This window comes from Mesoplodon bidens, assembly GCF_964165515.1.
Source record: "Mesoplodon bidens genome assembly, chromosome: 4".
In the NCBI taxonomy this organism is placed as follows: domain Eukaryota; kingdom Metazoa; phylum Chordata; class Mammalia; order Artiodactyla; family Ziphiidae; genus Mesoplodon; species Mesoplodon bidens.
Genome location: NC_138160.1, coordinates 174012882 through 174135137, shown reverse-complemented (window position 1 = coordinate 174135137; position 122256 = coordinate 174012882). Strand labels below are relative to the sequence as shown.

The 122256-nt window shown below is 44.5% G+C and overlaps 4 protein-coding genes and 1 pseudogene across 6 annotated transcripts; 1 reads left to right on the top strand and 4 right to left on the bottom strand.

Moving 5' to 3' along the window:
* Positions 1-754: 754 nt before the first annotated feature.
* Positions 755-4118, bottom strand: LTC4S (leukotriene C4 synthase). Its single transcript, XM_081230868.1, has 5 exons — positions 3448-4118; positions 1570-1669; positions 1394-1464; positions 1223-1304; positions 755-991 (listed from the first exon to the last, which is right to left on the bottom strand). Exons 1-5 carry the CDS (start codon positions 3503-3505, stop codon positions 850-852), a joined length of 453 nt encoding a protein of 150 aa, XP_081086994.1. The 5' UTR covers positions 3506-4118; the 3' UTR covers positions 755-849.
* A 9966-nt stretch (positions 4119-14084) lies between these two features.
* On the bottom strand, positions 14085-60489 carry MAML1 (mastermind like transcriptional coactivator 1). Its single transcript, XM_081233519.1, has 5 exons — positions 59894-60489; positions 23806-25218; positions 21308-21547; positions 19478-19574; positions 14085-17601 (listed from the first exon to the last, which is right to left on the bottom strand). Exons 1-5 carry the CDS (start codon positions 60218-60220, stop codon positions 16622-16624), a joined length of 3057 nt encoding a protein of 1018 aa, XP_081089645.1. The 5' UTR covers positions 60221-60489; the 3' UTR covers positions 14085-16621.
* Positions 60490-62840: 2351 nt separating this feature from the next.
* Positions 62841-92362, bottom strand: CANX (calnexin). Of its 2 annotated transcripts, XM_081233130.1 has the most exons (15): positions 92209-92360; positions 77600-77776; positions 77250-77323; positions 76738-76796; positions 76127-76268; positions 75604-75685; positions 74906-75098; positions 73285-73474; positions 70892-71005; positions 70429-70585; positions 69089-69304; positions 68065-68184; positions 67055-67181; positions 66793-66872; positions 62841-65004 (listed from the first exon to the last, which is right to left on the bottom strand). In XM_081233130.1, exons 2-15 carry the CDS (start codon positions 77771-77773, stop codon positions 64951-64953), a joined length of 1782 nt encoding a protein of 593 aa, XP_081089256.1. In that variant the 5' UTR covers positions 77774-77776; positions 92209-92360; the 3' UTR covers positions 62841-64950. The 2 variants fall into 2 exon arrangements, with proteins under 2 accessions (XP_081089256.1, XP_081089255.1); XM_081233129.1 differs by lacking the exon at positions 62841-65004 and having other exon boundaries at positions 66613-66872; positions 92209-92362.
* Positions 92363-92883: 521 nt separating this feature from the next.
* Positions 92884-95304, bottom strand: LOC308616452 (large ribosomal subunit protein uL30-like; annotated as a pseudogene). Its single transcript has 2 exons — positions 94748-95304; positions 92884-92989 (listed from the first exon to the last, which is right to left on the bottom strand). The product of its transcript is annotated as a large ribosomal subunit protein uL30-like (transcript).
* An 11960-nt stretch (positions 95305-107264) lies between these two features.
* CBY3 (chibby family member 3) lies at positions 107265-110017 on the top strand (the record flags this gene model as incomplete). The annotated part of the gene is given in 4 exon segments (XM_081232686.1): positions 107265-108066; positions 109338-109361; positions 109363-109939; positions 109943-110017. Coding segments are annotated over 4 exon segments (726 nt in total). The 5' UTR covers positions 107265-108016.
* Between the last annotated feature and the right edge of the window lie 12239 nt (positions 110018-122256).

The window sequence follows — 122256 nt, the reverse complement described above, 5'->3', positions numbered from 1 at the left end:
ATCCCTCCCCAAGTACCTGCAGCCGCCTCTCACCAAAGGCATCCCCCCACCTCCTCGTCCCATTCCCTCGTTGGTCTCAGCCCCGCCTTTTCCACCGTCTCCAAGGCCCTGCTCCTGTCCGCAGTCTGTGGCTCATTTTAGGGTCTCCCATCCATCTCAGGGCCTTTGTTTGTGCCCCACTTTGAAAGCTTCTCTCCTCTGCCTGCTCAGCTAAAAGTCACCTTTTTAGGGACTCTTCCTGGCCAGCAGGCCTTCCCCGGATCTGGTCCCCCGAGACACTAGGCCGTTTACTGGAGAGCGCCTCTTAAAACTACATTGATTACGTTCATCGTCGTCGTCCTCCGCGGGCCGCAACAGGTTTCCCTGAACACGACTGTTCTAGATGCCGGTAACCGAGTACCGACCCCAAAAAAGTCCCTCGTGTCGGCTGTGAAGTCCAGGGTATGAGGAAGAGGGCGGCCGAGGGTCAGTGGGGAGGCAGGCCTCATAGGAGGGGGACAGGCGAGGAAAGCGCTGACCGCAGGGAGGAGGAGCCGTGGGGTGAGCCCCGGCGGGAAAGGATGTGTGACTAGCAGCGTCTGGGAGCAGGGCGGGAGAGGACCGGACCCAGGGCCCGATCGAGCCCCTGCCCGGGAGAGGCCTCTTTCCTTCCGCAGCCCGACAAGACTGCTGCGGCCTGAAGCTAGGCCCCTCCAAGCTCTACAACCCGCAGTGCGCGACCCACTCCAACCCAGCGAGTGCACTCGAGATCACGCTTTATTGAGAGACTGGGATGGGGGCGAGCACCCTCCCCCGTCCTCCAGGAGGGTCCGTCTGAACTCCAGCTCCGCCCACCCGGCGTCCTCCGTCTCAGGCCTTCTGCAGCAGTTTCTGGAACTGTCCGAGGAGCGCGGCGCGCAGCACGGCCGGGAGGAAGTGGGCGAGTAGGCCAAGCGCCGCCAGCACAACGAGAAGCCAGAGCGCGCGCGCGCTCACGTACAGCGGGGCCAGCCTGCGGGCAGTGCTCAGCGGGGGCGGGGCGGGGGCAATGGCCCCACCCCAACCCTACGGCCCGCCTCCACCAGGGCCCGCCCACCTGCCCCCAAAAGGGAACCGCCTCCAACCAGTCTCCTGGTCCCGCCCGCCATCCGCTTGCCGCCTCTGCCGTCAAGACCCTGCCCACAAGCCAAGCCACCTTTCCCCGCCCCGGTGGACCTCCCGGAAACCCCGCCCCGGTTCCCACCTTTGCTGCGCAGATCTCGCGTAGCCCTGAAAGTAGCGGAGGCGCGCGAACAGGTATACCAGGCCACACAGTGCTGCCGCACCTGGGAAAGGGGAGGACGGGGTGGGGTGAGCCCGCTGACGCGGGGGCCCCCGGGGCTCTAGTGCGTGCGCCCCTGCCCCGCTCTCAGACCTTCGTGAAAGAAGATGCCGGCGACCCAGAGCGTGGCGAGGAACAGCGGGAAATACTCGCTGCAGTTCACTCTGCGGTGGGGGAGGAGCGGCATGAGGGCGCCGGCCTGGGGCCTCCGAGCCTGACCGCCCGGGGCTGCCTAGCTCCCTGCCCCGCGCCCTCCCACCGCGCCTCACTGGGCTCGGTAGATGCGCTCGAACTCCGGCGGGCCGGTGGTGAGCGGCGGAGACACGCGGAAGGCCCTGCGCGCCGAGATCACCTGCAGCGAGAAGTAGGCTGGGGGAGGAGGTGTTGCCGGAGTCAGATCTGGTACCCACACTCCTGGCCCCGCCTCCAGGCTGGCCGCGCATCTTTTCTTTTCGCAGCTCCACCCCCTGCTCGGCACGACTCGCCTTTAAAAGCCCGACCAAGGGGACCGCCGGCCCCTGCTCTTCGAGCTTGCCCTGTGTCCACGACACTCAGTGGGGAGGGCAGGGTGCCGGCCTGGGGCTCTAAGAGGCCCTGTCCAGCCCAGTGAGTGTAGGGGAAGGGGATGACACGTCACAGGACACCTGCCCGCAGAAGGACTTTGCTCCTGAATCATTTCACTTGCAAAACACAGACAAATGTCCAACTCCCACCCTCTAGGCCTGGACTTTGGCCCAGGTCCCTGGAATGGGAGTGCCACCTGAGGGCAGAGTTGGCAGCATTCTTCCAGGTTCAGAGGAGCACACACCCTGTGGCCAACCGTCCCTGCTCCGCCACCCACAGAGCTCACCAGGAGGGGCCTCCCGACCAAGCCTGGGTCGCTGTGCCTCCACACTGTGGTGTGGGTTCCTGCCTCAGTTTCTCTGTTCAGGCTCCGCCTCAATCTGACAGACACCCTCTCCTCTGCCCCCCGGCGGTAACGTCTGGGACTCCTCTCGTCCAACCCCAAGCCACCAGGGCTCTGCCCTTCTCCCTTCCAACATGGGTGGGTACAGAGGGTGGGCTGGCCCTTGAGGGTCTGAGTGCCCAGGAGCCCTTCTCTTCGCCTGAGGCCAGGTGCCCACCACACAAACAGTCCCAGTACTGGGTGTCTCCAGCTATCTTCCTGCAAGTCCCATGGCCCTGGTGCCCTTGGTGCCAGGCCCTCTGCAGACATATCCCAACCTGAGTGCACTGTGGATACCAAGGGTGGCCTTGCCAGCACAGGGTACATGAGGAAGGGCTGAGGGCCAAGCTTGCTGGTATGGCGGGAGATCAAGTCAGCCTGTCTGCTCGGCCACTGCAGGGCCCCTGCGCCAGGCTGTGTCTTGTCCTAGCCCACACAGTGTGAGGCAATGGTGTCCCCCAAAGCCAGAATATCTATCCCAGGAATGTGTCTCTAGGGCTGGTCTGAGAAGGGCACCAAGCGGGCACCTTTGGGGGCCAAAAAGCAGGTTTCAACCCTGTCTAGCTCCACATGGTTCCAGCATAGAGAGGGTGACTTTGAAGGCAGGGCCAGGGGATGGGGCCCTCCCACTGGGACACCCAGAGAGGGGACCGCTGGGGAGGGCAGGGACCAACTGGAGTAGGGCTGCGTCAAGCCCATGGCTGTCCCGCTTCTGTACTCACCGTCAGAACACCCATTCATCCTGGCACCCTGCCCCCTCGCTCAGGTCCTAGAGCCCAACATAGCTGGATGCCCCACCTGCTCCCTGAAAGCCCCTGCCCTCCTCCAGGGTTCTTTATGCTGGCTGAGGGGCCACCCTCCAACCCCAAGCCAGGCAGCCCACATGCCTACCTCAGTTGTTCCTTGGGGGCCTTTTTCCGTTTCGCTGCCCATCCCCTTGGTTGGGTACCTCTCAGCCTTGGTCCCTGCCCAGGGTTTCACAGTTTGCCCTGCAGACACCCCTCCAAGGCTTCCCCCTCCCGGCTTGGGGAAAGTGCAAGCCCCTCAGCCCTCTGGTGGGGGCCAGAAGAGCTTTCATACCAGGAGTCTGGGCTGTCCCTCACCTGGGCCTGGACCCCAGCACCTCCCCAGTGCCTGGAGGGCAGAAGGCAGACCGCAGGTGTCTGAGGCCCACCCACTGCCAGAGCAGAAGCCAGCCCACCTTGCAGCAGGACTCCCAGGAGGGTGACGGTGGCCAGAAGAGCCACTTCGTCCTTCATGGTGCCTGTGGCTCTGTCGGGCCAGGCTGGCCTGTGAGAGGGCTAGCTGTGAGGCTCTTATCACCCTTGTCTGCTGCTCAGAGGTTGGCCCAGGAGAGGAAGAGTGGCCCGCTCTCCCCGCCCCTTCTCAGGGGAGGGGGTTGGGGAAGGGGGCGTGACCATGGCCTGAGAGAGCTGGGGAGCCTGGTCAGGCTGAGCAAGAGGAAACCAGGGCCAGAGCTTCCCCAGTGTTAAGAATCCGCCTGCCAATGCGGAGGACACGGGTTCAATCACTGGTCCGGGAAGATCCCACGTGCCGCGAAGCAACTAAGCCCGTGCGCCACAACTACTGAGCCTGCGCTCTAGAGCCCGTGCTCTGCAACAAGACAAGCCACCACAATAAGAAGCCCGCACATCCCCACTCGCCGCAACTAGAGAAAGCCCACACACAACAACGAAGATCCAATGCAGCCAAAAATAAATAAATAAAACAAGTAAATTTTTTTTTTTAAAGGGGAACCGGGGCCAGATGGAGCCTGGGCAGGAGAGAGCAGCCGCCTGGGGACAGCCCAGCCACATCCTCCCAGTCCTTTTGTCCCTTCTATGCCTAGCCTTGTTCTGGCAGAACCCATTGTCCACCTAGGCTTGCTCCAGCTGTCATGCGATCCTAGTGTCCCCCAAGGCCCCACATCCTCAGCAGGTCCCAGCTGGCCCTCCAGACCTCCTCTTGTCCTGGGTCTGGTGTCAGGCTCCTACTTGAACCACCCACTGCCACCACTTCCCAAATATCACCAAGTCCCACTCATTCTCAAATCCACCCCCAGTGCTACCTTCCAAGCCCCACCCTGCCCCAGTCATCTCTCACCTGGCCACAGGTCATGGGCTCCTCCCAGGTTCCTGGCCCTGACTCCCTGCTGATCCATACATAGCCACTCACCTGTTTCCCACTCCCCAACTGGGGCTGTTTTGTAACATGCGACTCTGACTGCAGGGTAGTCCAGGCACCCAGCCCACACTGGGCACAGCCGCGTCCTTGCTCCCTTCCAGGAAACCTGATGCCCACCAGTCTTGCAGCTGCCTGGGCTCCATGTGCTCAGGCCATCCCAAGGGCCACTTGGCTGGCCTGGCAGGGTGGGTGAGCCCACTGGGATGGGTGAAACTACTGCCCCCGGGGCCTCTGACCCTGGAACAGTCACCTGCCATTTCTGCCTGCCCAGCATTCCTCCTTCCTGAGGCCCCAACCCTAACTACACTCAGGTTCTGTGACCTCGATAGAGCTGCCTCCCACCCCTCCCAGGCCTGCGGGATGGACATGTGAGCCAAAACTGACTGTGTGAGCCAAGGCTGACTCAGGATGGTGAGACACAGTTCTGGAAACTTCCTTAGAACGTTGGGAAGGGGAATTCAGAATGGGGAGGGAGATTACTGAGGGCCACTTATGGCCACTCGCCATCCTGAGGAAGATGGAGCCAACATAGGGCTAGGTTGTGAGGTTAGAGGTGGCTTATATCCTGAAGCCCTGGGGCCACCTTGCCTGGAACAACACCCTGGCCATTCAGCCTTTCCATTTTGTAAGATGGTCATTTCTCCTTTTTGCTCAAGCTGGTTTGAAGTGGGTTTTGGTTAGCAGTGGCAGAGTCCAGATTGGTACACAAGCACAGGCAGAAGCAAGCAAGCACAGACCGTGCTGTGGGAGGCACAGAGCAACTAGGTCCTTGGGGCAACCGCTGCTGCACTGGGTGGTGGGCCACCATAATGCCCCGGCTCCCTTCTGCCTGGTCACTCTGGGGAGTCTCCACACGTCAGGTTCATATGACCTTGGGAGCTCTGTCCTTGCCGCGCACCTGGCCTCCTTCTTTGCTGCCCCCAAGCCTGGGTTCCAGCCTGAAGGCTTTGTTGGCTGTTAGGCTCCCCAAGAATCCCTTTTAGCCTCTCATCACCTGGCCAAAACCCAGTGAATTCCCTTTGTCCATCATTGCCCCCAGGGAACCAGCTGGGTGTGCTGGGGGCTCCTCAAGAGCAGGGCTGGGTCTCCAAGTCTGTACCCTGCTTTGGATAGGTCTTGCCTTAGCAGTAGTAGGTGTTCAGTGATGTGGAAATGACTGACAGATGCTCGTAAACAGAGAAAGAAGTGCCAGGGATTGGATGTCAGACACGTCCTCCAGCCCTCTCTCTGCCCACTCAGCCTTTTAAGACCACTGCTCTGGTCTCCCCTCCAGCCCCAGCCAGGCCCGCCTGAAGGGTGGGACACATGGCCCGCGGGTGGGCTGTGTGCCAGTGTGTTTGCATGAAACTTTTTTGTAATAGATTTATTTTATTTATTTATTTATTTATTTTTTGGCTGCGTTGGGTCTTCCGTTGCTGTGTGCGGGCTTTCTCTAGTTCCAGTGAGCAGGGGCAACTCTTCGTTGCGGTGTCGGGGCTTCTCATTGCAGTGGCTTCTTTTGTTGTGGAGCACGGGCTCTAGGCGCACAGGCTTCAGTAGCTGTGGCACACGGGCTTTAGTAGTTGTGGCTCTCAGGCTCTAGAGCATGGGCTCAGTAGTTGTGGCACACAGGCTTAGTTGCTCTGTGGCATGTGGGATCTTCCCGGACCAGGGCTCGAACCTGTGTCCCCTGCATTGGTAGGCGGATTCTTAACCACTGCGCCACCAGAGGAGTCCCCCATACTGTTTTTATGGACTCCAGGATTACATGTTGTGTTCAGCTGTCAAGAGTCTTCAGTCTCCTTCAGTCTGGAAGAGTTCATGAGTTCATGGATCTTTCTTGGTCTTTCATGATCATAGGTCAGTTATTTTGTAGAAATCTACCTATTTGGGTTTATCCAAAGTTTCCACAGATTATAATTGATGATACTCTTTGGGCAGGAATGCCAGAGAAGTGGTGTCCTTCGAGCACCATCCGTGATGTCAGTCTGTCCCATACCTGCTGATATACCTGTGCTTTTAACATGGTGTCTGCTGGTTTCTATACCGTAAAGTGAGAACTGCAAGAACTCTCGGCCCACCCTCCCTGGACAAACCCCTCACACTAAGAGGCTTTGCCCAAACTCAGCCTAAGGCTGCACACATCCCTGGGATGACCCAGCCCCCTTGAGTGTCAGGAAAACTCAAGGCTGACACAAGAATTTACCATTTGTTCCAGCCAACACCTGAAGCTAGGCTCTTGACCTCCCTGTTCTTAGAGCGTTTATTTAAAAACCCTACAATTGTTAAGAACTTCTTTCTCTTTAAGATGTATTTGTTATCTCCTACAACCCAGGAGTGTCCTTCTCAAGGAGCTGAAAATCATCCCCTTGAAAAGTCATCATGAGTTAGGCTGGGGCCTCTGTCTTCCAATCTCTGAGGGAGGAGAGAAATCTAACGTCAGTAGTGCCAGTTAGCAGACAAGGATGGCCTAATCACTTTGACACTGGCCAACCCTCTTACCGGCTTTTTGTAATCTTTCACTTCCTGTACTCTCCTGGAGTCCCCACTCTGTTACCTCCCTTACCTAATGTCTGACTGTTTATCTTTGACAAAAGTAACTTTTTTCCCACATTGAATTAAGTATCTTTGTAGGGCCACAATTTGAGATTGTGTAAAAAATTCTGTTTCTTCTCAGACTTTCACCCCCAATGTTTTTTTTTTTTTTTTTTTTAAAGAAGATGTTGCGGGTAGGAGTTTATTAATTTAATTTATTTATTTTTGCTGTGTTGCGTCTTCGTTTTTGTGCGAGGGCTTTCTCTAGTTGTGGCAAGCGGGGGCCACTCTTCATCGCGGTGCACGGGTCTCTCACTATGGCGGCCTCTTGTTGCGGAGCACAGGCTCCAGACGTTCAGGCTCAGTAGCTGTGGCTCACGGGCCTAGTTGCTCCGCGGCATGTGGGATCCTCCCAGACCAGGGCTCGAACCCGTGTCCCCTGCATTAGCAGGCAGATTCCCAACCACTGCGCCACCAGGGAAGCCCTCACCCCCCAATTTTAACAAGTATTGGTGCTTCTTGCCTGAATCACTTATTATTTATTATTAGATGATTGCCAAATGGTGATTTTCTAATTCCGTCATTGTTTTCACCTTTATTACTAAGCAAGAGCTTTCCCTTCTTCTCCACTTAATTACTTATCTGAATCATTGTGGATTCATATTCTTAAATTAAAAATAAATTCTTAGTTTACTTAATGGGTTATAATTCTTTATTGCCATTATTTATTTTGATGTACCTATTGTCCCAGATTTGGCTAGTGGGTACACCTTTGAACTGGCTTCTGTATCCTTTTTACATGTCCCCAGCTTCCTTTGAGCATTTCCTTCTTTTCTATCACAACAAGATTCTCAGAGTGCATCTAAGTACTTTCCTTATTCCAGCTCTGGAATCAGTCATTCCTCCAAGGATAAGAAGACCTGTTCTTTTTAGTGGACAATGGTATTTAGAAACCAAGATCTGGGCCCAGGTGTGCTCACTGCTACTCTGGTCTCATTGCTTCTATGCCTCCTCAGGAGAAAAAACTGGGAAAGAGATGTATGTATACACATACACACATACATACAGGTTGTGTGTATGTATGTATATATATAAATATATATAGTGTGTATATGTATATACACACTATATATAGAGAGAGATACATATATTTTCATATATCTCTATGTACATTAAAAACCATGAGTTTGCACTAAGTTTTAGTTTTAAATCTAAAACCACAGGATTCATTCTATCCCTCCTCCTTTCCATATTTATAACCCTGTCTTTCTCTAACAGTGAAAAATCTGGCTCCCATTATCCACAATGTTATTTACTTACTTGCACAGGCAAGAGTTCCAGAATTGCTAACTTATGCCTCCAGAAACCTACAAGCTGGAGTTGCGTATTTGTTTAGCTTTCCCTTTGTCTTCAGCCTGAGGGTATGTAGTCCAAATGTTATACATTTGAAAAACTGGTTCATGTGTTTGTCATCCTTGTTGACTTTATTTATTCTCTTTTATTTATGAATGTAAAACATTCACAAGTTTCCAAAAATCGGCTCAGAGAAGCATCTCTGCTTCCATCCCCTTTCTTCAGTCTTTCCATTCCATCCCCACCCGCACTCCTAGTAACTATCCCTTCAGTTTCTGGCTTATCTTCCCTTTTTTTCTTTTTGCACAAATGAGCAGACACATGCAAATTTTCTTATTTCCTCTTTTTTCTTAAACAAAAGGTAACATACTAGATACGCTCTGCTGCACTTCGCTTTCTTTCCTAACGAAAGAGATCTTCCTAATTCTTTCTTACCGCTGCAGGCAACCCCATTGTGGGGAGGTCCTGGAGTTTATCCAAAGATCCTGCTGCATGGGCAGTTAGGGTGATTCCAATATTTCACAATTATAGATGAAGCTTCAGTGAATACTTAGTTGTATTTTTTTAATATAATGATTTTAGAAAATTTAATTTTTATGAATAGCTAATACATTCACTTGAATAAAATATAAAAATACAAAACCCAGCTATCTTTCTAAAATGAAATTATATCAATACTGATTTAAACATCATAGGCAGTAAGACTTTGAGGACGTTCACCAAAATTCTCTACCTGGCAGTTTTCTTTTCTTTTTTATTTTTTTTGGCCACGCCGCATGCGGGATCCTAGTTCCCCGACCAAGGATTGAACCCACGTCCCCTGTATCGGAAGCTCAGAGTCTTTTTTTTTTCTTTTTAATTTATTTTTTGGCTGTGTTGGGTCTTCGTTGGTGAGTGCAGGCTTTCTCCAGTTGTGGCGAGCCGGGGCTATTCTTCGCTGCGGTGCGTGGACTTCTCATTGCGGTGGCTTCTCTTGTTGCAGAGCACAGGCTCTAGATGCATGGACTTCAGTAGTTGTGACGTATGGGCTCAGTATTTGTGGCTCGCAGACTCTAGGGTGCAGGCTCAATAGTTGTGGCACACGGGCTTAGTTGCTCCGCGGCATGTGGGATCTTCCCGGACCAGGGCTCGAACCTATGTCCCCTGCATTGGCAGGTGGATTCTTAACCACTGCGCCGTCAGGGACGTCCGAAGCGCAGAGTCTTAACCACTGGACTGCCAAGGAAGTCCCTACCTGGCAGTTTAAAGAGAGCTTAAAATCAGTTAGAAGGAAAAATCCCACAACACTGAAAATGCTCATTTTGCAGAAGCCCCATGCGCATGCTGAGAGGCCACGGTGCTGGGAAACAGCTGTTCTCATTCCTGTAGGCTCTTCTAGAGGCTGAAGGAGGGTGGGCTTTCAATTGACCTGTTTTGGGCTGCAAAAGCCTTTGAAACGCTGTTAAATCTACCCTCAACAAAAACATACTTAAACGTAAAACCTTCCATTTTTATGGATTGAGTTCCTCAGAAACAGGATTTGTGTGCGAGGAGTTTCTTGGGAATTGGGCCTGGAAACATCAGCTGTAAAAGACAGGAGGAGAGTAGGGCAGGTCACAGGGAGTGTTGAGCTGTGACGTGGTTGCAGCCAAGCTTCAGCTCGCCCCAGAGAGGGCCCTGGAGCTGGGAAGTCCTTCAGAGTGGCTCCAAATTGGGGGAAGCAGGTTGGGCCTGTGCACGCCCCCACAGGGACCAGGCATTGTATGCGGGCGGCCCTGGGTCGGAGTTGTAAACTGGGGCCAGACAGCTCCCTTGCCAAGGTGATTCCCAGGGAAGGGATCCTGCTGCCATGTACCCATGGTAGCACTGCTGTGGAGAGGGTCCCTTGGTCCAAAGCAACATAAGATGTATTCTGTACTGGCAGGTCAAACACTCTGATCCCTTGGATAGCAGTGCTGGTCCCCACTCACCTGCAGGACAGGCAAAGCCACACCCGGACTTTGTGTCCATTCCAGGAGATGTGAATAGCTGGTGCCAAGAACATAAACAGCAAAGACATAGGAACTGTCACAGACCGGGGATACTAAGGAGACTTGACAACTCACTGCAGTGTGATTCTGGATAGGATCCTGGACCAGAAAACGGGCATATGAGACATCTGGTGAAATTTGGATAAGATCTCTCCATTTGGGTCTTCCCTGAGCCTACGAGCCACAACTACTGAAGCCCGTGCGCCTAGAGCCCGTGCTCTGTAATGACAGAAGCCACTGCAATGAGAAGCCCGCGCACCATAACGAAGAGTAGCCCCCGCTCACCTCAACTAGAGAAAGCCCGCGTGCAGCAACGAAGACCCAACGCAAAAATAAATAAATTAAAAAAAAATTTGTCCATTAGTTAACAGTCTTTGTTTCAATATTAATTTCCTTTTTTAAATAATTGTACTGTTGCTATAAAAGATGTTAACATATGGGGAAGCTGAGTGAAGGTATATAAGCATTCTTTGTACTATTTTATTTTATTTTTTAACTTAAAAAATATTTATTTGGTTGCATTGGGTCTTAGCCTGCGGCAGGCAGGCTCCTTAGTTGTGGCAAGTGAACTCTTAGTTGTGGCATGTGGGATCTAGTTCCCGGACCAGGGATCAAACCTGGGCCCCCCGCATTGGGAGTGTGGAGTCTTAACCACTGTGCCACCAGGAAAGTCCCTCTTTGTACTATTAAAAAAAAAACTTTACTGAGGTATATAATTTATATACCATAACATTCACCCAATTAAAATGTACAGTTCAATGACTTTTAGTAAATTTACCCAGTTGTGCAAGCATCAGGATAATCTGATTTTAGAACATTTTCATCTCCCCCATAAGATCCCAGCCCCAGGCCACCACTGATCTGTTTTCTGGATGTTTCATATAAAGGGAATATACAATATGTGGTCTTTCGTGTCTGCCACAACTTCACATAATGTGAAGCACTCCCCTCAGCTGCGTCAAGTGGAGCTAGGCCCTTCACAACTTACTAAGAATATGTAACTCCAGCTTTTTTCCCCCGTAACCTTGAAAAATTCTGCTTTCCAGATACAAAGACAAATGGAGCCTTCTGCTTGGACTCCCGGCGCCGACCACCTAACAGCCCCGGAATGCACGGTGTGCCTGTCCGGCTAGGACCCGCCGTGTCCCTTGCAGCAGGACTCTTCCCACCCAGCCCCACTAGACAGGAGAGGGAATCCTGAACCCCCTCACCCCACCCTCGGGCAGCGGTTGTATTTGTTGCCATACCTGTTTTTGCAGCAGATATCTTTTTCTCAGACTCCTTCCTACCTTTTTCTTGCACAGGTTACCTCTCTGAGTTCGCATTCCAGGACGCTGATATCGAGGTGGAGCCGTGTGGATCTCACTTTGAGTGAGGGTCTGAAGCTATGTTTTCCGACTTCCATGAACTGGTCTGCAGGTATTGACTAGGGTCTGCAGCCCAGCTTACTGCAACCATTCAGAAGGCAAAGTTATCTTTGACACAGAAGCAAAGCCTATCTGAAAAGTGGCAAGTGCATCACCAGCTTTCCAGTAAGGCAAATTGATCCCATGTGTAGAAGAGACCTGTTTCCAAGACATCACCTACCATTCTTTGTGTTGGTCCCAGAGTACCTGGAACTTTTAGTTGACTAGCCTTGGACCAAGTTCACAGGCAACCACCATTTTGCATCTTTCAACACCTTTACCACTTCCACGTTGCCACTTCCACACCCTCATCAGCTGACTGGCCTTAAGGTTGACTAATGGATAAAGCTGCTAATGATGGCAGGAGCAGTCCAACCCCAGGGATGAACGTGGGACCCCATCTTACCTTCAGCATCTCCTCGGGCTGGGCTGGCAGAGGCCCCAGAGTAGCGCAGGCCTGCACTGCGGATGCTGCAGTGCTGGGCTCACCTGGCAGAGGGGCAAGGGCCCACTCTCCTACTATACGCAACATATGTCCTTCGTGCTTTTAACTGAACATGTGTTGAGCATCTGTTGATTTGACTTTCTCAGCGTTCCTCCCCTCCTGTTAACAGCACCCTCTTCCTTTGGGGAATTTCCTCTCCCATTCCATGTGGCTGTGAACTGCGCTTCCCCAGAGCTCTGGCCGGCTCCCTTCCAGTACTCGGCCTCAGCTAGGTGTCTCCTTAGAGGGGCCTATCCTGCCCACCACATCTAAAGTCTCTCAGGCCTCCCCTCCCCCACGGCAGCCTCTACGTTGTGCACTGCTTTAGTTTCTTCCTGACACCATTTTGAAATCATCTGTCACCTGTTTATGACATCCCCTTCACATGAGACTGAAGGTGCACAGAGCAGGGCCCTGCTCTCCTATACTGCGGCTACTTTCCCTGCTCCTAATACAATGCCTGGACATAGTGGGTGCTCTATGAACATGAGCTGAGGGAGCTGTGACTCAAGGAGCCTGCCTCGGTCACCACGAGTCTGGCTTGTAACTCTCGACAGACTCGGGAAGGTGGCCGGGCAGCAGAGACTGGGACTGCCTGACCCTTGGCACTCCTGAGGCCTGGCTTGTTAAACACCTCCTCTGATTCTGGGAATTAGCTGGTAACCTAAAATACAGACTGGGAGCAGGGAATGTTCAGGGTTTTAGTAGCCAGTTTTTCTGTTGGCTCCCAACAGAAGCCCAACAAAACCAGCACTCCAAGTTGCAATGTTCAAAACCTTCCTAAATATTTAAAGTAACTATATTGTATCTCATCAAGAGGAAGTACTGCAATTTACTTAACCAATCCCCTCTGACAGCTCTTTAGATTCTCCTGGTTTTCTGCAGTTATAAATAGTGCTACTAGGAACACCACTGTGCTATATATAACCTTTTTCTGCACTCAGAATTATTTTCAAGGATGGCTTCTCAGAATTGGAATTTCTGGGGTGGACAGACGGCACGAATATTTTAAGGCGCTTGCTACCTTTTTCAAAATTTCTTCCCACAGAAAAGCTGTACAGCAGCCTGCCTCATCCCACTGCAGTCAGCACTGAGGATGACTGAGGTGACCGACAAGCAGAAGCATCTCCCTTTGGTTCTGTTTTGTACTTCCTTCACCACTCATGAAAGTGAGCCCACCCCACACCAAACAACACACATATTCTGTGCATTCTCAGCCAAGACTTAATGAGTCTTGTGTTCTTCCCTTTACTGTGCCTTATATACATGCTGTTAGGCTGCATTAGAGTAATTAAACCTTCTAATTCCATCACACGACAGGCTTCCTCCCTGAAGGCTGCTCTTTCCTGCCCTTCTAAGAGCTCCAGCTTCTCTAGGTCTGACCCGCTTCCAGCCTATGGCTGAGGTGAGAGGTCACTGAGAAGACTTGCCTTCCAGGCTCCCGGTGTGGCTTCTGTCATCATTTGATGCCCCGTCACAGTGTGACGCTGACAGGAGTTGGGGGGGTGAACATGCCAGAGCACATACTTTCTTACAATAAAAAAGAAAATGAAACAAGACCTAGAGAACTGCACTGACGGCAAACCTAAGGGTTTAAGTAAAACATCTGAACTGCTAAGGGTCTAAAGTATCCCTTAAGTCCAACTTCCCTCACATTAGACGTTAAGGGCATGGATGAGGTCTAGAGAGGGGAGAGACCGGTGGCCCTGGGCAATGTCAGTGCTAATTTCCTATGTATCACCAAAAAACAAACCAAACACCCCCACCACCAATGTGCATTAAGAAAGCAGCTAAATCACAAAAGCAAATCAACTACCAAACAAAGCAGCTGTGTACCGGTCCATCTCCTGCCTGTGGCACAGCCATGTGAAGTGAAATACATGGGCAGTTTCCATACTAGCAAAATATTTTTATTATTTTATAATGATAAAACAGGAAAGTAAAGATTTCTTTTTGGTGTATACCAGAGTTAAGGGAAGTAGAAGAATAAGGGAATTAATAGGACTTTTATGTACTTTGAGGACAGTAAAAAGTTAACAATACCAACTGTTTGACATAAAACTTATAGCCCCCGAAACACATATATAAAGGATCATAGTTTTAAAATCTATAAAAGTAAAAAATATACAGTCAGAAGCTCTAACGCTTATTCCATCTTTAATATAAAATTGTAAACATTTATTTACACAAAGCAAGTGTGTATAACAAAAGTCCAAGCACCCTTTTCTTTTTGAGTCATGGCTCCTGGAAGATGGGGATTTGCACTGAAGTGGAGTTGTCTCCTTCCCTGACTACCCAAAAACCAGATTCATAAATAAAGCCACAGGCAGCTCCCTGGGGGGACTCCAAGCATCACATTTTATTGCTCTGACACTGCAGCAAGTGAGAAGCCTGCTGTCTGTCTAGGTGGCCCCAGGACTAAGGCAGGGGCAGCCCTCCCCACAAGGGGGAGGCAGGGGCGCGAGCGCCCGGGGATAGAGGTGAGCAGCAGCCAGAGGGAGACCAGGAGAGGAACAAGGACCCACCACCAGCCTTCCGCCCGCTATTTTTGGTAGAAAACCCGCTGAAGTCACCCTCTTCCCCTGCAGATGGGGGAACTCACTCAGAGGGTGGAGTCTTCACTGGCTTTATGATTAATTCCCTTCTTTCAGAGTTATATTCAGTAACTGGGGAAGGCAGGGAGGGTGTTTAAAGGGGAAGTGGCCCAAACACCACCCATGGTGGCAAATGGCTATTAAAGAAGAAGATCTGAGGGTCCAAGTACCCCCATGAAAGGCACTGCTGGTGCAAAATAATTACCAATGCGTGTACAACCCTTTGTCCCCTCAAAGCCACTCAAGCTGGTTGTGTGAATGTTTTCCTTGGCTCAATTCTTTACATATGATACTCCTTGAGTTATCCATTTTGAGGCTCCAGGGAAATAAAAATGGGGCTGTGGTTTCGCCAGAGACCACTCTGCATATACGCCACCCTTTTCAGTGTCCTCTTTTTCTCTCCGACACCCCGTTTAAAAGGTCTCACCTTGTGCTCACCATGTTGCTTTTGTTACATCGAAGTGCTCCGTCTTCATTTCCCACAAACAGCCCACAAGTTGTTGTGGACTCTTAGCTTAGTCAAGACCTAAAAAGTCACAGACCTTAAGAGAGAAATCCACTCGAGTCTTTAGAAAGGATGTGTTAGTGTTACAAAGCAATTCTCTTTAAAAAGTGCAAGTCACCTGACGAGGGAGTGGCGGAAGTCGTACAAACAAAGTGGATCCTTCCTCTGGCCCGGCCCGCGTCCTCCCTGCCAAGCAGGGCACACCTAGTTTTCTCCTTCCCACAAACCTTTGCTTTCTGGGGAGGGGACACCCAGCTCCTTACTATGCTAGGCTTCCCTAGGGAATTCTAATGACTCTTTCTTTTCCTCTCCAATCCAGTAAATCAGTGGCTTAAGGAGTTTTTCCATTTGGGCTGGAGAGAGAAAGAAGGGGAGGCAGAAAGAAAGGTTATGGGGAATGAAGACAGGGTGCAGGAAAGACATCTGTTCATAACTCAACCACGATCACCTTCCTAACACATTAAATGTGAGTTTTCGGAGAAACTGCAAAAGGAGAAACAACAAAAGAGGACACAGGAATCCCAATTCTTTCATTTCAGCATTTGGCCCGGGGGCCGCTTGGGGTCTTGCTACCAACACATGGGAGGAAGGGATTCCTCAGCCCACGTCCTCCTAAATGCCAGCCTGGAAGAACAGCATTCTGGGAGAAGGAGGAGCTGCTGGAAAGACCAGATCTCTGTCCCTAACTCTGCTTTCTCATGGCACCCTGTTGTTCCCTTTTGGCACATGCAGTCACAGCCTGCACTTACGGAAATGATTTTCCAGTGAGCCTCCCTTTGCCCTGAAAGCTGACGAAGAGCAGGCATAAAAAAGGCTCTTAATCAAAAGGAAACCCTCAGTTTCCAATGCCACTTATCAATTTAAACCACCACCTACCCTAATCTGTTTTAAAACCTTAAAAAAAGTTTAAAATCTTTTCTATGCTACAAATTGCAAACAGTTCTGCCATAAAGCTTCAACAACAATTTGCCCCCAAACTGGGGCGAGTGGAGAAATCTTGGATTAAGTCAACACGATAGCACGTGGGGTTTCACCGGTGGTTGTGTGGTCATTTGGATAGAAAACCACCTGCAGAACCCTGTCCTGCTGTCCCAACACCAGATAACGGCGCCAGCAGATGGGGTGGGGCCAGCCCAGCACACCACAGCTGCTGGCTGGGAGCCCTGGGCCCCACAGAGCCTGGGAGGACCAGGCCTCAGCCCCATGGCTCTAGCTCTACCTGCCCAGCTCCCCGGGCTGTGGGCTTTTGGTCCAAAGTAGTTGTTCTTGAATTTGAGAAGAAAAATATAGGCTGTGTGAACACTGAAAACACCACAAATCCTCCTGTTACTGAGGCCCTAGAAGGTCGTCCAAATCATTCATCCACTCCTCCGAAGTCCTGTTCTTCAGCAGGGAGTCGATAAGGTCGGCATCTCCAGCCATGCTGGCCAGCCCGCTGCTACCTGGCTGCCCACTGTAGGCAAAGGGCAGTTCTTGGCCTGCGGTCCGCACAGGGTAGGCTTGGGCGCAGTGTAGCCCTGCCCGGCCGCCCACTGTTGGGGCGGGGCTCTGGCTGAAAGCCCCCAGCTCAGGCCCAGCTGGGCTCAGGCCCGGCAAGGCCTGCTGTGGGGCTCCCTGGGGAGGTGCTGGGGCAGGGGCACTGGTCCTCTGCTGTGTGCTCACAGGGGGCAGCATGGACCCCGCTGCAGCTGCTGAGCTCATGGGGGCCATAGGCCTGCTGGGCATCGCCTGGGAGAACTGCGGGCTGGACATTTTCAGGTGGGCCTGCTGCATGTGGAAACTGGAAGCTGCAGTGAAGGGGCTTACGGAGTTGTTCCCTGGGGTTTGGCCACTCAGGTTCGGCATTCCCTGATGTTGCCATGTGGAATTCTGGCCTCCCATGGTTGCCGATACCCTTGGGACCTGTGGCTTAGTTAAACCAGAGTTCAGGGTCCCCTTATTGTGCTGTTGGGAGATACCCGAGTTCCCCAGAGAGTTCTGCCCATAGGCAGCTGAAACCGAGGTGTTCGGGCCCACACCGGTCTGCCGTGGAATGTGGGCATGTCCATTGGTGACCTGTGGCGGGGGCTGGGCAACTCTCTGGGTCATACCAGAAGCGATGCCATAGAGGCTGCCCTGTGGCATGCTTTGCGAGCCAGTGAACTGAGCCACACCCCGGTCCTGCTGGCCTGAGCTTGAAGGGAGAGAGGAAACCGAAGTGTGTCCAGGGCCCATTGGCATCAGATTCCCGGCCTGAGGGAACACTCGAGGACAGCTGGAGTTAGACGGACCCAAGTTGTTCATGCCAGGCATGGCAGAAGAGGACCCTAGAAGACAGAGAAAATTCTGTCAACTAAGCTAGCATTTCTTCACCACCACTATGGAGATACCTCCAAGACCCAAGCTGCAGCTGCTATCCTACAGGCCTGAAAGGCAAAATCAGAACACCAGATAGATACCTCATGATCAGTGGAACCTCAAAGAGAGCCCTGGGGGCAAAGGTTTCCCACAGGGTGGAATGGAGGCCGGTCTGGAGCAAAAACGAGATTAAGACAGGCACAGAGGAAGGGGCAAACGCTATGGCTAGGATGTGGGGAGAGTGTCTAGAGATAAAGGGAAGAGATGGTCCCGGCCGGATTCAGAAGAGCCGCAGCCACCATAGGAGGGGACAGGGCTGCAAAGCCAAAGGGTAACTGGACTGTGACTCTGGTTTAGACCTAACTCGGCAGGGACTGTCAGGATCACTTAGATGAGGCCCACACAGTGTGGCACTGCAGGGTGGTGAAGGGAGGAAGGAGTCTGGACTGAAATCAGAAGATATTTACTGAGCACCTGCTCTGTGGTGGGTTCTGGGCTGGGGAGACAGCACGGAATGGGACAGAGAGGTCCTGTCCTCAGGGAACTTGCTATTTGGGACTCTGTCTTAAGCAGTGGATGCATGGTGACAGCCCTGACTGAGATGTATTTTTGTGGGTAGGTGAGCGATTGTTCAGGGGTTGGCCATAACTGAGTACACTTTGTTTCTCCTCTTCCTCTCTCCATCAGCACCTAACTAAAAACTGAGTTGAAAAAAGGGAAATGCTGAAACAGTCCACTTCTCTCCCACTGACAGCCCACAACAACATCAGATGGGATGAAGGCAGGAAAGCTGGCCAAGACCCAGGCTTCTGAGATGCCCACAGACTTCAACCCCTGGTCCCTGTTAGCACAAGCATAAAACCCCACTTAAGGGCTTCCCTGGTGGCGCAGTGGTTGAGAGTCCGCCTGCCGACGCAGGGGACACGGGTTCGTGCCCCGGTCCAGGAAGATCCCACATGCCGTGAAGCGGCTGGGCCCGTGAGCCATGGCCGCTGAGCCTGCGCGTCCGGAGCCTGTGCTCCGCAGTGGGAGAGGCCACAACAGTGAGAGGCCCGCGTACCGCAAAAAAAACTCCAAAAAACCAAGAAACAACCCCACTTAAGTCTCCTCTGGAATGCACAGCTGTGGTCAACTTCTCTGGGACACTTTATAACGAGAATCACTGACCAAGAGAAGCACAGGTTTCGAAGATATTCCAAGAGCTAGAAAGGCAGGTATGGCCTAGATTTTACTGCATCTGTCAACTGAAATCTCTCTAAATTTCTGGAGCAACAGCCTGAGCAATGGCGGTCAGGTTCCCTCACGTATCTGAGACATGACAGCTGAGACCTCAGAATGCTTCCTGCCCCTTTCTGGTCAAGTGTCTGCTGCTGATACTGCCATCCGTGACACCAATATGAGCAGACAGGAAGAAAGAAAAGAAGCAAAAGGCCATAGAAGTGCATTAAGTCTCTCCTTATCTGGAAAATAGGAGAAGGTCATTTTTTGAACAGACACATAATGCTAGAAGCAAAGAACTTTCTTAAGAATTACAGAAACCACTTCCTATTGATAAGATATCTTCCAACTACAGATGATTTTGCCTCAAAAGATTATACAGCCAGGGACCCAGCCAAAGCACTTAGCCAAAGTAGTCTGCCTCTACGACTTTCTTCTGACCTGTAGGGTAACCGGAACGCTAGGTTCCTTATGCAGAATGGAGTTACAGCAGCATATACATCCATTTAGCATCTATAGCATAAAGCTGGGCAGAGAGCAGGAACTCAGCATGAGTGGAACAGACTACCTGCTCTGTCCAGTGCCTGCCTTCCCCTGCCCCACTCCACTGCCTCAGACACTCCTCACCTGTGAACTGTCCAACCTGTTGTGGGAAGGTGCTCTGTGTTGGGTCTTGGTACTGGGGTGGCGGGCGGGTCAGATGGCGCTGAAACTGTTGCTTCTCCTAGAAAATGCCAAGAACAACAGAAAATTACAAGACCCACATAAAACAAAAACAAAGCGATTAGAGAAAAGTAAACTGTCCAAGTTTGTTACTCAGAGGGACTCCTATGGAGATAATGCTCGTAATCTCATTTGGGGGGCTCTTAAGAATTGTAGTAGGAGACAGAAGGATGGGGCAATGATTTAAAAAAAAAAAAAAGGTGATGCATCAATTAAAAGAAAAAAGAATGGCAGACCAGGGAAATGCAGATCAAAGCCACAATGAGATAGATACCACTTCACACCTACCAGGATGGCTAGAATCAAAAAGACAGATAAGTGTGTCAAGGATGTGGAGAAACTGGCCCCCTCATACACTGCTGTGGGGATGCAAAATGGTGCAGCTGCTTTGGAAAACAGTCTGGCAGTTTCTCAAAAGGTTAAACTAAAGAGTTACCATATGACCCAACAATTCCATCCCTGGGTGTACACTCAAGAGGACTGAAAACCTATGTCCACAAAAAGGGGAAACAACCAAAACGTCTATAAACTGATGAACAGATAAATAAAATGCAGCATATTCATATAATGGAATATTATTCAGCCACAGAAAGGAATGAAGTATGCATATATGCTACAATATGGTTGAATCTTGAATGCATTTATATGAAATGTCCAGAATAGGTAAATCTATAGAGATAAAAAGTAGACTAGTGGTTCCCTAGGCTTGGGAAGAGGGGGGAACAGCTTTTAATGGGTACAGGGTTTCCTTTAGGTAATGTTCTAAAAGTGGCTGTGGTGATGGTTTGTATAACTCTGTGAATAAACCAAAAGCTATTTGAATTATACACTTTAAATGGGTGGATTGTATGTCATGTGAATTCCATCCCAATAAAGCTGTTATTTAAACACTGGCAGAACTGAGGCAGTACCGTGGATTTTAAAGTCATCCTCAATCAACGTTATCCTCTGGGGAGCTAGTTCTCTTATGCCTTAAGGATGTAATTTAAAATCCTGAGAACTCCTGTAACCTTGGTACCTGAACACTACATTTGGTGACCAAGTGGGTGAACTGCAGGACTGGGAGGGGGCTTGTCAGTCCTGATTCTTTTTTTTTTTTTTTTTTTTTTTTTTTTTTTTACGGTACGTGGGCCTCTCACTGTTGTGGTCTCTCCCGTTGCGGAGCACAGGCTCCGGACGCGCAGGCTCAGCGACCATGGCTCACGGACCCAGCCGCTCCACGGCATGTGGGATCCTCCCGGACCGGGGCACGAACCCGTGTCCCCTGCATCGGCAGGCGGACTCTCAACCACTGCGCCACCAGGGAAGCCCAGTCCTGATTCTTGAACCCCAGGACCTCAGGGATGTCTTCATTTCCCTGCTTTATGTTCTCCCTTATAGCAATCTCTACCTTTACAAAAAAGCTGGATCCCATAGCAAACTGGTGGACCAAGTGAGCTCAGTGCTTTGGTAGCTGCTGACAAGGGACATGGAAAAACGTTCCTAACACATACAGTTTTAGCCACAGATTCGGCCTTCATTAATCCCCACTAAGTGACATAAAGCTGCTCTGACACAGGCTACCACTGCCTGAGAAACGCCACACTCCTGTTTCCAGGAGTACTCTAATACCGGGCATACAAACAATCACAAATCCACATACATACACACTGGAGCTTGTAGCCACTGCAGTGACTTGGGAGGCAGGCAAACGTGGGAAGGGATGGTGGGGTTTTCTTCCACCTTTCTCTTTACCTGTTCTGCCAGAAGGTGCTGTTGCCTTTGCAAAAACTGCTGTTGTTGCAAATGCTTTTGTTGCTGCTCCCTCTGTTTCTGTTGGTCCAAAAGCAACTGATGCTGCTTCATTACAGCTGCCTGCTGCTGGTTACTGAGAAAGGAGGTGCTACTGTGAGTGCTGGCCACGGACACGGCGGGTGGCTGAGTCCCCACACTGGCAGCCTGGGTTGGTACAGGGACGCTGGGAGGGTTCTGGTCCTGTCAGCACAGAAAAGGGGGTCTCAAGTCAGGTGGGACACACTGAAGACCATAAGCCCTGATCAGAGAAGATGAGCTGCATCCAGTGAAAGCCTGCCTCAAGGCTCTCTCTTGAAGGCTCTTCTTCCCTGCAGGTGACTCCAGTGAAACCACCCACCAGGGCGGGGCTGGAGACCAACAGCACTAACACCTGAGTATCCAGGCATGGCAATGAACAGTCACTAGCTGCATGTTAGGTTTGTTTCCTATGATTCACCAGTGGCAAAGGTGTGATTTTATATTTAAGCTCGTATATTTGTATACATAGTTCCAGTGGCAACTGTAGCTTATAAATGCTCCCTTACTGGAATGCATGGGTGTGGATAGGCCCCCAGAGGAGGAACTTCTGAGGGGCTCTGGTCGATGGAGATGCTACATTCTGAGTGTGCAAACCTTGGGCCCCTGGTGGCAGGGCTGTCCCTGAACCTCCTGAAATTATATGGTTTGTCCACCTGTGTACAGCATTTTCCTGGGAAGAGACTGCTTGACTTTTGTCAGATACTCATGCTCAAAAAATGCTGAGTACCAATGAGAACTTTAATGGATATTCTCTATTAATACCTGGACCTAAAGTGAGAGTCATGTCAAAGATTACCACAGTATTACCCCAACATCATTACTTACCTTTAAAAGAAAAGGAGAAATTTTAACTCATACAGGAAAAAGGCAAAAAGCAATTATCATTTGAACAAATTCAACTTTCTGAGCTTTTCCCCAGTCCTTATTTATTTGTATGTATGTATTTGGCTGCACTGGGTCTTAGTTGCGGCACGCGGGATCTAGTTCTCTGACCAGGGATCGAACCTGGGCCCCCTGCATTGGGAGTGTGGAGTCTTAACCACTGGACCACAAGGGAAGTCCCTCATTTGTATATTTAATCTTTTTACAAGATTCTAATTTTAGAGCAGACAGATTCTGAAGTAATCTCCTCACTCCAATCACCAGAAGCTTATGGACTACAAGAGTGCCTCGTGAGGTGCAAAGTACTACTGAAATAGCAGACATCACTGTGCCACTCTTTCTTTAGGATGCTCTCAGTGGCTGTGTAGCAGTTTAGTGGCTGAAATAATTAGAAGCAAGAACGTTTACACATGCATTCTTCTGCTGACAGATGCTTAGACTGCTTCCAGTTTTTGGCTATTAGAAATAATCATGCAATGAATATCTTGTATGTAACTTTCCTCTTGTTTTTGGATTATTTCTTGCAGGGGTATATAATGTGTCAATGCTTACAAACATTTTTATGGCTTATGAAAAATACGCAATGTCAAATTACTTTCCAAAAGCACTGTGCCCATTTACACACCCTCACTAGTATCTGAACATGTCAATTTCCTCATGGTATTACTAGCACCGAGTATTCTAATTTTTAATTTTTAAAATTTTAGAGTGTGCTACAAAGAGACTGCAGGCTTCCAGTAGTGAAGGAGGCAATGCAATACACCCACCTGCATGTGACACAGCTACTGCCGCACAAGTGTTAAAAAGTATCAATGGACCTATATATATATGTCTTCTATAGATATAGAAGACAATCCGGGACACACTGTGGAGTAAGAAAAGCAAGTGCTAACTTTGAGGAACACTCTGTGTTTGTTTACTATACAAGCCCTAGCCATGAGAAGGCTTCCAGTGGGGAGACATTTTAGAACATACTTGAATGTGAGTAGAAATGCAAATAATGATCCTCATAGAATGGTACTTGACCATTCTCCACCCTACAAAGCCATGTGATTCTGCCAGGCTTGAGTGTTTTCACTAAATAACCTGTTAGGAAGCAGCACTCACCTGAATGTTATAATCTTACTAAAACTTATGGTATTTTGAACACACATGTCTGAAAAGTGGTATATATTAAAAAAAAAAAAAAGGAGAGCCTCTAAGGACATTAAATGTGATCTTGCCACAAATGACTTAAGTTGTATGGCATGAAAGAGACACTAGACCAAGTGCAGGGGATTCCTCAAATGGGTATACAGATAAAACCAAGTTACACTAGGGAATTTTACCCTATTTTTGTTTATTAAGAATCAATCCTCGTAAAAAAAAAAAAAAAAAAGAATCAATCCTCGTTTGCTTGGTTAATTTTCACTCCCAAGGGAGTCAAAGGACGAAAGTACCAGCTCCCTCCCTCCCTTTGTGCCGCAACTACCTGGGATCTGGTAACCACACTAGGATGGATGTGGATGCAGAGTAACAGAGTAAAGCCCCGTGCTCACCTGGCTAGGTGGAACCAGTGATCGGAAGGGCAAATTTCCTGGCTTTGGTTTCATTAGAAATAAGGAGTTCTGCTCGTTGTTCAGATGAGACAGCTGCTGGGGAAGATAAGCCATCAGGGCCGGCTTGCTCTGGCCAGCCCCAGGGCCGCCTTGCCCACAGTCTGCTTTGTAGTGAGAAAGGGGTTTGGTGTTGCCATAGTCCAGCACTGATCCTTGGTTAGCCACGGGATTCTGATTCAAGTTACTTGGTGGCTGGTGACTCAGCAGGTTCACATGGCTGGGCTGGAGGTAGGGGCCTCCTGGCCGAGGGGAGCTCTTGTTCATACTGGGCATCATGAGCAGTTTGGAGCCAGTGAAGTCTTGCTTGTAACCGGGAGGGCTGGCAGGTTTTTCCATGGAATAAGGGACATTTAAGGGACTGTGGGAGGGGCCTGTCTGCTGCCACGTGGACATCTGGCCTGGAGCTGGTGCTGGGGCAGCCTGCTGTGGGTTCTGGAGCATCTGCTCACGCTTCTGCTTGGCAGCGATCTGCTGGAGTTGGTGGGCAGAGGACAGCTCTGAGCTCCCGCCTGGGCCCTGGCTAGGCAACACCACACTGGAGAGGGCTCTTTGTGCATTCTGGGCCTGGGCTGATGCCGACATCAGGTTGGGACTGGGATTGTCCACCCCAGGCTGACCAGAGGTGTGGAACAGGGGCTGAGAGCCCCCTAGGCTGGGTGAATCTGTGCTCACAGGGCCAGAGGAAGGCCCCATAAAGGTCTGTCCTGCAGACCCAGCCCTCACTTGTGGAGAGCCTAACTGTTCTTGTTCAAAGGCTGCTGGAGAGAATTCTGTTTTAATATTAATGTCCTGTGCCAAGGGGGTCTGTGTGGCAGAACCAGAAGACTCTGGATCCTTCTTCTCTTCAAAGTCCTCATTAAATAGATCCTTCATGTCTTCATCAGGCACTGACCTGTTCAGCTCCTCGATGAGCTCCTTCCACTCCTGCTCATTAAGGTTGAGGTCAGGCATGAGGTTGCTTTGAGATATGGAGCCTCCGGCCCCTGCGATCATGCAAGGCAGGTCATCCACGGGCTCCTGCTTCAGTTCTTTATTCAGGCTCAGGGGAAATGACTCACTGGGGTTGCTGCCTCCATTCAAGTGGAGGCTCGAGTCTGCCAGACACTTCTTATTGATGGAGTCCAGCCCCAGTGAGTGCTTCCCGCTGGCCTGTAGGGCCTCTGTGCCAGGCTTGTCAGGCTGACCAAGGGGGGAGGCTGGAGGCAGGCCATTAGAAGAGACGGCAACTCCCAGAGGGGCCTCCCGGCGGGTCTTCTTATGCCCAGGAAAGAAGTCTCCATAGCCATTCTGTTGATCACCATTCTGAGGGGATGTGGCACTATCGAGATTCCTCTTCACTGTATCATGGAGATGCTGAAAAACAAGAAAAAGAGTGACTTATATATACACCACGTATGAGGCCCGTCTGCTTCTAATGGTGACTTAAACCAGGGGCCTGTACCCCTGCAGTGCTCTCCTGCCGATGTTGCTTGCCCAGTTTACAACCCTCACCTCTGGGAACACACCCCCATTCCCCCTCCACGGTTATCTCTGCCTCTTCCTCTCCTGTGGCCTTGCCTGAGTGAAGACTAGCTCAGCTGTGGGAAAGTAATCCGGCTGCAGTCAATGCGTCAGTCCCTGGACTCTTGCAGCTCTTTTTGCAGGACACAAGCCTGATGCAGCCCAGTCATCTAATCTGAGGGTGTGACTGAGAATGGAGCTAATGAGAAAGAGCCAAAGGATACACATATATTCTTGAGGACATCATTTGCATCCCGGATCTAGGTTATACACGAGACCAGCCATCCCCCTGGGCTTGTCACTTATGGGAACCAATAAACTCCTCCTTGTGTTTAAGCTGGTTTAACTTGGATTTCTGTTGCCTTCAGCTAAAGGAGACTTGGCTACTATAGGCTCTTTCTCAGGCCCTGTTGGGCGCTGATCACGAGCTCCAGGCCTCCACCTTGGTGCACAGGCATTTTCATGCCCTTCCTCATCTTTCTAGGTGCCCTCGCCCAGCTCCACCCCTTCTCTCCAGCCTAGGCTGCTTCCTCATATGCCTTACAGGCCTCTGCCTTTTGGCTTTTGTCCCACTCTGCTCCCCACCAACCGTGAGCATCTTCTAATCCTCTGCACCCAGTCACCAGCCCTCCCAAACCCTACCACTTCTTAACAAGACCATTAATTTGAACACAGTCATGTCTGTCTGGCAGTTACTTACTTCCCCATGTTCTCCTCAATTGGATTTGTTCAACTAACCTTATTAAGAGTCTACCGTGTGTCAGGGACAAGTGCTGTGGGGATATCAAGACAAATGAGGTGGTCCCTGCTCTTCATGGGCTTCCAATCTTCTAGGACATGGGACATACATGGACATGGCTACAGAATAAGACAAACACCATATGCAAGCCGTAGAGCAATAAGCACCCTGAGAGTTCAAGGGCAGGAGTTTTATGGAGAGAACATGACAGGGAAGAGAAGAGGTGGTGTCTTTCTGTTATTTCCCAGCCTCGTTTTCAGCTGCTAGGACACAACTTCTCCACTAACAGAGGCACCTGCACTCAGCCTCTATACATGTCTGCTCCTTTCCTATGTTTACTTCTGTTACATTTTTGTCCTTTATTCCCCACTCTCAATTCCAACCTCCCCCCTCCACTGGCCCTAAGCATTTATACTGTGCTATTTACAACATTCCAATTAACAGCTTTCATTATTATCTTTAAGCAGATTTCAGAGGAGTCAGAGAGTAGCACAGGACACTCTGTGCTGCTTTCTTCTGCTGCAGAGAAGGGCCACAATGACCCATCACATCCACCCCAGGAGGCTGAGCACAGAAGTACCTGACTCCCTGGGCGGGGGGTGGAGGGAAGGAGGGGGCCAAGGGCACCAGCTCTCAGCAGCAAACTACCTGTAGACACAAATGTGCAATGAGCAAGAAAACAAGGAGGGCAATTTTATCAGTCTCTGAGTTCCAATTTTAATGTTCCATTCCCTCTCCTTCAAGATTTTCTTATTTCTTAACTGTTAAAGCTGACTGCACAGTGTTCTATAAATCCTGGCTAAGTATTTCTTTAAATGCATATCTGGGTACTTAAGTTAGCTCAGAAAAGGTTAGGAATGCTCAATAAATGGAACTGTAGGGCAGAAGTATAAGCAAAACATGATCCTAGGACTCAACTCAAGAACACAGCCCCGGGCTTCCCTGGTGGCACAGTGGTTGAGACTCTGCCTGCCGATGCAGGGGACATGGGTTCGTGCCCCGGCCCGGGAAGATCCCACATGCCACGGAGTGGCTGGGCCCGTGAGCCATGGCCGCTGAGCCTGCGCATCCGGAGCCTGTGCTCCGCAACGGTAGAGGCCACAGCAGTGAGAGGCCCGCATACAGCAAAAAAAAAAAAAAAAGAACACAGCCCCTACGTATAGAGGGAACACATCTCAAGATAATAAATTTATGACAAACCCACAGCCAATAATATTCTGTAGTGAAAAGCTGAAAGCATTCTGGCTAAATTCTGGAACAGGACAAGGATGCTCACTCTCACCTCTTCTATTCAACACAGTACTGGAAGTCCTAGCCACAGAAATCAGACAAGAAAAAGAAATAAAAGGTATTCAAATTGCAAGAGAAAAGGTAAAATTGTCATTATATGCAGATAATATGATACCATACTTAGAAAACCCTAAATACTCCACACAAAAACTACTAGAACTGATAAACGAATTCAGCAAGGTAGCAGGATACAAGATAAACATACAGAAATCAGTTGCATTTCTTTACACCAACAATGAAATATCAGAAAAGGAATGTAAAAAAAAAAAACAATACCTTTTAAAATCGCACCCCCAACAATAAAATACTTAGGAATAAACCTGACCAAGGAGGTGAAAGACTTATACACTGAGAACTATAAAACATTAATGAAGGAAACTGAAGATGACTCAAAGAAATGGAAAGATATCCCATGCTCTTGGATTGGAAGACTTAGTATGTTAAAATGGCCATACTACCCAAAGCAATCGACAGATTTAATGCAATCCCTATCAAATTACCCATGACATTTTTCACAGAACTAGAATCATCTTTTTTAAAACATTTTTTTAAAGATTTATTTATTTAATTTATTTTTGGCTCGAGTTGGGTCTTGGTTGTGGCACGTGGGATCTTCACTGCAGCACATGGACTCTTCGTTGCAGCACGTGGGCTTCTATCTGTTGTGGCATGTGGGTTTTCTCTTCTCTAGTTGTGGCACATGGGTTCCAGGGTGTGTGGGCTCTGTAGTTTGCAGCACACAGGCTCTCTAGTTGAGGCATGTGAGCTCAGTAGTTGTGGCACATGGGCTTAGTTGCCCTGCAGCATGTGGCATCTCAGTTCCCTGACCAGGGATCAAACCTGTGTCCCCCGCATTGTAAGGCAGATGCTTTATCACTGGACCACCAGGGAAGTCCCTAGAACAAATAATCTTAAAATTCATATGGAACCATAAAAGACCCAGAATTGTCAAAACAACCCTGAGGAAAAAGAACAAAGCTGGAGGCATAACCCTTCCAGACTTCAGATAATACTACAAAGCTATAGTAATCAAAACAGTGTGGTATTGGCACAAAAACAGACATATGGATCAATGGAACAGAGTGTCCAGAAACAAACCTACACACCTACAATCAATTAATCTTCAACAAAGGAGGTTAAGAATATACAATGGGAAAAAGACAGCCTCTTCAGCAACTGGTGTTGGGAAAGTTGGACAGCTGCATGTATATCAATGAAGTTAGAACACACCCTCTCACCATACACAAAAATAAACTCAAAATGGCTTAAAGACTTAAATGTAAGACATGACACCATAAAAATCCTAGAAGAGATCATAGGCAAAACATTCTCTGACATGAATCATACCAATGTTTTCTTAGGTCAGTCTCCCAAGGTAACAGAAATATAAACCAAACCAGACAAAAAAACCAAATAGGACCTAATGAAACTTACAAGCTTTTGCACAGCAAAGGAAACCATCGACAAAATGAAAAGACAACCTATGGAATGGGAGAAAATATCTGCAAATGATGAGACTGACAAGGGCTTAATTTCCAAAATATATAGACAGCTCATACAACTCGACAACAAAAAATCAAACAACCCAATCAAAAAATGGGCAGAAGACCTAAATAGATATTTCTCCAAAGAAGATATACAGATGGCCAATAGGCATATGAAAAGATGCTCAACGTGGTTAATTATCAGACAAATGCAAATCAAAACTACAATGAGGTATCTATCACCTTACACCGGTCAGAATGGCCATCATCAAAAAATCTACAAACAATAAATGCTGGAGGGCTTCCCTGGTGGTGCAGTGGCTGGGAATCCACCTGCCAATGCAGGGGACACGGGTTCGAGCCCTGGTCCGGGAAGATCCCACATGCTGTGGAGCAACTAAGCCTGTGCACAACTACTGAGCCTGCACTCTAGAGCCCGCGAGCCACAACTACTGAACCCACAAGCCACAACTACTGAAGCCCCTGTGCCTAGAGCCCATGCTCCGAAACAAAGAGAGGCCACTGCAATGAGAGGCTCACGCACCGCAACGAAGAGCAGCCCCCACTCTCTGCAACTAGAGAAAGCCCGCGTGCAGCAACTTAGACCCAACGCAGCCAAAAATAAAATAAATAAATTTATCAAAAAAAACAACAACACCCTTTAAAAAATAAAATAAAATAAATGTTGGAGAGGGTGTGGAGAAAAGGGAACCCTCCTAATACTGCTGGTGGGGATGTCAGTTAGTGCAGCCACTGTGGAAAACAGTATGGAGGTTCCTCAAGAAACTAAAAATAGAATTACCATATGATCCAGCAATCCCACTCCTGGGTATATACCCAGACAAAACTATAATTCAAAAAGATACATGCACCACTGTGTTCACAGCAGCACTATCCACAACAGCCAAGACCTGGAAACAACCTAAATGTCCACTGACAGATGAATGGATAAAGTAAATGAGGTACATATATACAATGGAATACTACTCAGCCATAGAAAAGAAGGAAATAATGCTATTAGCAGCAACATGGATGCAACTAGAGATTATCATACTAAGTAACATAAGCCAGAAAGAGAAAGACAAATACCATGATATATCACTTATATGTGGAATCTAAAATATGACACAAATGAACTTATCTATGAAATAAATAGAATCATGGACATAGAGAACAGACTGGTGGTTGCCAGCAGAGAGGGGTTGGAGTGGGAGGTTGGGGTTAGCAGATGTAAGTTTTTATATACAAAACAGATAAGCAAGGTCCTACTGTACAGCGCAGAGAACTATATTTACTATCTTATGATAAACCATATGGAAAATATAAAAAAAAGAATGTATATATATGTATAACTGAATCACTTTGCTGTACAGCAGTAATTAACACAACACTGTAAATCAACTATACCTCCTGGGACTTCCCCGGTGGTCCAATGGCTAAGAAACCATGCTCCCAATGCAGGGGGCCCAGGATGGATCCCTGGTCAGGGAACTAGATCCCACATGCCACAACTAAGAGTTCACGTGCCACAACTAAAGATCCCGCTCGCCGCAACAAAGATCCCGCGTGCTGCAACTAAGACCTGGCACAGCCAAATAAATAAATAAATAAATATTAAAACAAAACAAACCAAAACTAAGAACACAGCCCCTACAACACAAGGACGTGTGCTTTACTTTCATGTAGGGTTTTCTGCTTCCTGCTGCCACCTAGGGGTGAGAGGGGGAAAGGAACCATAATCCTAAAATGGACCCTTTATAAGATCCTTTGTTTTAAAAGTTTCCCTCTGGGAAGGTAAATTCATACCCATTTAGTCGGTCAGAAGGAAATAAAAATGAGTTGCTAATTTTCAGGGGGGTTATTCTTTCTATTATTTCTTTTTTTTGGAAAATCATTTGCTCCTCAGTGTCAGGTTTGGGCTCTCTGTAAACCTGGGAGCTCAGTTTTCTATTTTCCTAAGGGGGAAGATGGACACCTAAGAGTTCAACGCACCTGATGAGTCAGCTGATTGTCCCAGATTAGAAACAGAATCCTTCTTTGCCATAACAGTTATAAAAGCTACCACGTCCTCTTTCAATATCCACATGCAAACAGCTGCAGAGTTCTAAAGTAACAACTTAATTTTGCAATACCAATTGCTTTTAGCCAAAGGAAACGCCAGGTCATTTTCTCAACTGCACACAAAATTTAACTGGAATGATGTAGGTGGGTTTGGGAAGTGTGGAATACGGTGGCTCTGGCAGATTTTTGAGTCTTGAGCATTTGCCGGAGTGCCTGATATGTGCAGGGCACTGCAGAGGAAGACAAAGATGAGTAAACCATGGAGCCTGATTTCCAGGAATTTATAACAGATGGAAAAATGGTCTGAACTGATTATAAATTATTTTAAGAACAAACACAGTGAGAGCTATAAAGCATACAAGACTGGCTGTCCTTGTACTTGCCCTCAGTGTATCTGGTACTTCTGGGTACTCAGCTCAGAGGTTTCTGTTGTAACTACCTAATGGTCTCCCGATGCGCAGGGTTTCAGGAGGATTCAGTTCTGGGATAATGTGATCTGGTGCTCATTTCCTCCACAAGGGGGTTTTGTTGAAGAATACTTCATGCCTGATGGTAAACTGGAGGCCTTGCATGCTCACCCAGTCAGTCCTAACTCCTACCCTAGCCTGTGCCACCCATCATCTTCTACTCTGGGAGAGGGGCCCCAGGATATCAATGGTGAGTCAAGCTGGAGTTGCCACACCTTATGGACACCAAATCAGTATACTGTCCCCACCTACCCACCAGACCTCACTTAGTGAGGACAGTCCCTCACCTAGTCTCTACTTCCACCCTCTTCCACCACCCACCAATGAAATTCCAGTGTGCTTTGTGGTAAAACTCCCCCAAATGAGAGTTCTCCCACTCTGAATTAACAAACAGATGTGTCTGTTCAAGACAGGGGTGGCTCTCTTATCAATGTTCCTTATGCACTGACATGTAGATGAAAGAAGTATAGGTTGACAGGGACTTCCCTGGCGGTCCAGTGGTTGGGACTCTGCGCTTCCACTGCAGGGGGCGCAGGTTCAATCCCTGGTCAGGGAACTAAGATCCCGCATGCTGTGTGGCGCGGCCAAAAGAAGAAGGAAAAAAAAAAAAAGTATAGGTTGACAATACAGAGGTTCCTCAAAAAACTAGAAATAGAGTTGTCATATGTTCCAGCAATCCCACTCCTGGGCATATATCCAGACAATACTATAAGTCAAAAAGACAGGGACTTCCCTGGTGGTGCAGTGGTTAAGAATCCGCCTGCCAATGCAGGGGACATGGGTTCGAGCCCTGGTCCAGGAAGATCCCACATGCCGCAGAGCAACTAAGCCCGTGAGCCACAACTACTGAGTCGGCGCTCTAGAGCCCGTGAGCCACAACTACTGAAACCCGTGTGCCCTAGAGCCCATGCTCTGCAACAAGAGAAGCCACCACAATGAGAAGCCCATGCACCGCAACAAAGAGTAGCCCCCACTTACTGCAACTAAAGAAAGCCTGTGCACAGCAACGAAGATCCAACACAGCCAAAAATAAATCAAAAATAAATTTCTAAAAAAAAAAAAGAAGGAAATAATGCCATTTGCAGCAACATGGATGCCAATAGAGATTATCATACTAAGTAAAGTAATTCAGAAAGAGAAAGACAAATACCATGTGATATCACTTATATGTGGAATCTAAAATATGACACAAATGAACCTATCTACAAAACAGAAACAGATTCACAGATTCACAGACATAGAGAACACACATGTGGTTGCCAAGGTGGGTGGGGGGTTGGGGAGGGGTGGATTGGAAGTTTGAGGTTAGCAGATACAAACTATTATATATAGAATGGATAAACAACAAGGCCCTACTGTATAGCACAGGGAACTACATTCAATATCCTATGATAAACCATAATGGAAAAGAATTTTTTTTTTTTTTTTTGCCGCAGCGCACGGCATGCAGAACTTCTCCAACCAGGGATCGAACCTGTGCCCCCTGCATTGGAAGTGTGGAGTCTTAACCACTGGACCACCAGGGAAGTCCAAGAAGGATTTTATTTAAAAAATGTAATATATATGTATAACTGAATCACTGTTGTTCAGCAGAAATTAACACAACATTGTAAATCAACTATACTTCAAAAAAAAAGAGTATAGGTTGAAACATATAAAATCATTTAACTTTTTAAGGTAATAGTAGTTAAATATTGGTAATTTCAACCTAATACCATGCTCACCTTTCTTTTCCCCATGAGCTCTTCTAGTACCCTGTATATACAGTGAGGACCCTCAGGAACCCCGACTGTTGTTGGAAAAGATCCTCTATTTTCATGCAACATTAAAGGTTTCAATGATTTGAGGAAAAATCAGTGAGGTCCAAAGTAGCAACATTGATAAGGCACTAATTTGAGCCAAATGCTACAAGGACAAGTCGTTACTTCCTTAGTGTGCCTCGAGGACCACTCAGCACCTGCACTTACTATTCCCCACTGATTCAGAATCTCACTCAATCTTCAAAGGTACCCTTAAGATGAGTATCACTGTTTCTGTTTTACAGCAGATTAAAGTCAGATTACATGAGGTTTCCTAAAGTTTGAGCATTCAGAGGCCTTGGGAAGGATCTGCAGCAGATCCCCACAGCCCTGCCCCTCCCCTGGTCAGTCTGAGATCGGGCCCAAATTAATCCCACCTCCACCTGTGAAGCTCAAGGAGTTTGGTAAAAAACAAGCAGCAGGGAGTGAGTCAGAGTTTCAAACTGTAAGGAGTACCTCCCTGAGACCAAGCACAAAGAGCCCTATTAAGACGTTACCAGAAAAATGGGCTGTGCTGAAAAAAGTCTCACACACCAAGGCTACACAGATTCTTTGTAAAACAGTTAAAGAAAAAAAAATGTTACAGAACCTTCTGTAATTTGCTATTAAAGATTCCCACTCTTAAGACATTATGTCTTAATAGTTTGGTATCATCACTGATTAGAAGCACACTGAGTGCTAAGGAGATCTGTAAGCACGCTCTGTGCCACTAAATCTGCCTACAGGATATACTGAAAATGCCAAGCTTTGAGAAATGTATTTTCCAGAAAACTTTATAGTGTCGTGCCTAGACATTTTTATCATCACCTTAAAATTTTTTTTTTATTTTGAAAGAATTATAGATTCATAGGAAGTTGCAAAGAGTACAGAGGGTCCTGTGTACCCTTCACCCAGTTTCCCCCAACAGTTGTATTTTACCTAATTACAGCAAAATATCAACAAGGAAGAAGATATGGGTAGAATGTGGGTGTACAGTTCTATGTCATTTTAACAAATGACTATAACCTTTTTAAAAATTTTTTATTTTATATGGAAGCATAGTTGATTAACAACGTTGTGTTAGTTTCAGGTGTACAGCAAAGTGATTCCGTTATACATATACATGTATCTATTCTTTTTAAAATTCTTTTCCTGTTTAGACTATCACCTTTTTTGATAAGAAAACTTTTAAAAAGCTTTTTTATAAAAAGCTATTTAAGAAAGCAGGACTATGCATTTAACACAATGTAATCTCTTCCTGCAATGGTTATAAAGCAGAAAGTTAAAATTCACACTGTATACTGAGAATCAAAATTGATAAACAGATTGGTTCTCATGCTTGGCAAGCAGTCCGCACATTCTCTTTGCTATAGAAAAACCTATTTGGGAAGCCACGTGAGGCTCAGAAGGTTGCATGGTGTACGTGAAAACAAAGCAGGCTACTGCTAACTGGCTGTGTGATCTTAGTTAAGGTGCAATTCTTCTAGGATCTGCTTTCATGACCTATAATATTAAGATCCTGGGTAAGATGACCTGAAGTTCCACTCAGCTTTAAAGGTCCGCACTGCTGTCCTGTTACTATCAAATCAATGCCCTGTAGAGGGAGATACCCTCACGGGTTCATGCAGCGCTCATTCACCGAGATCCTACTAGGTGACAGATAATGCCCTATACAGGCTGTGCACAAAATAATGGTGAATTCAGATATTCACTAGGTTTTCACTACATGCTAGGCAGGGCACTAGGCACTGGGGATAAAAAGATAAACAAGACGTGGGACTTCCCTGGCGGTCCGGTGGTTAAGACTCCGTGCTTCCACGGCAGGGGGCACAGGTTCCATCCCTGGTTGGGGAACTAAGATCCCACATGCAGCAAGGGGCAGCCAAAAAATTAAAAAATAAAAATACTTTCACTTAAGAAAAAAAAGGACAAGACATAGTTCCGGCTCCACCCCCAGAATCTGATGGAGAATCAATGAAGGCAGGCCCGAGTGTTACAGGAGGAAAGAGAACAGAACAGTGTGGGGACGGCATTGCTAGACCTTCTGGAGAAGGGGATGCAGAGAAGTCATCCAGAGGAGGCGGAAGGCACTTCGGCTGAGAGGCAAAGGCAAGGATATACAAATGAGCACTGAATGGCAGTAGATGGAGGGAGGCAAGCAGAAAAAAATGAGTTGTTTAATAGTGATGAAGCTTAAAGGGTACAACAGGGAGTACTGAAAGGGAAAGGCTGGAATGGACTATGACTGCCCCAAATGTGATTTAATGGAAAATGTTTAAAAATACACAAAACTAGAGAGAACAGTATAATGAATCCTAATATGCCCATCACTCAACTTAAACAACCATTAGTATTTGGGCATTTTGTTTCATTTCTATCTCCTTATCTTCCCCCCCCCCCTGCAAAACTGGATAATTAAAAAAACAAATCCTAGGCATAACATCATTTAATCCACAAATACTTCACTATGTATCTCTAAAAAGTAAGAACTCTTAAATATACATGCATGTATATAACAACACGATGTCATTATCACACCTACAACAGTAATAATTCTTTATCATCACCACCTCAAACCCATTAGGATGGCTACCATCAAAAAGCCAGAAAGTAACAAGCGTAGGCAAGGATACAGAGAAACTGGAACCCTTGTGCACTATTGGTGGGAATGTAAAATGGTGCAGCCACTATGAAAACAGTATGGTGGTTCCTCAAAAAAAAAAAAAAAAAAGTCTTACTGTATTAGCCAGCAATTTAATTTCTAAAAGAATTCCATTTCCAAAAGAACTGAAACCAAGGATTTGTACATCCACGTTCATAGTAGCGTAACCCACAATAGCCAAAAGGTAGAAGCAGCCCAAGGGTCCATCAATGGATGAATGGATAAACAAAATGTGGTATACCCACAGAAGCCTTAAAAAGGAAGGAAACTTGGACACATGCTATAACATGGATGAAACCTGAGGACATTGTTAAGTGAAATAAGCCAGCCACAAAAGGACAAATACTATGATTCTACTCATATGACATACCTGAAGCAAATTCATTAAAGACAGAAAGTAGAATGGTGGTTACCAGAGGTTGGAGAGAGGAGAAAATGGGGACTTATTGTTTAATGGGTATAGTGTTTTCAGTTTTGCAAGATAAAAGAGTTCTGAAGAGGGTGGATGGCAGTGTGGTTGCATACAATGTGAACATACCTCATGCCACTGAACTGTACACTTAAAAATGGTTAAGATGGTAAATTTTTATGTTATATGTATTTTACCACAATTTAAAATTTTAAATTCTTTATTACTATCCTATATCCTATCAGTGCTTACATTTCCCTGTCTCATCAATATCTTTTGCCAACAAAACAAATAAAACAAAATTAAGCATAATAAATTATGGAAAATTTCAAACACACACTACAGTAGAAAGAAAGTACAATGACCCCCATGTACCCATTGTCCAGCTGAAACAACACAGCCCATCTTGTCTTACTCACACCCTACCCATGCTCCCTGGGCTAACCTAGGAATCACACCATTTCTCCTTAAATACTTCAGCATGTATTGCTAAAATATAAAAGCTTTTTAAAAGACGATAACCAAAGAACTCTCCAAGCACTTTAAAAATATGATCTAAAAAATGTTGGGACTTCCCTGGTGGTCCAGTGGTAAAGAATCCGCCTTCCAATGCAGGGGACATGGGTTCGATCTCTGGTCAGAGAACTAAGATCCCACATGTCTTGGGGAAACTAAGCCCGCGCGCCGCAACTACTGAGCTCCCGCGCCTCAGCTAGAGCCCCTGTGCGAGCCCCTGTGCTGCCAACTACAGAGCCCACACACTCTGGAACCCGCGTGCCACAACTACAGAGCCCACGCGCCCTGGAGCCTGTGTGCCACAACTAGAGAAGAGGAAAAATAACCCACACACCACAGCTAGAGAGAGGCCCACACACCACAACGAACGATCCCGTGTGCCGCAACTAAGACGCAACACAGCCAAAAATAAGTAAGTAAAATAAATAAAAATCTGAAAAAATAATGAAAATAAAAACGTTATTAGGGATAATCAAGCCACTTTACAGATGGGGATATTAAGACTTGGAGAGAGAATGTATGTTGCTGAAGGTTGCACAGCAAAATTAATGGAAGATCTGGACTGCCTGATGTTTCAAAAAAATATGGTCCACACAAGGATGATTCTAGTTAACTGAACCTTAATCACTTGTAAGCAGCATGGTGTTAGATTTTTTTAAAATACACGCTTTCAAATAATATAGACCTCATTTAAAATCCACCTCGGTCACTAACAAGCTATATGATCTTGGGCAATATGCTTTACCTTTTGAAACTCATTTCTTTCATTTATATGCAGGGACTAATAATATCCACTCCACAGACTTGTGAAAAATAAAGTATGTTAGAAAAAAGTTATGGTTAAGTACTTACCTTAAAATTTATGGCTAACTACCAAGAAAACAGAAATACGGTTTTTAGCTTTAGAACCAGCAATAGAACAAAAGGCATCACAGAAAACACTATCAATCTATCCAAAAGTAGGAAAGAAAAAAGGAAGAATCAAAGAAAGGAGACAATAAATCAACAAGCACTAAAAGAACAGAAATAATTTCAAATATGTCAGTGATTATATAAATGTAAATGCATTAAATTCTCCAATGAAAAGTCAGAGACAAAAAAAAGATAACCATAACACCATTACTGAATGTTTAAAAAAAGAATTGTTGCTACAGTTGGTTTATTCAAATCAGTATCCAACACATTGCATTTGGTTGACATGCTCTTAAGACTTTCAATATGTAACAGTTCTCTCTCCCTTTCTTTCCTTTGTCATTTATTTGTCCAAGACGCTTAGTCACTTGTCCTGTAAAATTTTCCACTTCCATAGTTGGCTGACTGTGGCCCCATGGTGTCCTTTACAAGTTCTATCCTCTGTATTTTCTATAAACTGGCAGTTAGAAGCTCGATCAGATTCAGACTGGGGGGTGGGTGGGGCATAAATACTTATAGGTGATGTATTGCATGTCATTTTAATAGGACCTTAGCAGATGAGGTCAGATTTGTCTTTTTATAAGCTCTCTATAATGACTGTGTAGTGAACGGATTTCAGGGAGGGAGGCTACAAGCCAGAGTAAACAAGTAGGTAATTGCAGAAATAGTTCATGAAAGAGATGAGCATCTGACCATGGGTATGGGGAAAAAGAGATGATTTCAGATTTAGGGTGGAAGGAAAGTCAGCAGATACTGGAAACCGATTTCACATTGAGGGTGAGGGAGAAAGGAGTTTCTATCTAGTTTGCATACATGGGTAAGATAGAGAACAAAGGAAAAGCAGGGTTTTTGGGGGGTGGGGGGGAGGGTTCGTTCAGTTTTAGCCACGAAGAAATGACTGGACCATCCAGGTAATGTCCATGAGGCAGTGAATAATATTGACTATGAGTTCCATGGAAAGACGGTCATCAGCAACACATGCAGCTAAAACCAAGAGCAGATCCATTCACTCACAAAGAGTGAGAAGCCAGCCAGGGGGCAGACGAAGAGTCCATACTGAAGACAGAGCACAAGGGAGAGTGATGGGTTAAATACATCCGAAAAGTACACTGGGTCTGGTCACTAAACGATCACCGATGTTGTTGCCCAGAACAGTTCCAGAAGAATGACTGGAGTAAAAACCCTTGACTTGAGACGTGAGTAAGTAGAGAGAATATGGATTGTTCTCTTCCAAGTTTAGTTTAAAAAGGGAGATATAGAGGACTTCCGTGGTGGCGCAGTGGTTGAGAATCTGCCTGCCAATGCAGGGGACACAGGTTCGAACCCTGGTCCGGGAAGATCCCACATGCCGCGGAGCAACTAAGCCCGCGAGCCACGACTACTGAGCCCGCGAGCTGTAACTACTGAACCCAGCGCGCTTAGAGCCCGTGCTCCGCAACAAGAGAAGCCACCACAGTGAGAAGCCCACGCACCACAACAAAGAGTAGCCCCCACTCGCCGCAATTAGAGAAAGGGTTAAAGGAGGGTTATTTTGGAATGATACGTGAGCTCACTTAAAGAACAGCAGATAATTCTTGTCGATTAGACTAGATCTCTCTGAAATCCTCTGGAATTCTGTTATTCTATGAATGCAATCAGGCACAGGAATATGAATATGAAAAATGTATCATAACAACTACCTAAAGCATAAACACCATGATCTTCCTGTTTATGGGGAAATTCTGACTTAATTAGGGACTGTGTATATAAAGACAGTGCTATGCCCTTCCGAAGCCAAGCCCTCCTCCACTTGGGTTCTCTACCCCATTGGGCCTCCTCAAGGTTCTTGCTCATTCATATACCGCCTTTTTCTCTATTTCCCATTCATCTCCCTCTTTACCAGTTCCTCCCTCCCCTGAGCACTGACACATGCTCAGTACCTCCCATCTTTTAACTTCCATCCTACTCTCCATACCATTTAGCACAGTGTTAAGAGCACAGCTAGGCTGGGTTTGAATCCTGGTTCCATTGCTTAACTGCTGTGTGCTGACAGAGAAATTGCTAAACATCTACAAAAGCTCTGGCTCCTCAACTAAAAAAAATAAGGGGTGGCGGTGGTAAGAAGAACCACTTCCCGGGGGTGAGGAGGAGCGGCTGTGAGGCGTGTCACTACCACTTACAGAGCAGCTAACATTCTTACCATTCAGCTAATCCTCTCCCTTCGTTTCAGAGCTTCTTCGAAGAGCAGGCTCTACTTTGTCATACTCACCGAGGTGATCTCCTGGTTCTTAAATCCAAGGAACTCGTCTCAAACTGTACCTACTTGGCCGTTTTCAGGCACTGAGCTCTGACCCTCTCCAAACGCCCTCCTCCCTTAAGGCCCACGCAACCCCACTGGACCTGCCCCTGCAGGCTGCTCCTCCTCGTGGCTGCCCCTTCCGTTAGGGCACCTGCAGGGCATTCGTCCCTCTTCACCGCGGTCAGCTCACCAGGCAACCCCGTCCACGGCCTGACAACCTGGCACAGGCACGCACTCAAATGTTTACTAAGTGAACATTTCCCAAATCATCACCTTTAGGCCCAGCCCTCTGTCCTGTGCTCCAGACAACTGTAAACTGCTCATCTCCACATGGATGTCAGAGGGGACGCCCTCCAAACTCAGCTCTTTGCCTTCCTCCCCAAATCCGTTCCTTCCCCTTTCTCCCTGACTCGGTGCACGGCTCAATCCTTGACCTCTTGGATGATCAGGCACTGATTTCTGCCGATTCGACCTTTTTAATCGCTCTCCAGTAAGATCCCTCCACACCACCTCCATCTTAGTTCAACTCCTCATTATTATTATTATTTTTTTAACCTAGATTACTGAAGTAACTTCATGCTGATCTATTCTCACTGTGTTCTAACCCACTCTTTATGATGCTTTCAACATGATCTCTAAAAAACACACATATTTGAACCATTTAAAATTCCTTACTTCCTCACCACTTACACATGAAGTTCCAATTCCTTAACCTGGCATGTACAGGCCTGTTTGATCTGATCTCAATAAACTCTGTTCAATCCTCTGCTGTTCCCGTGAAGCCTAGACTTAAATGAACTCCTTTCAGGACTGAGAATATACCTCTGGCCTGGCAACCTCCTACTAATCTTTTAAGATTTAGCTGAAACCTCAACTCCTCTAGAGCATTTTTTCCCTGGCCACTTACCCCAAACCTTGTCAAGTTCCTTATTCCATCCCTTAGTGCTCTAACAAACCTTTGTACTTGTATTCCATGACGAGTCATACTGTAAATACTAACTGATCTATTTCTCTGCATCTCCCTCCATCCATGGAGGGCAAGAGCCCTGCCCTTTTCACCCCCAGTACCAAGTCCAATGCTCAGCGAGTTACAAGCACCCAATGAACATTTCTAGAATTAACCCTCCCACCTTCCCCATCCCTCCCTTTCACAGTCACTCTACGGTTCTTTAGCCCCGTGGATATTTGTCCTTCAGTTTTGTGGGATCTCTGCCCAATAATGGAGGCAGTACCGGTTCACCTAATCTCCGTAACTACCTGTGGGGTGGGCTTACAGGGAATGGAAAGTGAGTGCTGAACCAGGATTTGAACACAGATCTATTGGATTCAAAGTCAGTTCCCAAAGTTCAACTTCTGTGATTCCTTCAAATGTACCTCTTTTTCACCCCAAAACTTAATGTCTTTACTTGTCAACTCTCTTCTTTCCCTCTTCTCTGAGAGGGAAACAGCTCTCCTTGCAAAGATGAACTCCCTTCAGCTGCACTTCTTGTTCCCTCTGGACCTGCCTCATCTGAGACTTTTCCCCTTCAAATTCTTCCCCTCCCCACCTCAAAAAATAACTTCAACCTGTTCTGTTCGAGAGCAGTGGTTCTCAAAGTGTAGTCCCAGACCAGTAGCATCAGCATCACCTAGGAACCTATTAGAAATGCAAATTCTCAGGCATCAACTTGGGTTAATGAGACCCACTGAGTGAGAAACTTGGGGTTGGGCCAAGGAAACCGTTTTAAAAAGCCCTCCAGGCGTAGTGACATCAAAAATAAACAGGTGAAGCTAATTTTAACAATTTATTTAACCCAATATATTCCACTTCAAATGTAATATTAAAAAAAGATTTTGCATTCTTTTTTGGTACTCAGTTTCAAAATCCAGTACGTATTTTACACTTTTGGCACAATTCAATTTGGACTAGACACACTTCAGGCACTTAACAGCCCTCCGTGGCTGGTGACTACAGTACTGGACAACGCAGCTCTAGAAATTAGCTTTGAACCTAAGTTTTCAGGACAGCACTAAGACGGAAGGGAGCACCCCTAAACCTGCTGCCTGCTTCTGGCAGCAGGCTCCTCACTGCACACAAGGCTCCTGGTCACAGCCTGCCCTCCTGTGTCAGGAAAGCTGAACTTCAACATACCAGGACCCTTTGTGCCTCTGCATGGGCAGCTTCCTGGCTGGGAAGCCTCAACCTTGCCCCTTCTCACTTTCTCCCGAACTGCTTCTCATGATCTCATTCAGGGTATTCAACCAAAATCTACTTAGAGCTCATCAAGCCAGCAACTGTCTGGGCCTTGGGGATATAGCAGGGAAGGAAACAGACAAATCCCTTGCTCTCCTGGAGCCTACATTCCTATCAACTTGTGCTCCCAAGGAAATAAAGCACAGAAAGGGAGTTTGTGGGGGCTTATGATTTTTAAAATGTGCTCAGTAAAGGCCTGAGTGTGAGAAGTTTGAGCCAAAATCTGTGAGAGATGAGTAAGAGGTGCCATCTCTGGAAGAGGGTCCAGGCCTAGGGAACAGTGATACGGAGGCCGAGTGGGAGCGTGCCTAGTGGTGGTGGTGATGGGGAGCCTGAAGTGATGGTGCCAGAGGGGATCCAGGGGGAGGAGAGCGAGCGAGAGAAGGCAGGAAGGATAGGAGCACCAGACTGCACAGGGTCTGTGGGCCCTGGTTAAGGGTTGGTTTTATCCTCAGGTGAGATGGAAAACCTGTGGCAGGGTCCAGCAGGGGAACAAGATCATTCTGGCTGCTGGGCAGAGACCAGATCATAGGAAGATTAGGGAAAACAGGAAGACTGATTAGGAGGCGATAATCCAGGTAAAAGAAACAATGGCTTAGACTGGGGTGGTAGTAGCAGAGGTGGTGGGATGTGGCCAATTCTTTTTTTTTTTTGCATTTTTTTCCGGTGCGCGGGCCTCTCACCGCCATGGCCTCTCCCGCCGCACGCACAGGCCCAGCGGCCATGGCCCACGGGCCCAGCTGCTCCGCGGCACGCGGGATCCTCCCGGACCGGGGCACGAACCCGCGTCCCCTGCATCGGCAGGCGGACCCTCAACCACTGAGCCACCAGGGAAGCCCGCCAATTCTGAATGTATGCTGAAGGTGGAACTGTTGAGGTTTGCTGATAGGGTTTTGCCCGAGGGTCTCTGGGAAAAGAGTGTCCCTGGCAGGCTTGTGTGTGGCTAGGGCACAGTGAGTGATGATAGGTGGCAGCAGAGGTCAGGTTCACTGGTGCTATTCTGATGGACTCTCAGGCTGGCAGTGGGGAGAGGCCATGGGTGTGTGGCGATAAGGATGGAGGTGAGCAGGCAGAGAAGTGGACGTGCCAGGAGCACAGGGAGTTGTGTGGGCACCCCCCTGCACTCAACAGTAAAGAGCACCTAGCGCCCACCTTCCAGTCTTCCTCAGTTCCCAGAGGCGACTGCAGAGTTTGCCACTGGCTTTTCGTGCCACCCTCTAATGTGACACATGTAACACAGCACAGTGATGTCCAGTCCAATCCCGCATCTGTCTCTGTCAGCTCCAAAGGCAGGGTCACTCCCTCATTCACCTCTGCCTTTTCAGCACCAGAACGGGACCTGACTCATTAACACCACTCAGTAAACAGAGCCCTAAATTCTGTTCGTTGGGATTGGCTAGTTTGCCAAACCAGCTCATACCTGATTTGATGAAAAGAGGTAGGTAGGAGATCAAAAACAACAAAATAAAAACAAACATTTAAAAAGAAACCTCCTAAACCAGTAAGAGCTACCATTTATTAGGCATATATTCTGTGCTAGGCAGAGCAACTCTGCAAAGCAGGTATTATCACCATTTCACAGGGAAGGGAACTAAGGCTTGGAGAGGGTAAGGAGAGGAAAGAGGAAGAAGATCAGCAGCAACTGTAGCTCAGAAGCAGTATCAGAGTGTGTGTGTGGAGTGAACATGGGAGTGATAGCTGCTCACATCGTTTTTTAAAATTAATTAATTAATTAGTTTGATTTTGGCTGCATCGGGTCTTCATTGCTGTGCGCGGGCTTTCTCTAGTTGCGGCAAGCGGGGGCTACTCTTCATTGTGGTGCGCAGGCTTCTCATTGTGGTGGCTTCTCCTTGTAGAGCATGGGCTCTAGGTGTGCGGTCTTCAGTAGTTGTGGCAGGTGGGCTCAGTAGTTGTGGCTCGCTGGCTGTAGAGCGCAGGCTCAGTAGCTGTAGTGCACGGGCTTAGTTGTTCCGCGGCATGTGGGATCTTCCCGGAGCAGGGCTCAAACCCGTGTCCCCTGCATTGGCAGGCGGATTCTTTTTTTAAATTAAATTAAATTAAATTATTTGTTTGTTTGCTTGTTTGTTTATTTTTGGCTGTGTTGGGTCTTCGTTTCTGTGCGTGGGCTTTCTCTAGTTGCGGCGAGCGGGGGCCACTCTTCATTGCGGTGTGCGGGCCTCTCACTGTCGCGGCCTCTCTTGTTGCTGAGCACAAGCTCCAGACGCTCAGGCTCAGAAGTTGTGGCTCATGGGCCTAGCTGCTCCGCGGCATGTGGGATCTTCCCAGACCAGGGCTCGAACCCGTGTCCCCTGCATTGGCAGGCAGACTCTCAACCACTGCGCCACCAGGGAAGCCTGCCTGCTCACATCTTAATAATCCTTGAAGGCACAATACAGAACACTGGGGAACATGAGCTGCAAACATCCACCTGCAGCTTCATAACTCCCAGACATGGCTCACTGACTACCATACTAGAGGCTGGTACCATACAGTACACAGAACGCACAAATTCTTAACTCTCCACATAATGACTTAAACAGACGGCACACGTGTGCTCAAGCTGTACAACAGAATCCAACTAATGACACAGATTGTAGACTTTCTAATAAAAATGTTTAGGACAAAAGTGTAAAAAGGTTATATTCTTTTCGCTTATTTCTTTGGTTTTCCATGCATTTGTCAACCCCTGAGTCTATGCCAGTGTTCTACATGTCTCTCGAGATGTGCATTCACATAAGACATTGTCTCTTCATCTTCTGGCGGAGTCTGTCCAGGAGTCCTCTGACAAGCTCTTGTGTGGACTGGCTACTGTCATCCTAAGGTCCCTCTTATCTCATATCTTCTTCCTTCTTGGTTCATTCCTTTGTTTTACGAAACACACTCTCCCATAGCTTCCTAAGAAAAAGCATGTAGATTAATTTTTCACATGTCTGAAAATGTCTTCCTTCTACACATGCCCTTGACTCGTATCTTGTCTGGATAGGTAAGTCCAGCATGGAGATCATTCTTCAGAATTTGGAAGGAACTGCACCACTGTCTTTTAGCTCCCTGTGTTGCTGTTGAGAAATTCTAAGTCATTCAATTTCTTAACATTTGTTCATCAACCTGACTGGGCCATGGGGTGCCCAGATATTTGGTCAAACATTATTGTGGGTGTGGCTATGAAGGTGCTTCTGGATGAAATTAATACTTGCATCAGTAAACCGAGTAAAGCAGATTGCCCTCCTGATTTGGATGGATCCAATCAAGTGGGATCCTGAACAGAATAAAAAGGCTAAGCAAGAAGGAACTCCTCCTGCCTGATTGCCTTGAGTTGAGACATCGTTTTTTTTTCCTGCCTGTGAACTCAAACTGGAACACTGGCTCTTGATGGGGTCTGGAGCATGCCAACATTCCGACTATGGAACTATATAGCATTGGTTCTCCTGGGTCTCCAGCTTGCCAACTGCAGATCTTGGGACTTGTCAGCCTCTGTCACTGTGTGAGCCAGTTCATTACAATAAAACCAATCAATACTCCCCACCCCTCCATATATATATGTCTCCTAATGGTTCTGTTTCTCTGGAGAACACGACTAATATAATAAAGTATGCAAGGCTTTTATGATTTGACATGTTTACATCTCCAGGATTTTTGCTCAATACATCCTTCTCATATTTTTCCTTTGCAATTAAAACCTTTTTGTTGTGAAAGGTATCACACATACACGCATACATCAAGAGTAACAATAAAATGAACACTGTGCATCAACTGCTCAAATTCAGAAACAACAGTACCAGCACTTTAGAACGTTGGCACTCAAAGTATGGTCCCAGGACAGAACTAGCATCACCTGGAAGGTTTAAAAACTGCTGAATCTCAGCCTCCCCCTGCTCTGGCTTAGAATCTGCATTTTAACAGGGTCTCCAACTGATTCCCATGCACATCAGTCTGAGAAGCTCTCCTTAGAAGCCCCTGTATCCCTTCTCTTCAACCCCTGACACAGATATCGAATATCTTGATTTTGTGTTAAGTGCTTTTAATTATAGTTCTACCACCCTCATTTAATCTATCCCCAAACAGCATACCGTCTAGTCTTGAAAAGGGAGGGCAAGCACACACCAGCCATGCAAGGAGCAGGCAGCGCTGATCTCACTGGACAGAGGCTCCAGAAGGAGGTGAGCAGAGCAGTCTTGGGTTAGGGTCTGACTTCTGCTTCTATGGAAGTTGACACGGTCCCCTCTGAGGAAGTTGCAAGCGAGGTCATGAGTGAGTCTTGGGAAACACAGGTTGCTCCACAGTTGGGCGCATGGCAACACATGCAGCATGTAGACCAGGCGCTGGACATGCAGCAGAAGTCTGGTCAGTGAGAGTGGTCTGCTCTGTACTTCTGCTTCTGAGCCCAACGTGGCCTACCTCCCACTCTCAGGGAAAAGCGGAAAACTTCCATGAGTGTCCTTGGCAAAGCATGAAAGGAGAGACATGATCAATACAAGCCATCCTGGTATCACTTATCATCCTCCCCCAAGTGAACCCTTGTCATTTTTTTTTTTGTTGGGTCTCCTGTTTTCTGTATCTAATGTCTTACTCTTTCTTGATTTATTCTTTCAATATTGACGGAGTATTTCTTGCAGTAGCTTCTTAAAAAGGGTGACAGTTAAAAAATTTTTAATCCTCAATTTCTGAAAATGACTTTATTCTATACTCATTCTTGTTGTATACTTTGCCTAGGTATAGAATTCTAGGTTGGTAATCATTTTACTTCAGAATTTCAGCATTGTAACTGTTGTCTTCTTGATTCCTATGGTGCTGCCAAGAAGTCCAAAGATACTCTGATTCTTGATATATGACCTAGTACCCTACCCTCCCCATGATGGAAGTTTGTATCTCTTCTTTAAACTGAATGTTCAGAATTTATAACTGGCGTGGGTCTATTTTCTTCCCCAGTGCTGGGCACAGTGTGCCCTTTTAATCTGGCAACTCATACCCTTAAATTCTCAAATTATTATTATTTTTTAAATATTTTATTTATTTATTTTCCTTATTTTTTTGGCTGCGTCATGTCTTAGTTGCGGCACACGAGATCTTCGTTGAGGCACGTGGGATCTTTTGTTACGGTGCGCAGGTTCTTCATTGCAGCGCTCGGCTTTCTCTCTAGTTGCGACGCTCAGGTTACTTTCTAGCTGTGGTGTGCAGGTTTTCTCACTCTAGTTGTGACATGCAGGCTCGTGGGCGCATGGACTCTGTAGTTGTGGTGTGCAGGCTCCAGAGCACGTGGGCTCTGTAGTTTGCAGCATTCAGGCTCTCTCGTCAGGCTCTCTCGTTGAGGCACGCAAGCTCAATACTGTGGCGTGCGGGCTTAGTTGCCCCACAGCATATGGGACCTTAGTTCCCCGACCAGGGATGGAACCCACGTCCCCTGCATTGGAAGGTGGATTCTTTACCACTGGACAACCAGGGAAGTCCCTCAAATTATTTTTTAAATCATTTCTTTCTTCTAGTAACTTCTATTTTTCAGATGTTCAACCTCCTACACTGGTCCTCTAATTTTCTTCTCTATTTTCGGCTTTGTCTTTTTTTTCTTGACTTTTTGGGAAAATTACTCATATTTCATATGTATAGTTCACACATATATTTCATATTTTTATAATATTTCCAAGATTTTGTTTTCTGAATTAAAAAATTATTGTTTCATAAATACAATATATACCCTTATCCCTCTCATTAATGTCTCATTGGCCAAAGCAAGTCATATATCCAAGCTCCAAATCAAGGAATGGGGATGTATACTCTGCCTGCTCTGAAACTATGGCAAGGGTGTAGGTGTATAATATGACCCAAAGAGTGAAGAACTGAGACCAAACATTTAACCTACCTCCACACAACTAAGGGATATGACTATTCCCATGAATAACAGTGACTCATTTTAGTAGTGATAAGGGATGAAAGTCAGGGGAGAGGTGGAAAAGGGAGGGCATCAGTAGGCAAGAAGATATATAGTTTAAAAGTGCCCCAAGTACAGTAGTTCCCCCTTCTCCATGGGGTTGCACCCCTAGTGGACGCCTGAAACCGGGGACAGTACTGAAATCTATACATTTCACTTAAAGGAAGCACTTTACACTTTCTCTTTGGCCTCTCTGAAGTTCCGGCATCACCACTCTTGTGTTTTGGGGCCATGATTAAGTAAAATGAGGGTTAGATGCACTTAAATACCGTGACTATCAATCTGATAACCCAGATGGCTACTAAGTGACTGAAGGGTGTATAGGGTATACAGCGTCAATATGCTAGCCAAAGGGATGACTCATGTCCCCAGGGGGACAGAGCGCAAGATTTCATCACACTACTCAGAATGGCACCTCAGTTAAAACTTATGAATTATTTCTAAAATCTTCCACTTAATATTTTCGGACAATGGTTGACCTCAGGTAACTGGAACAGTGGAAAGCAAAACTGCAGGTAAGTGGGGACCGCTCTAACTCTGATATACATGACACTCTGCCACAGAGTATCTTTTTTAAAATAAATTTATTTATTTGTTTGTTTTTTTGGCTGTGTTGGGTCTTCATTGCTGTGCACGGGCTTTCTCTAGTTGTGGCCAGTGGGGGCTACTCTTTGTTGTGGTGCACAGGCTTCTCATTGTGGTGGCTTCTCTTGTTGTGGAGCACGGGCTCCAGGCACACAGGCTTCAGTAGTTGTGGCACATATGCTCAGTATTTGTGGCTCACGGGCTCTTGAGCTCAGGTTTAGTAGTTGTGGCGCATGGGCTTAGTTGCTCCATGGCATGTGGGATCTTCCCAGACCAGGGCTCAAACCCGTGTCCCCTGCACTGGCAGGCGGATTCTTAACCAATGCGCCTCTAGGGATGTCCCGATATGCCTTTATTAAGAAGCCCTTATTAGGGACTTCCCTGGTGGTCAAGTGGTTAAGACTCTGTGCTTCCAATGCAGGGGGCACTGGTTCGATCCCTGGTCGTGGAACTAAGATCCCACATGCCAGCAAGGTGTGGCCAATAAATAAATAACTAAAGCCCTTATAATTGCTAAAAATTTTCCGAGCATATGGTTTGGAAAATCAGTTTTTGGCTTGTAATTAATTTTTTAAAAATTGTGGTCACAAATGAACCTATCTATGAAACAGAAGTAGAATCAGGAACATAGGGAATAGATTGGTGGTTGCCAGGGGGTTGGGGGGAGAGGGTTGGATGGGGAGTTTGCGATTAGCAGATGCAAACTGGTATATATACTGGGAACGATATTCTGTATCCTGTGATAAACCATAATGAAAAGGAATATGAAAAAGAATGTATATATCTCTGTACAACTGAGTCACTGTGCTGTACAGCAATAAGTAACACAACACTAATTCAACTACACTTCAAAAATAATTTGTGGTCAAAAACCGTATCATAAAAGTTACCATCTTTTTTATATGTACAGTACAGTAGTGTTAACTATATGCACACTGCTGTGCAACCAATCTCTAGAACTTTTCATCTGGCAAAACTGAAACTCTACGTCCACTGAACAACTCCCACTCTCCCCTTCCCTCCAGCCCCTGGCAACGACCATTCTACTTTGTGTTTCTAAGAGTTTCACTATTTTAGATATCTCAGATAAGTGGAATCATGCAGTATTCCTCTTTCTGCAGTTGGCTTATTTCATTTAGCATAATGTCCTCAAGGTTCATCTATGTTTCAACATACGACAAGATTTCCTTCCTTTTGAAGGCTTAATAATAGTCCACTGTATGTATACACCACATTTTCTTCATCCATTCTTATCTGTCGATGGAAACTCAGATTGCTTCCACCTCTTGGCTATTACGAACAAGGCTGCAATGAACATGGCAGTACAAATCAGGGCCTACTGTCTTACCTCTGTCAACTCCACCTCGGAAATGATCCCAGCCTAAAAACATACAGCTTCTGACTCCCAATTCAGAGCTCCTTCCACAATATCATTCACATTCGTTCAACAGATGCTTGCTGACTGCCAAATATGTGGGAGGTCTGGTGCTAAACTACTGGTCTTGCTCTCAGATTGCTCATAATCTAATGGAGAGTGGCAAACATGCTAATTAAAGCTCAGTGTGGTTGTTCTGGCATAGGTTTAAGTACCTAGCCTGGCTAGAGGAGGGACTTAGGAAAGAGGTCCTAGAGGAGATGGCACATGAGCAGAGTTCTGAATGGTGAGCAGGTGTCAGGCATTATGAGACTAGGGAAGGGCATATGTGTAAAGACATCTAGAGAAATCAGGCCATTTTCAAAGAAGTGCATTCAAAGTATTTTAGGGACCTTGGAGTGTTGCATATGGGTTTCATTCCCATGGTGCCAGATGCCACCCCAATGACATGCTGCTCCAAATGTTCACCGTATACCACAGTCTCTTCTGTTGCTCTGCTAGGCACAATAGTTCTTCACTGACTTAAGGGCCTTGAGCACTTAAATTGCCAAAGTCTGGCCTGCGAGTTGGGATGCTTTGAATTAAGGCAGCAGGAGTGGTGATATTTTTCATTTAAAGACATCATTCTTCCATCCTCAACTAACCAAATAACGTATAGCTCTTCAAATGAATGCTTAATATGAATAAAATACATGCAGGCAACGCACAGTATTTGATGCAGGCAACAAACTCATGACAAGGCTCCATGCTCTTGAACTCTCCCTTAGAATTCAGAAGTGAGATGGTACTCACGGGGTTGTATAGTATTATTTGTATTTGAAAAATGAAGTCAAACTTTTTCTGACAAAAAGCTGATTAACTTGAAAACGGAGACTGAGTTTGCCAATTAGGTAGACATTTTTCATACATTAAACAAGCTACAGTCACAGCTCTAAGGTTTTGATGAAAATATATCTAAAGCAAATAAAAATATTTTATCAAAAAATACTGTATTGGCAAAGGTGTATTGAAATGAAGAGTATTTTGATTTTCCCAACCAATTTTGAGTATATTAGGTTAAACAAGGTCCTTCTAAGTGAAAGAATAACAGGTATAATCAACAATCAGTTGATAAGATTTGGTAAAAGCCTTTGTGTTTCATTTCTCCGTAACTGAGAAAGTGAATGACTGATGACTAGATTATCCTTTTGCAAGTCAGATGGTTTCTAATTCTCTGCTTTCATTAATGTTGAAAGTGTACCAAACCAAGCTGTCGTTTAATTGGTAAATTAATTTTGATGATACATACCACTGTATGATTTTTGGCATACCAACTCAAATTTGAAAAACCTGATTAACATTGGATAATTAAATTTCTTCCTTTCTTTTATACTTATGTGAACAAGGATTACTGGAACTTAAATGTATAAAAACAAACAAAAAATAGGAAAAGAATTAAGAACTGTCATTTTGTCAACAAGTAATATTCATCCACAATTATGTGAACAAATTGAGGTGGGAAAAGCCTCATCCATCTCATTAAGGGAGGCATGTATAGTAAACCTGCACTTTTTTTGCTTACTTATTTATAAAAATTTATAATGTGCTTGTTATTTGTTGTATACTAATTTACTGTAATTCCACTTACTGAAATAAGAAATATATATAACACACAGAACCTATGAATGCTACATACATTCTTTTGTATAAATCGACTTTTTTTTTGGCCATGCTGTGCCGGGCCCTCAGCAGTGAACGTGTGGAGTCCCAACCACTGGACTGCCAGGGAATTCCCTATAAATCAACTTTGAAAAGAGCAAAAAGGGAATTTACTGTGTAGTCATAACCTATAGGAGAAAAGACTCTGCACAAGGATATATATGTGTGTAGGGCTGAATCACTTTGCTGTGTGCCTGAAACTAGCACAGTATTGTAAATCAACTATATACTCTAACAAAAAGAAAGAAAGAAAGAAAGGAAAGGAAAAAGAAATGCAAGTTCCAAGAAAAAGGGATGATTTAACATTTCTATTGGGACTTCCCTGGTGGCACAATGGTTAAGAATCCGCCTGCCAATGCAGGGGACATGAGTTCGAGCCCTGGTCCGGGAAGATCCCACATGCCACGGAGCAACTAAGCCCGTGCGCCACAACTACTGAGCCCACGTGCCACAACTAGTGAAGCCTGCACGCCTAGAGCCCGTGCTCCGCAACAAGAGAAGCCACTGAAATGAGAAGCCCGCGCACCACAACGAAGAGTAGCCCCCGCTCACTGCAGCTAGAGAAAGCCTGCGCACGCAGCAACGAAGACCCAACGCAGCCAAAAATAATAAATTTAAAAAATAGGGACTTCCCTGGTGGCGCAGTCGTTAAGAAACCTCCTGCCAATGCAGGGAACATGGGTTCGAGCCCTGGTCTGGGAAGATCCCACATGCCGCGGAGCAACGAAGCCCATGCGCCACAACTACTGAGCCTGTGCTCTAGAACCCGCGAGCCACAACTACTGAGCCCGCGTGCCACAACTACTGAGCCCACGCGCCTAGAGCCACTGCTCTGCAACAAGAGAAGCCACCGCAATGAGAAGCCCACGCACCGCAACAAAGAGTAGCCCCCGCTCGCCACAACTAGAAAAAGGCCCGCGCGCAGTAAAATAAATTAATTAATTAATAAAAAATAATAAATAAACCTTCTTAAAATAAATAAAATTTCTGTTAAAGAAAAGCATTCTTTAAATGGTTGATGAGAGCATATCACTAAGGTACTCAGATTCTACTGGCGACATTTTAAAAAATGATATAACCATTTTATTTTAAATGCTAAAATTTATAATTCTCTGGAAGTTATATCCTCTGCAACTATAAACAGCATTTTTGCCCTTTTTCTTTTCTCTTTTTAAAATAGTCGATTCACATTAAACATATGTAGCACTTATGTGTTACATAAATTTCTTATTTCATATATTTCACTTAATAAATTGTTACAGTAATTTAATATACAATTGATTAACATAACCAATGCATTATAATTTTTCATAAGCTTAAAAACTTAGGATGAAAAGTTCAAAATGTCAACATAAAAATGTGTGAGGCGGGATTCACAATGTCCCAAAATTATTTAGTCCAAACACCCAGTATCAAACATAAAGCTTTTCGTGTGATATGACTCCTACCTTTCCAGTTTTATCTTCCAGTCTCTCTGGCACTTTAAGCCTTAAATTCAAAGATTTACTCACTGTCATAACTTTGTGCTTTTGCTTAGTTTTCCAAAGGAATCAAAATCCTATTAGATGCCCCCTGATAAGAGCTCAAGTCCGCATGCATATTAGCCTATTAAATGTTTGGAAATGTCCTAAATAAAGGAAACTTATATTTGTTTATCCCAGTGTCACCCAACTTTGCTCAACTCTAGAACTCTTTTAACAGCCCATGAAATTAGCGTTTCATGTAACACCCTTTGGGAAAACATTTGGCAAAATATTAAGACCCATTTTAAAAGTCAAGTCTTTAAAGCTTTCTAAACTTCACCCAAGGGGCATCCCTTTCCTAGTATTCCCACAGGCTTTTCAGCCCTCAACAGGGCTTTGCAATGAACTGTTTACCATCTACTCCCCAACAGACTGCATGACACACAGGTCTGGCACCACCACAATTCCTGGCTCCCAGCAGGAGCTCAATGTTGGTTGAACAAATAACCAACTTAAAGACGGAAATAGAGACTTCCCTGGCGGTCCAAGTGGTTAAGACCCTGCTCTCCCAATGCAGGGGGCACTGGTTCAATCCCTGGTCGGGGAACTAAGATTCCGCATGCTGCAGAGCGTGGCCAAAACAACAACAACAACAACAAAATGCCACAAAACCCAAAAAAACAGGAAATGAAGCAAAGGAGTGGATAATTCCCAAGTTTCTACTTTGGATGACTGGACTAGGGAAAATACTCTGAAGAAACATAAGACTGGCAAGAAAAGGGGAGAGTCCCTTTTGGACATGTGGGAAATCAAAGTGGAAATGTTCAGTAGACAGCTGGATCTGAACCTTGGTAGAGATATCTGGAGAATCTCATTATTATAGGTGATAGACGAAGCCATGAAAGAATCAATGACAGGGACTTCCCTGGCTGTCCAGTGGTTAAGAATCCGCCTTCCAATGCAGGGGATGTGGGTTCGATCACTGGTCGGGGAACTAAGATCCCATATGTCGCGGGGCAACTAAGCCCGCAAGCCACAACTAGAGAGCCCACTGCCACAACTACTGAGCCTGGGCGCCCTGGAGTCCACACACCACAACTAGAGAGAAGCCTGTGCACTTCAACGAAGAACCTGAGCGCCACAGTCTTAAGATCCCGCATGCCGCAACGAATATCCCACGTGCCACAACTAAGACCCGACGCAGCCAAATAAATAAATATTAAAAAAAACAATCAATGACATTAACCCAGGAAAAGAAAACTGAGTGAAAAAAGTAGAGAATATAGTTGGTTGGGGACCATGAATGTTTAAAAAGTGTGCAAAGAAAGTTTCTCAAGCCAAAAAGATTGGAATTCCCTTCAACTCCTCCCGTTTGCCCCCATCCAATCCATTTAGTCCATCGGCAGCCTCTGTCACCTCTGCCTTCAGAAGCTGTCCAGAATCCATCTCCTCCTCTCCATCTGCACTACCACCACCAGCCCCAGCCTAGACACTGCAAAAGCTTTAACTGCAGCCACTCTTGCCCAGACCAATCCCAGACATCCTCCATCTAGCACCAGAATGGCCTTTAAAAAATGTTACATCATGTGATGTTTTTGCTTAAAATCCTGCTATTGCTTCTCACTGCACCTGATCTGATCCTTGCTTACTCATACCAGCTGCATACCTGCTGCTCTGGCCACACTGACCTCCTTTCTGTCTTCATGCAAGCTCAGAAGGTTCCTGCCTCCGAGACTTTGTGCTGGTGGTTCTAACTGGAATGTTCTTTTCTGAAACTTTCAGCTGATTCATAATCTCCTGTCATTCAGGCCAAATTAAGACAAAGCTGCTACTACCATATCTAAAGCTGCTGCTACCAATCACTCAGTATCACATAACGCTTTAAATTTTTTCTTAGCATTTATTATAACTTAAAATTAATTTTAAAAATTATTGATCTCTCTCCATAAGAGCAGAGTTTCAATCTGTCTTGTTCACCGCTGTATCCCCAGCAAGTAAAATGTGCTCTGGCCCACAGTAGGCACTCAAATATTTGTTCCATGAATTAATAAGGGAAAGCAGGAAGGAGACAGAAAAAAAGTCAGAAAGCTGGAAAGAAAATCAGAAGAGAGTAGAAGCTAAGAGAAGAGTCTTAGGAAGGAGGAAGTCAAAAAGAATGATGACTAAGAAGCCACTGAATTTGGTAATTCCATCTTTGGTGTCCTTTAAGGGGGCAGCTTCGGAAAAGTAGAAGAGGTGGAAGGCAGATTACAACGGGGCAATGAGTAAATGGGAAGTGCAGTGGAAAGCGCAAAGGGAAGGAAGGAGATGGAATACTATTTTGAGGGTGAGAAAAGACAAAAGAAAGGAGAATATGTGCTCCTGTTTCAAGCTAAAGGGAAGGACCCAGTGGGAAAGGGGATACTGAAGATAAAAAAGGAAAGATGGTACTATGACAAGGTCGCAAATGTTACAGGAAGAAATGGGATCCTAAAGCCACATTAGTCATCTTTTCTCTAAAATTATCCCACATGATTATAGAACAATGTCTGTTTTATGTTTAGAAATATCTACTCCCTGAAAATAATGTTATTTACATAATTCCTACACAAGTTCGGTCTACAAAATCATTACTAAAATTTCGCACATCTTTTTTTAACTCTTAGAAGGTACACACTGGGTGTTTGGGGTAGAGAGCCATGTCTGCAGTGTTCTCACAGGTGGTTCAGAGAACAAAAGTTTTAGGGAGAAAGAGAAGAGAGAAAGAGGTATGTACGCAAATGATAAAGCAAATGGGGCATGATGATGACAATGGGTAGAATCTAAGAGGAGGGTATGCAGATGTTCTTTGTACTATTTGTGTAGTTATGTACAGATAAAAGTTAAAAAGAGGGAGAAGAAAGAAAAAGAGGAAAGAAGAGAGAAAGGAAGGAAATTACAGATTAACATTTTTCATGAACTTAAATGCAAAAAACCCTCGACAAAATATGAATATTTTGAATCTAGAGATGTATAAAAAGAGTTCTTAAACATAACACCAAAACACAATTCAGAAAAGAAATGAATATAAACTGGATTTTATCAAAATTAAATTTTTCTGTCCTGTTAAAGATCTTCTTAAAAGGATAAAAAGAAAAAGAAAAAAAAAAAGAGAGAGACAGAGAGAGAGAAATACTGCATGCCTAAACTAAGCAGGAAAGGCAACTTCCATGAATGGTTGGCATGCAACCGTCAAATTTCTTGGTAGACTATCACAACGACTTAGGGAGTAAGCAGCAAAAGTGTGACAACAGTGGATAAGGGGTTGTGGCATAAATCTTTATAACATTTTACTAAAAGAGGGATTTCCCTGGTGGTCCAGTGGCTGAGGCTCTGCACTCCCAATTCAGGGGTCCTGGGTTCGAGCCCTGGTCACGGAACTAGATCCCACATGCATGTCTCAACTAAGAAGTCCATGTGCCATGGCAAGGATCCCGTGTGCTGCAACTAAGACCCAGTGCAGCCAAAATAAATAAATATTTTTAAAAAATTTTTTACTAAAAGAAAATGTTCAAGCTATTGTAGAAGACTATTTTCATGACAGAATGAATGTATAAAGTGAATGGATAATTCTCTATTATCTGGCATCCCTAATACAAAGAAGTCAATCTGGACTTCCCTAGTGGCGCAGTGGTTAAGAATCCGCCTGCCAATGCGGGGGACACGGGTTCGATCCCTGGTCCAGGAAGATCCCATATGACGCGGCGCAACTAAGCCTGTGGGCCACAACTACTGAGCCTGCGCGCCACAACTACTGAGCCCACGTGCCACAACTACTGAAGCCCACATGCCTAGAACCCGTGCTCCGCAACGAGAAGCCACCGCAGTGAGAAGCCTGCACACCGCAATGAAGAGTAGTCCCCACTCGCCGCAACTAGAGAAAGCCCAACAATCAGCAATGATGACCCAACACAGCCAAAAATAAATTAATTAAATAAATAAATTTTTTTTTAAAGTCAATCCTGTCATTAGAAAACTACTATTTGGTTTTTAATGAGCACACACAGTATGAAGAAAACCTAATAAGGTAATTCCTTGACAATCAGAGTAGAAAAAAGTCTGAAGCACTGTTTCTTATCCATCTCTAACAGTATCTACAGTAGGAAGATAGTGGTCAAGGTTTTGTTGTGGTGGAATATCCTAAGAAGGAGAATAACACAAGCAGAAGGTGTACTCTACTAGTAATTTGACTTGATCCCTTTTCACTTGTACAAATGTTTTACCGATGGTAAATTTGCTATGAAACGACTGCCTAAGAGTACTACAGGACATTTGGAAAAAAATAAGAATATTCCTTATGTAAGGAATATTAATTAGATCAAATACATACACAGAATTGTCAAAAATAACAATGACTAAGAGGCACTATCTCCCCTCCATTTCTCTGGCAAAGCTGTGCTCTCTCTCCAAGCCAAAATCCTACCAAGGCAAGGACTCTCCCCCTCTCTGAACTGAAGGAGCCACTAAAACGGAACAAGCCACTGTGTTCTTAGTGACACTGATCTTCCATTCCTAAAACCCCAGTCCAAGGCCAAAGAGCTCACCTAGAATCACTTGGAGACTGAAGTGAAAAGGGTCCCTCTTCCTAGTAAGGAGGCTGAAGAGCAATTCCATTCTAAAGTTTAACTCATGAAATCCATGGGTCAAGGTTTAATGTGATAAGTCATCAACATAACATGGCACACCTAATCACCCAAAAGAATGACTGACAGGCCAGACTCAAGTTCTAACACACTCAGAATTAATTTCTCTTCAAACAGCATGTACAATTTCTCTCTAGTAGTTTAGGACTAAAAATATCATAGGGGATCTAAATTCTTTGTCTCTTTAAATAAACAAATGGAATCACTACTAATATACATTCTAGGGGGTGTTCAAGGTAACTATGTGTGTGTAAAATTGAGATTTTTATGAGCTTTCACTATTTACTTACACGGAATTACCACCCACAACTCTTTTTAAAAATTAATTAATTAATTAATTAATTTTTGGCTGTGTTGGGTCTTGTTGCTGCACGTGGGCTTTCTCTAGTTGCGGTGTGCGGGCTTCTCATTGTGGTGGCTTCTCTTGTTGTGGAGCACTGGCTCTAGACACACAGGCTTCAGTAGCTGTGGCACGTGGGCTCAGTAGTTGTGACTCGCAGGCTCTAGAGCGCAGGCTCAATAGTTGTGGCACACGGGCTTAGTTGCGCCGCGGCATGTGGGATCTTCCCGGACCAGGGGTCCAACCCGTGTCCCCTGCATTGGCAGGCAGATTCTTAACCACTGCGCCACCAGGGAAGCCCAACCCCACAACTCTTAAAAGTCTTTCCTTTGACTGTGAGCTCCCCCCTCCCTGTCTCCCAGGGCTTACAGTCTGTTTGCAAGAGATGTCCTAAAGTAGTATGTGACACTGTGCTTAAAATAAATAGCACAGACAATACATTTCCTAAATGCTTTGACAAAGGAGATTCTAACTGCTGAGGGGTAGGGTGGAAACTGGTTTTAAAGAGGAAGATGAGATGGACCTGAAGGATGTCAGGATTCTGAAAGGTGATGGGGGAGGGTCCTGCAGGCAGCCTTTCCATTTATGAAATATTTTTCACATCGACACTCATTTCTTTTGAGTCTTATAAAAATCCTAGAGGAAACCAAACACATCCTCAGTTTACAGACAAGAAAAGTGAGGATGAGAAGACTTGACTATGTAAGACTTGATAACAATAAGCAATGAGATGTCCAGCAGCCCAAGCTAGCGTGGGAGAGAATAAGGAAAATAATTCAACCAGAGCACAGAACTGTGACAGACCTAGCATTTAAAGGGTGAAAGAGACCGAACACCTTAAGACTAATTAGGGAAGAGTACTGCAACAGCCCAGGTGAGACCTTAACAAAGGCATGAATTTAAAAACACACAAATTAAATTGGTAACATTTGTTCTAAACTTTAAATTACCAAGAAAACAACAGCAAGGAACCTTATAATCCGTCTCAGGAAGGAAAACCTCTAACCAACAAATTTCCCAAATATCTACTGAGAATCCAAAGGGCATAATAATTTACCAACAAACTCTAATATCATCAGAGGTTTTAAACAGGCTTATAATGAACACTGGCTTTGTCAACAGTATTGCTGGAATCGCAAATTCACAAATTTCAGGGTTGCCTAAATAAAGAATACCTTTGTACACCTCAATGAGCAGTACGTCTTTACTAAGATTTCCAAAGATTCTTGATTTTCCATGCAGAACAGTTTGGTCAACTAAAGGCCGTTTTATTTCCATATTTAAGCCCTGACCCTGCAAAGAGCAAGGACCCAATGAACATTTGCAGAATAAATGAAGCCACTATCACAGGCAACTTTAATGCCAGTCTGTTCCTTCTCAAAATTTCGGAATCCGGTCTGGAAGAAAAACCTTTCACCGACAGTTCGCCAGCCTTCCCACCCGGGACCTTAATGTAAGCTCCTTAGGGTCATGTTTTCCCAAAGTAACGCCACAGTGCCATTTCCCGCAGATGACAACCGCTCAGTCCCTGCCATGTTAGCCTCCCCCGAGCCAGACCAGAGAAGTTGCGGGCACTGGGGAAGTCTCAAAGGGCCCTGGGTGGCGTCAGGGGCAGCATCTCCCGGGAAAGGGCTGCTCCCCGAGCCCTACTCACCGCGACCGGGAGGCCGTGCTCTGGGCCATCGGCGGCGTCGAGGCGGGGGGCCGGGGCGGGCGCCGGGGCCGGGGCCTGAGCTGGGGCCGGGGCGGGCGGCTGCCGGTGCTTGCCGGCGCGCTTGGCCTTGGCCTGGATGCAGCGCTGGTGGAGGGCGAAGGTGTGCTGGCGCTCGAGCTCCAGGCGCTCGGGCGATACGGCCTCATAGCGGGCCTCGCAGGTGCTGTGGTGGCGCCGGCACAGCTCGATGCGCCGGCGGAGGCGCTCCATGACCGCGCTGTGTCGCGGCAGCGCGAACTCCGCCATGGGGCAGGTGGGCAGCACCATGGGCCGCGGGCTGCACGGGCCGGGCCCGAGGAGGGCCTCTCGGGGCCGGCTGGCACGGCAGGCTCCGCTCCCCGCCGGCTGCCCGGCTGCCTCACGGCCACGCCATGGCCCCGCGAGCTGCGGAGCGGGCTCACGCGCGGCAGGGGTCTTCCTCTGGCCCCGCTCGGCCCAACCCAGGCAGTCGCTCGCTGCCCACCTCAGGCCTCGGCCTGTCCCCGCCGCCCCGGCCCCATTGTTTTCCGCGCCGCCACCGCCGCCGCCATCTTGAAATTGTTTTCAGGGCTCTCGGAAAAGGGCGGGGCTCCGGCAGGCGAAAGCGGCGTCACAGCTGATGAACAGGGACTGCGGCCAATCAGAGAAGGAAGAGCGGGCCGCCCGAGGGGCGGGGCCTAGCACGCAAGAGGCGCGCTGGGGCTGCTCCCGTGCGCAGTTTAAAAGGAACTCTCAAGTGAGGCGGAGGGAAGCAGGTGGGCGGGCTTCAGTCTTCCTCACCCATGTAAGTGACCGACAAGAGCCGGCTCTAAACGCCGCCTCACGCGGACAGGCCCTTCCGGGTCCGCCGCAGAAAGACGGGCAGTCGGCGCGACGTAACCCGCCAGATCCAGACGCTCCTGGCACCATAGCGCTTCATCATTTTATTCCTCCTGTAGCTTCTTAAATGCGGCTTTGATAAGCTAAAAAGTATCCACGGTTTTTCAGTGTCAGCTGTTTTCGTTCGACCTCACGGGTCACATTCAGCCTCACAATTGGTAAGAATTGTACACGGGTGAGGTGAAGGAAGGAAGAGGTTTCTTGCGCTGTTCTGAATCATCGAGACTATATAATCTTCCCTTATATAAAAGTTTGAACAAATTTCAGAAGTTCAATTACTACAACAAAAGCCCTAGCAGACAGGAAGAAGAGGATGTGAAGGAGTCTAGCTCCTTTTCTGGGGGCGGGGTGGGGGGTAGAACTGCAAAGGATGATGCTTCAGTAAAAAAACAGGGAGCCTGGCCTGCAAGCTTTACATTTAAAAGATGGTCTGTTAGGTAAAACTGAGTCTCAACAAAATACAACTAAAGACAATTACAGTCTAGTATTATACCTAGTAGGCAAAGGGAGTGGGAGACTGTAGGGGAAAAAAACAGGAGCAATGAAACTACAGACTGTCTCTGTTGGGCCAAGACAAACTAGAGACAGGTATTGGCACCCTAACTGCTAAAAAGTTAAACAGGAGGTGCCAAAAGGCTGCACAATGAGAGACACCATAAACAGCTCAAACTTTGGTACAGTAACTTATTACTAGGCCAATGAAAATGTTTTACTTTAAAATCAGAAGAAAAAATTGAGTCCTTATTCAAATAGTACTTGTTTTTATACAAATGCAGTAAAAAATACAAGTGGCCCACCAAGGCAAAAGTGCTTAGGGCTCATGAACACCATAACATAGTCTTGCTTTTATCATTCTTCAAACATAAATTTTACACCAGAATTAAATTTCTTTTCTAGTGGGAAAGATAATCGTAACTAGGAGCAGTACATTTTGTGTACTCTTCAGTAAGCAATTCAAAAGCCTAATAATACTGCATAAAAAAGTTATGGCCTAATGTTCAAAAATATCCCTGAAATATGTAGGAATATATAAAAGATGGAGTCTGATTCTGAACAAAGATTTATTTTCTAATAAATGTTTAAAAGTCGAATGGTTCCCATAAATCTCAAAGAATAATCTACAAATTACCATTCCCTTTCTGAGCTGCTATACCTATTATAGAACTGAAACTACTGAACCCCAATCCAGCAGGAAAAGGATGCAAAGCCTACTCTGAATTATATTCAAATCCACGTGGTGAGATGTAGTAATTATTTCACCGTCCATGACAGTTTCTGCATATTAGAAAATTTCATGTAGTAGTCAATTAAACGAAGATCAACCCTCTATTGAACCAGTAAAACACACAAATTGAAGGTTATTATGAAAGAAGGTCAGTCAAAAGCAGATGCTTAACACAGGGCTTTAATGTAATACCATTTAGTAACGCAACAATTTGAGAAAAGTGAAGAGTATTTTATGGATGAGAGAAACTGAGCAACACATCTGATGGAGTGGGCATTTTACAACAATGGGACAAATAACCAGCATGTAAAATCATAATGTAAGTGCCTTTTAAAGAGCTGAAGGGGCTTCCCTGGTGGCGCAGTGGTTGAGAATCCGCCTGCCGATGCAGGGGACACGGGTTCGTGCCCGGGTCTGGGAGGATCCCACATGCTGCCGAGTGGCTGTGCCCGTGAGCCATGGCCGCTGAGCCTGCGCCTCCGGAGCCTATGCTCCGCAGTGGGAGAGGCCACAACAGTGAGAGGCCCGCGTATGCAAAAAAACAAAAAAACAAAAAAAAAAAACACAATCGGTAGTTATTTGGGCTTCCCTGGTGGCGCAGTGGTTGAGGGTCCGCCTGCCGATGCGGGGGACACGGGTTCGTGCCCCGGTCCGGGAGGATCCCGCGTGCCGCGGAGCGGCTGGGCCCGTGGGCCATGGCCGCTGGGCCTGCGCGTCCGGAGCCTGTGCTCCGCGGCGGGGGGGGCCCCGGCAGTGAGGGGCCCGCGCGCTGCAGGAAAAAAAAAAAAAAAAAAAAAAAAAAAAAAAGATTTGAATACTGCTGCTGGTCATTCATTAATGTGTCAGACTTCTAATCAGAAGGCTGCACCTTCCACAAAGAGTGGAAAGAAAACCAAGAAATGACTTTTTGTTTTGTCTTTCTTTTTTTGGACAAACGTTGCTAAATTACCCTTGGAAAGGCAAATGAACAGTCTACTGATTTATACTTGTTATTCCACAGCTCAGCCGGAAGAAACCGTAATGTCAATGGAGGGTGAAGAAGGCAGATTTCTGGAAATGCAATGATCCCACACACTTGCTTCAAGGAGAAACCTGCAGACATATTTTCAGGTCTTGCTAAGTAACTGTTTATTTGCACTCAATACATTTGGGAAAGTCTGCTACATAGCTAAGGTCACTGTGACCACAGAACAACAGATGAAAAGGATAAAGCACTGAACAGTAAGAAAAATGCATCCCACCCTCATAAGAATTTAAGTGAACCAGTAAAAAACTGAAGATAAACAAAATAAACAGATACAGCCTTCATCTTTTACGAATATACTTCCTCCCCAATATCTCCCCAATATAAACACTCTGGAGTGTTTATATATTCAGTGCAAGGAACAGTATCATCGGTACATTTGAAACACCTCTGAAGAAACAATAAAGCTAAAAACAAAATCTAATTCTGAATACGTTTCAGTGTGGTGTAATAATGATGTTATTACACTATAGTGATGGGGGAGAGGCTGATAGCACCCATCTGCATTCCACATGAAAAAGCAAACCTAACATCATTTCTTAAAAATTATACAAGCCATGTACTTAAAAAAAAATTTGAACAGGACTACTTGATCACGTCATTTAAGACAGAACTGTTACATGAACTGCAAATAAAGACTTAAAAGATTTAGCAGCTACAAAAATCAGAAAACTCATGCTAAAAGTCACTCCTCCATAAATACTTTTAGCCTGTGTTCAATTACAGTCAATTCTGAATTGGCTCGCCTCTGGATTAGACTTCTAAAGTCTTTACACGGAGTAAAAGAAGTGGTAAAGATGAAGGACACTATTCTATCGTGTACTTTGACCCTGGAAAGGTGTGGGTCTGCTTAATAAAGGAAGAAGAAACATACACATAATCACAGTAAAGCTTAACACTATGCAGAGCTCATAAGCATTTTCAGCAACGGACTGCAAGCTGCGCTGTGAAGACAATGCATAGCAGAGAAGAAAGCTGGGAATTTGGGGAAATTGAGAAGGTAAAACAGTGTCAACACAGTGGAAGATGTGATGAAAACATCTGCATCTACTCTGGTAGCGTTCCTTAAGAAGCCACCTGCTTGAGAAGGCTGGAGCCCAGACACTCCCAGGGTGTGAAGAATGAATGCCCGAGCGCCACATTATGCCGCCTCCTCCACTAACTGCAAAGCTGTCTGGGAACTGAGCTGTTCCAAAGGCAAAAGAACACACATACTTCATGGCCTAACCAACATCAAGTGAAAAGTTATTTTCTTTTTGTATGTCTATTTTTAATACAATTTTAACAGAACCTTTATATAAATCTGGGCTTCCATCCAATCACTCTCCTCAATTTCCTTAGGAGGAATTGAATAATGGAAGCAAGCAAAACAAGATTATAACCACAAATGACTGCACTTTAAACATTATTATCAATTTTAAGGGACGAAGACACGTGAACGTTTTATAATACCAAACTTAAAAAACAAAATCAGTTACTTCAAATTCAGCCCCCTAGCATTTTTAAAGGTTGGTGTTATTTCTGCATGGACAGATTAATATATTAAATTAAGCCAAGATTTTTAAAGACTGACAAAGTTCTATCACTCTATTTTAAAAAACAAAGATGTTTAAAAACAAAAAAATACAAGTTAGTTGCTTCATGTTACATTTCACAACCATTATGTTAAATGCTTTCTTTCTACAGAAACAGGGTCCTTTATGTCACAACTGCAATTTACTGCTAGATGTTTAAAATTACACGGGCTAGTGTTCAGCTGGAACCTGTTGATGGTGACTCTGGAGGTTTTCTGAGTTTCAACCTAAGATGTGCCAGGTCCTCTCCTAGGACCCACACTTTGCAGGGGAAGGGCAGGGAGAGGAAATCACAGATCAAGTTCTTAAGATTGTTTCACTCTCTTCGCGGCTTTCTGTTTCTTGGTGATCTGTTCAAAATTTCATCCTCCTGTTGGTTGAAAAAACAAGAAATTCACTATAATTAGCATATTTTTTTAAAAAGTAAAAGTTCACCAAGTTTTCAAATGAGCCAGGCCGAGTATAACCCATCTGAGGAAAAACAGGAAAAGAAAAATGATTAGAAGAAAATGCATCAAAAACAATGTTGGCTCAAAGGTGGTGGGATTGTATGTGTTCTAATTCAGTCTTTGTTTTCTAAATCTAACCTATAAGCATTTTCTTTAAAGAGGACCAGACACCAGGCTTTCGCATGTTATCCTGCTTAATCCTGAATAATCCACTGGCCTGTGGACACATTAGTCCCACTTTGAGGCTGAGAAAGCAAAGATTCATCAGGACTGAAGGCTATCGAAGCTGAGTCCCATATAAAACTCAAGACTACAAACCCGGTGCTCTTTCTGCTCTACACACACTTATTGTGTGAGGAAGTTTGGGGAATATGAAAACAGACTGGCCCCTACCTGAAAGAGCTCTGCATTCTAGTTGAGACAGAATACGTCCACTGAAAACATTAACAGCATTGACCTTTATCAATAGAAGGGCAGAGTTGTGGTAGCTGTAAATGGAAACTGGGTAGTTTCCAGAAAGGATCAGAATGAAACAGCAGTGCTTAGAAAAGGGACCTTGGTAAGAAAGGTGTGGACTATTCTCTTTCCTTCATACCTCATATCCAATCCACCAGAAAACCCAGATCAGAAGCTCACATCCTTCTCTCCTATCACCCTGCTCTGAGCCACCATATCTTGCCTGGATTATTAAAGTAATCTCCTAACTAGGCTCCTTGATTCTCCCTGGTCTGTGAAAAACATAGCTGCCAGAGTAATCAGATCTGATCACTCCTTTGCCCCAAAGCCTAGAATGGCTGCCCATTTCACTAGGAGGAAAAGCCAAGCCCCTACAACAGCCTAGGAGGCCTCACCTAATCTGGAGCCTCCCCATGTTCCTTTTCTCCACCCTCTTAATCTACTGACCGTATTGGCCACCTAGACTACCACTTCAGGCCCTTGTACCGGCTGTTCTCTCTGCAAGGAATGCTCTTCCCATGGCCATCTCCATGGCAAAGTCCTTTACCTCTTTCAAGTCTTTGCTCAAATGTCACCTCTCCACTGAGGCCTACCCACCATCTTTAACATTACATACAACCCACCCCGCCTCCAGCATTTCTGATACCTTTTCCTGTACAACTCTTATTTTTCATAGCCCATTGCTTTTTAACATACTGTTCATTTACTTCCTTGTAACGTCTACTGCTTACTGTCTGTTTCCTTCCACTAGAATTTAAGTTCCCCAGACGTAGCGTATCTTTGTCTATCTTCTTCACTAACAATGCCTGGCACACAATGGGTACTCCACAAATATTTACTGAATGAACGAAAGAATGACTCCATCAGCAAGAGGGACAAAAATTCTAGAATGCAGTGATTTGCCCAATAAATATTTTCGAGGGCACAGTGAGGAGAGGGAGATGAGACAGAACTGTAAAATAATCATCTGAAGTTGCCACCTTAGAGAGCATTTTGTTAGTCTTTCCTTACCTTCTGTTTATTACAGAAAACCATTTTCAGCACAGAAAATACTTTTGAGATTCAGATGTAATTTGAAATTGAAAAATTTAGTTTTTTAGTGCTAAGAATTCCACTTTTACAAAATTGGCTGTAATGGAATTTTTACTGCCACAGCCATGGAAAATTATTACCCTATGAAAATACTCTCTACTTAAATGTGCCTTCACTGAGTTGCTTGAAACATTAAGATATACTCTCCCCCTTTCTATTACCTCTGCTTTAGGTTTCCTATCTTCCTCCTCTTGACTGACAGTGCCACCATCTTCTTCAACATCACTTTTTTGCTTCTCTTCTAAGACAGAAGACAAAGTAAAACTGAGCAAAATCTCATACTTGTTTTTGGTAACTAGAAAATCAGCATTAGAACACACCTCTAGAGTCTGAAACAGTCTTGACAGTAACTTGCTTATAAGGGTTTGAAACGTCTTCTTAGGATGTTGGTTTAAAGCAGATATTCTGGGGACTACTTCTTACCAAGTTTCTCTTCACCTTCCTCCTCCTCATCTCCCTTTTCCTTTTCCTCTTCCTTTTCTTCTTCGTCCTCCTTCACATCTGGTTGAGGAGCATCAGTCTTCTTGTACTCCACAGGACTGGCCTGTTTCTGAAATATTCCCCCAAAGCATGACAGTTTTGTCCACATTTTATGTATTACGTTACCATATAATTACTGAAGGCCTATGAGCAAACTTCTGTACAAAGGCTATACGCTGGGGTAGATACAAAGAAATGAGTAAGATGGAATTCCTGCTTGAGAGCTTCCTCTTCAGTGAGCATGTGTATGGTTCAAAGTAGAAGGAACAGTAGAAGCAAAGGGGTCAGGCAGGAATGTGCAAGTCTAACTAGTCAAAGGTGACTGAGGTACAGATATGCAGAATAGTGGTGGGGGATAAGGCTGGAAAGGAAGATCGGGGATCAGGTTACAAGACATCTTGAATGCAAGGTGAAGCATAATCCTCATTTAGTAGAAGTAGAGGGTCTAAACAAAATTTTCTTTGTTTTGATTGCATATAACAAAGGCTAAAGAATAAGGCTGTATCAGCCCTACATGTGTTTTGCGGGGGAAGGGAGGGTAGGGGTGCTGAGGGAGAAATGGATAATGAGAAATCAAAGACTGAATTATAAAGTATATGAATAGAAACAGCTATGCCAGAAGGAAAAGCTAGTTTGTGCCCAGATGGCTCAGTTTTATATCTCTAAGTTGTTTTTTTCTTTTCTTTCAGAAAGCGTCTGCCAAATGTGAAGGAGAGTAATATAGTAGGCTAATACTATTGGAAACCGAGGGGCTAACAATCCTACTTCCATCTGGGCACAATAAATGGCCACTGAAAGTAGTGAACAGGGTTTAAGAAATCCACACCAAATGTGGCCCAGTCACTACTGAGCTGCTACAAAGAAAAACCTCAGGCAACGTATCTTAGTTATTTTTAACAATATAAGAGTGAATCAAAATAAAAAAACAAAACAAAAACAAAAACGACTCATACCTTTCCAGAACAGCAGAAGAGGATGACAAGAAATACGGGCAGAGCTACGGTCAAAACGTAGACCACCCAGAGCCATGGGCGCTCCTCGGCTGCCTCAATCATCTGCCCCACTACACCTGGCTGAAAAACAAGACAGGACTCATTTCAAGTTTTGGCTTTTGACACTAAGTATAGGCTGTACTGTCCCACTGTTCAATTACTGCATGGCACTACCCAGGCACCTTTTTCAGAGGATTCAAGCCTAGATGTTCACACAATGTAAAAAGGAAATAAGAGAAAAATTTCGATTTTCCCGCTCTCTTTATCATCAAGGGGATTTCCCCTTCCTAGGTGTGAAAGCTGGCTTCTTAATCACCTACAAAGGTTTCCTTAACCTCAGGGACCGGTGAATGAAGAATTTCTTGATCTCAGTGTCTCTCCAATTCCCATCTTGGCCTTATGACCAATTATTTGAAAATTCCATTTATTGGGTGAACCAAGATTCAGTATTTAAGACTGTATTAACATACACCCTAAATGGCAAATTTTGTTACATATCTTTAAAAAAAATGCTTTTAAATTGGAGTATAGTTGATTTACAATGTTGTGTTAGTTTCTGCTGTACAGCAAAGTGAGTTAATTATACATATATCCACTCTTTTTAGAGTCTATTCCCATATAGGTCATTACAGAATAGAATTGAATAGAGTTCCCTGTGCAATACAGTAGGTTCTTATTAGTTATCTCTTTTATACATAGTAGTGTGTATATGTCAATCCCTGTTAAATGTATCTTAACACAATTAAAAAAAAAATACCCTACACATACCACAAATACAGACTCTAAAGCCATTGTATTAGCCTAATGAAATCATGTCCAAAGCCCCAGTATTTTGTCTTTAGCAGACAAAGGTCACTCACACTTTCTATGCCAACATCCCCAAAAAAGGGAAAAGACAAATCTTAGAAGATAGCTTTTCACAACAGAAGCAATTAGTTACCTGTAATAAAAGACACAAATGCACAAGAAACAAGCAAGCACAAACCTCAGCAGCCCCGTCCGCAGCTTTCTTCAGACCCCATCCATCACTGGCCCAATCGTCAACTACTCTTCGATCACCAGAAATAATAAAGTTGTCAAAAAAAATGTCTGAGGTCATAGACCACAGTTCTAAACCAATAGCACTAAAAGGAGTCATCTTGAAAGGCTCCAGATCTTCAAAGAAATCTGGGTTTGGTATTTTCCGGGGTTTCCAGATTCCCTAGAGAAAAATATTTTAAAAAATCATTTCAGATAATGATCATCACAAATTTATGGTGAACCTAAATAAGAATTAAGATGAATTCTGCATTACCTGCGAGTTAAGTGCTGACTTTGTAAAACTTAAGTAAGAGGAAGAAAACAATAAATGCTACTGATGCCTCTAAGACATCTGGACTCCAACTACTTTCAATTTCATCCATGACCTTGATCCAAACACCTTGCTCTACCTGGCACATTCCAACAGCCTCCACTCTTATCAACTAACTGCTTGTAGGAGTGGGAGCATAAATCAGTACAGACTCCTTCAGTAGTGATGTAAAATGTACACAATCTTCAACCAGATACTTCACCTCAGATAACTACCTAGAGAAATAGTTACCACGTATACTCAGACATTTACAAGGAAAATTACTGCAGCAAGGACTCTAAAAGCAAAAATGGCAATTCACCTAAATGGCCATTAACAAAACAGCTAAAGGGCAATTTTTAACTTATCTTATTGATTGCACAAGTATATTTAAAAACAGAAAAGTATATACATAGTGGATACATAGAGATACAGACCTACACTTTACATTTTGAAGTGTGACAGAGTAGAAATTAATGATTTTAAATAATTTGACTAGAACATAAACAGAAGTGAGACCAGGGTCTGAGGTGTTACATTTCCATAGTAAACTTGAAGCTTTAAAATATCACCACCTGTATTACCATCTCATTTGAACCTCACAGTCTTTTAATACTTGAAGATACTGAGGTCAAGCAATGAGCTGACTTGTGTTCCCTGACTTGTGGTCAGGGAACCAACTCCCATCACAATCCTCTATCCACCCTACCACAGAGATTGCCAAGTTGGATCCACATGGCAGCAGGTGCCCAAACCACAAGTTTTCCATTTTTTGTTTGCTTTTAAACACAAGTTACAAAGCAATTATGAAAGTTCTTTCTAGTTTCTAGGTTTACCTTTTCAACACTTAACACATAAGTTCTCTCTCAATTTTGAAGTTTACTTTGTTTTCAGCTCAATAGTTTGAATACAGGGGATCAACCTGGCAGCCTCACTACAGACAAAACTTCTACCTGAACACAAAGAGATCTATGAAACCACAGAGAGGTACAAACCTGGTAGTTAGGATTGTCAATCATGGGCGGCTTCCATTTGCCCTTATAATTAGGGTTGTCAATCATAGGTCGCTGCCAGACACCACACCCAGGAGCCGACTCACACTTAGGGTTGGCAATCTGAGGAGCCTCCCATTCTCCATCCATATCTTCATCCCTGTGGAGATAAAAACAAACTACAAATGGGTTCTGTGATGCAGGACTGTGAAAAGCTACCCCAGAGCTTCCCTGAAATCCTGCAGAAATTCTTTCACAATGTTGTACTACAGAGCATCATCTTGTTTCCACATATCCAGTAGTAAAGGTTTTTCATGACAGATGTGTTTAAAAAAAGAGATGAAAATGTAATCAGTTTAGTTTGTTGAGCTCTACACTTAAGTTTGAGCAGTTAGCTGTATTTAAGTATTAACTTCTACTTCAATAAAAAAAGCAGGCAATTTCGAAAGTTAATTAAAGCTCATACCAATCCTCTGGCTTCTCTGCATCTGGATCAGGTACATATTCAGGCTCATCATCTAACCAGCCTTCAGGCTTTGTGGCTTCTTCATCTGGAATCTTAGCAGGGGCATCTTCATCCCTTAAACACAAAAGAAAAAGCCAATTACTGACAACATTGGCCAGAGAATCACAATGTGGTCCCACTTTGTGAATCTTAAACAGGGCAATCTAAAAATATGTAGGCCTTACTTAATCAAAAAACTTAATACAGTTCCTCCTAGAAATATCTAAAATCATATACAAGGGCCTAGTATGCAGAATTTATAAAGAACTCTTACAACCTAATAATAAAAAGACAACTCAATTTAAAAACCAGCAAAGGATCTGAATAGACATTTCTTCAGACATAGAAATGCCCAATAAGCACATGAAAATATGTTCAACATCATTAGCCATCAGGGAAATGCAAACCAAAACCACAATAAGATACCACTTCATACCCAGTAGGATGGCTATAATAAAAAAACTGATAAAACTAAGTATTGGCAAGGATGTGGAGAAAATGAAACCCTCATACATTGATTGTGAGCAAGCAAAATGGTACAGCCACTTTGGAAAACAGTTTGGCAGTCCCTCAAAAAGTTAAACGTCATTACCATATGACCCAACAATTCCACTCCTAGGAATATACCCAAGAGAAATGAAAATGTATATTCACCCAAAAACCTATACATGAATGTTCATAGCAGCATTATTCATAACCATAGCCAAAAAAGGGAAACACCCTAAAATGTCAATCAAATGAGGAATGGATAAATAAAATGTGGTATTATCCACACAATGGAACAGTCTTCAGTCATAAAAAGGAATGAAGTACTAATCCATGCTTCAACATGGATGAGTCTTAAAAACATTATGCTGAGCAAAAGAAGCTAGACACAAAGGACCACATATTATATTATTCTATATCCAGAATGGGCAAATCCACAGAGACAGAAGGCAGATTAGTGGTTGCCAGGGGCTGGTGGAAGGGAGAAATAGGGAGTAACTGCTTCATGGGTATGGGCTTCTTTTTGGGTGATAAAAATGTTCTGGAATTAGACAGTGGTGATGGTTGCACAACACTGCGAACATACTGTAAAACCACTGAACTGTATACTTTAAAGGGTGGATTTTAGCATGTGAATTATGACTCAAACAGTTACCCTTAAAAGTTCATCAAGAAGTACCTAATTTCAAAGCTTTATGCAGTTATTGTTAGAGCCACTTTAGCTGGTAAGCAGAGACATCTTCTATTCTTGGTCAGGATTATGCTTGTTTTTGAACTTTGCTAGTTTAAAATTGTGTGAGAACTTAAACTTGTATATCATTCACTTCTCCACCTCCAAAACAAAACAGCTAGTTAAGGAATACAATACTGAACAAGGCTGAGTCAAAATCTAATGTTCACCAAATATACAAATAAACTCACCCACTACACCAGTGCAGCATAAAAGTATCAACTAGAATTTAACTGTGAAGCCTAAGAGGATACTTACAAGTGGAAGATCAGTTTTATCACTTCTCTTTGTTCACTTCCTGACATTTCCAAAAGTCACCACACCAGAGTTCAAAGATGGTCACATACAAGAGTACAACCCACCTGTTTTCTTTTCTTACCACTCTCCAATTTGCACCTTATGTAAAAGGCTACTCAATCTCCCTCACACGTGTTAAGCTCACTCCTATTCCTCTACTTTTGCACATGATATTCTCCTTCAACCAGGGAACACCATTTCCCATCTTCACCAGTTAGTTAACTCTTGCCCACTTTCAGTTCTCAATTTGATTTGCCCAACTCCAAGAAACTACGGAAGTTAGGTATACCTGGTGCTCTGGTCACAAGTAACACATGTTAGACCATTCACCCCATGCATGCCAACTTCAAGTGCCTGTGTCTCACAACTAGACTGGGAGTTGTGTATGCAGCTGGTGTGGTTTTGTATTCCAGTGCCCAACACAGAGCAGAGATCTCCTGAGTATTGTTTAAATAGGAAAAAGGTCATTTTTCAAATTAAAATTTAAAATTTTAGGACTCCAGCTTTAAATATGAATTCATAGAAGCATTGGAAAGGCCAGGCCAAAAGACCCGAGGTTCTGCCACAAACCAAGCGTATCACCACAGGCAAACTCTATCATCGGTTTCAGCATTTGGTGGCTTATAAAATGGTATGAGGCAGCCCAGATGATCACGATGGCCCTAGTGATCACTAGGTGGTCACTACTATTTTCAGCTATAGTAGTCTACATTTTTCCTAACATTTAGACTGCATCACAGATTATCCAAATTATCAGATTTCAACCACCATTCAACTGTTCAAGCCAAATGGAATGTATGAAATGCTCCACTGCATTCAAAGACAGGTCCCAAAGACTCACCAGTCATCCGGCTTGACAGCATCAGGATCTGGTATTTTTGGTCTTTCATCCCAATCTTCAGGCTTCCGGTCTTCTGGGTCCTCAATTTCACGTGAAGGATTTACAGGAGGAGTCATGTCATTTAACAGATTCCCACTGTTTACAACAGACTGGTCCACTAATATTTCAAAACTATTATCTGGATTCAAGACTGAAAAAATTAAATGCAATTTAAAAAAGTTAATTAGCCACTCATTCCCAAGCTCTCTTTACCACAACACAAACAATCATATTTCTAACAGAAAGCAGAAGCACGGCGTAAAGACTTTGGGCATTAGAACATGGTCATGGAGCCTTAGGCAAGTTAGCACGCTTTTTCCTTATCTGTAAGTCGTAAATGTTAGTTCTTCAGGTTTTTAGGAATTAAAACAAATGACAGGTAAAATTTTTACACACCAAAAGATTCCATGTATGAACATTAAAAACATCAAAAAACCCCAAAGGTACATAAACTAATGCAATATTGGTTTGACACAAACGGTTACACACCAGTCAACAGGGAAATAAGTTTATTTATTATAACTGTCCCCCAACAGAAAAGGCCCACTTCCTCATTTTTTGAGTTGGTACTACCACTATGTTGCCCAAATTTCAAAGTACACAAAATTTCAATTACAGTGGTTTATTAAACCACGTGTCTACTCAGGTTGTACTTTTGGAATCCAGTGAAGAATGCAAACATTATTTTAAATCCATAAAGGTATCTTAAGTGTGAATTATGCTAAAGCCTGGATCCTACATCTAAATGCCTAATAGGCAACTGACTAGGTCACAGCACATCCAGAGTACTATGGAAAATGACAGAGTACTATGCTGCTATCCTCAATGACAATGAAGGTTATCAATGTTATCAGTGTTATCTACTCTCACAGAAAGATTCTCATGCTTTTGTGAAGAGAAAAAGTGAAATATAGCACATTTAACTTTTAATAAAAATTACACGTGTCTATACATATATACATGTTTATTCACATAGAGCCAAATACATATCACAGTGTTGATATTTCAGATAATTTTAAATGTCTTCTTTTTGCTTTCTTTTTCCTTTTAAATTCCTATGCTGAATATATATTACTTTTGTTATAAAGAAGAAAGGTTATTGCATTCTTTAGGAAAAGAGGCATGTCTATATGTGATCTCAAAGCAGCAGGAAAAACTTCATTAAATAAAAAGACCCATTCCAATGTCCAAATGATTAACCTCAACTGTCTAGGTGTTGGAGCGTCCAAACAAGTTCAACCAGAAGATACTTTGAAAAAAACTGTACACATATTTCTATTGTATGTCCTATAACTTAACATCTCATCAACAAGAAAATAAACAAAGGGAGGAAACGATAGGTGAGGATCAAGCAAAGAAGCTCTTTATGGGACATACAAGCTTATTCTTAAAATTGTTTCAAACCCTAGCTCTCAATTCAACCTAAGGAAGAGACGTTTTAGTGCTGAGAAATTAAGTTCTTCTCACTACTAAGATATTAAGTCAACAGAGATTCTTATTTGCAGGCTTACAATCTTTAAATTAAATGGATGATAAATGTGTAGTGCCATAAAACCCAAAATTTATTAATAGTTTTTCTTACTTAATGTATAAAGATGTGTTTTCTTATCAGTAAAATAGGTCTTCAGATCTGCATCTGGCCTCTTAGCATGCTTTTCTTCATATACACCCGTTTTGGGGTTTTTGTGGCGAAAGATGAAGTGCAATTTATAGTCCTCTCCACATTTATCTGGACCAAACATAATCGTGTAAGGGGTCTTGTCGTGGAACTGATCCTTCAGAAACAAAAATGGATTAAGTAACTCAAAGGGTTGAAAGGCAACCTTTCAAAAGTGTGATACGTCCTCTTATAAAATTCCAAATAGTGTCCTATTAAAGGAACAGTTTATTCATTTATGAGGTTTGTATAGATACCAGTGAAAAGGAATAACCAGAAATTACCGGGAAATTTTACATGAGAATGTATGAAAGTGCTTAAAAACACAAAATAATGTATATACCTAGATAGTTACTGCTTCTTTCATAAAACAAAGAAATAAGTTTGCTAAAACTAAAAATTACACAGGACAGAAACCAAGGATAAAACAAAACAGCTTTGAAATTTACATTTCAAATAAAAAGCACAGAAATGTCAAAGTCAGTATTTCAAACCTCCAAAATATTTCAACAGCAGGAGAAACGGCCTTATTTTCACAGGTCTTAGAAAATTTTCTTTCCTTTTCTCTGAGATTCTTAAAAGGTAACTGCGGGTGGCCACATAAAGACATAGGAAGTACCTACCAGGTTGAGCTCTGGGGTTTTGGAAAGTAGCTTCACATAGGCACCACCACATTCTATTCCATTTTGGAAATTAACCTCATACCTAATTTCAGAGAGAAAGGCAGAGGCCATATGGCATTTAGAAAGATCAAATTTCTTAATTCATTTCCCTTTCCCCCACTTTGGTCACATGTTTTATCACAGGTCAAATGTGAAGATTCCATCTTCTATTGTTATACTTACCCAATCCCCCAAAATTAAATTAAGTAAAAGAAAATTAAATCTTAATGCAGATTGCCAGTAAATACTGTTTGCAAAATCCAGAAGTTCATCTGCTATCAGTAGGAAAAACAGCTGATTTATTTCAAAATAATTTACTGGGCATGAAAAAAATGTTACATTACAGGATGCTTAAATACATCCTAAAATTCCTACTGTAGCATTTAATTATTCTCATAATTTCTTTTTACATAGAGTAATAGTTTTATAATATAATGTCTTCACTCTTCCTAGAAAGGGTCTCTCAAGCAAGTGTTTCACTCACTGAATAATGAGAGGCTTGGTATCAAAGATGAAGGGCTTGTTCAGTTTAGCAGAGATAGCATGATGCTTGGCTCGAGACATCAATACAAGTCCTTTATCGCCTGGAAGTTTTGTTTCCTTCATTTCATCTACCTCCCATTTTCCTGCAAGACAACAAAAAAGGTCCCACTCCCTAATTACACCTCTGAAGATCCTGAAATCGTAACAAACAAAACTCCAAGCTGTGCAAATCCATCATACTGACAAATGTTTAACATGTTCCATTTACCTCTGAGAGCTGGTCTATTAATATTAAACACACATAATTGACAAATATTAGGATATGGTTTTTAAAAACCTATAGCACATTCATTCTACCAATGCCTAGAAAAGACCTTCCATTTCCAAAATACAGCACCATGGGTAATAAATTATCTTTCCATTTTATGGTGTAAAAATAAACATTAAACAGGTCTAACCCTATAAAATATAATGGAACACACAAAGAAAGCAAACTTCCAATGAAAAATCTTAAAATGTATACCTACTCCTTTTAAACTAGTCTTGAGAGATACTATGGAAATACATCAAACATCAATCTGCTATTATATCTAAATCAAATGCAACTCTCACCATCATATTTGGCAATTTCGTCATCAGTGTCATCTTTCTTGGCTTTGGATAAAATCCACCTGTAATTAAGACATACCCCTAAATTAAGATTCAAATTATAGTTGGCCTGTCAAAAGAAACAATGTAAAGAATAATAAAAACAGGAACTATACAGCTCTTCTTAGCCTACCTAACCACTCTACTTTCAACTTTTAAATGTGTCATTCAAGTAGTGATAATATATTGTACTCAACTCAAAAACCTGTAAGAAAAAGTACCAAACCCATGAAATAATTTCACCTTTTAAGACTCAAGAGAAAACAACTTTCTCAAAGAACAAAATACAGGGTGAAGGGGAAAGAAATGAAAGCAAGAACCACATGTTCTAAAACACTATTTTCCTAAAAGGGACGAAAGATATAAAATAGTTAGACATTTCACTATATAAAATCATATCCAAAAAGGAATACACTATTCCATCTTATTTATATGATGTCTGCCTCTAAGATTTGTTTCCCCTAAGGAACACTTACCCTGACAGAGTTCCTCTGTCAAAGCAATCAGCAAAATACACTTCCCCTGTTGGAACTGGAGCTTTGTAGGTGACCTGTGTTAAATATAAAAATGAATTAAGAATTGTAATATTCAGCAACACTCTTTTCTCAGTAGGATCTATTCTCTTGGTTTGCTTTCAAACTTTCATAGCTGGCCCTCGAATTCAATCCATATAACTTATCTCTGGGACAATATAACAAAGGCTGACAGAGATATCAATAAAAAGTTTAGCAAATGTTGCTTTCCCTGTGATAAGGATCCAAAATTTACCTTCATCCTTTGATTATCTCAAGAGGCAAAATGAATAGAGTCAAAGACCACTTCAAACCTTTGGAGATGGAGGAGTGCTGGCATCTGCTTTCGGTTTGGAGTCTTCCACCTCTTCAATGACATCGTCAAGGTCATCCTCAATGTCAATCACATCATCTTCATGTCCATCATGAGCCTGAACCAGAGCAGTTCCAAGGACCAGTAACACACACAGCAACCGCTTCCCTTCCATGATCTAAATATAAAAAAGGGTACAGGTAAATGTATCACCTCCTTTTAAAAATTGTATAAGACCACTAACCCCTCTCTTATCTAAAATTAAGGCTTTCAAATCAGAACTTCATTATATTTCAGTTTACAGACAAAGAAAGTGAACCCAGAATGATAAAGCAGTTTTCCTAAAACCAGTTAGTTAAAAGATTCAATTTCAATAAAAATTTCAAAATAAAACTCAAACATAAACAGGTGTCCCCATATAGAATATCATGTTGGCTACGCAAATTTAGGGTGTTCAGATACAATTTCAAACTAACTTCCTGCATTTGTAAAGAGCTCTACAATGGACAAAGCCCCCCTTACAGGTTAGTTTAAATGAGTTAAAACAGTACAATGAAGTAACAGAAGAGCTAACTAGCCTCAAATAAAACACTTAATTTAGATGCTGCTGCTCTTGTCCAAAGACCATCGAGTGTAGGTATGGTTTTAAATTAGTGTCTTAAGACTCAACAAAAACATATATTCAACCACAGACCAGCTATCTTTACCTCTTATTTTCTAAGCCTGTACGTGCCTTACGTATTGTATTAGACTGTCATGGATGGTAGTCGGTGCCTTTCCCCAAACCGCAGACCTAAAGATAGAAACACTGAGCCACATGGATGCACAAAAAGATTTGGTAGTAGGTAGTAGAGCGTTTCAATTGTCCAAGACGAAAAGAGTCCTCTCTGGAGATGGATGGAGGTGAGAGCTGCGCCACAATGAGAATGTACTTAGTGCCACTGAACTTAATGATGGTCAACATGGTAAGTCCTGTGATAAGCGCTTTTACTACAATAAAAAAGATTTTAGGGGCTTCCCTGGTAGCGCAGTGGTTAAGAATCCGCCTGCCGGGGGTGGGGTAGTGGGAGTGCTTGTGGTGGGATGAATTGGGAGACTGGGATTGACATATATACACTAATATGTATAAAATGGATAACGAATAAGAACCTGCTACATAAAAAAATAAATTAAATAAAATTCAAAACAAGAAATCTGCCTGCCAATGCAGGGGACACGGGTTTGAGCCTTGGCCCAGGAAGATCCTACATGCCGTGGGGCAACTAAGCCCGTGCGCCACAACTACTGAGCCTGTGCTCTAGAGCCCACGAGCCACAGCTACTGAGCCCGCATACCACAACTACTGAAGCTTGCGTGCCTAGAGCCCTTGCTCCGCAACAAGAGAAGCCACCGCCTTCCCTGGTGGCGCAGTGGTTGAGAATCTGCCTGCCAATGCAGGGGACACGGGTTCGCGCCCTGGTCTGGGAAGATCCCACATGCTGCGGAGCAACTAAGCCCGTGAGCCACAACTACTGAGCCTGCGCGTCTGGAGCTTGTGCTCCGCAACAAGAGAGGCCGCGACAGTGAGAGGCCCGCGCACCGCGATGAAGAGTGGCCCCCGCTTACCGCAACTGGAGAAAGCCCTCACACAGAAACGAAGACCCAACACAGCCAAAAATAAATAAATAAAAATTAAAAAAAAGAGAAGCCACCGCAGCGAGAAGCCCGTGCACCGCAACAAAAAGTAGCCCCCACTCGCTACAACTAGAGAAAGCCTGCGTGCAGCGACAAAGACCCAACACCACCAAAAATAAATAAATTTATTTAAAAAATTAAAAATAAAATTTAAACACTGCTGATTCAGTAGACGTGGGCTGGGCCCAGTGGGCTAGGACTTCACATTTCTAACGAGTTCCAGGGGATGCAAAGGCTGCTAGCTCAGGAATCACACTTTGAGAACCACTGATAAGGGTTTATGAATAATCAATTTGTGCTTTGTTTTCCAGCTAATAAAAGCACTTTCACATAGGCACACTGTTTCGCATAAACCTCCCTTGACGTATTACTCTAATTTTACTTTACATATTAATAACAAAGACTTAGTAAAATGAAAATAACCCAATCATTTACTCATTATCACAACCAATAAGAGTCAAAGAATTCATATCCCATATTTCTATTACGCTAGACAAAATGTAGTTGAATACTGAGGAGGTGTGATAGAGACAGGACAGGAAGACTAGTCAGCAAGGGTACTAAAGGGAGTGGTCTGGAATAGGGGATTCAGGTAGGGTTTAGTGAGGGAAAGTGCAACTACAGAGCAGCCAGCCCTGGTTGGTGGACCAAAGATCCTGAGAAATGAGGCATCTGTGTGGGGGAGGCAGAATGACCCAATGAAAGGAAAACAGTTTTCAGGTAGCAGAAGGCTACCATCCCTGTCAGGAACAACAAAGGGATAGGGAGTCTCCAGCAAACTTCAGGAGATGCACTTTGCTCCACCACCATTTCCCCTACACCCTGAGTTGCAGGACCCAGTTTTTCAGAAGTCTTAGGCACATATCTGTTAACCTTCACACCATCCAGAGGGTTGTTAAAGCTGTGGAGGAACCACTACTGCCAAACCATGGTAGACCGATTCTCATAGCTGTGCACTGATGATCCTAAGCCACTGCTAGTTTTACATATGCTATTTCAACATTTGTAATTTGCCAATACTCCCGAGAAATTGCTATAGCAAACAGGTCTAGTTCCAAGAGCCACTATGAAGCCAGCCCAAACATTTCAAGTTTTGTTAAAGACCTGGTCACACTTACAAATAATTCAAGACAATATATTTTAAGGTGATCTTAATTCTCTGCTTCGTTAATGAAAACCCAATATTACCAAGAAACAAAATCCACCCTCTTTTCAATCCTCCTACCCACACTCCTTATATCAAATGGAGTCCAAAAAGGATGTTGCACTATTATGCTTTACAGCTGAAACATAGGAGAAATTTTAAGTGATCTTGGGTTTGACAATGAGCTTTCAATACAACATCAAAAGCAAGATACATTATTTGCACAGTGTATCTTTTCCAATTCTTTTACTTTCAACCTTTTTGTACCATTATTTTTTGTTTTTTTAATAAATTTTTAAAAATAAAAAAAAAGGGCTTCCCTGGTGGCGCAGTGGTTAAGAGTTTGCCTGCCCATGCAGGGGACACGGGTTCAATCCCTGGTCCAGGAAGATCCCACATCCCGCAGAGCAACTAAGCCCATGCGCCACAACTACTGAGCCTGTGCTCTAGAGCCCTTGAGCCACAGCTACTGAGCCCACGTGCCACAACTACTGAAGCCCGCGAGCCTAGAGCCCGTGCTCTGCAACAAGAGAAGCCACCACAATGAGAAGCCCACACACCGCAACGAAGAAGAACCCCCACTCGCCGCAACTAGAGAAAGCCCACACGCAACAATAAAGACCAAACACAGCCAAAGATAAATAAATTTTAAAAAATAAATAAAATAAAACAAAACAATGAGATACTATACACCTATTACCATGGCTAAGATTTAAAAAACTGGCAAGGATGTGAAGTAACGGGAACTCTCATTTCACTGCTGGTGAAAATCCAAAATAGTACAGCCACTCTGGAACACAGTTTGGCAATTTCTTACAAAGCTAACTACAGACTTACCACAGGATTCAGCAATCATGCTCACAGGTACTTGCCCAGCTGATCTGAAAGCTTACGAATGCACAAAAACTCGCACACAAATGTTTATAGCAGCTTTATCCATAAGCACGCAAAACGTGAAGAAACCAAAATGTTCTTCAGTAGGGGAATGAATAAACAAACTGTAGTACACCCGTACGATGGAATATTGTTCAGAAATTAAAAGATGAGCTATCTAAAATGAATCACTTTGCCATACAGCAGAAATCAACGCAACATTGTAAATAAACTATAAACTATACTTCAATTTAAAAATTTTTTGGCTAGCAAGCCAAAAAAAAAGACTTGGATGAATCTTTAATGCCTATTGCTAACTGAAAGAAGCCAGTCTGAAAAGGCGACATGCTATAGAATTCCAATTAGATCACATTCTGAAAAAGGCAAAACTCTAGATACCAAAAAAAAAAAAAAAGTCAGTGGTTGTCAGAGGTTTAGGGGAGGGGGCCAGGTTGAATAGGTAAGCACAGGGGACTTTCTTAGGCAGTGAAACCATTCTGTATGATGCTATAATTATGGATACATGACACTATCCATCTTTCAAATCCCATAAAACTTTATAGCACAAAGAATGAATCTTTATGTATGAAAAAATTTTTTTTTAATATATTTTTTAAAACTTATTTATTTATTTTTGGCTACATTGGGTCTTCGTTGCTGCATGAAGGCTTTCTCTAGTTGCGGCGAGGGAGGTTACTCTTTGTTGCGGTGCACAGGCTCCTCATTGTGGTGGCTTCTCTTGTGTGGAGCATGGGACCTAGGTGTGCAGGTTTCAGTAGTTGTTGCACGCAGGCTCAGTAGTTGTGGCTCGCGGGCTCTAGAGCGCAGGCTCAGCAGTTGTGGCACACGGGCTTAGTTGCTCCATGGCATGTGGGATCTTCCCGGACCAGGGCTCGAACCTGCGTCCCCTGCATTGGCAGGTGGATCCTTAACCACTGTACCACCAGCGAAGCCCCATGTATGAAAATTTTAAAAAAATCATTGAAGAGGTTGAGTGATCCAAGGATGGCACACAGGATGTGACAAAACAATCTAACTGTATTACGAATATACGAAACAACCTCACTGAACGGGGTGGAGGGGAAAGATGTTAACCTAAGTAACTCTGGAAATGAGTGGAGTCTGTAAAAGCAGACTGCACAAAAGCACTGTTCAAGTTGAGTAAGTTGTTTCACATGAATATACAGGTTAACAATTCGAATACTGCTATATATGTATATCAAAATTTAACAACTAAATAAATGGATTGTGGGAGCCACTTTCAGTGTTGGGTGTGTGTATTTTACAGATAAGCAAGGGAAAGAGGCTAAAATAATCCTCATGGTAATGGGTGAGAGAGACTATAGTATGAATTCATGTTTATCTTAATATACAGAGGGTTACACGGAGAAGTATTTATAGATATGTGTACATATACCAGTTAGTATACACACATATATTTCCTTGCTCTGTCAGCTAAGAGGGCATACAAGAAACTGCTACACCCCAGTAGCAATAAATACACCTAGTAGCAAGGATCTTGGTTTCCAATATCGTCTCCAATAAAAGGAAACAGTGTTCCTTGGCTGACTCTAGGATTAGGGCAGGAAATATACAAGACGAGCCTGGAGCATCTTGTAGTGCCACAAAGGGAAGTGTTCAAAACAAAAACAAAACACCCACAGTGATGGGGGCTATGTCAGAGGAACGCAAGACAAAGCAATGGCCAAAGCTAGAACAATACAAGCAACAAAATAAGTGGTACTGGATTATACCTCAAAGTATAAAATAAATGCCCATGAATCTATACAAATATATTACTGAGTAAATAAATAAATGAGGAAGAGACAAATTTCCCATGAAGAAACATTCCAAGTAACAGATGTATATACTCCACTGTCAAGGAGGTGGAACATAACCCCCCACTCCTTACGTGTGGGCTACACGTAGTGGTATTGATGTCCTTCCAAAGAGCACAGTATGGAAAGGGGGAAAAAACAAGAACTTTACAGTGGAGAAACCTAGCAAACACTACCTCAGCCAGGTGATCAAGGTCAACATCCAAAGTAATAGGTCATGTTGATAGTATGTACCCTTGATACAATGTGATGAAAACAGTACTTTAACCTCTGTGGTCTTCTTCCCAAAAATCCATATTCCCTCTCATCATGAGAAGAACATCAAGGAAATCCCAATAGAGGGACATGCTACAGACTAATGTGACCAGGAGTCCTCAAAATACGTCAAGGTCATCAAAAAACAAAGAAAACCTTAAAAGCTGTCACAGCCAAGAGGAGCTGAAGGAGACATGACGACTAAATGTGATGTGGTATCCTGGAGCAGAAAAAGGGCAGCAAGTAAAAACAAAGGAAATCGGAATTAAATATGGGCTTTACTTGGTAATTATTCATCAATACTGGTTCAGTAATTATAATAAATGCACTATACTAATGTTGTTAGTAATGGCAGAAACTGGGTATGGGGTATATGGGAATGCTCTGTACTATCTTTAAAAGCTTTTTGTAGATCCAAAACTATTCTGTAAAAATTAGTTTATTGTTTTTTTAAAAAGATGTTCCATTATTATGCACCAAATGTGACTGATCTGCCAAAAACCAGTTATTGGCAGAATCAGGATCAGAGGCCAAGTCTCCTGTCTCCCAATACCTTGCTTGGTAGTTCTATACTGGTTTTGTCTTAGAAACACAAAATGATTTTTCACATTTTAGTGTCTAAAAAGATTTCAGAAGCTTTTTTCTCCCTTTAAAACCCTTCATTTGGGGACTTCCTTGGTGTCACACTGGTTAAGACTCCATGCTCCCAATGCAGGGGGCCCAAGTTCAATCCCTGGTCAGGGAACTAGATCCCACACGCATGCTATAACTAAGAGTTTGCATGCCACAACTAAGGAGCCCACCTGCTGCACGTAAGACCCAGCACAACCAAATAAAAATAAATAAATACTAAAAAAAGAAAACCTCTTCATTTGTCTTAACATTTTCAGACTCCTAAGCAGAGAGTGTATTTCTCTGTTGTCACCCACTATTTCTAAGATTATCAATAGGAAATATGTAACAAGTAGCTCAACAACAAAGTAATAATGCTTTTAAAAAACAAATAGCACATCTCCCCCACCCCCAACTTGCCCAAAGCCACAGAGCAAGTGATTCCTAGATCCAGAATGCTCAGGAATAAAAGTGAATGAGGAAATTAGGTACCTTTAAACCGAGTAACTTTCCAGCAGTAAATAAACATTTACCACATTTTCTAAGTTTCTTCTACTTCACAGTTCATGCTCACTAAGCTACATTAGCTCCTCTAGTACAAGATTTCTCATATTCCTGAATGCCATTATAGCAGTTTCTCCCATACTTTTACTTTCTGCTTGAAAGCCATCATTTTCGTGGAGCACTTCATTTCCTGGTTTTCTTCCAAGAGCCATTTTCTCGCTCTAATTTTTTTATCACTGCAAGACTGTTACTCTACAGCAGTGCCCCTTTGAGCTAGGGTGCAAATGCTGGGTGGATGTCTAACTCATGACTAAACTACTTAATGCCACAAACTGTCTCACAGTAGGCCCATTTAAATTCCTGTCTTGGCCAAATTACAAATTACTTACAGGCATAGACTTCCAGGAGAGCCAGCAATTAAAAATCAAAACCACGAACAAGAAAATCTTTTAATATTTATGAGTCTACTGAAGTGAACTTTTCTTAAAAATACCTCGTTATATGTAAATTTGAGTTTTGTGTGGCTTTATCTTACGATATTCCTTAACTAGAGCAGAGGCTAAGTCAATAAGACCAATACTATGAGGGCCAACACTATATAGTCCAAGTTCTGATTTCTGTTGATCCAGAACTTGATCTACAAATAAAACTTACAATTTCTAGGTTCTAGAGAAGTGAACAGACTGCACTTCCTTCAAATACTCATCAATAAATCTCTCAGCTGGACTTATCTTTTTTTTTTTTTTTTTGGCCGCACAGCACAGCGTGCAGGACCTTTGTTCCCCCACCAGGGATCGAACCCAGGCCCTAGCAGTGAAAGCACCAAGTCCTAACCAACGGACCACCAGTGAATTCTCTCAACTGGACTTTTAATAAATGCTGGGTGGCAGAGTTCAAGACTGTTTTCTGGCAGTCACAAGACTGAACTGTCGGAATTCTGTGTTGCAAAGTGTTAAAGGAGAATATATCTGATGCCCATCAGAAAACCCAGCACATGTTAGAAACTAAATGAATGTTTGCTGATGATAGTGGTCAATTCCACGTGTCAACTAGTTACCAAGGATTAAAAAAAAAAAAGTCTGACTTTCAGGATCAATCTATATAGGGTGTCCTTAAAGTCTGGAAACATAAAAAGTATTTGCCCATGTTTTCAGAGTTTATGAATATTCTGTAGTATTAGTTCTATTAATCAAATGTTGGGGGTTTTGGGGGGATAATATCAAAATAAACCCATAACCTTTTAACTAACTAGGAAAAAATGAGCATAGGTATGTTAGTACTACTTAACGCTCTAGCTTGAGTATTTTCCTTCTATTAAAAAAAAGTCAAAACAGTAAAAATTTCAAAAATGAATTAGTGTCATGATAAAATTGCACATAACTATGTACACACAAGGGCATATAAAACCTGGAGAAATCTGAATAAGGTCTGTAGACTGTACCAGTGCAATTTTTACCTAGTTTTGATATTTTACAGTAGTTATCTATCTATACTACTACTGGGGGAAGCTGGGTGATGGGTACAAGAGACCTCTCTGTACTATTTTGCAACTTTCTGCGGGTCTATCATTATTTCAAAATTAAAAGCTTCTTTTAAAAAATTTATTACTGGATCAGTATAGAGGGTTCTTTAGACTTGACCAAAGTTGTCTAGAAAACACCTTTAAATTCTAAAGCATAGAAGTACAGAGGAAGACTCAGAAGTGAGTTGGATTAGAAATACGAACCTCTTACTCCCTTCCTTCCAGTTAATAAGTGTTTTGTTTTTAATAATAAAATATAATTATCCACGTATATCCAAGTCAGAGAAGCTCTACGCCCTGGGATCACATAGACAAATGTACACAAAGCCAAGAAAAGAGGAGCTAAACATATGCACATCTGTAATATACGTTTATAAATAATACGAATGATTTCTGACTTGCTTCTCAGTTTCCCAAGGACAGAGCAAAAAGCCCAGTCCTCAAAATCTGAGTCAGAAGGATGCTTCAAGAGAAACGAATCTCCTCACTTTTAATGTTTCAGTTCACTCTTTTAACTTTTCAAAGAGTGAATTTATCTTGAATTCCAGAGATGGAAGTTTTCTATTTTAAAAACTGATGACTCGGAAAATGAACTCCTTATACAAAAGGCAGTATGGTGTGTGTGTGATGGTGTGGGCTGGCAAGTCAGAGAACGCTGGGTTCTAGACTGTCCTGATCCTCTTTGCGGCCTGGGTCAGCTTATTGGATTTCCAGGAGTCTTTTTTCCCTATTTTATAATGTAGCTAGTGGTATCAGTGGCTCGAAGGCTTGCTGTGAAAATATAAAAGGATAATACAAAGTCTATCAGAGTCCAGTACTTCATAGGAGTTCCCAAATGGTTTATTCTTTGATACAAAATTAGTACAACCACAGTGAATACATTTTCAATTCCCAGAATGGGCCAAAAGGTAACTGTGCCCGTACACCTCCTATATTTCAACAAAGCTGAATGATTTTATGTAACAAGAAACACTAGCTTTCCTCTGATTATAGTCTATGATTTCGTCTTTAACTCTTCCTGGCAACGGTGTATATACAAGTATAGCATTTGGACAGGGAAATATCCCTATTTATCTGTGATTTCCTTTTTTCCTGCTCTGCCACCAATTTTCTTTATGAATTCTCCCAAATTTAACTTATTTTTGGTTAATGATAATTCTGTTCTCAGCACACATTCTAAAAAAAGTCCATATTAGTTTCCTATACACATTTAATAAGGTACATGAGACTTCAACTGAACACAAAATATTCTATTTAACGGAAACAGACACATTCTGCATTGAATGTTAACAAATCCAAAACGGATCAACTTTACGAATGGGCAAGCGCTAAAGAAATATATATATTTGTCACCTCTCATTGGCAGAATCTTTATGCTCAGTAAGGGTCCATTCAGAAAAAAAATCTTTAAAACAAAGGGAGGCTCAAATTAGTTTTAAATTAAAATTAAACTTTAATATTTTCAAGTTAGCCTCGTTTTGCATCTATTTTCATAAAAGATATTGGTCTACGGTTTTCTTATGAAGTCTTTGTCTGGTTTTGGTATCAGGGTAATACTGGCCTCATAGAATGAGTTGGAAAGTGCTCTCTTGTATTTTTGGAAGCGTTTGTGAAGGACTAGTGTTAATTCTTCCCTAAGTATTTGGTAGAATTCACCAGTGAAGCCATTTGGTTCTGGGCTTTTCTTTGTAAGACTTTGCTTCTTAAAAGTAGTTAGGAAATTTCACCTCTAATTCCTTTAATCCATGAGTAATTAGAAAGAGGAACAGAAGGAATCCCACAGAAGGGATTATTTGTCTCTTAAGAGGGCTGAGGAAGTTCCTTTCTATTCCTAGTTTGTTGAGTGCTTCTATCATGAAAGGGTGTTGCACTTTATCAACTGCAATGATCATGTGGTTTTTGTCCTTTATTAATGCAGTATATTACATTCTTTATTATAGTTTGGTGAACCAACCTTACATTTCTGGGACAAATCCCACTTGGTTGTGGTGTATAATTCTTTTTTTTTTTATATAATTTTTAAATTTTATTTATTTACCTTTGGCTGCATTGGGTCTTCGTTGCTGCACGCGGGCTTTCTCTAGCTGCAGCAAGTGGAGGCTACTCTTTGGTGCAGTGTGCAGGCTTCTCACTGCAGTGGCTTCTCACTGCAGAGCACAGGCTCTAGGTGCTCGGGCTTCAGCAGTTGTGGCCCTCAGGCTCAGCAGTTGCGGCGCACAGGATTAGTTGCTCCGCGGCATGTGGGATCCCTCCAGACCAGGGCTCAAACCCGTGTCTCCTGCATTGGCAGGCAGATTCTTAACCACTGTGCCACCAGGGAAGCCCTATAATTCTATATGTTGCTGGATCCCATTTGCTAGCATTTTGAGGATTTTTGCATCTATTTTCTTAAGGGATACTGTTCTATGTTTTTCTTTTCCTGTGAAGTCTGTCTGGTTTTGGTATCATGGTAATATTGGCTTCACAGAACGAGTTGGGAAGTGTTCCCTCTTCTATTTTTTAGAAGAGTTTGTGAAGGATTGGTTTGAGGCTTTCCTTTGTGGAATTTTACCTCTTAAAAGTAGTTAGGGGCCTCCCTGGTGGCGCAGTGGTTGAGAGTCCGCCTGCCGATGCAGGGGATACGGGTTCGTGCCCCGGTCTGGGAGGATCCCATATGCCGCGGAGCGGCTGGGCCCGTGAGCCATGGCCGCTGGGCCTGCGCATCCGGAGCCTGTGCTCCGCAACGGGAGAGGCCACAACAGTGAGAGGCCCGCATACCGCAAAAAGAAAAAAAAAAAAAAAAAAAAAAAAAGTAGTTAGGAAATTTCACCTCTAATTCCTTTGATCCATGAGAAATTAGAAAGAAGAACAGGAGGAGTGGCCTAGCTGGTGTTCTAGGTTTCTGGGGTGGGGGGGGGGAAGATTTTTATTTTTTGGCCACGCCGCACGGTTTGTGGGATCTTAGTTCCCCAACCAGGGATTGAACCCCGGCCCCCTGCAGTGGAAGCGCCAAGTCCTAACCACTGGACTGTCAGGGAATTCCCAAAAGTGATTTTTTTAAAAAGGCAGTGTGTAATAAAAAATGAGAGGCAGTCTTTCTTTCATGTAGGCTATCCATTCATCTATTAATATACACTTTTATTTTTTTTAATATTTATTTATTTATTTATTTTGGCTGCAGCAGGTCTTAGTTGCAGCATGCAGAATCTTTGCTGCGGCATGCAGGATCTTTTAGTTGCGGCATGCATGTGGGATCTAGTTCCCTGACCAGGGATCAAACCCGGGCTCCCTGCATTGGGAGCACGGAGTCTTAACCAATGGACCACCATGGAAGTCCCAATATACTCTTTAAAAATGTTAAGTCTTACCTTAGGTTGTCTAATTTAACCCTCAGAAGAACCCCAGGAAGTTCTATCATCCCCATGTGACACACGACAAAACTAAGGCTAAGAGAAGTTACATAAGCTGTCCAAGGTCACAGTTAGACATAGAATATAGAATAGTGTTATGAGCAGGAACTCTGACGTCACAATCCCTAATCGGCTACTTAATAACTTCAGGGCCTCAGTTTCTTCATCTCTAAAATGAGAATAACAACACTATGTACTTCTTAGGATTGTTATATAAACAAAATGCATGTTAAGTGTTTATGTCAGTACTTGGCTTACAGTAAGTGCAACATTAGCAGTGATTTCTACTATTACTAGGTATTGCCCAGTGACACCATTTAAGTTTTGATGGTTCTAAAACTCTGAGTTTTAAGGCAATAAGAAATTTGAAGTCTTAGATTGAAAAGGCACCACTTAAAAGGAATTTGACTCCAGTCACAGATAACCATTTTAATACTACTACTTTCTGTCCCTCTGACATTACTACATGTGCATCTAGTCAAAATATAGAAGCACTTAAAGGGCGAAAAAAGTACATAAAATTCAAAGTGGTCTTTATTGTAAATGATGATCCACTTAAAAACAGATGTATACTACTGCCTAGTTTACAGTTTTGAATTTTGCTTTTCACTGACAGGAACATTAAAATCTCTTTTTCCATAGCACTTTCTTTTCTCCTATAAACTAAGTAGGTTTAAGATGTGGATACGCAAAACATTGCTGGAGCTTCTAAATTATTTAAAAAACAAAATTCTCCAAATAATTTTCACAGCTCACAGTTAAGCTTAGTTTAAAGGCACATCTGTTTTAGTTAACAAAGCATTCAGCCTGCACTTTACTGACAAAGTTCTACGGTAAGCTATATAGGTTATAACTATGTTCAGGCACTTGTATTATTCCCTAGGAGTTGTTATGAGCTGCCAATTCTTCTATTTGCACCGTTCATTATGCCATTCCAAGTAATTTCATGTTCACCATCTCATTTGTCCTCCGGGTAAGGTATCCAGGGCACTCTTCATTCCCATTTTAAAGAGGTGGAAACCAATGTAGTGCATTAAGCTAGTTACCACGTTAGGCCTGGACTTCAAGTCTCTTGAGCCTCCCTGTCACTTCATTCCCTTAAGCTATCTCTCAGGGCAAAGTGACCTCTGTAACTGAAAGGATGCAAGAGCAGGATTGCCAAAGCTGCAGCAACAACTTCCCTCAAAACGTTCACCCCTCGAGGTCCTTGAAAGATAATGTGCTAGTTGAAACTGCTGAGTTAAGATAGTAAGGTAGGGAGGGATGCTAACACCCATTATCAGATAGGTCAGAAAATTTGCTTGTTGTGCAGACACATTTACTCCAATACAAAGTCTCATAATCCAGTTCCCCCGCTTATTTGCTTGTGTACCCTGGGTGGTGCACAGAACTCCCCACACCATCCTTTACCTCTGCTCTAACTATAGCAAATGTACAATTCAGCAGTGATTTTATTCATGGCCCTTAAACAGCACTGTCAAGACTGAGATACAGAATGATTTTAAGATCAATACAGCGGCTCCTTTAAAAAAAACTAAACCAAATCAAATCCTCCCCCCAACCCACCAACTCTAGGTATTAGAAAATTAAGCAAAATGTTCCATTTCCTAAATTAGAGGAAAAGAGCCTAACTGTGGCTCACCTTTGTCCCCCCAACCTTTTAATATTCAGCTCAGTTTAACTTCCTTCAGGCAGCATTCACTTGTGTCATGGCCAGCAGTTAATCCACTACATCAGTTTCTTCCTCCTATCTCCATAAATGTGACTTTAGGTCCCAGGACTTAACCAACTCAAAACGTAGGATGCTGGTGTAGTGGACCAACATCATTCAGACCATAACAATTTATTTCAATCGTTTATCAAGCAGTTAAAGTCCTTTTTTATACACAATTTAATTCTAACAACTCCACCAGGTATTATATCCATTATTTGGAGAGAACTGGGGCACAAAGGGGAAGTAAACTGTCCAAGTTCACATAGCAACAAACTGCTGATGAAGGACTTGAATCAGAGCTTAGCCTTAACAACTACACCAAATCTGCCTCAACAGTAATTCCAACGTGATCATAAAATTAATCGCATGACCTTGAGCCAATCATTCAGAGCTCTGGGCCTCAGTTTCCTCCACTATAAAACCACCTGCCCACAGAGAGCTTTTGGGAGCTTTCCTGCTTTAAAAATCCTGTGAATTTACTAGCTTACTTATTCCCCATCCCCGAATAGATGTAAATGTTAGGACTGAAATTTTTCAACCACTGCGTGTTCTAGCACATTCTCCATACTCGTCGGGCTACCAGAGTCCAGTCTTCACTTTGTGGTTTTAATTTTCAAATACTGAACCTGTAATGCTAATCCTGAACACTCTCTCTCGGCCCACTATCACCCTTCCCCACTACTAGGGATACCGACTAGGCCCGGTCCTATTCCAGACCTTTACCCGGTTACACCAGAACACCTCGCAGCTTCACAAGCAGCCAACAACACGCTTAAGAAAGCCCTAGAAGCAAAGCCAGAAGGAGAAGTTAGCTTTCCCAGAGGTCAAGAGAGGCTCTAGGGCACCTGCCACGCCTCCCGACCCCGCCGGCGCGGCTTGGGCCCGGCTCCCCAACTCAGGCGGCCCAGGTTCGGGCCTCGCCCTTCACGGCCCGAGCGTCCGCCTGGGCCTGAGCTCTCGAAACCCGGCCGGACCCCTCGGCCCCGGCCACGCCCGGCTCCTCGGGCCCTCGGCCGCGGCGCCGCGTACCCAGGCCCCCAGGAGTCCTCACAGGCCCGAGAACACGATCAGGCCTCCCGTCTCACCTCGAGCCTCAGGGGGACCGCCGGCGGCGCCCGCGTCTCCTCCCGCCCGCACACCCGGCCCCGCGCTGCAGTAAAGACAGCGGCTGAGGTAGCACAACCGTCACGTGCTGCAGAACCAAAAGGCCTTGACTGCCGCGACCGCCGCGCGAGCGAGCCCCACTGCACGAAGCCCGGCCCTGCGTCCGCCCCTCGCTCCTGACTAGCTGAGGCCAGCGCTAAATCCCGCCCCCCCGCGCAAGCTCCGGGATTCGGTTGGTCGATGAGACCATCGCTCTCTGCACTTTCCCATACGCCCCCTAGGGCTATTCTTCGTGGAGAGTGGGGATTGGCTGGGAGTGAGGCAGGAAGTGGCCGTTGGTTGGGCGGGAGGGAAGGGGTCGGGCTGCGGCGGAATGGAGTACCGCCCAGGGCGCGCGCCCTGAGGCGGGGCCGGCCGGGCCGGCGTTCTCGCGCCCTGTTGCCCTCGTTCTTTATTAGGCCCGCTGCCCGGCGTTGCATCCCAGTCTCTGTGGTTCCGACCCTTCCTGGGCCTGCACCTGGGTCTCGGGGTCTGGCATCCCGTTTCCTTCTCTGGAGGGGCAAATGGCAGCTGGCAAGAAGGGGTGGGAAGTCCGGTGAGATATCGGGAAGGGCCTGGTCCCCGATGCAGCGAGTGCGCGGCGCTGACGGAACCCGTCACGGCTCCTTAAGTCTGGCCTGAGGTCGGCTGCACCACGCTGTGTAACCAGGCGCCACCGTTCCTGCAGAGTCACTGCTCTGGGCCCAGCAGCCTGAGGCCACCCTGTTACCCAACATCAAATACAGTCCAGAACACTACCCTCCAAGGTTATTTCAACTTTCAATTTGTGATGTTTCCTTAAGTAACATTAGACAAAGAGGGCACAAAGACACACTGACAACAGGATTGAAAGAAAAGGATGGTGCAATGGAAAAATTTCAAACACACCAGAATTTTTGTAACTCACTTTTAGCACATCTTCAGTTTTCAGTATACTGAGAACCTCAGAAAATGGAAGTGGTCTATGGTTTTTCTAGACCTTTATAGGTCCTGGTCTCTGTCTTCCATTTGTTTGGATACCCAAAGGCTGAATGCTAGGCTGGGAAAAACTAGACTCAGTAGGCCTATCAACTACCCCAGGAGCCAGCTTTATTCCCTCCCATCTGGAAGGGAAAATGAGAAGTCAAGAGTTTGGTATTCTCCAACTCTCATCCCCCAAATTTGTGTTAAAAGCATTTGCTTCCTTTTTACGTGGGGAAGTGGATATTCGAGGCAAAATGATGTTCTGGATGTCACAGTTGCCAAACAATGAGCTTAAAGTGTAGTTACAGGAACTGTATGTGAGCAAAAGAGCTACTGCAGCAAAGGTAACTGCTAAAAGATGGTGGTACTAAAGAGAATTTAATGGGATTTTGAGTTGGGAGGAACTGCTTTCATCTAGAATGGACAGGGAAATAGGTAAGACTTGAGCTGGGCCTGGTAGGATAGGCAGGATTTCTATAGGTGGAGACTTGGAGAAAGGCTTCTCTGGATGAGGGAATGGCATATGCAAAGGCAGGAAAATGGGTATTGTGTCTGGGGACACCATGTGTGAGAGTATTTTGGCTGGAGAAAGGTGTTCAAGAAAGTAATAGGAGATCGGTCAGCTCCAGAGTTGGGTTAGGACCTAGCCAAGCAGTCTGTAGGGAGATAGCTTAAATTCTAGGTTTGGGTTATGATTTAGATATTTAGGGAAGCTTTTTTTTTTTTTTTTTTTTTTGGCCACACCACGTGGTATGCAGGATCCTAGTTCCCCAACCAGGGATCAAACCGGCCCGGCAGTGAAAAAGCGGAGTCCTAACCACTGGACCGCCAGGGAATTCCCTAGGGAAGCATTATTTTAATATCATTCCAGGGCAGTGGATAAGAATCTGCCTGCCAATGCAGGGGACACAGGTTTGATCCCTGGTCCGGGAAGATCCCATATGCCAAGGAGCAACTAGGCCTGCGCACCACAACTACTGAAGCCCGCGTGCCTACAGCCCATGCTCTGCAACAAGAGGGGCCACCGCATGGAGAAGCCCGCGTGCCACCACTCTGAGGCTGGTTAGGAAGCCACTTCTTGAAGTTGATTAAAGAGCAGAATTAGGGAATGACAGGGTGTATAGAAACAAAAGCATTGAATGTTGATGCTGAAGAGTGCTCCACTGGATTCAGGAGGCTAGGGAAAGAGAAGAACCAAAGGCAATGATGAGAGTATGAGCCGGAGTGACTGGTGGTAAAGTATAGAGCCCCTAAAAAAAAGGAAATTCAGGTTTAGCTGATCCTGGGAATCCTGGGTCTGGGCCCAAGACAGAGCAGGACTGTAGGTCCTGCCAAGAATCTTGGAATTCTAGGGGTTTTTCTGCTAAAGCATAATGTTCTTAAGAAGAAGTTGAGGACAAATCCCTGCAGAATGAGTTTTTTATTTTTTTATAGTCTGAAATCAGTCACTGTTTATTAACTGACCAGATTACAAAAATAATCATGGTAGACACACCTCAGTTCATCCATCTAACAAGCCTGTTAGATCTGTTGATCTGGGCTCCTGGAGAAGATAATTTGAAGGGCCACAGGAAGCTGTATTTTCCAACAGTATGGATCTCATCAATAAGATCCTCCATGTAGATGATGCCATATTTACCAAGGGATGGAGCAAAGTGTTATCTGTCAGGGCAATTCTCTTCTTGTTGATTTTGCCATAACAATAATTGTAGATGCATTCATTTTCTGACTTCAGGTTCTGGTACCCCCATGAAATATGGTTCCACAATCCTCAAGTGTTAACTGAAGCCGTGCTGAGCTTAACAAAGGTGCCGTTGAAGATGCAGCGAAAACGAAGAAGCTGTAACACCTTTCAGATCTCTGGGCTCACACCATTGATACCTGTGATCCTGATGAGGAATGCCCATGTGGGTCCAGCAGGTACACCAAACTTGCCCGCTTTTCTTGTCATCCTTGCCATCTGAATCTCAGTTCTATCTGCCTACATTCCTTGTGAAAGTGCTTAGCTTTTTCATAGATAAGCTTCTTCCTTGCCTTTTGAAGCATCTTTTGGGCAAACTTCCTTCTCAGGCACTCGATCTCAGGCTCTGTAAAATCCCTCCACTTGTTTCTTAAGGCTTTTCCTTCTCTTCTACACCCACCATGGTTCCAGCTGGAAAAAGGCATAAGATCTTTTCTTGCTAATGCAAAAGGTACTTAGAGGTATTGGAGTATGTCTTTAAGAGAAATAATCATTTTATAATTCTTAGATGTCGAACATGTGGGAGATTGGGTTGAATGTATTTTTTTTTTTTTTTTTTTTTTTTGCTGTACGCGGGCCTCTCACTGCTGTGGCCTCTCCCGTTGCGGAGCACAGGCTCCGGACACACAGGCTCCGCGGCCATGGCTCGCGGGCCCAGCCGCTCCGCGGCATGTGGGATCTTCCGGGATAGGGGCACGAACCCGTGTCCCCTGCATCGGCAGGCGGACTCTCAACCACTGCGCCACCAGGGAAGCCCCCGGGTTGAATGTATTTTGACCTTAAAATCTGCAAGGTGATTTTCAAAATAAATTATTTATATTCATTTAAAAATGCACATATGGGGACTTCCCTGGTGGTCCAGTGAGTAAGACTCTGCGCTCCCAATGCAGAGGGCCTGGGTTCGATCCCTAGCTGGGGAACTAGATCCCGCATGCACGCGTGCCGCAACTAAGAGTTTGTGTGCTACAACTAAGAGTTCAAATGCTGCAACTAAGAAGCCCGCATGCTGCAACTAAAGATCCTGCATGCTGCAACGAAGCTCCTGCGTGCTGCAACTAAGACCCAGAGCAACCAAAATGAATAAATTTTTTAAAAAAATAAAAATAAAATAAAAATGCACATATGCTTTGGCCCAGCAATTCTACTCCTGGGAATATATCTGTAACTATATCTAGGTTTGATAGAATATTCACATGATGTACTTGTGTTTAAAAATATACACAGTGATGTGCATTGCAGCACTGTTTGTAGTATCCAAATCCTAGAAACAACCTAACCACCATCATAGAGAACTGGTTAAATAAAATATATATAGCTCATCCATATAATGGTTCTGCATTGGAAAGCATTCAGTGAACACATATGTGTATAGATATGATTGCCAAGATTTAGTGTTATGTGAAAAAGCACTGAGAAAAGTATGTTTCCTTTCATGTTGCCAAGGGAGCTATATTCTCATGGATATAAGCTTGGACAAACAAGCTTTCTGGAAAGATGCATGAGAAACTGCTAAGAGTGGTTGATGCCCAAGAGGTGGCTAAGACTTTGGAAATGGAAAGGAGATATTTTTATAATGTGTATGTTATTTTTTTCAATAAGTAGTCAAATTTCTGCTTTTGTGCTTAGATTTTCAAAAAAGATAGACTATATATTAAAAACCCACCATAGGGCTTCCACCGCAAGCCTAGAGCCCATTCTCCGCAACAAGAGAAGCCACCGCAGTGAGAAGCCTGAGCACTGCAATGAGGAGTAGCCCCCACTCACTGTGACTAGAGAAAGCTCGTGCGCAGCCATGAAGACCCAACACAGCCAAAAATAAATAAATAAAATAAATTTTTAAAAAAAGTAATCTTTTGATGTTCCGACTACCTGGTTTTTGTTGCAAAACCCCCTATATATCTTGATTCCTACCTTACCTCTTTGGAGCAGTCCCTCTGAGCTATCTGAGAGGCTATCCCCTGGGCTTAAGTCCTCAGCAAGCCCACCAAATAAAACATAACTCTCAACTTTTAGGTTGTGCAATTTTTTTTTTTTTTTCAGTTAACAGACTGCTCTTCAGCCACTGTCGCTGGACCTCCTTGTACCACCTCCTGGGTTCAGATCTCCTGTTTCCTCAACTCCTAGACCCCACATTTTAAAAATTCAGCTTTATTGTACCGTTCCATGATTTTGGTAATGTACAGCACATACCACGTCACCACTACATAATGAAGATATAGAACATTTCCATTACCCCATGAGTTTCCTCTGAAGTTCTTTCTTTTCCCCCGACACCAAATATGTGTTCTCTTCTGACACCACTTCTGTCAGTTCAATTCAGTTTTGACACTAACTGCCCGGTTAGTCTCAGACACCACAGGTTTAGAGGCTAAGACTGCCCCCACATCAGATGCCCAGCTGCAAATGAGGTGCACAGGCTACCCACATGTCTGCTTGACCAGCTACAAATTTGGTGGTTCCCATGACCCCTCCCTTCAGGTTCAGTAATTCAAGAGAATAACTCACAGAACTCAGGAGAGTGCTTTACTTGCTATCACAGGTTTACTAAAAAAGCTACAACTCAGGAACAAATGGAAAAATGCATAGGGCAAGGTATGGGTGTGTATGTGTGTGAATGTGCAGACCTTCAGTACTCTCTCTGGGCATGCAACCTCCCAGCACCTGCATGTGTTGACCAAGCTGCAAGCTCTCTGAACACCATTATTTAGGAGTTTTTTATGGAGGTTCCATTAGTAGGCACGATTGATAAATCGTTGACCATTGGTGATTGTACTCAATCTCCAGTCCCTCTCCCCTTCCTAAAGGTCAGAAGTGGAGCTGAAAATCCTACTCCTCTAAATCACTTGTTTTGGTTTCTCTAGCACCCTTATCCTGAATTGATCAAGGGGCCCAGCAATAATCACCTGATTAGCATAAACTCAGGTGTTGTTGGAAGGGGACATCATCATAATGATATGAGGATATGATATTCATAATGATATGAAAAACAAAAGGCACTCATCACTCAGGAAGTGCCAAGGGTTTTAGAAGCTCTGTGCCAGGAACCCAGAACAAAGACCAAATGTATATTTTATTATACCACAGTTTCCTCATATCCATTCCCATTCCATCCCCACCACCAGCATCAGGCAAAAAATTGATCTGCTTTCTGTTACTCTAGAAAAGACTGGTCATTTCTAGAGCTTAATATAAATGCAATTATATAGTATATAGTGTTTTGTATCTGGCTTATTTCACTCATATTGTTTTGAGATCCTCATCTGTGTTGTAAAATGTATCAGTAATTTGTTGCTTTTAATTGCTGAGTAGTAGTCTATTGTACAACTATGCCACAGTTTATTTATCCATTAACCACGTAATAAGACAACTGGGCTGTTCTCAATTTTTGGCTATATGATATACAACTGCTATGGACATGGTGTACCACTCTTTGTATAGACATATATTTTATTTTTCCCTTAAAACCCAACATTTTCACTTTTTCTTGGTTTACTACCTCAATTAATAGTTACATCTATCCCAAGAAAGACTGTGTAGTAATTTTTTTTGAAATCTTGCACATCTAAAAGTGTCTTTCTTCTACCCTCACATAGTTTTTTTAACTTTATTGAAATATAATTTACATCCCATAAAGTTTTCCCACTGTAAGTGAATGATTCGTTGATTTTTAGTAAATTTATAGAATTGTGCAACCATTACCACAATCCAATTTTAGAATAACTCCACCACCGAACTTCCCTGGTGGCGCAGTGGTTGAGAATCTGCCTGCCAATGCAGGGGACACGGGTTGGAGCCCTGGTCCGGGAAGATCCCACATGCCGCGGAGCAACTAAGCCCATGCGCCACAACTACTGAGCCTGTGCTCTAGAGCCCGTGAGCCACAACTACTGAGCCCGTGTGCCACAACTACTGAAGCCCACGCGCCTAGAGCCCGTGCTCCACAACAAGAGAAGCCACTGCAATGAGAAGCCCGTGCACCGCAACGAAAAGTAGCCCCCGCTTGCTGCAACTAGAGAAAGCCTGCGCACAGCAATGAATACCCTATGCAGCCTAATTAATTAATTTTTTTTTTAAAAAGTATAACTCCACCACCAAAAAGTTCCTTTGTGCCTATTTGTAGTCAATTCCCAACCAACCCAAGGCAACCATAGAACTGCTTTCTCCCGCTATTGATCTCCCTTTTCTAGATATTTCACATAAATGGAATCATTATCTGACTTCTTTCACTTAGCATAATGTTTTTGCACTTCATTCATGTTGTAGCATGTATCAAGAATTGATTCTTTTTCCATTATTGAATAATATTACATTGCATAGGTATACATTTTGTTTATCCATGGCCACGCCGTGCAGCTTCCAGGGATTGAACCCAGGCCAGGGCAGTGAAAGCGCCAAATCCTAACTACTGGACCACCAGGGAACTCCCTGTATACAAGTCTTCATATGGACATGTTTCCATTTGAGTAGTACATAGGAATAGAATTGCTGACTTGTATGCTAAGTTTATGTTTAACTGTTTGACACTACTAAATTGTCTTCCAAATTGGCTGCTGATTTTACATTTCCCATGTAGGAGGATTTCAGTTTCTCCACATCATCGCCAATAGCCATTTTAGTAGATATAGAGTAGTATCTCACTGTGGTTTGCTTCAGATTCAGTGAGCCCCCTCTGGCAGTGAAGCTGTTGGTTTGTGCAGCCTCCCCAGGTCTGGGACAGCTAGCTTGCTGACCAAGCTGGGGGAATGTTAGCAGCCTCAGACAAGAATGCCACAGACTCTCACTATTCTAACCAGAGTTCAGAAGTTTTTCATGGATAAATGCTTCTCAATTTCTCATTTACTTTTGGTCAATTTCCAGAGCCCTGAATCTTTAGAAAAATCTTTTTTTCCAGTTTCATAATTGTTTTCTGGGGAGAAAATTTGCTGACTACTTTTGGTTGAAGATTTTTTTCTCTGTATGTTTTCGCTGTTTCCTGTTTGCTTGCCTTGGTCTCTATGTTTTACATTGCAAGGGTTTTTTTGTTTTGTTTTTGTTGTTTTTGTTTTTTGCCTTGTCTGCACATTGGAATTACCTGGAAGGCTTTTAAAATCCTAGTGCCCAAGCTGTACCCCCAGAACATTACATCAGAATCTCTGGGGGAGGGCCCAGCCATCTGAGAATCAAAATAATTAAATGAACTATAAACCACTGAAAAAGAGAACTGTAAACAAATTTTAAAAAGGAGAAGAAAAATAGAATTAGTAAGTCTATACCTGTAAAGAAAAAACTTACACTCCGGGCCGCCCTGGTGGCGCAGTGGTTGAGAGTCCGCCTGCCGATGCAGGGGATACGGGTTCGTGCCCCGGTCCGGGAGGATCCCATATGCCGCGGAGCGGCTGGGCCCGTGAGCCATGGCCGCTGAGCCTGCGCGTCCGGAGCCTGTGCTCCGCAACGGGAGAGGCCACAACAGTGAGAGGCCCGCATACCGCAAAAAGAAAAAAAAAAAAAAAAAAAAAAAAAACTTACACTCCTCTTGTGTTTCTTTTTTTAAAATAAATTTATTTATTTTTTATTTATTTATTTTTGGCTGTGTTGGGTCTTCATCGCTGCACGTGGGCTCTTCTTTAGTTGCAGTGAGTAGGGGCTACTCGTGGTTGTGGTGCGCAGGCTTCTCATTGCGGTGGCTTCTCTTGTTGCAGAGCACAGGCTCTAGGCACGTGGGCTTCAGTAGTTGTGGCTCACAGGCTCTAGAGCGCAGGCTCAATAGTTGTGGTGCACGGGCTTAGTTGCTCCGCGGCATGTGGGCTCTTCCCGGACTAGGGCTCGAACCTGTGTGACCTGTATTGACAGGCAGATTCTTAACCACTGCACCACCAGGGAAGTCCCCCTCCTGTGTTTCTTCTTTACTGTCACACTACTACCACATTCACATCACTTCCTACACCAGATGTGTGGGAGTTTTCCCCATGCCAAGCAATTCTGTGACACCAGCTGGGTGTCCTACAACTTAATTCTGACACTAGCTACCTGGAGATAGCTAGTGTCAGATCCCACAGGTTAAGGGCTTAGTTGTGTAAGACTGACCCCACTTCAGATGCTAATCGCAAGAATTGGATCCTCGGCTTACCCGCAATTTCTGTCCAACTTGGCTATAAATCAGAGGTTTCCATGACTTCCTCCCCCTTGGCTTCGATTATTTGCTAGAACAGCCCACAGAATTCAGAGAAACACTTACATGTATCAGTTTATTAAAGGATATGATAAAGGATACTGATGAGCAGCGAGATGAAGAGATACACAAGGCGAGGTCCGGGAGGGTCCCAAGCACGACTTCTGTCCCCGTGGAGCTGGATGTGTCGCCCTCCCAGTACATGGCTGTGTTCACCAATCTGGAAACTTTTTGAAACCAGTACTTAGGGGATTTTTATGGAAGCAGGATCAATCATTAACTCCATTTCCAACCCCTCTCCCCTTTGGAGAATGGGGGAGGGGAGGAGGGGCTGAAAGTCCCAAGTGTCCAATCATGGCTCTGTCTTTCTGGTGAACAGCTCCTATCCAGGAGCCCACCATGAGTCACTTCATTAGACCAAAAGACACTGCTATAACACAGGAAATTGAGGGATTTAGAAACTGTCAGGAACCGGGGTCAAAGACCAAATATTAGAACAAAAGATGTGCCTAGTGCTCTTAACACCTAGGAAATTACAAGGGTTTTAGGAACTCTGTGCCAGGAACTGGGGGCGGAGATATATATATATATATATATATATTTTCTCTCTCTCTCTCTCTATTATCTCACCATACCAGCAGAGGAGAAAGAAGATCTCTTGCTTAGAGTAGACTGCTGAGGGCCAACTGATACGTATGTGCTAGTGTTGGAAAAGCATGATTTGGCAATCATAAAGATTGGATCAGGCAACAGTCATCAGTGGATGCTAACTTTAGTGGGAATTTTGAGGAACAGGACATTTAAATGGTCTTAAAAGTGTCTTCCCACAGTAGGGAAGGTTCCCTTGCAACACTTAAATGCAATACCTATCCCTAGATGGGATTCTGTACTAGAGGGAAAAAATGCTATAAAGGACATTCTTAGTAAACTGACAAAATTGAAATATGGATGTTGTATTATATCAACGTAAATTCATAAGGTTGATAACTGTACCTGTGGTTACATAAGAGAATACACATTGAAGTATTTAGGGCAAAGGACTATGATGTATGTAAAAGGTTCATAAATGATCAAGGAAATAGGGTAAAATGCTGAGTGTAGGGGAATCTAGATAAAGGGTATAATGGTGTTCCTTGAACAATTTTTATTAAAAAAATTTTTTTTCCTTGCACAATTTTTAAATTTACAACTTAAAAAAGAAAAAAAAAAGTTCCCTGGTGGTCTAGTAGTTAGGATTCAGCGCTTTCACTGCTGTGGCCAGGGTTCAATCCCTGGTCGGGGGACTGAACTGAGATCCTGCAAGCCATGCAGCGAGCGTGGCAAAAAAAAAAGGGTCAGGCTCTCACAATTCAAGACAATTGTTCAGAGTTGTTCAGATCCTATAGAGCCTATTTTGGAAGTTAGAAGCCCCCAAATAATTCTGTTTTCTGCAGAAAGCCTCAGATTTTCATTTAAATGATAACAGGTACCTGTATAAAAAGGAATATTCAGGACAACTATATATGGGCTAATCAAAATATTAACCCACCACACATTCTTGTTTAAATGTCTATAAACATAAGCCAACCTATTTACAGCTGTTATACAAATATAAAACCACAATAAATTTATAAATTACCTATAAAGCATTTAAATTAACATTTCAATAGGACAACAAAAAATGTTTTTCTGCTGAAAATAAGTGCTATTTGACCTGTGATCTGCTCTCAGTGCCCTGAAGCAGATGTTTCCAAATTCAGCTGGCACACACTCTGTACTGTGCCATGACGCACATTCTAAGTCCACTTTTCACTCTTGAGAAGACTGAAATCTTCCATTCTCAGGGGAACTCAGTGCTCTCATGCCTGTCTGCTTACCTTCCCTTCTGGTTAGCCACCACCACTCAAACCCAAGTGCGGACTCTCAGGTTCCAGGGCGCTTCCTGGTGGTTATCTAGAGCAGATAGAACATCATCAACACTTTTTTTCAGTTATTTTTTAAAACAAAATTTAAACATTTTCTATAGAGTATTGCAGATTCCAAAGAACATGCATGTAACTAATTTTAAGGCAAAATGGCTTGGGAACAGCATGGGTATGAGAGAGGAAGCAATAGCAACCCTTAGACCACCACTGTGGTTACCCCTCATGCTGCATCCCACCCCTGCTGAAACCACCAAGCCCAAGAGGAAGGCTGAAGGAGAGCTAAAGAAGAAAAAGCCCAAGGGAAGGATGAACCACATAGGGGATGGGCATCCTTTCATGCATCCTAAAAAGGCACTGTGCAGAAAATGGAAGTACCGGGTGAAGCGTGTGCATTTTGTATAACTATGTTCTTCTTGTGTTCCGTGCTACTTGAATTACTGTTTTTATCAGGTCTTATACAAATGCAAATATTTGGTTTTTTTAAAAAAACTATGTTAGCACAGAGAACCCCTCATTGTTTCAAGGAAGGTTAAATATCACTAACAGATTATCTTACAAGCTGGATTGAAATGGTCATGAGGGTAAACAAGATTTTGCTTCCTTGGTTTTGGAACTATTCCTCTTGGTTGCCAAGAGAAGGGATCCACTGACATTTACAGCCACTATGGCTGTAAAGAAATGAAAATTCTTTTTAAAGTCCTCTCTCCTTTCCTCTGTGCCATCAGAATGAGCTTTACATCCTTAAACTCAGACCTGTTGGGACCTGGCACTCCTTTCCTCACAGGCTCCAAATCTGGTCTTTTCAGTGACATTTAGATGGAGTCCCTCAAAGGAGCCAGGAACCATTGTTATTGACTGTGCATTTTTAAATTCTACAGTTTTCAGGACTTCCCTGGCAGTCCAGTGGTTGGGACTCTGCGCTTCCACTTCAGGGGTCATGGGTTTGATCACTGTTAGGGGAACTGGGATCCCGCATGCTGCACCGTGCAGCAAAAAAAACAAACAAAACTAGTTTTCATTAAATTTCTTCAAAATCAAGGTCCGTTTGTGAAAGGAGTTAACATGTTAAGTGGGAGTTATTCCTCCTCTAAACTTTTCCTTTTCAAGTCATCAAAAAAGACTTCCTCGGGTTTTGTATCTTTTCCTCTTTTGTAGACCATGGAAATAGGGAAATTGAAAGTTGCTGAATACCATTCCTGATGATCACTCAGGACCTTCCTGAAATATCATGAGTGTTAATGAAAAGTAGATTTAATAACATAGACACAATTGGGGGGGTGGAAGAGGGAGTGAGGGAGAGAAGGCGAATGTGTGATTGGCTGGGTTAAAATATTCCTGGGCTCTGATTCCATGTCCATTAGACAACCTTCTGAGGGCTGATTCAAGCTTATCCTGATGATAAGAGAGAGCTTTGAACAGTGAGCATAAAGGTTTATTTGCGGAAACTGACATTCTAATTCTAAAATTAGGATAGAAATTCAATTACATGGAATTGAAATTATATGAAAATTCCAAGGACCTAGAAAACCAAAGCAGTCTTAAAAAAATTGTTTGAAGATTTACATTACCAGAGAAAGACTTACTGTAAGCTACAATAATTAAGAAAATATGGTATTGGTACAAGAATAAAAACAATAAAGAGAATAGAGGGCCCAGAAACAGTCATACATACACAGTCACATGATGAACAATAAAGACATAACGGCAAATAGTGGGGAAAGGCTAGTCTTTATAAATTGACAACCATATGAAAAGAACACTATCAACAAAAATTAACTCAAAATGGAACACACCAAAATGTAAAGCTAAAATGGTGAAACTTTTAGTTTGGCAAAGCGTTCTTTAATATGACATGAAAAGCATGACCTTTTGAGGGTCAAAGTAAAAATTGATAAATTGGACTTTATTAAAAACTTTTGCTTTAATAGACAAGCCATAGACTGGGAAAAAATATTTGCAAAACATATCTGACAAAGGACTTTTATCTAGCATTAAAGAACTTACACTCAACAAGACAAACAATCCAGTTTAAAAAAGGTCAAAAGACAAGAACAACTTCAGCAACAAGGGTAACAAATAAGCACATGAAAAGACACTCAACATTATTAGCCAACAGAGAAATGAAATCAAAATCACAATTTAGACACACCCACTAGAATAACTACACTTTTTTTAATAAACTTATTTATTTATTGGCTGCGTTGGGTCTTCGTTGCTGTGCGTGGGCCTTCTCTAGTTGCAGGGAGTGGGGGCTACTCTTCGTTGCGTTGTGCGCAGTCTTCTCGTTGCGGTGACTTCATTTGTTGCAGAGCACAGGCTCTAGGCGCGCGGGCTTCAGTAGTTGTGGTGCACGGGCTTAGTAGTTGTGGCTCGCGGGCTCTAGAGCACAGGCTCAGTAGTTGTGGCGCACGGGCTTAGTTGCTCCGCGGCATGTGGGATCTTCCCGGACCAGGGCTCGAACCTGTGTCCCCTGCATTGGCAGGTGGATTCTTAACCACTGCGCCATCAGGGAAGCCCATAGAATAACTAAAATTAAAAGGGTTTACCATACTAAGTGTTGGCAAGTATGTGGAGGAACAGGAACAGAAACTCTTTCAATGATGGTAGGGATATGGTACAACCATTTTGGAAAAACCTTGGTAACTTCATAAAAAGGTAAATAAACCTACCATATTACCCAGCCATTCTACTCCTAGGTATTTATTCAAGAGAAATTAAAGCACGTGGCCACACAACGAGTAGTACACAGATGTTTATAGCAGCTGTATTTGTAATAGCCCCCCAAACGGAAACAACCCAAATTTCCATCAACAGGTGGATGGAAAAACAAATTGTGGTATTTCCATATAATGGACTACTACTCACCAAAAAAGGAATGAATTGTTAATAAATGCGACAACATGAATGAATTTCAACTTAAAATAATTATGCTGCAAGAAGCCAGTGCAGGGACTTCCCTGGTGGCGCAGTGGTTAAGAATCTGCCTGCCAGTGCAGGGAACACGGGTCCGAGCCTCGGTCCGAGAAGATCCCACATGCTGCGGAGCAACTAAGCCCGTGAGCCACAACTACTGAGCCTGTGCTCTAGAGCCCACGAACCGCAACTACTGAGGCCGCGTGCCACAACTACCGAAGCCCACGTGCCTAGAGCCCGTGCTCCGCAACGAGAAGCCACCACAATGGGAAGCCCACGCACCGCAACAAAGAGTAGCCCCCGCTCACCACAACTAGAGAAAAGAGCCCACGTGCAGCAACGAAGACCCAACGCAGCCAAAAATAAATATATTTTTTAAAAAAGCCAGTGCAAAAATAAAAGTACATACTAAATAATTCTATTTATATAAAATTCAAACTAATCTATATAGTGATGGGAGCAGAGGAAACTTCTGAAGGTAATGTGTATCTTCATTATCTTGATTTTGGTTATGATTTCTTACCTCAAATTATCCAAACATATCAAAGTGTACATTATAAATATTGAATATATGTAGTTTATTGTGTCAATTATACCTCAATAAAACTGTTACAGAAAAAGGTTTCCCAGAAGGTGGCACTACCACTTGGCTCTGCCCTATGTTGTGAGCTCCCTGGAGCTGGGTGACCCCTTCTAGAGCCATCAGGATGCTGGACTAACTGGGAGGCCCCTGCAAGAGACCCTTGGGGTCAGGAAAGCCAAGTAAACGTGATGGCAATTGATTGGGTGTGGCTGGCGAGTAGGGCTGACTTCATTTCCTTCCACAGCTCAACACAGCACTTGTCCTTCCAACAAGCCCAACTCCTTTGTACCTCTAGCCCCTGTCTTCATGTAGCTAGTCTCTCATCATTCAGGTCTTAGTATGAATATCAAGTGCCTTCATCGAGTTCCAGGTCTAAATTGGTTCGTACACCTCATTTTGTCCTAAAGTCATTTCTGTATTTCTCTGTTTTCTTCATGGCATGTATCACAATCATAAATTCTTATTCATTTAGTTATTTCCTTTCATTTAAAAAATTATTTATTTTTATTTCTGGCTGCTTTGGGTCTTCGTTGCCGCGCGTGGGCTTTCTCTAGTTGCGGTGAGCGGAGGTTACTCTTCATTGTGGTGCGCGGGCTTCTCATTGTGGTGGCTTCTCGTTGCAGAGCACAGGCTCTAGGCACGCGGGCTCACCAGTTGTGGCTCGCGGGCTCTAGAGCACAGGTACAGTAGTTGTGGCACACGGGCTTAGTTGCTCTGCGGCATGTGGGATCTTCCCAGACCAGGGCTCCAACCCGTGTCCCCTGAATTGGCAGGCGGATTCTTAACCACTGTGCCACCAGGGAAGCCCCATTTCCTTTCATTTTTATTATCTATTCTCTTCCTCCCCCTTTTATGCTGCTGACATCCTACAAATCCCTTTACTGGGGGTGCACCCACCCCATAGGTGCCTTAAGTGTTGGCTGACAACTCACAGTTGCCCCTGACAATGACTGACTGAGGGCTGGGTGGGGGAGAAGAAAGGCACAGAAGATTGGCTCCCTTGCAGTAAGGAGACCTAACTCTGTGGCACAATTTCTACAGTTCCCCGTGGGATCTGGCTAGAGCTAGTCTCCACTTGAGGCCACATTCCTGCTTAGCTTTAGCTCTTTTCCCTGCCTTGTCCTGCTTCCCTTACTCTCTTCTCCCAAGAACACTCCCCCAGTAAATCCCTCAATAATTCTCATCTGAGGCTCTGCTTCTAGGAAACCTGACCCATGACACCCTTGGTTAGCTTCATGAGGGACTATTTTGTTCAATCCCCTAGAACAAATTCCTATCTTAGGCTCTGCTTATGACCTTCTCCCCCTTAAGAATGATAGCTTGATGACAGAAGATCTTCCTCATGTTGGAATAACAGTTTCTGGAACACAGAAGGCACTCAATAAGTGTGCTGAATGAATACAGGGGAGAGCCCAGGGGTCTGTTTTACAGCTTAGCTGATCTGGCCTAGAGGCATTGTTGAGTCATAGCCGGTAGACAGCAACTGAGTGGTTCAGGGATGCGGCCAGGCCTGGGACAGCAGCTTGGCACCTCCACAACATCCTCCAGGTGAGGTACAACATGTGAGGATTATCGGGGAAGGATCCTCTGGAAAGATGCAACCTCAAGGGTGGGCTGGGTTCTAGCCTTGGGCTTCCAAGAGACATGTCCCTGAGCCAGGTCTAGGGGGTAGTACTGCCCAGCTATGTGTGAGGAGTAAGTGTGTGTTGAATTAACGAAGGCATGACAGAGGGAACCCTGCCCCAGGGTTCCTTCTCTTTTCACTCTCCATTGGGAGGAGAGGAATTCAAAAGAAAGCATACAGTCTTCTTTCTCACACAACAGAATCAGCACGTACAGGAATGGGGGGAGAAGGAGTATGGGACACGTCTGTTATCTGGACTTTAGTTTCCTTGCGCATGTAGTCTGCTTGGGATAAAAGTCACATCCAGTCTGCGCAACCCCTGTTGGCTCAAGCCCTAAGCATAGGTCCTAGCCCGTGGCACATGCCCCTACTGGACTGACCACACCAGACTGTGATCTACACGCACACATCTGGCTTCCCAGCTGGACCAGGAGCATCTTGAGGGCAGGCACAGGCTGTGCTGGCACCCTCTACCCAGACCAGGGCCTGGCACAAAGCAGATGCCAGTCAGTTCAAGGTTGTAAAATAACTGAATGACGAAGGCAGTAATGCTGTTGGGTATGCTAGACATCCACCAGATACTTTTCAGAATGTAGATCCAGCCCTGGCTTCGCAATGCTTCAGCAGCGCCCTGTAACCCACAGAAGGAAGTCTAAACTTTTAAGCCGGCCTGTACAGCACCCTCATATAGTGCCCTGGTCCCCCTTTCCAGCTTCCTCTTCTGCTATTTCCAGCTCAATACCCTACACCAATCCTACCCCAAGCTCTTTCTCACATGTGCAACATTCGAGCCTTGCCTAGTTCTTCACTCTGCCTAGAGGCTCTCCCTTATCCACCCCCAATCTACCTGTCCAATTCCTGTGCATCTTTTAAGTACCTACTTGTCTCTGCTATCATTCCTTCCTCCCTTAAGGGCCTATTAACCCCTTCCAGCAGCCACCCAGCACTCAGAGAGCAGGGTTCTGGTCCTTCACCTGCCTATCTATCACCAAAGCCTGACAGAGTAACCTTTGGGGAAGGGGGTTTCGGGGAGACTTCTGCTAGTGCGAGTGTGCAGGGATGGACTCCTCAGTGGCCAGCAGCTGGCTAACCCTGAGCGCCAGCTGCGGGCCTGAGCCCTGCCCACCAGGCCTCGCGGTTTGAGGGGGCAGCTCGTCCAAGCAGGTTGCTCACCCAGACTCTTGCTCCCCAGCAGTGACCCTGGCTCGCCTTTTCATTTGGACATCGAGGCTTGCGAGGCAAGGGAGCAGCTTGGGTCGCCCGCGTCCTCGAGGCTCTGCTCCGGGTATCCGTACGCCCGACGAGGCCCACACGGCCCTTGCCCTGGAGGCCTTCGGGTGCCCGGCCTCGTGCCACGCGAGCCGCCTGTGGGAGCAGCTGCGGCAGTTCTGGGCCCACCATTTCTCGCGGCGCTTCTCGCCGCGTCGCCCTCCACTGCGCCGCATCTCCTCCATGTCCACCTTCTACCTGCTGGACCACCCGACGCGCCAGGCAGAGCTAGGCCTCAGCTACGGCACGCCGCGCACGCGCCTCAGCGACAAGACCTTCGTGTTCCGCGGCGGCCGGTGGACCGCAGAGCGCCAGCCGGTGCGGTCGCGGCCGCAACTGCCCTCGCCAATCACCTCTGGCTGGAAGGCGCAGGTGCAGCGGATCAAGACCCAGGTGCTGCTGGAGGAGAACAACTTCCTGAAGCTACAGCAGGAACTGCTCATGGACATGCTGACGGAGACCACAGAACGCATGCACCTGTTGGAAAAAAAGATAGACGAGGCAAGCACTGCCGCTGCGGCGCGCGCATGACAGAGGAAGATGCGCAAGCGCGAAGGCGCGTGCGGCGTGCTCCTGATCGAGCCGCTTGCCCCAGAGTCGCGGTGACGCAATAAAACCCGTGCGGCGCATGCGCACCTCGCTCCTCACCTTCGGCCCCGGCGCGTTCACTGTGGCCCCTCGAGTGCCCGGCCAGGAGAGGGCTCCGGGTGCGCGGGGGGTCCGCTGCGCGCCTTCAGGGACCATCACTCCGGGCCTGGTGTGGAGACTCAGCCAGCAGCCCGTCTCGGGAGGGTGCGATAGGGCGGTGGAGGAAGATGTTTGCAGCCCGTTGGGAACGCGGAGTGGGAGCCAGGCTTGCAACAGTGCAGCAGGGGGCGGGGATGTCAGGCGATGAGAGGTAGTGGCAGCAATGGCTTTCTTGGCCCAAGAGACGGAGGGCAAAGTCCGGGAGGCAGGGAAACCTGGGCTCAGGGATGGAGGGTGCGGTTGGGCGGGCGGGTGGGGTCGGTGACCTTACAGTTGGCCTTTCCCTCCCTGAGGCGCTCCCGGGAGGGGTTTCAGCCTGAGTCCAGGATAAAAGTGTATTTTACGACCTGGAAACTGTTTCCCGAAAGAATCCCTCGAAACTTTGAGCTCTGCCTCCCCCTCCTGGCTGTGTGGCTTTTGGCGAGTCGCTTCTTCGTTGCGGCTTTCCTTTTCCTCTCTCTAGAATTATGGGTCGGGGATACAAACAAGCACTGTCCAGAGCTAGTCCAGCGCACAGATAGGATTTGCTCGACCCACTTTATTTTACAATTTTGCATGAGTTGCCAACATTTAAGAGTTTGGAGATTTCACATTACAAATCCAGATTTCCCGTGTTCTCCTGAAAACCCGGAAGACTCAGCTATGCTGGACCTTGGTTTTGCCCAGCAGCAGTTGCCTGAATTGTGGCTGTCAGCTGCTGCTCAGCTTCACTCCTTTCCTCCTATAGGTGTCTGATTTTGGATCTCCTTCTATATCCGTTCTAGATCGATGCTCTCTCCTGGGGCATAGGGAGCCCTGTGCCCAAGGTATCATATCAAGTGCTTTTGGTGAGGGTGTTGTGAGTGATGTGGCTGTACAACAAAGGTGATGACACTGGTCCTTGCAACCTGTAACCATTCCTTGGAATGTAGACAGACCCTTTCAGCACCCAGTGAAACTTAAGTCCGGTAGGATTCCAACACATTTTCCTAGAGCCATGTGAAAACTTTGAGAGAAGTGGGTGTCCTTCTTCAGCCTAAATTGCTTTCAGGAGAAAGACTAGGGATTACTAAACCACTACTTAAAATGTGGCCTGATTAAATCAGCAAAACAACACAAAACGTCATTAGGCACTATGCTTAAAAACATTTCTTTTGAGCAGTGCTCTTTTGTATTTTAATAATTCTATATTTATATTAACATGGATTAAAATATTTTTAAATAGTTGTAAAATATAATTTCCTTTTAGAATAACTTAGAAAATAAAAAAATGTATAGAAAAGGAAATGAGAAGGGAATCAAAACAATACCTAGAAAAAAACACAAAATAAGGCACTGATGGAGACATTATACTAAGTGAAAGAAGCCAGATGCAAAGGACCACATATTGTATGATTTTGTTTATAGAAAATATCCAGAATAGACAAATCCACAGCCAGGGAATGTGGGGAGGAAGGAGTGGCTACTTAACAGGAGCGGGGTTTCCTTTTGGGTTGATGAAAAATGTTTCGGAGCTATAGTGGTAATGGTCGTACAACATTGTGAATGTTCTAAAAGCCACTGAATAGCACACTTTAAAAGAGTGAGTTTTATGTGAATTTTACCACAATAAAAAAGATTTTTTTAATGAGGAAAGTGCTTTACATTAAAACATGAGATAAAAACTATGTGGTATGGGGAAATAGCAAAAATCATAAAGGTGATCCAAGAGTACCTAAAGTTTAGGGAATATTGCTTTGGCCGGAGCACTTGCAAACAAATAGTTTATTTTCTAGAACAGAGAAAAGTATCTGCTCTGCCAGGTCAGCAGCAGATGGGGAGCCCCATGTTTAGGGAGGGGTATCCAAGTGGATAAAGGACCCAGATCAAATGGGGCAGAATGATATTTTAAGATATCTGACTTGGTTCTCTCTGCTCTGGAACTTCACCCCCTGACTGAGGCAGCAAGCTCATTGCCCCGGGGGTGGGGGTGGGGCTGTGTGTGTGCGCGACAGAGCAGAAAGCAGGGACAAAGAACTCTGTGTGGCTTTTACCTTCTACAGCTCAGAACCCTCTGGGGAACAGAGCTTTGAAAACATATTTTTTGGGCTTGAGGAGGGAGGTCAAAAAGGCTGTAGATTTGTCTCCAGCAAGAGGAAAGATGAAGGGAAATGGAAGTAGAGATCCTGGTAGGTCTTCCATCTTGGAGAGAAGTCCTTTCTTGACCCTACATTACTTTCCAGCTACTGCCCCATTTCTCTGCTTCCCTTTATAACTAAGCTCCAAAAAGTTGCTTATATTCACTGTCTTCAATTCCTCCCCTCCCTCTTTGCTCTTGGTTCCCCTCAGCTTTGGATTTCTCACCTCCAAGTCTCCCCAGTCTGCTCTTGTCAAGGATGACGTTGACTCCAGTGTTAAGTCCTTTGGCTAATTCTCCATCCTCATCTTGGCCCATCAGCAGCATTTCATGCAGTTGACGCCTCCTCATCTTCACTTGTCTCCTAGGACACTACACTCTTCTGATTTCTCTCCTACCTCACAGTTGCTCCTTCTCAGTGTCTTGCTGATTTTACTTCCTTCAGGTGTCTACTTAAATGTCACCTTTTCAGTGAAGTTTTCCCTGATGATTTTATTTAAAAGAGCATGCATTCTCCCCACACCCAACCAAACCAGCACAACTTCTCCTCCTTTCCTGCTTTGTTTTCTAGCATCTGTCACCATCTGACAAGCTATGTATTTTGTCAGTCTCCCTCCACCCCCTCTGCCCCAACTAGAGTGTAAGTTCCATAGGGGTTTTTTTCTGTTTTTATTTTTTTCTGTATCTTAGTTAGAAAAGTGCTTAACACTTACTAGGCTCTCTCCAGATATTTCTACAATGAACAAAGGTCTATAAGAGACAGGCACCTGAATCCCAGAAGCAGATGGTGTTAGGCCTTTGGTATTGTCATAGGTATCTAATCCTCTAGGAGGCAGGGAAGGTGTATCAGATGCTTCTGGAACTTTTGGTTGCATCTGATAAGCCCACCTCTGATTTTAGCCGCAACTATGGTGGATGGCTCTGCGTATACTGTCAGTGCCTCATTTCAAGTGTCTACTGTGGGTTTCTCGGCCTTTCTGCTTCAGGGCTTTCTCCTAAGCCTCAGGAGCTCTCTCAACCCACAGACATAGCCTGGGAGTGCAGGAGAGTTAATGCCTTCTGGGGCAACCTCCAGTAGAGGACAGAAACCAAAACACACTTTGTTCAATTTTCCTTCTACCATTTTCCTCACTCCCCCTCTCTCAGTTCGAGGAATCATCTACCAGATAAACTGCACCCAAGTTCTAAGCTCAGGCTCTGATTTTATGGGGATTCAAGCTAAGGCAGTTAGTAGGAAGTAGCACTAGAAGGCAGGCCATAGGGAAAGGAATCTAGAACTAGATCACCCCCCATTCAGAAGGCAACAAAGATCTCTCACCACTGTTGGTGAGAAGGATGGTAGTAACCCCTAGTGTCCTGAAGCATAAGACCCTTACCTTTGGTGGATTGGAATGAGATAGAAATTGAAGGGGAAGTTTGGCTCATGTAGTAGCTTTGGCATTCCACAGATATGGAGGCAGCTGTAATTACAAGGATTATGGAGGTGGCTAACTTTTCTAAACTGTCTTAGAAGCTTTGAGGAAGAATGAAAGGCTCTTCTTAGCCCACTCAACTGAGGGCATGATGTGAAAGCCGGAAAGTCTCCCAAGGCAACATGTAAAGAACTGCTCACTTCCGCTGCCAGGAAGCAGAGTGTGCTGAAAATAAGGCTCAAGATTCAATCTAGGGCAGTAGAGCTGCGGAGAAGACCCGTGCATCCTTAACAATTTTCCTGTACTAAAGTCAAGCGTTTTAAGGGGAAGGAACGGGACCCTAAGGCCTGGCATGGGGATGTTTGGGTGGATATACCTAAGAACCTTGAGCCCCCAGAGCCCCTGAACCCTTCTGGCCAGTAGCAGCTGCTCCTTCCCTTGATAGAGAAGAACAGCTTTATTTTTCCTGGAGACAATGCAGCGATCTCACCTGAGGTAGATGTCATAAAATGATGCTAATCCTTCTGAAGCTCCACCTCTCATTGCCTCTAGACCAATATCTAGGATCGAGTCTCAGCATAGCCCAAGCCTTGAAGCACAGTCCCTACTCTAGAAGGAAATAGATTGATCATCCAAAAGGTTGCAGGACATGTCTAACCGCAGGACCTCTGGGGGAACAGACATGGGAGTGGATCTAGAGGGTGGGGGTGTATATAAGACTGGGTAGGAAGTTGATTGCAATGGAACATTTCCCATGACTCAAGACTAGAGTTCTGCCAAGGACACGTGGAGCTTGTCCTAATGTGCTACTAGATGACTCTGGAAAATTGGACACGATGGTGGCCTAAGGTCAATGAGGTGGAGACGACAGAATTGCCTTGGCTGAGTTTAAAGGAGGTTCTGAAGGCTACAGGGAAGTGGGAATAGTAGAATGGGTTTATTACATGAGACCAGAAGATTCACCATTTGATTCTGTTCTCTGGGAGATGCCCAGAGGATGCTCCTTTGGCTAAAGCAGTAGGGAATATGACAGTGAGGGGGGGCATTGCATCATTGAGAAGGTGTTCATGGCTGTCCCCGGTATGCCAGGGTTGACAGCAGGACATGCTGCCATGAAACTGGGCTCCCTAGTGTCATTGGGGATGATGGGATTCGGGAATGGCATTTAACCATTCTGGATGGTGACATTTACAGATCAGAAGCCAGGAGGGCATTCTTATCGTACTTCGCAACAAGAGTGGAATGGCAACCTGGGGGGCCTTGCTTCTCAGAGACCTGTGGTAGTGATGATAATAGGCCACAGTGTTGTTAGGGGCAAAATAAATGGGCAGCCAATGGAGGCAGAGAATAAGTGATAGAAAAGGTTGGGGAACAAGGATGAGAGACATGCCAGCAAAGACAGTCTTGCTATTAAAATGCCTTACTTAGTATTAGGTTAGCATTTAGATACATCCTAGGAAAGGTAGGTGAGGAATGCTCCAAATAGACTGAAGTTAAGTTTCCACCACTGCAGCAGAGTGGCAGGTTTGACATACAAATTGAGTTATTGAAAAGCAGTTAAAAACCATGTTTCTTGAACACCCAAGAACATGGAGCAAGATCTGTACCAGCCACAAATACCAACAAGGAGACAAGGCAGTGTGAGATGCTGTTGTACGGCATGCAGAGAAGTGAATGTGACAGTGACTAACCAAATTCAGACCTTTTGTGGATGTCTTAGTTCAGGCTGCTGTAACAAAACATCATAGACTGGAGGACTTATAAACAACCGAAATTAGTTCCTCACAGTTTTAGAGGGTGGAAATCTTAGGTCAGGATGCCAGCTTGGTCAAGTGAGGGCCCTCCTGCCGATGGCTAACTTCTTGTGTCCTCACGTGGCAGAGAGCAGAGGTGGGAAGCCAGCTCTCTGTGACTCTTATAAAGGCACTAATCCCATCATGAGGTCTCCACGTCATGATCTATTCTAATCCTAATCATCTCCCAAGGCCCCACCTCCTAATACCATCACACTGCAGGGTAGGGTTTTGACATATGTTGTGGACACATTCAGTCCATAACAGGAGGCAAATCCCAGAACTGGAATCAAGCTCAGCAGGTAGCAGGGATGAGACCAGGACCTCTACCTGCAGCCACAGGGCTCTGCACTTAACTCACCCCACCAGTACAGGTGATAAATGGCAGCAGGGACAGTAACATGGGCCAGTAAAAATGGTCAGTGGTTTCACTTTTGCAAGATGAAGAGAGTTATGGGGATGGATGATGGTGATGATTGTACAACAGTGTGAATGTGTTTAATACCACTAAACAGTGCACTGAAAAATGATTAAGATAGCAAATTTTATGTCATGTATATTTTACCATAATAAAAAAAAAGAAAAAAATGATTAGTGGTGACTGTGTAGAGATTGGGGTCTAGAATAGAATATTAGCCAGAGGAGCATAAGAAGCAGCACAACTCTTAAGAGGAAAAACAGACTGTATCTGAAAAATAGTATGTGTCCACAAAACAACCTGCAAATCCCAGGACAGAAGTGCTTTCGAAAATACATGTAGGATAAAAGGGGAGAGGAACAGGATGTGACTGCCGAGCGGGTGTAGACAATGGTCATGTGTCCAGGAGAGCCAATGCATTGGCCTTGCGTTGGTTAGGCTGGGGCTGTGCCCCCTTGCCTTTTGTAGGGGACCCAGCCGTCTGGTGGTAGCTCATCTGGGGTGTCTCCCAGAAAATCACCTGCCTCCCCTGTGTCTGGCCAGGAGGACAGTGCTCACAGCTCCGCCCCATTTCTCTACTTTCCTGTCCCCATCTAGCTTAGCTCTGAACAGCTTCCTGCTGACACTTACCGTTGCTCCTGCCTCACCTGCCAGTTGCAACACATGCGTGTCTCCTCCCTCGTACTCCTGGGGCCACTCCTACCAGGACCGACCTCCTCACCTGGTCAGTCTGGGAGGCTGTCTGTGCATGGCCTTGCCTGCTTTGATTCTCAGACATGTCTAGCACAGGGACCAGATCACTCGGAAGCCTGTGCCCATGGTGTTCCGTGTGCATCTGCACACACGTGGGATGGGATCACCACAGAAGTCCGTGGCGACCAGAGAGGATGGGCAAGGACCAAAGGCCCACAGAGCCTGCCTGGTCACCAAGAACAGTGCTGGCAGGGGAGGAAGGGGGCCTTGCATGGGATCCTGGGAGCAGGAGTGGCCTAGGGCTGGACCAGCACCAGCTGCCTCTGGAGCACAGTTCGGGAGCTCTGGCTCCTGCCCCCTTGGGAGCCAGCGCCAGTGGTGTGTCTGCTGCTTTCTGTCCTCTCCTTATATATTGCACCTACAAAAGTTTAATAAAACTGTAGTATCGATATCTTCAAATACTCAGTCTGTTTTCCACTGGTCTATGTCCAACCTAGCTCTAGTCAGCCAGGGCTGACATGACGTAAGGGAAGCAGGGTCATGGGGCCTCTGTGCGTTCAACAGGGTCTGGGGATGGGTTTGGACTCTTGAGATCCATGTCCTGGGGTCATACCAGTGGTCCCACAGCTCTCCAGAGAGAAAGCACAAGGCCAGTCAATGGCTTGGGGTGTGGCCTGTGTGTAAGCCTAAGAAGTAAAAGGCAGGTGGGAGAGTGGAGCCCAACCCTCGAGCCGTGAGCAGACCTATTAAGAGACTTAAGAGATATATCAGCTAGTTACAATGCATGGACATTATATGGCCCCTGATTTTCAAGCAAACAAACTACAAACAAAACAACAATAGGACTTTCCTGGTGGTGCAGTGGCTAAGAATCCGCCTGCCAATGCAGGGGGCAGGGGTTCGAGCCCTGGTCCAGGAAGATCCCCCACGCCGTGGGACAACTAAGCCTGTGTGCCACAACTACTGAAGCCTGCACTCCTAAAAGCCTGTGCTCCAAGACAAGAGAGGCCACTGCAGTGAGAAGCCCGCGCACCGCAACGAAGAGTAGCCCCCGCTCACCGCAACTTAGAGAAAGCCTGCTGCGCAGCAACGAAGACCCAATGCAGCCAAAAATAAATAAAATAAATAAATAAATTTTAAAAAAGAAAGAAACTTCTAATTAGATAGATGTCCTCCAAACACAACATCCATTGTTTTTAGGTATTGTTTATTATCTCATCCATTTTTTGTAAACAATTAACTGCACATATTTAAAGTGTATAATTGGATGAGTTTTGACTTATGTATATACCCATGAAGCCAACAACACAATCAAGTAATGAACATACTCATCACCCCCAAAAGTTCCTTGTGTTCCTTAGTAATTCTTCCCTCCTACCCCTGCCCCAGGACAACACTGATCTACTTTTTGTCATTATAGATTAGTTTTCATTTTTTAGAAATTTCTACAAATGGAATTATTCAGTATGTACTAAAAAACAAAAACAAAACCCTAGTTTCTTTTGCTCTGCATTATTATTTTGAGATTCATCTATGTTGTTGTATGCATCATTTCCATTGTATGGAAACACCACAATTTGTTTATCTACTCGCCTTTCAGTAGAAATTTGGGTTGTTCCTAGTTTTTGGCTATTATAAATAAAGCTGCTATGAACATTTGTGTACAAGCCTTTGTGTGGATGTGTGTTTTCATTTCTCTTGGATATGCTAATTCTGTGTTTACATTTTTGACGAAGTCAGGCTATTTTCCAAAGCAGTCATTTTACATTCCCACCAGTAGTGTATGAGTTCCAATTTCTCCACATTCTCATCAATACTTGTTATTTTCTGTGTTTTTTTTTTATACCCACCCTAGTGGAAGAAATCTCAAAAATTACCATCCATACCCCTCTCATGCTATGCTTACTAAGACTGCAGAGAAATCAATTCAACTAACTCTATATTGATTAAATTAAAAAAAATTGTGCACACTTTTACATGTTTCCAGAGAAAAAACCATGAAGCAAGGTGTATACAGATATGTCTAGCTACACCCCTGTGCCTTCTACCTTGATCATTCCTCCCCATCTAGGTAAATGTTTATATTAAATTTTTAAATTTAAATTGTTTCTATTGAAAAATATAAAGCACATAATTTGCATTTCATTCAAGGCCAGTTGCATTGACAAGTCCAGTCAATGGCTTGGAGTGCGGCCCGTGTGTAGCCTAAGAGGTTACTGTGTGCAGTAACCTTTCTTGGTTACTGCAGCATACAGTAAAACCTGTAAACCCTTTTGTATGGTCAGGCCACTCAAGATGGCTGTTCTCTTGCTCTCTGTACATTCCCTCCTCGACCAGTCCCTGCTTCACATACATCCTACTCACATGACTATCCAATCCTCTTAATCATAGGGCTTAATTAATAACCGCCTAGTGTTTGCCCCTTGCCCCATCCACTGGTTTCCCTGGTAACTGATGAGCCAACCTAACGTCAACTCCCCCTTATAAATGGTATCCTCCTCCCCCCACCCAGGAGTGAAGATTGCTGCCCTGTCTTGCCTGCCATCTGCCACCCACAGTGGGGTGCCACTCCAGGACTCTGCTTCAGACTTGTAAGATTCCCTATCCAATAAATTGTTGATGTCTCTGGGCTCTTTCTTTAGTCTCACAGCTGGGCAATTACAAGGCTTGGAGTCCTGTGGGTTACAGTCCAACACCCTTACTTTCTTCACTGAGTGACATATCCTGCAGGTCGCACCTCAGCAGGACATAGAGATACTCCTTATTCCTTTTTATAGCTGCAATGTATCCCACTGGGTGAGTGTAGCACAATCTATTTCACTATGTATTCAGTGTTTGGATTGTTTCTTGTCCCTTTTAAAATTGTGATGAAATACATGTAAAATTTATTATCTTAACCAATTTTAAGTGTACAATTCAGTGGCATGAAGTACATTTACCTTCCTGTGCAACCGTAACCACCATCCATCCCCAGAACTCTTTTCATCTTGCAAAACTGAAATTCTGTACCCATTAGATGACTTTCCATTTCTCCCTCCCCCCGATCCCCAGCCCTTGGTACTTCTACTTTCTGTTTCTATGAATTTCACTAAGTACCTCATATATAGTATTTGTCCTTTCATGACTGGCTGATTTCACGCAGCACGATATCCTCAAGATTCATCTATGTTGTAGCATGTGTAAGAATTTCCTTGCTTTTTAAGGTTGAATAATATTCCATTGTATGGCTGCACCACATTTTGTTTATCCATTCATCTGTCAGTGGATATGTGGGTTGCTTCCACCTTTCGGCTATTGTGAATAATGCTGCTGTGAACATGGGTGTGCAAATATCTCTTTGAAACTCTGCTTCTAATTCTTTAGGGTGCATTCCCAGTGGAACTGCTGGGTCATATGGTAATCCCATGCTAAATTTTTAAAGGAACCACCATACTGTTTTCCACAGTGGTTGTATGATTTTACATGCCCACCAACACTGTACAAGGGCTCCAACTTCTCCACATCCTCACCAATACTTGCTATTTTCTGTTTTTGCTCCGTTTAATAGTCATCATCCTAATGGGTGTGAGGTGATCTCTCATTGTGGTTTTGTATTTCCTGTCATTAGCTAATGTAATTAATATTGCAGTGAAGAGCCTAGTGCCATGAATATCCTTTTGCATAAGCTGGGTGCTCAATCTTGCTCATAATAACAGAAATACAAAATGAAAGTGTACTAAGATGTCATTTCTCACCTGTCAGATCAGCAAAAACCCCAGTTTTTCCAACATATTTCGTTGGCAAGGCTGTGGAGAATCTGGCACTCACATGAATTGTTGGGGAAAATGCAAAAATGGTACAACCTGCTGGGTTTGAAGATTTGACATGTAGTAAGATTGCATGTGCCTTTACCCTTTAGCCAGGCAATCCCACTTCCCGGAATCTACTCCAAACTCACACCAACTTCCCCCTAGTATAAAGGGCCCTGAGATGAAGGGCTTGGTAGTTATTGTGAGTGGTTCCCTTAGGGGAACCTTGCTTCCTTTAGGTCCCTTTCTCAGGCGGGGCTCTGAGCACATGTGCACCTCTTCAGACTCTCTTACCCTCGCTCACCTTTATTCCAGGCCCCACTGGGAAAACTTCCTGGGCAGGCTTTACACAGGTACAACTGGACAGAAGCTCCCTTTAGACCTGTGCTGGAAGAGGGGGTCAGGAGCCAATGGATAAATTCCTTTTCTCCTTCCCAGCAGGATGGTGTAGAGACATTTCATGATGTGCCCCAGAATGTCCTGGGGGACTGAGTAATGAGGGGTTATTTTGGTGCTCACATTCCTTATGGTCACCTGCTAAATCAATACCCCATAGGCTCTGCTTTCAGGGGCACCCAGGCCAAGTCAGATACAGAATATACACTCTATCAAAATGATACAAGCTTATAAATGTGTCAAACAGTATGTTTAGTATTTAAGGAGCAGGGGTCCTTATCCTAACCCCGTGCAATTCCACAGTGGTAACAAGGGATAATAGTTTCCAACCACTTTCAATGCACTAACAGGGAAAGGACTTCCCTGGGCTGAATCAAGTCCCCAGGCCCAACCTAGCTTCAGGCTTCGGGTGGGAGCGTGGGGATGGGGCACCCCCTGCTGGTTACATGGAGTCTGGAGTGGCTTTGCCTCCTAGAGGGGCGGCACCTTTCTGGCTCTGGGTAGGGCTCTGGATTGGTTTGCACGTTGCTGCTCCTGAAACTTCTTTGAGATTCTGGGCGACTCCTCCTCCTGGGGTCCACCAGAGGCCTGAGGCTTCTCTCTCACAGCAGTCCTGGAGTGTAGTCACACCTTCTTCTCAGGAGCTCGCGGCTCCTCAAGTGTTCCTTTTGGCCAGGTGCCCTTGGCTCTCCCGCTGCTTGGAGTGGAGGAAGTGGCACAGGCTTTGGACGTGTCCTGGAGTCTAGTTCCACTCCGCCCACTCACCGGATCTCTGACTCTGCACATCTCTGAGCCTGTTTCTTGAAGACTTGGGATTGTAGAGAGGCCCCAGGGAGACAGAGATAGTGAAGTACCCAGCAATGAGGTCTGGCCCTGAAATAGTCATTGAACCCAATGGCCTGAACTTTCATAACCTCCCTCTAGTCTTTCCCAACCCTGGCCCCCCAGCTTGTGACCAGCCCTCAAACATTGGTTCCTCTGCTCAACTGGAAACGCCCGACCCACTCCCTGTCATACCACTCCAAGTGACTTTGCGTAGCCCTTGGGCCTGACCATGGGCTTCGCTTTTCTTTTATAGTAGCCCAGGGTCGTAGGGAAGTCTTACATTTCTCAGACTCATGTGACTCAGAAGTAACTCAACACTAAAATAATGATTTATCAAATTCTAGGCCAAAACACTAGAGTCTTATCAGTTGGGAGACTTAGCCCTGAATGGGGAAAACCCAGTGGGGAGGGTATGGAAAGTGAGAAACACAAGGGCTTTAGTGTAACGTGGCTGTTATTGACAAGGCCATGCTCTCTGGGGATGCTGCCCTGTCTCCTGACTGATTGATTGATTGGGACAGGGTATTCACTGAGGTGAATGGTTCAAAGGCTAAATGAAACTTAGCAATGCCACAAAGCACATGCTCTGTTTTTACTGCAAGAGGCATTTCCTCTTCCATGCGTGTTTATAAACACTCACCTAGGGTGGTCATACTAATTGTTCACTGATACTTCTGG

Excerpts from the sequence above, each read along its gene's own strand:
- LTC4S (XM_081230868.1), bottom strand. The coding sequence starts at position 3,505 with ATGAAGGACGAAGTGGCTCTTCTGGCCACCGTCACCCTCCTGGGAGTC. Across the intron at positions 1,670-3,447 it reads CCTGGGAGTCCTGCTGCAAG|CCTACTTCTCGCTGCAGGTG; the intron begins GTGGGCTGGCTT and ends CTCCTCCCCCAG. Across the intron at positions 992-1,222 it reads GCGAGATCTGCGCAGCAAAG|GCTGGCCCCGCTGTACGTGA; the intron begins GTGGGAACCGGG and ends CACTGCCCGCAG.
- MAML1 (XM_081233519.1), bottom strand. The coding sequence starts at position 60,220 with ATGGTGCTGCCCACCTGCCCCATGGCGGAGTTCGCGCTGCCGCGACAC. Across the intron at positions 21,548-23,805 it reads CACTGGTTCCACCTAGCCAG|GACCAGAACCCTCCCAGCGT; the intron begins GTGAGCACGGGG and ends CTGTGCTGACAG. Across the intron at positions 17,602-19,477 it reads ACAGGTTGGACAGTTCACAG|GGTCCTCTTCTGCCATGCCT; the intron begins GTGAGGAGTGTC and ends TCTGTCTTCTAG.
- CANX (XM_081233129.1), bottom strand. The coding sequence starts at position 77,773 with ATGGAAGGGAAGCGGTTGCTGTGTGTGTTACTGGTCCTTGGAACTGCT. Across the intron at positions 76,269-76,737 it reads CGAAATTGCCAAATATGATG|GAAAATGGGAGGTAGATGAA; the intron begins GTGAGAGTTGCA and ends GTTGTCTTGCAG. Across the intron at positions 68,185-69,088 it reads CTGCGGACGGGGCTGCTGAG|CCAGGTGTAGTGGGGCAGAT; the intron begins GTTTGTGCTTGC and ends CTTGTTTTTCAG.